This window comes from Schistosoma haematobium, chromosome 4 (assembly GCF_000699445.3).
Source record: "Schistosoma haematobium chromosome 4, whole genome shotgun sequence".
In the NCBI taxonomy this organism is placed as follows: Eukaryota; Metazoa; Platyhelminthes; class Trematoda; order Strigeidida; family Schistosomatidae; genus Schistosoma; species Schistosoma haematobium.
This window is the reverse complement of record NC_067199.1, coordinates 42,558,049-42,702,227: the sequence shown is the minus strand read 5'-3', so window position 1 is coordinate 42,702,227 and position 144,179 is coordinate 42,558,049. Positions and strand designations below refer to the sequence as shown.

Genomic DNA, 144,179 nt, shown 5'->3' with positions numbered 1-144,179 from the left:
CCTACCATCTAGATATTTCAACAAGTTATCTGTTTTTTTTGTTTGTTTTAACACATCATTATGTTTATTAATCGCATAACCTATTCAGACGAGTTCATAAAACGTTTACAAACTTCCTTTGAACAAGTTACAAAAGAGCCCAATCAGAGACATCGTGGTTGCTGGCAATATGTATCGAAAAGAACATACAGTAATCAGATGTTGATTCCTGAACTGTTAACATCTGACTGGTGAAAACTCAATATTTATCGTCTGGATCGGTCAAGAAATGAGAAATACTTTTTATCCATACTTTAAACTCAATAAGTAGCAAGTAAGGGGCATTAGAAGCCCATATTTTTCAAGTTTTTACTAAAGAAACCTATGCCCATTGTTGTGCTATTCAACAAAATGATTAAGGATGTAAAATGAAACTTTTATTTCATTGACTTTTATTGATCACTTCCTAGGCGATTATTAGTGGTTGTCTAAACAAAAACTAAGCTGCTTGAGTTGCTAGTATCCAGGATGCTTCAAAGATTTTCATCTGTTTCCGTAAATACAGATATATTGGGCCTGCCCAATACTACTACTACTACTACTACTACTACTACTACTAATAATAATAATAATAATAAAAATAACGACAAGTAGTTATTTACCTAACGAATATATCTATTCGTGATTTAGAAAGACCTGAACAGAGTAAATGAGTAAGCATTACGCACCAGTTATATTGCGAAAGGCATAGAGTTAGGTATCAATCGTTAAACGGGAGTTCTGAGTTACGTTTAAAAATTAGAAGCAGAGTTTCCAACACTAACTGACACCGGATATGATGCAGCGCTTTGCCACCTTTCCGTTTACAAACTTGCGAAACTTAAGATTAGGAATTAGACAATAAACTACGAGAATAAATCATAATAATTTGTAGACTTCTTACAAATGCTTTTGAGTGCATGCTGTTATCATTCTTAATTAATATCAGAAGAGGTTTTGTAGATATTATAGTAATTTCAATAGTTGAGATCATGAGTCAACTGAAGCTAGACCACCATGGAAAACCTCGAAACACTGAACGGGTGGTTCGTCCTATTGTGGGACTCTGCAGTAGCAGTGCGCATCCAAGATCCCTCCTCGCGATGCTCGAACCCAGGACCTATCACTCTCACGCGCAAGCGCTTAGCCACTAGACCACTGAGCCTGCTAGACTGGTTGGTCCTGGACTTGAATCTCGTGAGACGGGATTGTGGATGCGCTCTGCTGAGGAGTCCCACAGTAGGATGAAACTGCCGTCCAGTGCCTCTAGATGTTCCATGGTGGTCTAGTTTCAATTGACTCGTGGTCTCAACTATTCTTAATTAGTTAATTAAAATAAAAAATAACCGTTTATGAGAATATATTTGTCTAGTTGGAAAACAAGAACTCCGCCTGTAGCTCTTCTAGAGTTACTGCCGGTCCCAAGCCCGGGTAAAGGAGGAGGGTTGGGCATGGGGTTAGCGTCCCCATCCCGTAGAAAACTAACTCGCTAAAAACACGCTTACCAGAAAAAATAATTCAAACCATTTTAACTCTGCCCTGAGAGTTAGAAGGTCTTCATTTAGAAGAATTATGACGCTTCATGGTGAAAGCCGAATTCCTTCGGAAGCCACGAGGCCGATGCCCCTTCTAACAACCAGAGCAAAACATTTTATAGGTATATGGAACGTTAGAACAGTGTGGGGACCGGGAAGACCAGGCGAATAGTAACGGAAATAAGGAGATACAACTTGGCAGTATTGGGAATCAGCGAAACCCATTGGACACAAGCTGGACAACAAAGAATAAATACGGGAGAGATGCTACTATACTCCGGTCACGACGAGGAACATGCTCCACACACTCAGGGAGTTGCTCTAATGCTGTCCAAAGTAGCACGAAATGCACTTGTAGGATGGGAATCTCTCATCAAAGCATCATTCAAAACAAAGAAGGAGGGGATCTTAATGAATATTATCCAATGTTATGCACCCACCAATGATGGCAATGACGACATTAAAGATCACTTCTATGAGAGGCTGCAATCAATCATAGGGAAGTACCCAAGAAAGGACCCACCATTCTGATGGGAGATCTAAACGCCAAAGCCGGAATGTACAACACTGGATATGAAGATATTATGGGACGACATGGACTGGGACAGAAAAATGAAAATGGGGAAAGATTTGCAAATCTATGTGCATTCAACAAATTGGTCATAGGAGGCACAATATTTCCACACAAACATATACACAAAGCTACATGGATCTCACCGGACCACACCACGGAGAACCAGATAGATCATATTTGCATCAAAAAAATGTTCCGACGGACAATGGAAGATATGAGAACCAGGGGAGCAGCTGACATAGCTTCAGATCACCACCTAGTTGTAGCCAATTTAAAACTGAAGCTAAAAAAGAACTGGACAACTGGAAAACAGCACTACAAAGGTTCAATACACCCTTCCTTCGAGATATTAACAAATTCGACGAATTCAAGTTAGCTCTCAACAAAAGGTTCTAAGCCCTACAGGATCTACTGAAGGAAGAAGAAACTACTATGGAGGACAACTGGAAAGGCATCAAGGAAGCATTAACTTCAACGTGTCAAGAGGTTCTGGGCCTAAAGAAGCACCACCATAAGGAATGGATCTCTATAGAAACACTGGGAAAGATCAGAGGAAGGAAGAACAAGAAGAGAGAAATTAACAACAGCCGAACACGAGCAGAGAAAGTCCAAGAACAAGTTGAGTACATAGAAGCAGACAAGCAAGTGAAGAAGAGCAGTAGAGCCGACAAGAAATACGTGGAAGAATTAGCAACGACGGCAGAAAAAGCTGCTAGAGAAGGAAATATGAAACAGCTTTACGATACAACGAAGAAACTAGCAGGGAAATACAGTAAACCAGAGAGGCCGGTCAAAGACAAAGAAGGCAAGCCAATCACTGAAATTCAACAACAGCGAAACAGATGGGTAGAATACTTCGAGGAACTCCTAAATAGGCCGGCTCCAATGAATCCACCGAACATCGAAGCAGCACACACAGACCATCCTATAGATGTCAACCCACCAACGACGGAAGAAATCAGAATGGCCATCAGACAAATCAAGAACGGGAAAGCAGCAGGACCCGACAACATACCAGCTGAAGCACTGAAATCAGACGTCGAAGTAACCACAAGCATGCTTTACCTTCTATTCAAAAAGATTTGGGAGGAGGAACAAGTGCCGATGGACTGGAAAGAAGGACACCTCGTCAAGATTCCAAAGAAAGGAGATCTGAGCAAATGTGAAAACTACAGAGGCATTACACTACTGTCAATACCAGGAAAGTCTTTAACAGAGTTTTGCTGAACCGGATGAAGGATGCAGTAGACGCCCAACTTCGAGATCAACAAGCTGGATTCCGTAAGGATCGGTCGTGCACAGACCAAATTGCAACACTACGGATCATCGTCGAACAATCAGTTGAGTGGAACTCGTCACTATACATCAACTTCATTGATTATGAAAAGGCATTTAACAGTGTAGATAGGAGGACATTATGGAAACTTCTTCGACACTACGGAGTTCCTGAGAAGATTGTCAATATTATCCGGAACTCATACGACGGACTACAGTGCAAAGTAGTGCATGGAGGACAGCTGACAGATGCATTCCAAGTAAGGACCAGAGTCAGACAAGGCTGTTTACTCTCTCCATTCCTCTTTCTTCTGGTGGTCGACTGGATTATGAAGACCTCGACATCTGAGGGAAAACACGGAATACAATGGACAACTCACAATCAATTAGACGACTTGAACTTCGCAGATGACCTGCCCACCTATCGCATACACACGAACAAATGCAGATAAAGACATTCAGTGTAGCAGCAGCCTCTGCATCAGTAGGCCTCAACGTACACAAGGGGAGAACCAAGATCCTCAAATACAACACAGAGAACAGCAATCCAATCACTCTTGATGGCGAAACTCTGGAAGACGTAGAATTCTTCATATACCCGGGAAGCATAATCGATGGAGAGGGAGGTTCAAATGCAGACGTAAAGGCGAGGATTGGCAAAGCAAGGGCCGCATTCCTACAATTGAAGAACATATGGAACTCAAAACAACTTTCAACCAATATCAAAGTGAGAATCTTCAATACGAACGTCAAGGCAATTCTACTGTATGGAGCTGAAACTTGGAGAACTACAACAACCACAATCAAGAAAGTACAAGTATTTATAAATGGCTGTCTACGCAAGATACTCAACATTCATTGGCCGGATACCATCAGCAATAACCTTCTGTGGGAGAGAACAAACCAACTTCCAGCTGAAGAGGAAATTAGGAAAAGACGATGGAAATGGATAGGACATACATTACGCAAATCGTCAAACTGCATCACGAGGCAAGCTCTAACTTGGGATCCTGAAGGGAAGCGGAAAAGAGGAAGGCCAAAGAACACATTACGTCGGATAATAGAAGCAGATATGAAAAGGATGAATTACAACTGGAAGGAGCTGGAAAGGATTGCCCAGGACAGGGTTGGATGGAGAATGCTGGTGAGCGACCTATGCTCCTTCACGAGGAGTAACAGGTGTAAGTAAGTAAGTAAGTTGGAAAACAAGTGATCTGAAACATTTAAATAAGTTACTAGTCTACTATTTATAACTCAATATTTATAAAATTTACAATACCTTCATGAAATATATGAATAAAGTATTCAATCAATTTTTTAATATTCCATAATGTTTTCTTATATTTCTATCAGACAAGTAACTGTAGTCTAAACTCAGTATACATCGTTATCATAGATAGGAAAAGTTTAATTACCTTCATGCATTCTTCACGCCTTTGAATTATCCATTTCCTCTTTATTTATAATTAGGCTTCACTTCCACCTACCTACCTACCTACCTACCTACATACATACATACATACATACATACATACATACATACATACATACATACATACATACATACATACATACATACATACATACATACATACATACATACATACATACATACAAATTCATACACTTCCTGCTTTAACATGATGTAACTTGGGCTATTCTTTTTAAGATTTCTCTTTTACTTTCAAATGTTGACAATGACTGTTGTTTTTTTCTTCCTACATTCCAAATATAAGTATATGAAATACCAATTTCTTTCTAAGTAAACAACTAGGTTAAAATAACAAATTCTTCAAGTTACATATATACAGACATACATACATTTTTTATAAGTTATGGATATCAATGTAAGAAGACATCGATTTTACATTACAACTATTCCTTCTACATTCCCCACTGGGCATCTGAATCGGTCACTGAGGTAACTGACTATTTGTCCGAGTTATGTTGATAGTGGACTAACTGAATGACTCTTTCCGTATTCTTTTCTTACTGATTTAATGTATATAGAATATTGAAGTTTGATTTGATAGTTAAAACATTTGACATAGAAACACTTTACATTTAAACAAATAGGAAGTCTTGAGAGTAAACTTAAGTATAATTAATAGCATAAGTCATCTGAATAAATTATTTCAAGTAGATAATAGTGAGAAACCCTTTTTAGGTAACTTCTTCTTCGCAGACAAAATGCCAGAACTTAATTACTTAGGCCTGTTACTCCTCGTGGAGGAGCATAGGCCAACCATCAGCACTAGCCATCCAACCCTATCCCAAGAGATCCTTTCCAATTCTTTTCAGTTGTTATTCATCCTTTCCATATCTGCTTCTAATTCCCGACGTAATGTGTTTTTTGGCCTCCCACTTTTTCGCTTCCCTTCAGCATTACAAGGTAGAACTTGCCTCGTGATGCAGTTTGGTGATTTCCCTGATGTATGTCATATCCACCTCCAACATCTTTTCCTAATTTCCTCTTCAGTTGGAAGCTGGTTTATTCTCTCCCACAGAAGGCTGTTTCTGATGGTATCTGGCCAATGAATGTTGAGTATCTTGTGTAGACAGTTATTTATAAATACTTGTACCTTCTTGATAGTGGTTGTAGTAATTTTCCAAGTTTCAGTTCCGTATAGTAGAACTGCCTTGACGTTCGTATTGAAGATTGTGACTTTGATATTGGTTGAAAGTTGTTTTGAGTTCCATATGTTCTTCAATTGTAGGAATGCGGCCCTTGCTTTGCCAATCCTCGCCTTTACGTCTGCATCTGAACCTCCTTGTTCATCGATGATGCTTCCCCGGTATATGAAGAATTCTACGTCTTCCAGAGTTTCGCCATCAAGAGTGATTGGATTGCCGTTCTCTGTGTTGTATTTGAGGATCTTGGTTCTCCCCTTGTGTACGTTGAGGCCTACTGATGCAGAAGCTGCTGCTACACTGAATGTCTTTATCTGCATTTGTTCGTGTGTATGCGATAGGTGGGCAGGTCATCTGCGAAGTTCAAGTCGTCTAATTGATTCTGAGCTGTCCATTGTATTCCGTGTTTTCCTTCAGATGTCGAGGTCTTCATAATCCAGTCGACCACCAGAAGAAAGAGGAAGGGGGAGAGAATGCGGACTTGTCTGTCTCCGGTCCTTACTTGGAATGCATCTGTCAGCTGTCCTCCATGCACTACTTTGCACTGTAGTCCGTCGTATGAGTTCCGGATAATATTGACAATCTTCTCAGGAACTCCGTAGTGTCGAAGAAGTTTCCATAATGTCCTCCTATCTACACTGTTAAATGCCTTTTCATAATCAATGAAGTTGATGTATAGTGACGAGTTCCACTCAACTGATTGTTCGACGATGATCCGTAGTGTTGCAATTTGGTCTGTGCACGACCGATCCTTACGGAATCCAGCTTGTTGATCTCGAAGTTGGGCGTCTACTGCATCCTTCATCCGGTTCAGCAAAACTCTGTTAAAGACTTTCCCTGGTATTGACAGTAGTGTAATGCCTCTGTAGTTTTCACATTTGCTCAGGTCTCCTTTCTTTGGAATCTTGATGAGGTGTCCTTCTTTCCAGTCCATCGGCACTTGTTCCTCCTCCCAAATCTTTTTGAATAGAAGGTAAAGCATGCTTGTGGTTACTTCGACGTCTGATTTCAGTGCTTCAGCTGGTATGTTGTCGGGTCCTGCTGCTTTCCCGCTCCTGATTTGTCTGATGGCCATTCTAATTTCTTCCGTCGTTGGTGGGTTGACATCTATAGGATGGTCTGTGTGTGCTGCTTCGATGTTCGGTGGATTCATTGGAGCCGGCCTATTTAGGAGTTCCTCGAAGTATTCTACCCATCTGTTTCGCTGTTGTTGAATTTCAGTGATTGGCTTGCCTTCTTTGTCTTTGACCGGCCTCTCTGGTTTACTGTATTTCCCTGCTAGTTTCTTCGTTGTATCGTAAAGCTGTTTCATATTTCCTTCTCTAGCAGCTTTTTCTGCCGTCGTTGCTAATTCTTCCACGTATTTCTTCTTGTCGGCTCTACTGCTCTTCTTCACTTGCTTGTCTGCTTCTATGTACTCAACTTGTTCTTGGACTTTCTCTGCTCGTGTTCGGCTGTTGTTAATTTCTCTCTTCTTGTTCTTCCTTCCTCTGATCTTTCCCAGTGTTTCTATAGAGATCCATTCCTTATGATGGTGTTTCTTTAGGCCCAGAACCTCTTGACACGTTGAAGTCAATGTTTCTTTGATGCCTTTCCAGTTGTCCTCCATGGTAGTTTCTTCTTCCTTCAGTAGATCCTGTAGGGCTTAGAACCTGTTGTTGAGAGCTAACTTGAATTCGTCGAATTTGTTAATATCTCGAAGGAAGGGTGTATTGAACCTTTGTAGTGCTGTTTTTCCAGTTGTCCAGTTCTTTTTTAGCTTCAGTTTTGCATTGGCTACAACTAGGTGGTGATCTGAAGCTATGTCAGCTGCTCCCCTGGTTCTCGTATCTTCCATTGTCCGTCGGAACATTTTTTTGATGCAAATATGATCTATCTGGTTCTCCGTGGTGTGGTCCGGTGAGATCCATGTAGCTTTGTGTATATGTTTGTGTGGAAATATTGTGCCTCCTATGACCAATTTGTTGAATGCACATAGATTTGCAAATCTTTCCTCATTTTCATTTTTCTGTCCCAGTCCATGTCGTCCCATAATATCTTCATATCCAGTGTTGTACATTCCGGCTTTGGCGTTTAGATCTCCCATCAGAATGGTGGGTCCTTTCTTGGGTACTTCCCTATGATTGATTGCAGCCTCTCATAGAAGTGATCTTTAATGTCGTCATTGCCATCATTGGTGGGTGCATAACATTGGATAACATTCATTGTGATCCCCTCCTTCTTTGTTTTGAATGATGCTTTGATGAGAGATTCCCATCCTACAAGTGCATTTCGTGCTACTTTGGACAGCATTAGAGCAACTCCCTGAGTGTGTGGAGCATGTTCCTCTTCGTGACCGGATTATAGTAGCATCTCTCCCGTATTTATTCTTTGTTGTCCAGCTTGTGTCCAATGGGTTTCGCTGATTCCCAATACTGCCAAGTTGTATCTCCTTATTTCCGTTACTATTCGCCTGGTCTTCCCGGTTTCCCACACTGTTCGGACGTTCCATATACCTATAAAATGTTTTGCTCTGGTTGTTAGAAGGGGCATCGGCCTCGTGGCTTCCGAAGGAACTCGGCTTTCACCATGAGGCGTTATATTTCTTCTAAATGAAGACTTTTTAACTCCCAGGGCAGAGTTTATGATATGATGGAAAGAAAAGTCAGTTTTCAGTTGAATTACTCATTATGAGTTTGATTCAACATTGACATCCGTTTTGATTCAACGTGTGGATCATTCACTGTAGTAATTGATTTGTTTTCCCAGTATGCTATTCTCTTCTGTATAATATACGATATTCTTGTATTCACTTGACATGAATTATGCCTCAGTAAGTGATCTGTTTTAACTGAGTATGTGATTTAATCCTAATTATTAATCAAAATGGGTGTACAATCAATATATAAATGAGTGTATTTTAGACTATTGTGATTCATTCATTATTATTATTATCACCATCATCATCGTCGTCATAGTGTTTTGGGGCTAATAAATCTTCACTTATACCAGTCTTTATGTTTTTACTTTCGCATCGTGGGAATTGCAGAGGTCCCTCGTTCCGAGTATAAGTGATTAGTGTTTTTTTCCGGCACAGCAGCCAGCAACGACCAAATATAAAAATTGGCGACGGGGTAAAAAAAATTCGATTCAAAGTCAGTCTATAATTGGACGAAATTCAGTCTAATTATTTCGAGCGATCAGCATCCAGATTTGTCATCAGTGTCCTTGAACGCCATTGGTCATTATTCATACAGTAATTTTCCTTACCGGTGCTGATTCAGAAAATGATTCTCTCTTCCGGTTTGAATTATTTTTTCTGGTTAGCGTTTTTTAGAGACTTAGTTTTCTACGGGATGAGGTGGCTAACCCTATGCCCAACCCTCCTCCTTTACCCGGGCTTGGGATCGGCAGTAATTCTAGAAGAGCTACAGGCGAAGTTAAAATACCAGAAGGAAAAGCACAAATATTTCTTCATAGTAGATTTCCTCAATAGTGCACACATAATTCCATAGTCTTCTGGATGGATAACAAGACATTTTCGGGTCCACTCTTCAGTCATATTGTTAAGTAATCTCCGCAAACCAGTTCAGTAAACTAATAAATTCACTTGGTGTTGTTTACTTGTATATTCCCATTGTTATTTAGGACAACAATTGATCAGCCTCTTGTTGGCATATATGCATTTTGTACGGACTTCCTCGATATCGCCTTAAGTCACAAGTTTTATAAATAAAGATCAATAGTGGCTAGTAGTGGAATCCAGGACGCGCATTTCATCCTATTCGGGACTCATCATCTGGATGTGCCTGCATCTTAGAGTTGATGTTCACCTTGGGTCTCGAACACAATACCGTTTGCTTTAAACGTTCTGGATTCCACCGCTAACCACTATCCATATTTGCAGTCCAGTAAACAATGAGAGTTATTCTTAGGCTTAAAAATGAATTGTTATGTATGATTTGATATATTTAGATATTTGAAAATAGATTCTGGAATAATTAAATAAAGTAAGGGAATTGTTGTCGTCGCGTATCGATACGTTTTACCAGGAATTAATATAAGAGGATAGAAGTGTATCTGTAGTGATCATGAGTATTGGACATTATTAGTCTGGAATATGGAACCATTTGAGTACTGAATTTTTAACCTACTTGTAAACTCTGACAATCTCCAAGTCACCAACCTCGAATGAAAACGAAAGAAGAAAAAAATACAAAATCTTTACAACGCAGCGTACGTATAAATTTGCAAACTGCATTAGAACGATAGAAGTCTCTAAAATTGATAATAAATTTGGGATTTGACCTAGTAGATCAAAGAAAAATGGTTGGTGAAAAGTATTTAATTACATTTATGGTTTTGAGAAATTTTGTTTAGATCTAAGCTTTCTCCCGATAATTTTGGATAGCTGATAATGATGAATTTCGGGAAACTCAGTTCATCGTATTTGAGACATATCAATTAAATATATCTTTGTCATAATGTTGATGTTTCGTCGCTATAAAAACATAGTACTCATTTCTTTGCAAAGTTAGGATGTTATCGTTGAGTGCTAATTTCTTCGAATCATTGATTTAGTGATATGGGTCAGGAATTACACAACACATCTAACATTAATAGAAGGTTAAATATTTGATTGTTAGAACTATGAAGACTGATAGACTACTTAGTTGAATTATTCAACATTCTATAAATTAACAGTAGGAATTCACTGTTGATTGGAATGGTAATAACTTAGAGTTTTTTCCAATTGATTGTTAGAAATTAATATCTTTTTTCGTAATTATTCTATTCATAACAGTTACCCTAACATGAGCTTGTTCAAGACATGTTAGTGGTACTCCAAATATCGTTATCTCATGATGAAAACCATCTACAAATAATTGAGTTATTTGGATCTCTGAAAAAGTACTTAGGATTTATAACACACTATGTTGACTATCATGAATGTTGTTATACGAAGTAATAGAGAGGAAAACTTGTAGAGTGCTGATGTCTCAGTAACTGAATATTATGGTAATTAGCTTGCAGGGTAGTGAAGATAGAGGAAAGTTCTATATTCATCGAATACTGTTATTAGGCTAAATAATACACGTACTTATATCCTTAGTTTTGGAAGGGGAGATACACAATATTATTACAAAACCGTAACTAACACCTCAGATTATTTCGTGAAATCAGTCTAAGCTAGAGTAACATTGAAAACCTGGAAGCACAGGATGGCCATTTCGTGCTAGTATGGGACTCCTCAACAGTACGCATGAACTGCGAAAACAATACAGTCTCCACAAATCCTCATACTGATAACAATCACGTACTCACTAGTGACTAGCTTCAAGATATAACACCTGAATTTCTAGTAAGAAGCCGTGATCCGTCGGGTCTAATTCATGCAGTGACACAGTTATCCAACTCAGACAATAGATAAAGGTTTAAGCAAGATCGTAGATCGATTGAAGTTAGACGTTAACACTGTTGGATGCTGGCTGTGTGGTCTGGAGCGTGGGTGCTTGTGCAAAACCGAAGGTTCAAGGTTTGAGTCTCGCGTACGAGATCGTGGATCGGCAGTGCTGAGGAATCCCATACTAGTGCTTTCAGGCTTTCAATAGCGGTCCAGCCTAGATCGACTCGTGATTTCAATTGCGGAAATACTAAAATTTCCACAAATTCCCATGCTGGTATTTCGTGAAAATAAAACAACACTAAGTGAATCTAAACTTCACCCCATTGCACAAGCAAGTAGCTATCAGGACTCAGTAGCCAAGTGGATAACTTGATGGCGTTTGAAGTGTGTAGTTTAACTGTTCCCTGACACGAGTTGAGATTTTACACAAAGACTCTTCAATAAGAAAAACATCGCAATTGACACAATCTAATCGTCAGAATAGGATGTTTTGATTCTGTGTACACTCGAGATACATAATGGTTCTTCCTTGTTACCATGGCAACAAAACAGAACTACATTATCAATACATAATATATTATTTGAATATTGTGAAAAACATAGTAAGATGAAACAATCTATTGTTAGATAATAATTTGTCATACCATTAACAAACCTATAAATTTAACTCTACTATTTCTCACACCAAAAATGTCATATTTTTTTTCCCACACACAATGACATACAGATAAATAATATTAGTCACATACAGAATCACGATCTAAATGATGTATGATTGACATGATTAAACTTGTTTTTTATTTATTGTATTGAATATTTTCTCTCTATTCCTCTGTGTTAAACTGGTTATTTATTTGCTTTCTGAAGAGAAAACGACTTACACTCATTAAGACATTATAAAACTATCATTATTTGTATTGTCATAACCAGAAAATGTTTCATTATCTTTTTCTTACATATGAATAATTTTTTGAATCTTAGTTCAATTAGTAACGATGTGGTAAGCCAATCAGAAGTAGCTAAATGAGGCGACTTGAAGGACAAATGAATTTCATTGGCTAAGAAATGGATTGGTTTTTTAAAGGGTAGGGATGTATATATATGTAGTATTTGTACATTTAACTCCACCTGTAGCACTTCTAGAGTTACTACGGTTCCTAAGCCCGGGTAAAGGAGGAGGGTTGGGCAGGGGATCGGCAACCCAATCCCGTAGAAAAAAAATCATACTAAAAAAACCCCAGCCAGATTTGTACATTTAATTCGATAGTCCAATATACCTTCTAATCCGCTCTTGTAATCTCGCTAAATTAGTCAGTTGGAGGTTAGCGTGCAGCACGTTGCATATCGGTATCAGATTTCGGACACTGTCCATCACAGCAATTAAATAATTTTAATCGTCTGTGAAATTTCATTTTGTTACCTGGAAATTATATCTTTCTATCGTCCTAGTGTACACTAGTCAATATGGTTAAACTGTAATCTTGATAAAAACGTTATTTTTGTTGTTGTTGAGGAATTCAAACTATGTCACATAGTGTTATAATCAAGTGCATTCTCTATGAGATATTTGTGAGGTGAGTGACCTCTCATATTAATGAGTATTAATCAGAGTTAGGCTATCTAGTCTTTAGGTCTAACCGAAAAATATAAATCAAGGTGTCAGTTATCCATAACCATTTAACATCAGACATTGTATATTGCAACATTGAGCGTTTAGTCAAATGGTTATACTGCAACCTCATCGATAAATTTTCATTAACACTAAGGAGTTTTACAGTTAACTAGTTATTGGTAAGTCGTCACTTCATATTTATGGAATTACATACCGTGAACACATTTAACCTCCTTAAATAGGACATGAGGAAGTTAAGTTTTACCCACGGTTAAGAAAGCGCTTTCAAGTTCATTCCACAAATGTGGGACAAAGATTGTGAAGAAAATGTAATAAACTTGTTGTAAGACGTTAGATTGCTGAGAAATTGATTCCTCTGTAATTCCAAACGCTAACTGATTATAAAGGAATCCAAAGAAACACGAAATGAGGTGGCATTCATTTGTATTGTAAATTATCAAAAGTAAGGGATAAGAATACATTCATTTATTTTGGTTCAAAGTTGGGACTCGAACTTATAATGCTGCACCTAAAGCTCTAGATATTGAGAACCCTAATGACTGTTTCAGCGAACCTGACAGTTGTATAAGAATATTAAAGATTCCAATCAAGGCAATTTGGGTCAATAATCACTATGACATTGAATAAATCACCACACATAATGGGTAAATGTACAAGTTGATAGTAGGAAGACAGGTGTACTGATAGTAGTAAGAATAATAAAATACCATAACAAAAGTCCTATCAATAGTTAAACGTTGGAAATAGAAGGTCAAACGTGGGTAAATAGACTTGGAATAGTCAACACAAAACATCATTACGTAATAAGTGTGTAAATAATTAGATAGTGGAGAATACAAACGGAAAGAGGTGGAAAAATACAAACAAATAATTGATGTGAAAATTAGGTTAATGACAACAAAAATAGAGTAAAATAAATAAATAATAATAAAAATAAAGAAAATTGTTAGTTAAGTTATAACTGGCCATGGAAGGGATAGGGGGGGTCACGAATTTCTTCTGTACATATAAATTGGGGTTATATGTACGAATTCCTATGACTTCAGCTATATGTAAGAGGTAGGAACGAACTCCGTTGAGAAATGATAGAGGTATACGATAGATAACTCGAAATGATTTCGATTTATCTACAGCATGACCGCTATCAATAAGATGTGCCAAGATAGAACTGCGTATTATTTTTATCTGGCTCTTTATAAACCAAGCTGGTAGATGTTCATCCATTTGTTGGTTAAGTTGCCTGGTAGTACGCTCGATATAGCTATCTCCACAGGAGAACCTGAATTTGTAAATGCACATTGAGGAGGACAAATCAGGTAAAATATCCTTCGTTTGCGTAGACATCGCTGGTCGACAAGATAAAGTCAACGCAAGATTGGCTGCGTAGAATGTCCTGGTGATTACTTTCGTTAATCTATATTCCAGAGTATCACTAGCCACATCCCCGTTGAATTGTAGTTTCATGTATAAAGGTTTCTTATGAACAATCGAAATCTCCGACTTCTTTATTATGTCATACATGTACTTCTTAATGAAAGCAGTGGCGTAACCGATCTCGGTCAGTGAGTTGTTGGTAAATTCAAGCTCCTAACTTAAAGTATCTACTGTACAGATCTTTTTAGCTCTGCTAGTGAGACATCTAACCACATTTCTCTTGTAGCGGATAAGTGAGAAAATGCATAAGTGAGTATATTGGCAGACAGAGGGGCTTTTCTATACACGCTTCTACTTAATGTGCCATCACTTCGTCTACTTAGTGAGACGTCAAGGAAGTTTAGCTTTTCGTCATACTCGCTTTCACCAGTGAAACTGATCGCTGGGTGAACACTGTTGAATTGTTCTAGGAGTTTATTCTTACTGGTGTTTTGATCTACGATAATGAAAGTGTCGTCAATGTAACGGCAATATAAATCAAGCTTCTTAATAGTCTCATTAAGAGGTCAATTTTCTAGCTTTTCTAGAAAGAGATCAGCTAGAATCGGGCCTAGAGGTTCTAGTGTCAGTCATTATGTTAAGCCCATATGCCTTATTCTAGCTTTCGGACATCCCATTCTATTCATTCTACTTGAGTCATATTTTGACCTTGTCAATTATTCGCTTATCACTCTTCACTGTTTTTATATGAGCGTATATGTGTGTGCCCTTCTTATCCCATTAATCACATGTCTGTAGCTTTATTTTGTCTGACTATAAATATTGAGTAACGCCTAGCTAAAAATGAGTTGGCTTACCAGCCATCTCCACTCTGTGTCGTTTCTCTTTTCTCTATTCGCTTCATATACAAAATATATGTATTCGAAAGTCGATTCTCGTTATTCGACTTATTTATATTCCGTTATTGACTAACTGTTAGGGATGCTGAGGAATATACCAATCATTATCATGTTAAGTCTAATGATGTCCTTGGACTCTAAATGGGCATTCCCTATTGGCCATTATTTATTTCACTCGTTAAATATTGTACAGATGTTGTTTTCTCTTTTTATGGTACGATGTGGTCTGTTTGGTTGGTATATAAACAGAGTGTGCTTGGAATATAACGATTCATAACTCAGAGGCTGTGACTTGCGTTCTAGACCCAACTGGCTGGGCTAGACAGGGAAGCGGGACCAATCAGAACCCTAGGCCGTTCACTACGTGATTTTCCGTGTCACTGAATCGATCGGTAATATACGCTGCTCCATTTAACCTGCAGTCACACGTTACAACACTAACGTGATTTAAGTCGACGATGATATACGAGAATAGGCGATAGCAAACATTTATACGATCTAATTGGAGTTATATCCCCGGGCCACTAAAAGGTGACCCCATGGCTATCCCGTCTATTTGTCTATAATAAGTAATGTTGAAGACAAAATGGATATTCAGCGTGTATCTTAAGAGCAGTTTCTTTAAACTATCGTCAGGCAAGCCAATGTTGGTTTGTTTTTCTGATATTTGCTTGCATATAAACTCAATAGTCTCTATAAGTAGTATGTTGGTGAACAAAGATACTACATCCACTAAGATCATATTTTTCATACTAACATTCATATTTTCCACTTTGGAGGTGAAGTCGAAGACATCTTTTGCATTATTTCTAACAACTGATTTGTGTAAAGGCTCTAAGATTCGCAGTAGCCAATTTGCAATTTTGTGGTAAGGAGAATTGTAAATATCTAGAACTGGGCGTAGAGGAAGATCGGGTTTATGAACTTTAGGTAAACCGTACAGTCGTGGTGTATATGATCCAGTCGGCTTAATTGAATCATGAATCTCTTTTTCTTTAGATCCTTAAGGAAATTAGCCAATTGTTTTTCTACTTTATTAATGATGTCATAATTACTAGTAACTTTCTGAAATTTGCTAGGATCATTAAGCATTGCTTCCATTTTTTCGATATAGTCCTTTCTGCTCATGAGAACTATACCTCCTCCTTTATCTGGTTTCATCTTTTCTTAATTTAGTTAAAGAGTCTCGGTGCTTCTTGGTTAGTAGGTGATTTGTGGTACCCTTATTATTCTTGTATTTTGTTGGCAGCTATCAACTAGTTGATTTAGAATATTCCCTTTCGAACCACTTATTTGTATCATCTGTTTATGATTGGGTAAAAACTGTAGAAATAATCTCAACGTCATTCTGTCGATAGCACATGATTGTCGTTATCACCAAACTTAATACGTGGTACAATAATTAATTTACACCATGGTGACTGGCTGACTATTAATATATATAGCGGTTGATAAATTAATGAATTCCATATATTGACCAATAGAGATAAATAAATCCTTACCATTGTGGTACGAATGAAAATAATAAATTAGGGGATTGTCGAAGATTCTTGACTTTCAAATTGGCTTACATCACAAAATAAAAATCTTCAATACTATTAATGTATATATTATTTATTAGTGAATTAAATTAGGAAGCATTCCCGAAGTAGGAAGCCGGTACCGGTAAAGATAAAATATGTTAGACAAAACGGACGACAATTGTACAATTCATTGAAGTTTAGAATGTACCTGACAATTGAAAACACTATTTTCTTTCTTGTTTTACTGTATATCCATGTGTTCGTTGTCAAGCCCACTTTCTTAAATTCAATCACTTATGTGTATACAAATAACTTTATTTTTATCATAATTTAATGGATTGAAATTGATTTTAAATTACACGATTTGATATTGTTGGTGTGGGTTTTTTTGTAGTTGGTGTGGTGGCATTGAAAAAGTTGTAATACAGTTAGTTATACAACTTTTGAAATCTGTTTTTTCTTTATGTAATTCTGAAGAAGCTGAACAGCAACTCTCATAGTAAAAAGTTTATATGTAAATAAAATTGTTTTTCTGGTGAAAAAAGAGTGTAGGTGACGGTTCACTTAAGTGTGAAGAATTTTAACTTACTACGAGAGTAAGAGAATGGTGAACACTTATCATCAAAGTTGTTTTAAGGTGATGAAAAGAAGAAAATAGGATAGGAAATGTCAGTTAGATTTTAGCGAAACTACTTTGGAAATGACTACATATAAATACAGTGTAATCCATTATGTGTGTATCGTTCTGTTTGCTATAGATTGAGCGTAGACCCCAGTTCTGATTATTTTGAAGGTCAACATCTTATCCACTAAACTAAGACCAAATAAATGAGTATGGTTGTATTTATGAAGAATTGCTTGTTTTCTCATGTGGTTATTTGGACGTAGTATATAAATGGATAAAGAGTAGGCGGTTCGAAGTAAGATGAGCTAGGATCCATTTTTAGTGTTCGAACACTGACACTGAGAAAAAAGGTATACCCACCTAATAAATTCCAAATAGGGCGACATTGATACTATTGAAAAATATAATAAACTTTTAACTGCAGTTTTTATGAACAATCAGCCACTTATATAGATTATATTGCCAACACAGACTTGCTAAATTCAGTCCTGAATATCAACAGAGCGATTGTTTTAGTTGTATCCGAGGCAATATTTGATATTTCAAAAAGAAACCATGGGTTACACGAAGCGATTAAGGACACAAAGATAGATGAAGATTTATTTGATTAGTAATATCCTTTTTTTTAGAAAAAAGAAACTTTACACAATTTAACTACAGTAACCTTTATTCAAACATTACAGTCTAACTGCATACGATTGCCAAACTCTATCCATCCAAACCGGATTAAGATTACTGACAGATACTGTGAGTAAATGAACGTGTGATGTTTATCAACTTGAAACACAATACTTCTACTATAGAGATTCAATCATTTTTAGAGATCACTCTATGCCTGTATCTTTTATTGGATAATCAGTATTTGATAAACCATTTCTATAATTCCTTCAGTATTTATGAGCTGACACTATGAAAGTTGAATGAAATGAGACCATGACCTGAGAACCTTATGAATGAATTTTTTGATAATTTTCAACACTTTGTACAAGAAATAAAGTGGTCTATTACTTAGTATATCGTTATTGATAGAATTCGGTTGAGTGGCTATACTTTAGATGATGAGTAACGTAATGGATTTTAGTTGATTTACGTTTCAGATGAAATCTACGTCGAACGGAATAACCTGTTCGCGCAAATTCAGTTTCACATCACTTCATTTTCACAAATTTGATGGTACAGTAGACTTTCTTGAATAAAACTAGGTGGTTTAACCATAAGATAACGATAACCTTCATAAAATGAATGATAGATGGCATAAAATTTTGAATTCTGCTCAAAATACTAGTCGTTTTCCCGATATTGATAAGCTGCCAACATGGTAAATTACATGTACATACGACGTGGTGGTTGGCGGTAGTCTAAGGGAAACCCTGAATCCAGGTTTCGTGCTATTCGGCACTCATAAGCAAGGTAATCTTGAAGGAACTGATGCTCCCTGAAGGGTTCTTTTCCGCGTCACAGTCAGAGACGTTACCAGTGAGCTATCTGGGCCGCGTTCAGTTCCCTTAAGATTACACGTACATTTTGCTGGCGAGACAAGATCCAGGGTTTCCTGTCGACTACCTCCAACCACCACCTCACCTCATTACAGTGCACGCGATGTCGAGTCAGCCAGACTAGTGACTACAGTTCAAGTTGGTCTACAGAAATCTACCTGCGCAAAGAAGGATCTGACACTCACTGAAGTATATTTGCTCTGAATATGATTCGTTTCCCAGTGGAAAGTGTATATTGAACACTAACACAGTATGTGGGTATTTTAAATAATCACTTTGTAATGTCTAGCTGTTGATATATTTGAATGTAATCAAGTATTATGTTGTGAACTAGGGTGCTGGTGTTAATATTCACAATAAGACTTTAATCGAAGCGAAAGGACAGAATCTAAGTTTCAGTGTGAACATCAGTACTATGACTCCAGTATACTGAACTGATCAATCTCCAAAATGGTTAGACGTGCTCAGGATTCGCCCGCGAGCTACAATCTATCTATTATAAACAGTATATTACAACATTCTTACAAAAAAGGTCACCACTTATCAACTCATAATGTACATTTTTCAGTTAGTTTGAGTTCTTTCTTTAGGTTTATGATTGGTGTTTTTATGTGATGACTTTGATGATTGGATCATGGAGTTTTCACTATCATCCTAAATAAAATTATCATAAACCGTTACTATACTAATACAATACAGTTAATTTATCCGTTCAAAATGTACTAGTTGACATCATCTACTTATCACATTAATAGGTCATTTTTTTCAAAATAATATTATTCAACAACTTAACGACAAACCATTTCACTACTGCCATCGCTATGTTGTACAAGCTCTTGTTTTCTTTTTGAACAGAACTGTATATTAGAATAGATCGGTTGTGGAGTGTTTAGGTTTTTGGTTTGCATCAACAACTGGCTTCAACTAAAGGTCATTGCAAAATATATAGCAATGGAGAGTTGTTCCGGCTCATTTAATTGTCAGAAGGGGTTTGTGGAGATTTTTAGAAATTTTCACAGATTGAAATCATGAGTCAGTTGAAGCTAGACCACCATTGAAAACCTGGAAGCACTGGACGGCCGTTTCGTCCTAGTATGGGACTCCTCAGCAGTGCGCATCCACGATCCCGCACCACGCGGGGCTCGAACCCAGGACCTACTGGCTTCGCGCGCGAGCACTTAACCATTAGACCACTGAGCCGGCATCATTTAATTGTGTTTATAAACCCATGACATGGAGACTTGTGCTTATGTGAGAATGTGTACATCTTTATAAGGATTTACATGAAGGGGGGTTAAAGGTTTATCAATAGAACTATTCCAAAATCAATATCAATCAATAAATATTTATATCTTGTTCAATCTATAAACAAGTTAATAAATAATAAATAAAACTTCAATTCATTCCATATCAGCTGATCAGCATTTATTTACCTATTGAAGAAAGAACTGATCGAACAAAAATTAAAAGAACGATCAATAATTTAGTTGTATCCAGAATATTCACTTATTATTGTTGTTATTTGTAGCATAAATTAGTGATGATTTTATTGATTAGGATCAGAAATCTTTACAAACAATTCGACTAATCATCATATACATACTAATAAATAATTTCGAGAGACGATTTCAAGAGTTGTGGTGAGAAGCTGTGACCAATATTGTATGAGGCAGTTACTTATCAATAGTTGCGTAGCATTGTAGATCAATTACAGTTAGATATGTAAACCACTGGTTGAGAACTAGGGAGTTTAAATGTTGAGCGCCCGTAATGAAACTCAAAGGCCATGGGTTTGAACTCTCGGGGGAGGCTGCTGATGAGTCTCATATTACGACAAAAAATTTGTCCAATGATTCACAAAGATTATTTGAGTGAGGTCAATATGTGATGTAAAATATGAAAAAGACTAAAACGAAACTATCTTTATTCTGCTTTAATTTCTTATTGGTCAACAGCTTTTTTTGATTGAAATTATGTATTCGACCTATTGAATAACATGACCAAGTTTATTACATAACTCGATTGAAATTTAAGATTCTGTTGACTTTCATCTCACTAAATAAATGATATTCTTTTCATACCAACAAACTTAAAGGATTTACTTTATACTGTAGTAGAAAGTGACTAGCTTCAAGATGAATTTCGTGAAGTTCTAGTGAAAAGTCGTGACCAGTGGAGTTGGACTGTGTCTATTGTGAGGCAGTCACTGACTAAAGACAATTGAAGACGGTCGCGCAATATCGTGGATTGGTGAGAACTAGACATTAACAGGGTCTAATGTGGGCTCAGTGGTTTACAGGTTAAGCATTGATGCATGAGACCCAAGGTCCTTAATTCCAGTTCCATGTGTCGGATAGTGGATGCGCACTGCTCCCAGTCCCAAACTAGGACAAAACGGTCGTCCAGTACTTCCAGTTTTTCAATCGTGCTCCAACATTCACCCATCATTCGTGATATCAATCTAAACTCAACAATCTTCACAACTCCATACTGATAAAGTACACTAATTGTGTTTCTAGAATTATGTATATTTTATTTCTTCCATATTTAGTTTAAGTCCATTAATTATGTATCTGGAAATACATAAAGTTAGTAGTAAGCATATCTTGTTATAAGTCCCAGCTATACCTGCGGTGGTGGTTGGACCTGTTTGTTATGATGAATCAATGGAACTATATTGATTAGGACATTCGTTCCTTCACGGCCTATCACCCCAAAAATGTCAGTTAGAAGACAGTGAGACCGAAGTCATACTGCTAAATGTATAGGAATATGAGGGGAGTAAAGTATTTCTTTCAGATAACCAGCACCTGAAATGACTCTGCCTTCTTACAACGGAAAAGAAAGTTTAAAAAAGATCAGACTTGAAAATAGTAAATCTCAACTTATCCAACGGATTCCCGTCTCCGATGATTAAGTAGTTGACTTAAAATACCTAGATGACATAGTTCTGTTTGGTGAAAACGCTTACAAAATGCAGCATTTTCTGATCGCCTTAAGCAGCAATGCTAGCATGTTCGGAATGCGATTCACCCCCCCCACTAAATGCAAAATGTTTCTTGATGACTGGTTTGTATCAACCCTTGAACTATTGACAGGAAGTGAAGTAACCAGGTACATCGACCACTTCACTCATCTTGGAAGTCACATCACCCCTGATGGTTTGATGTCATGCGGATAAATTTATTCACCATACTTTCTTTCATTTTAAATTTCAAGAACACATAGTCAATTCTATAAAATTCATTGTTTAATCCATTTGACTGAATAAAATTATAAAGATGTTTTTCAGGTTCATCTCTTTACTTTAACCTTGATTATGACTCATTCTAAAAACAACATAGTAACAATAACCAACCAAGAGTTACTGAAAACTATTTAGATGATAATTAGATCAATTGTTGTTGAACAATTCTTCATTGTTAAATGTTAGCATATAATTTGCATAAACAAATGAATGTTTTCAAAATTTCTAATCGATCATAATAGGATGTTGATTAATTTTTCTTTTATCTTCTGATTTGTGGTTATTTTAGCAACATTATTAGAAATCATCAGTATAGGGGTTGTGGAGATTATTGAATTTTTGATTGAGATCATGAACCAATTGATTTTACACCACCGTTGGAAACCTGGAAACACTGGATGGCCGTTTCGTCCTACTGTGGGACTCCTCAGCAGTGCGCATCCACGATCCCAAACCCAGGGCTTTCAGTCTCACGCGTGAACGCTTAACCTAATGGACTATTGAACCGGCCAGCATCCAATGATGTTAGAGACTAACATCAACCAATCCACGGAATTGCACGACCATCTTCCATTGTTCTGAGGTAGATACCTGTCTCTATCCGACACATAATAGCTCCACTGTTCACGGCTTCTCACTAGAACTTCGAGAATTCCCTCACGAAGCTATTCACTAGTGAACACCTGGGAATTATCAGTACAGGGGTTGTGGAGATTTTTAAGTTTGTGATTGAGATCATGAAATTATGAACACCACTGGATGCTGGCTCAGTGGTCCAGTAGGTTAGGCGTTAGCGCACGAGACGGCCGGCCATGGGTCCGAATCCTGCGAGCAGAATCCTGGATGTGCACTGCTGAGGAGTACCAAAATAGGACGAAACGGCCGTCCAGTGCTTCCAGGTTTTCAATGATGGTCTAACATCAATCGGTTCATGATCCCAATCGAAAAAATCATTAGAAATTTCAAAAAACATGATCTATTTTCCAAGTTTCAGAAATTGATGACAAATGATTTGTTTTAAAACGTCACTCGAAAGTTCAAAAAAGTTCTATTGATTATGATCAAACAGTGTAAATCATAGTTCACTAAAGGTTTTCTATCAGTTACTTTAAGTTATCTAAGAAATAACAAGTGATTTCAATAATTGAGATCATGAGTCAACTGAAGCTAGACCATCATGGAAAACTTGGAATCACTGGATGAACGTTTCGTCCGATTGTGGGACCCCTCAACAGTGCACATCCACGATCCCGTCTCACGAGATTCGAACACAAGACATATCAGTCCTGCGTGCGAACGCTTAACCACTACACCACTGAACCTGCATCCAACACCGTTAATGTCTAACTTCAACTAATCCACGAAATTGAGCAACACATCCACCATTGTCATCAGTGAATTACTATCTCACAACAGACCTGGTTGAATTCCACTTGTCATTATTTCTCATTAGAACTCCAGGATATACCTCTTGAAGCCAGTAACCAGTGAGTTTATGAAAGGAAGATATTGGATAAATTGAGAAAATTTCAACTTATCTTATAAGATGTTCAACTTATCGTTCAAAGTTAGCTAAATACATAATATTGTAGCGTATCGACCAAATTGCAATATGGCCACTAGTCTAGGTGACTCAACATTGCGTGCATTATGTTGGGATAAAATTGTGGTTGGAGGTAGTTAACAGGAAACCTTGGACCCGGATTTTGTGTTATTTGAGGGAACTGGTGCTTCCTGACGGATTCGATCCCGTGTCACCAAAAGTATAACATTCTATTAAGTTAAATTGAGTTTTCAATATCTTATGCAATTAACAGTGGGACTATAAATTATGGATGACCTTTGAGCGACGCTTAAGTGATCTTGAGAGTGTCCCCCTAATAGCTAAGACCAAATGAAGGTTAAAACCAGTATGAGGAATTACAATTATACTTGTTGTATAACATCTCCAAACCCTAATCTTTCCGATTACTGCTTATACTCTTACTACCTTTACCACTATGGGATATGAATTGACAATTGTATCTGTGTGCTAATGTAGTACGGCGACTCGAACTGGTGTACGTATGTACGAAGTTGTACGTTGTTACCGACTGACTGATTTACAGTTGATGGTTAGGGCTATGAATTCGATTTAAGTTTTTCATCATGAATTGACATGAGCTATAATGCCAAAACTCTATTTATCCAAATGGATAAATGAATTTCGCGTCAAAATCCAAGATCTGTTAATTTATACCTGATTGGTTTCATTCGTAAATTATTGTCTTGCCTAATTGATATTCACTTTGGGTAGTAACTAACTATTCATATTACCTTAATAATATATTCCTTCAAATGAATTATGTAAATATAACAAAGCATGTTTCGTGTAACTTTGATCGAATAATTTCACAGCATTTGAGCGCCGAATTGATGTGAGACATTAAAGTGGAAGAATGTATTTGTAGAAATCTCAACGAAAGAATTTGAAATAAATCCAACGTTTTGCCTAGTAATCTGGTCTAAAATTTTTCAAGGAAGTATCTAAATAAGGATTTAGTTCAAATTCTTTCTCTGAGTTTTTACGAATACATATTCTTCCTCGGCGAGACTCTAATTTATGGACGACCTTTGAACGAATTTTAAGTGACCTTGAGAATATTAGCTAATCAGCAAACAGTCAGTGTATAGAGTAAAAATATATTATACAAAACCTAAGAAAGAAAGTGGATACATTTCTTATACGTGGTTCAAAAACTTTTCAAGGTTAGAAAGAGGTTCAGAGGTTCTAAAATGGTAGTGCATCTAGTAGAGGAATTCATCCATACGGCTACAGAATAGTCGGCCTCTGGAGCTATGATAAAGTCTCAAGAAATCTTTCAGCCTCAAACACATAGTTTCAGTATTGTTCATGTGCACTTCGGTTGTTGAGTACACAAAATGCTACTTGTGGATAACGACACGATGCACATAACCAAGCCTATGTAGGAGTCTGTAGGCTCTCCAATCATCTGTATATATTGTAGTACCTGGCTGCATTCAGTGTTACTGGTACTTTTATTATCCAGTTCGCGATAATTGTCATAATTTTCCTCCGTTGGGAATTATATACAGGATTTTCATCACGAACTGACATCAGCTATAATGCCAGAAATCTATTTATCCAAATGGATGAATTACTTTCGTGCCCAAATCCGAGATCTGTTATCATATACCTGATTGTTTCGTCCACAAATTATAGTCTCACCGTTTTATTTGTTATAGCCACTCAATTATCACGTTTTGTACAAAATTCCTTGTTAGCATTAGGCACTGAAGTTGGCGCCGTAACCTTGAAATCCTTGAAACGCCTCTGATTGACTCGTCCACATATCAGAGTCTCACCTCTTCCTCTTTAATAACAAAGTATGTTTTTATTATTCATATAGATTGAATAATAATGACTTCTTAATATATGCACATCCAGAAAAAATGCAAATATCAAAACTGCTTAGCAAACACTAATTAATTATTTTATGTATCTTTTTAATAAATAAAATAAATGATTAAACTGTCAATTTCATAGAAAAAATTCTATATAAATGATTATTGATTATTACCTAATCGATTTTATTTTTTTGTTTTTTTAAATATTATATTTATATTAATTTAAATTTTCGATCGATATTTCCCAACTGTCATAAATCTACTTTCTGATTGGTTCATTTAATTATCATATTTTATATTTTAAACTTGAATAGATGTAACAACCATTCAGTAAAAGAAAACAAAAAAACTGGAGGGAAAAGTAGAAGAAGAAAAATAAAACTAATGAATATAATTTAAAGGCAAGTTATTTTAGGATTTTTCTTTTTTGAGTCAATATTCAATATGGAATAAAAGAAAAAAACACACAAGAGAACTGAATTTACTTGGTATTATTTTACTTTTTCTTCTGTGTCTCTGAATTCTTCTTCACACTTTTCAGTAGCACTTTCCAGTTCCTTAATAGCTTTCGCAAGTCTGAATTACTAGTCTGAAATTATCATTTTGGATTCGTTTAAAATTGCTCTCGCCATTTTAATATCATGCTCATCAGCTTGTGCAGCAACCTTATTGTTATAAATCTCTGTACTTGTACCTTCCGATTGTTATTTAGGACTGCAGTTGATCAATCTCTCTCTTATTGACATATGTGCATCCTGTGCGCATTGCCTCGATATTACTTGTAGTCAAAATCTTCATTAACAAAGATGGACTGTGGTTAGCAGTGGAATCCAGTTTGACGCGCGTTTCGTCTTATTTGCGACCCGTCAGTTGGGTGTACCTGCATCCTAGATTTGATGTTCGAGTCCTGGGGTGAACATCAACCCTGCGATGCAGGCACATGCGGCCAATGAGCCCCAAATAGGACGAAACGCGCGTCAAACTGGATTCCACTGCTAGCTACTATTCATCTTTGCTTAAACAAGAGAAATGTTTCATGTGTATACATATCTATTTCAATTTTAATTTGTTTTAAATAACTGTTGGTTATGTAAAATTGTATTTTCTCAGGGAAAGTAACAAATCTAGGAAACAGACATGTAATATTCATTGTATTGACAGTGAATTTTCTTCAGATCGCTGTCTAGATTAATTGAAGACTATATAATACTTATAATGAAACCGGCTTCACCATATATAGTACGATAGTCTGTGATGCTAACTAGGTATATTGTAGTCCGTTTAATTTCGTGTAACTTTTAGATAAATGTATTTTATTAAGATAATTATATTTGTGGATAGTGTCTAAAAATATTATTGTTCAATGATTTACAGTTTGTCATTTCCCCGAATGTTAGTGGTGAATACACTGATAAAAAGTAAACCAATTGCATTTATTCATAGTTTGCATCCATTATCAAAACACATAAAAATGAGCATCAGAAGGGATTTTGTGGATATTATAGTAGTTTCAATAGTTGAGATCATGACTCAATTGAAGCTAGTAACTCTATTATGTAAACAGATTTACAATCATTCTGTCCAAACAACAAATAGAGGTTTTCTTAGGAGTCCCACAGTAGAAAGAAGCGGCCGTCCAGTGCTTCTAGGTTTTCCATCGTGGTCTAGCTTCAATTGACTCATGATCTCAACTATTGCAATTACTTATAATATCCACAAAACCTCTTCTGATATGAATCAGCATATGCTAACTAGTGACTGGCTTCAAGAGGTATACCCTGGAGTTCTAGTGAGAAATAGTGACAAGTGGAATTCAGCCAGGTCTGTTGTGAGATAGTAACTCACTGATGACAATGGTGCGTGTGTCGCTCAATTTCGTGGATTATTTGAAGTTAGACATTAACACCGTTGGATGCCGATCGACTCAGTGGTGTAGTAATTAAGCGTTTGCGTGTGACACTGATATGTCCTGGGTTTGAACCTGGCGAGGCGAAATCGTGGATGCGCACTGTTGAGCGGTCCTAAAATAGGATGGAACGGCCGTCCAGTGCTTTAAGGTTTTACATAAAGATGAATTAATTTCGGTTATGACAACCATGTTATTAGTGTTGAAAGTTGGTTACCTTGCTAAATTACTTTCTAATCTCTGATAACTGCTGTAATAGAGTACTTATTTATTGTATTTTATCCCATTTGATAATTTCTTGGTATGGTTTTTTCTTTGGCTCTGGCACAATTGAATAAAATAAACTATCTAGTTATCTTAACAACTAATATTTTACAATATGAATTTCTAACCCAATTTAATCACAATGATTCCGAATTATTTTCACATGGTATGAAAGTTTTAAAGATTGATGAAAAAAACACAAAGAAATCTCATTTTTGTTTAAACGATTCATTTTACCGGTGATGATGATGATGATGATGACAGTGTTCAATGTTCTAAGTATTTATGCACATTCAAAATCACCACATCATTTTTTACATAAAGAGAGATGAATTGAGTGAGTGTGAAACATTTGCATGTGAATACACTAACACAGAGATACATATATGTATACAATAATGTACACAAATATCAGTCAATGAAATATGTGTGTAAACTATCTTGACACACTTTCATGACAAGAAAAATTCAAGCCTTTAATTTTTAAAATATTTTATTTTATTTTAGATGAACTAAAAACTGTCAAATTGTCCACATAAAGATTTTGAGGACAATCGATGTGAATTACTGTTAATATTGATATTTAAACGCAATCCAATGGCTGAATTTAAGACGAATATAGGTTTTTACTCATATATATTACTGAGATACATCTGTGGTATGTAGTCATCAATTATTTAGACTAAAGGTGGATAAACTATTTATGAAAAGATCGTGTGATCTCGGACACTATATCAGGTTGATCACATAAACGAATTCCCAAACGTTTTCCATTACAATACTGACATAAACAACTTGTTCAGAAAACTGATATCTAATTATGCAATCATCAGTGTGTAGTGACCTACTTTTATCAAGAGAACGACATCGGTGTAATGGAAACTATTATTATAACCAATTGTACCAGGAATTGCTTTACCGTACTTGTTTGTTTAACTGTACCAAAACACATACATTCTTCCGTTGCTTGTAACCTTGCACGAATTCGGTTACGCTCAATAACCACATTTGTAACCTGGTACGATCTCGGTATTCTTTCGATACCACGAGATCGCCAACAAATATATCTCGCTGCAACCATCAATCGCCTTCTGATTTCTGGTTTACTCGGAGGTTTAGCCTGTTCTGGTACGCAATCTTCTTGTAGTGGTGATCATAGTCAAATGTGACTCGACGCCACACTACAAATGTTAACAATGTCAACCGCTCAATGAGATGAATCCAAATATATACACTTCCTCCTTGGTATGTTGTTGTTGTTTCTCATGTTTAAATGTGTAACGTTGAATCTAGATATGTATATGTCAGTTTTCATGAAAATATCGAATGGCAGAGGCCCATGCATGTTAGTACTTCCTCATAAATATAAATTGACTTTTAGAAATGAGGATATTTTGTATAAGTGTTTCTCAGATTGAGAAACATCCTTTCGTTGAGAACATGAGCCGACCAACGTTAGATCACCACTCAAAAGCTGTAAGCACTGAACGGCCTAGTGTGGGGCTGCTCACGAGTGCGCATCAACGCCCCCTCATACGTGACTCGAACCCAGGTCCTTATGTCTCACGCAAATGCCTAATCTCTATACCACTGAGCATACATCAACGTCAGTTGATGTCTAACTGTAATCAATCCATGATATTGTGCGGCCATCTTCCATAATCTGCGGTTGGTAACTCTCTCACACCTGACACGGTCTAACTCCACTGGTCACAGCCACTCAACAGAAACCCGATAATTACCCCTTGAAGCTAGCCAATAGTGGGTACATGGTGATTTTCGGTTTGAGGCTGTGGAATTCGTTGAATTTCATAGAAACTATGAACCGATTAATGTCAGACTACCATTGATGGCCTGAAAGCACTGATGAGAAGCCTCATACTGCAACGAAACGGCCGTTTGGTGCCTCCAGATTTTCAGTGGTGATCTAACAATGATCGGTTCGCTGTTTCGATGGAATTAAACAATCTCTACAATTTTAAACTGAACTCTTATCCTTCGTTACCGATGAATAGAATCCAACAAGTTTACTTCTATGAGTAATTTATTGTGGTGTTTGAATGAACTAATGATACCTTTGCACTTATTGAATGCTTGATTTCGAATTCTAAGTACAATACATTCGTTTGTGCCTGTGTCTTCTTAATTCAAATGCGTTAATCCTGAAATTCCTAGTTCATACGATAATTCGAATACCATATTTATTCAAGTTGTTGTCAGCTTGCAGACATATCGTATCAACCTAAATATCATAAACAAATTAAACCATCGTCCAGTGGTTTTAAAATTTCCGAAACTTTGTGAAAGCTCATTATTTGGTATAATAACCTGATTACAACCAGATATTCTGTGTGGTCACAATGTGGTGTTTGTATGAGCTAATAACTTTTTGGTGCATGATGACTGACTGATTTTGAATTCTAACTACAATATGTTCATTTTTGCCCACCTAGTTTTTCTTGGTTTAAATTACGCTATTTCGGGGATACCTAGTTTTAATAATAATTCAGATACATTTAATTATCACAAGGCACTATTAAATCCTGTAGCTTGCTTAGACAACATATTAGTTTACATTTAAAATATCACCTATTATCATTTATATATAGAGTTCCATACTTACTTAGAACAAATTCTCATGCCTTCAGCTATTTTACATATTTTATAGTTTTCTCAGGTCTCATTTCGAGTGCAGTGTCAGGTTGGATTAAACGTACCGACAATAATTTACAATTTTTCATCTGTACGATTTGAACGGGCTGAGAGGTCGAAATAACGTAGTAGCTTCTTACAAGAGCTAAGGTATTAAACTATTTGTCTTTTCTGTCGTAACAGTATCCTGATTTCTGGAGCCAGTATCACCATATTATGACCTCGTTCGTGGCCGTATCGTATGAAGTATGCAGTTCGTGATCGAAGTCGGGTGTTTTGTGGCCCGTGGATCTGACTCCTATTTAGATCACATGGATGTTTGCTATCGCCTATTCTCGTATATCATCGTCGACTTGAATCGCGTTAGTCAATAACGGAATTAAATAAGTCGAATAACGAGAATTGACTTGTGAATACATATATTTTGTATATGAAGCGAATGAAACAGAGCAAAGCAAAATGATACGCAGGGAAGCCAACTCCATTTTAGTCAAGTGTTAATTAATATTTATGGGCAGACAAAATCAACTACAGACATGTGATGAGACATGGGATATGAAGTGTACACACATATACGCTCATATAAAAACAGTCAAGACTGATAAGCAAATAATTGACAAGGTCAAAATATGACTCAAGTAGAATGAATAGAAAGGAATGTCCGAAAGCTAGAATAAGATACATGGGCTTAAAATAATGACTGACACTACAGGTGTCAGCGACAATATCCATGAAAAATATAAAGACATTTATTCTTAGTATTGTTGCTTAGACACAGTCGACATCACACCGGTATTGTTGTCCCAGCGAGTGAACATGCGGTAATTATTGAATAAACTGATTCCTATGTCATTTTTGTTTTGTAGTTCTAGTTTGTCACTCCTTAATTACACCCCTTTTGTTGGTCCACAACAAAGCATCCAAAGCAGATCAACACAGTGCGTTGTGCTGAGGATCTCTTTTGAAAAATAATCAGCATGGATCGCATACACTAAAACCTGAACAGCTGTCCAAACAAATCTTCATATCTTTTCATTCTGAACTTCTAAATTTGTCGGGTATTGTATAAAATGAGGTTTTGGACGGTGGTATTGTCAAGCGCTGGGAATTCGCTACATTTTCATGTGTCTCTTTGAAATGTTCATTATGCGATCGCTCGTTTATTTATTTAACTGTTGATCATTTTGTGCTGTAATATTGTGTCATAAATACTGAGCTACATTGGTAAAGTGACACTGAACAGTTTGAACTAATTTCAGCACAGCGCGGAATAGATCTGTACGATGGACTACTGTCCATCTCAATGTAGAAAAATCGGAAATTGGTTTCATAAATGATCCAGTAGTCAAATACTTTTGATATCCTGCTAAACTTGTTTAAAATGACTTAACGAACATATGTCTGATGAAGCAACAGCATATAGTTCCTGAAAACCCATAAATTAGTGGAGAAATATCACAAACGCGAAAAGGGTGAAAGAGAGTACAAGACAAACAAGAAACTGTCTGTCTTCAAAGAGATCCGAGTGGGACCATCTGTCATAGAGAGTACTGAAACCGGGAGGCTAAGAAGATATCTTCGAAGGAAGTGAAAAAATCCTAAATTGAAACCTACCACCGAGAAGCCGCAGTGTCACATTGTTGTAAGACGAAGTACAGTAACGATAAAAAAGCCATGTAACTTCAAATTACTTATGGAACCAATATTAAAGAAACCCCAAAAATTGCATGAAATAACCACGCTAACCTCGCTGATCCCCACCGATAACAGATAATATTCAGTTCCCACTGAGAGAATGGAATACTTGACAGTTTCAAGGAACATATACTGCGTCTCCACTTTTTATCGGACTACAAGAGTAGTAGATCTGGAATCCATGGTCAAGGTTTGAATAATCGTGCGGTAGAGCTAGCTGTCTCGATTAAAAGCTCTCTTCTCGTGTAGTTTTACTGAAACACGCTCATCCGTTTGCAAACAGAAGACTTTTGAAAAAGTCACTGGATCCATGTGAAGTTAACGTTGTAATTTTCACTGTCTTTTAGGTTTTGTTCCTGTGTAGCCTACATTTGCTCATAATTTTTTTCTTTCGAAATTTACATCTTATCCACTCTCTTCCTAACCTGTCTCATATTCGACCCTTTAGTCTGTTGAGCAACATATAAAGTAATTGCGTCGTCATTATTAATGACACTAAGAACTACAAGGACGACTGGTTAAAACAATTGTGTAGAGATTGATTAACATGGATAACTAGACTTATACACCAGAACTGAGTCCCCCAACTAAGTAATCAGAATCACACTCATACTCGACTTCCTACTCATAGTAAAACTGATGATATCTTTGGTAGCTGGGTCCACTGCCCTTGAGTTTGATGATGTCACAGGTATTCAGTGTTTGACAACGCTTCTACCAGTAACACCTTCTAATATATTTCGTTCCCACCAAGAGAAATCAAAAGACAGAGTCGAGGAGATCGGAAGAGTATATTTGGCGATGACCAATATATCGGAATTCTCTGATCTAATCTGGCTAGCGATTGCGGTTGATGTTGAGCACGGCGTTACCACACGTGATCTGGTGCGGATGCCTGACCGAGCGCCTTCAGCTAGATGAGTCCACTAAAACATATGGTCAGCATCCAATGTCGAAAACTTACAGAGCTATTTATTTTGGGGATTTATTTACCGCTACAGATCACTCCCCCCCCTAGTGGGGCAGTGACGACCCTAAGACGTGGCCAGCCAGAAGTTTAAACCCAACGAGTTTGTCGTTGGTAAACACTCTTCTGATAGCTTACTAAATTTAGCAGCGTCTGGTCGTCTTTCCTTACGATATGGGACGGAGGTTCAACATAGTAAAAAAAGAAAATGTACAATGAAAATTTCGGATCCTCATAAACGTCATCGTTCTTTTCCAGCCGTCCTGGAAAAGAAAAATAAAATGTAAGTGCATGTCGAAATACACTCGTATGTGTGTAAAAGCACAATGTCGGCGGAAAAAAATGGAAAATAAACTCATGAACACGTAATAGCGTTAAAAAAATTGTTTTTTTGTTTTTTTTTAAATAGAAATAAAAATATATAAGCATATTAAAATTGTTTTTTTTTAAAAAAAAATAATATAAAATGTCGAGAAGTGCCTTACGTGCAATAGTCGTTTAAATGTTCTGGAAATCTCACCCTTCTTCCAGAACGCGTCGTTTTAAGTTTATTTTCGGATACTGTCGAAGTATCTTCGTGTGTGTTGGTTGTCGGATGAGGTATTATAAGTGTCGGAGTCGTGTCGTTCGATTGTACCGAAGGAAAATCCACGTAGATAGGATTTCCTTTTAAATACGCTGCTTTTAAGCGATCGATGCTGATGCTATCGTTGGTTCCGTTCTTATCGACTATATAGTACTTAGATTCACGTTGAAGAACTTTGAAGGGTCCTTCGTATGCTGATTCGAATGGTCGTCGATGCGAGTCTCGACGAACGAAAACGTGTGTACTATATCGTAAGTCAGGTTGAACGAAAACATCAGTTGATTGAGGTCGAGTGAAAGCAGGTTTAACTGAACGCATTGCGTTTGTAAGCTTGTTCGTGTAGGAGGTTAGATCCATGCTCATTGAAGAGGATGAAGGATCCACGAATTCTCCTGGAAGTCGAAGTGTCGTTCCATAAACGAGTTGAGCCGCAGTGTATCCAATGTCAGCTTTCACTGCATTGCGGATACCTAGTAAGACGAGTGGAAGAGCGTCGGTCCACTGTGAAACGTTTGCAGCTGATAGCGAAGCTTTCAGTTGTCGGTGAAAACGTTCTACCAACCCGTTTGCTTGTAGATGGTAGGCGGTCGTTCGGAAGCGAGTGATTCCTAAAAGTGTGGTCAGACGACGGAAAAGATCAGATTCAAACTGACGTCCGCGGTCTGTAGTGATGGTTGAAGGGCAACCGAAGTTTGCTACCCATCGTTCGACGAAGGTGCGGGCCACTGTTTCAGCAGTGATGTCCTTAATAGGTACTGCTTCTGGCCATCGAGTGAAACGGTCAACGCAGGTTAAGAGATAAGAGTATCCATTTGAATCTGGTAAAGGTCCTACCAAATCCAAATGAACATGGTCGAAACGAGCATCGGGAGTTTTAAACGAGCCTAAGGGACACTTATTGTGTCTGAGAACCTTAGGTTTTTGGCAGCTTACACAGGAGCGTGCCCACCCCCTCACGTCTTGCCATGCCAGCAAAACCTTTCTGCTATAAGCTTGATGGTTGCACGAACACCTGGATGCGAAAGTTTGTGCAATGTGTTGAAGACATTGCGTCGATAATGTTTCGGCACGATTGGGCGATCCCTACCTGTAGATGTGTCACAAAGTAAGGTTTCCTTACCTGTTCCCATCTGTTTGATGCGTAGTTTAAGTGTTGTGGACGATAATTCGTGCTGAAGATCACTGTCTTCTTTTTGGAGCTCGGCGAGTTTAAGAAGGTCGATTCCTTGGAAACTGTTCAAGGAAGTTATGCGAGACAGGACGTCTGCAACTACATTATTTGCTCCAGAGATGTGTTGAATGTCTGAAGTAAACTGTGAAGTGTAGTCCAGTTGTCGAGACTCACGGGGAGAGTACTTGTCTGAAGGAGAGCTTAGAGAGAAGGTGAGGGGTTTATGGTCAGTGAAAAGAGTGAATTCACGACCTTCGATATAGTGTTGGAAATGCCGTACAGCACAATACATAGCTAGGAGTTCCCTACCGAATGTGCTGTACCTCGATTCGGTGTCTAGCAACCTTCTAGAGAAAAATGCCAAGGGTTGCCAGGAGTTGTTAACCCATTGTTGTAAGACTCCTCCGATTGCTGAGTCGGATGCGTCTACTGCGATGCTAATGGGTGCTCGGGTGTCCTGATGTGCGGGCATTGTTGCTTTAGCAATCAGTTCCTTAACTGTGGAGAATGCTTTTCATGCGGTGTCGTCCAAATTAATGGATTTCGCATTTCCACGAAGTTGGTCGGTCAGAGGTTTCATAAGTAATGCGCATTTGGGTATGAAACGTCTATAGAAACTTACGAGGCCGTTAAACGTGCGTAATTGCTTGACGGTGGTCGGTTCTGGGTAATCCAGAATGGCCGCCACTTTGGTCCTAAGAGGTCGAATGCCTTGAGCATCGATAGTGTGTCCCAGAAAGTCTAACGAGTCGGTTCCGAATTGGCATTTCTGAACGTTTACAGTAATGCCATGTTTTTGAAGTCGTTCGAAAACAAGATCCAGATACTTGAGATGTGTTTCTCTGTCCGGACTTGCGATTAGACAGTCATCAACATACGCGTGTACGAAGTTGAGACCTCGAAAAACGTCGTCTATGAATCTTTGGAATGTTTGAGCAGCATTCCTTAGACCGAAAGGCATTCGCAAAAATTCATAGAGTCCGAAAGGAGTTATGATAGCTGTTTTCGGTATGTCGTCAGTAGCCATAGGGATTTGGTTATACGCTTTAACCAAGTTGATTTTCGAAAAGACAGTTGTAATTAGGTGTACCAGATCACGTCGGGTTCACCAATGATGATGTCACAGGTATTCAGTGTTTGACAACGCTTCTACCAGTAACACCTAATATATTTCGTTCCCACCAAGAGAAATCAAAAGACAGAGTCGAGGAGATCGGAAGAGTATATTTGGCGATGACCAATATATCGGAATTCTCTGATCTAATCTGGCTAGCGATTGCGGTTGATGTTGAGCACGGCGTTACCACACGTGATCTGGTGCGGATGCCTGACCGAGCGCCTTCAGCTAGATGAGTCCACTAAAACATATGGTCAGCATCCAATGTCGAAAACTTACAGAGCTATTTATTTTGGGGATTTATTTACCGCTACAAGTTACTGCAATACCTAAGTGGTACCACAGGTTCGTGTCCATTCACTCCTCTTCGTGTTTCTGGCACTTATTCACATAGTGTCGAAAAAATATACCAACAAAAGGGAATCACAAGACTACGTTGACAACAACAGTATAAATCATTTGTAGTATACCCAATCGGGCTGGCACAAACGCATTTAAACACGTGATCATAGAATTCACAAACGGACTTTCTAAAAAAGCCCAGAAGCCTAGAAAAAAATTACCTATCTGCTGACTGTCGACAAATTGAATTCATTACATCAATACGTAACTTAAGCTCCATATATTGACCCCTTCACATAAATTGAATGGAATGAAGAACTGTTATCTCCAGAACTAACACGGGTTATTCAGACTCCTTATCTCTATCAAGCTGAAACAGCAAAAATTTTGATACTGGATAACAGTAATTCTAAAGGCGCTTCGAATGATGATTTGCGGTACTGCCGGTAGGTTTGTTGTTAAAGTAGTAGGATTATCGAACTTAGGTGGATTGTCAGCTAATTAGGAAAAACTCCTGATTTATAAAACAAACAACAACAAAAAACACGACGACAATGGAATAACGGATTTGATTCTCGCAATTAACCCCCACATGTCAAATTATCCCTTGTAATAGAATTAAAAGGTCAAATTTACATATTAAGGGTCAGGCTAGTGTTATGAGTTGTGGCTGCTGCCATTTAAAGATTAGCGGTTAACTGACATCCGTTAGGCTTACAAATTAGAGTCGGGTTTTCTATTACGGGCTGGCATAAGCTATACTGCAATGCTTTACTTCACTATCGTACATAAGCTTGTGAAACTGATGATTGCAATCTACTATAAAAGTTAGGAGAGGAGAACATCTCCCAGCTCTACTAAACAATTAACTGCTCATCGAATCTTATCAAGTACTTAGACATAATCTACCTTACAAACAGGTATTTTTTTGTAACTAAGCCTAAACACCATATTGAATTCTTATTTTGCCTTATAACTGGTGTCCTTTATTGTTTTTAAGCACTTAAGAATCATTTGTTGCCAATTTTTGCTTAATTGGTAACAAAGCAAAAGTCGCTTACCACCACCGTAGCTTTGACTTAAAACACGTGATTAGTGGGTACCAAGTCACATCATGCTCACCATTAGAGAGGTCACGGCTATTCAGGGTTTGACAGCGCTTTTGTTCGTAACAACTTTTTAATCGAAAGATCCCAAAATCAGTCGAACCAGAAGTCGGGATTGAAGGAACTTGAAGATATATTCGTAAGGTAATCGCGATGTGCTAGGTCTAAGCTGACTAGTTAGGCGTGTTGGGTAGCACAAATTACCTAACGACGATTTGGTGAGGGTGCGTGACCGAGCGCCTTCAGCTACGGCGTGGTCAGTAAAGCTATAGACTCACTTGTAATCATATTTTAAGTCAAAACAGACTAGATTGTCAATGTTTTACACGCTAATAGATTTCAGAAGTGCTTAACAGCTAAGTAACAACACATCCTAAAGAAAAAGCTCTTATTAAAAAATCGAAGACTTCAAAATGCAAGGTTCGGGTTTTGTCTACAGGCTTGTAATTCACGTCCATTCGGTTTTGGATTACCTATACGATTGAAACCGATGCTTCTCCCATGCATTAAAAATTAGAGTTGTTTCTGGAGTGTATCCGGGTCACTAGAATTTTATTCAATCGATTGAATACCACTAGTGAATTGTAATATACTTATATATCACATTGTAGAAAATGAGCCGTTTTAATTTTTGAGTCTACGTAATGTTATTCACATTCAATGTTTATGATTTTAGCTGGATGCCCAATTTAACCCTGATTGTAGGTTCCATAGTCATTCATATTTGGGCTCTCAGGATAGAAGGCCAAAGACTTGTCATTCCTTTTCTAGTAGGCTTCTGCGCGTGTCTAATCCTAAGGTACAAACACCACTTCCGGTTGTAGGTTTTAAGAGTTGATTACTCAGTGGGAATTCCTGTATTCTACAAAAATTTTGTTCGTTCTCGGTGACAAGACTCCTGTGCTGTATCCTCTAAATTGTCCTGACTTGATGTGAAGAAAAATAATATATTATTCTATACATCATAACTAAATCACCTCCTAGTCTACGTAATATAGTGTAAAGAGGTCTAAATTTTCAAGCCTCGCTATGTATGTATAGTAAGGAGCATAACTCCGGAATAGCGTGGGCAGGCATCCTCTCTACATTCGACAAGAAAATCTGAGCCACATTTTAGTTGGGCTCGCAATTTTTTTGCTTTAGAACTCACTGGGACTGAATAAACCGTTATGAACATATTTTACTCTGACCTGGTGAAAGTTAACCTCAACGCCCATGCGGTTCTAAGCTCCACATGCTAGTATAGTGTGGTCTCACGATAACTCTTTGGCTGTTGTGGGTTACGGCTAAAGATACTCGTTTTTCAAATGTTATTTGCAGTTGTGTGATCAGTGTGCACGTAGATGCGCTTAGCCAACTTGATAGGCATTAACTTTAGACCTGCCTACCGGGACGTTGAAGTTGGTCTGAAGAGACCTTACTTACTTCAGAAACTACAACTCACCATATTAGTTGAAACAACGTGTAAACTCCAGTAGTGAATGTTAAGCTGTTACGTCAGAGTTTTTCTAACAGCCACATTTGTGCATCAGGTTGTGCTTGCTGTTGCTTCCCCGACCGGAGCTGCTACCTTGACGCGGTGGTCGGGCTTGCCTATCGTGATGACCCAACCGATCTATATTGGCTGGAACATATGTTCCTGTAGGTTCTACCATGCCAGGTAGGTCGATTGGAGAACGGTAAGACTAAAAGCAGCAACTCAAGGTCTGAGGGCGAAGTCGTACTGCTGACTGTAGAGAGGTGTGACAGCAGTGAGGTGTTTCCCTCAGACAACCAGCATCTGCAGCGATGCTGCCTTCCCACAAGGAGGGATGGGGTTAGAAAAGGTCGACCCTAAAAATGTCACACTTCACCTTACGGATTTCCGTCTCCGGCGGTAAGGCCCTTTGAAGAACGGAGCTAACACATTAAAAACCTTCCAAGAAAAGGCCGTGCGCGACCGGCCTCAAGCAGTTGTCCCTTGGGCTCTGCGGTCACGCTCCCAGGTCTTTAAGACCAACACTAATCCAATTTCCTTTTCAGGTTCCTCAAGAAATACCCTTCCACGGTGTGGGCAGCCGGGAAGTGACACCAGCCCTCATACCCGTAACAGCACACGAGACCAAGTTGGTCACATTCAAATCCTTCCTACACCTCCTAATACCTCTCTTATCCCCATAACTAACCCTCCTCACGTCTCTTTATCACCTCGCACCGCTAGGGCAAACGATTTGTGTACGCGGAACGTTATTCCTGGTCTCCTGAAACCACGCCCTAAACTACACGTAGGAGCTTTTAACGTCCGAACACTGTGCCAAATAGGACAGCAGGCTTCCTTAGCTAAGACTTTAGAATCCCGCGCCATCGATGTGTGCTGCGTCACCGAAACGCGCATACAGGATCCGAGTAGCGTCATTCACCTGACCTCACCATGCCAAGATAAAGGACCGACTCGATCCACACTTCGTGTATCTGGAAGCCCTGATTCTGCTTTCCGTGGCCTCGCCGGTGTAGGTATAGCATTGAGTCCTAGGGCAGAACTAGCTCTCTTAGAGTGGATCCCAGTAGACAGTCGTTTGTGCGCTGTCCGACTAAACGGAACAGTAAGGATCCGAAAAGATAGGGACACTCGTCGTTGCCTCTCCGTCGTCTCTGCCTATTCTCCCACTGACTGCAGCACAGATGATGTAAAATATGAGTTTTACAGAAAGCTCTCCGACCTCCGAAAAGCTAGGCGCTCGGATGTAGTAATAATGGCCGGTGACTTTAATGCTCAATTAGGTAAACTAAGCGATAGCGAAAGACACCTGGGTGGATCTTATAGCATCGTGGCTCAAAGAACAGATAATGGCGACCGTCTGTTGCAGCCATGTTCAGATAACCGCCTGTTCCTTGCAAAGCATAAGGAAAAATATTTTTGGACATGGCGACCCCCTAATTCGTCCTAACGTTGGACCCAAATAGACCACATCGCTATCAGCCACCGATGGAGGGGCTCGATAGAAGACTGTCGCTCGTTCTGGAGCACATGCTTAGATACAGATCATGCTCTAGTGCGAGCGCGCGTTTGCTTGCGTCTTACTGGACGTAGGAAAGACGCTACAAGGAAACCTCTTAGGGTCCTGTTTAATGATAGTCAAGCTAAGAGTATATTTCAGGAACAACTAGGAAAACAGTTAGGCAGCCATGTATGTGATGCCCACCCCGAGGCGGCATGGAATGACATCCGAAAAGCTGTGGAAACAGCAGTGATATCTGCTAGTAAGGTAAACCGTGAAGTTAGGGAGAAACACTGGATCTCAGCAGCATCTACCGCACTGATAGATGCTCGAAAACTCATTCCATCTGGATCTGAACATAATGAAGAGCGGAGTCAGCTTAAGCGCAAGCTGACAAGAAGTCTACGCAATGTTCGTGAACAGTGGTGGGTAGCGAAAGCAAGAGAGATGGAAAAGGCAGCGGCAATAGGTAATAGCAGACAATTGTTCAGACTTGTTAAGGAAACCGGTATTAGGAAACCGACTGTTAGCGAAACACTCTCAGAGAAAGATGGACATATTATTCATTCTCAATCCAGGAGATTGGATCGATGGGCAGAACATTTTAGGGATCAGTTCAACTGGCCTTCAGCCACATTTCGGTTTCTCACGATCTCCAGTCAACCTGAATGGCAAGTTAGTGTAGGTCCTCCGACTTTTTATGAAGTTGAAAAAGCCATAGGCAATCTGAAGCGAGGGAGAGCAGCAGGCTCTGACAGGTTTACTCCTGAGATTTTTAAGGATGGTGGTCCAGTATTAGCAGTGAGATTAACTGAGGTCTTAGGTAGAATTTGGGAACTGGACGTAAACCCATCTGACTGGTCTCAATCACTGATTGTGTCAGTCTATAAGAAAGGACAAAAGTCCTCTTGTGACAATCACAGAGGAATCAGTTTGACTAATATAGAGTCTAAAATATTAGCTTCAATAATACTTCGACGCCTAACTAAAGCTCGTGAAGAGCAAACTAGAGAAAATCAGGCTGGTGTTCGACCTGGACGTGGTTGTATAGACCACATATTCACACTACGTCAGGTTCTAGAACACAGATACACGTTCAGACGCCCCACAATCGTAGTATTCCTCGACCTTAAAGTAGCATTCGACTCTGCCGATCGTAAGGTTCTATGGCAGTGTTTGTCACTGAAAGGAGTACCAAAGAAGTACATTAACCTTGTAAAGGCTCTCTACTCGAACACAACTGGTAGAGTGAGAGCTTATGGCGAACTGTCATCAGAATTGATTACCTCAAGTGGTGTTCGTCAGGGCTGTCCACTCTCTCCATTTTTGTTCAACTTTGTCGTCGACATACTTTTAGAGATAACACTTTCCTCATCTGACTTTACAGGGGTTGAACTTCTACCGGGAGGTTCGCTTGTTGACTTAGAATATGCTGATGACATAGTTTTACTTGGTGAAGACGCTGACAGAATGCAGAGTCTTCTGACCACTCTAAGCAACAATGCAAGCATGTTCGGGATGCGATTCTCCCCCTCGAAATGCAAAATGTTGCTTCAGGATTGGGTTGCATTGACACCCGAACTAATGATAGGGAGTGAAGTAATTGAGCGTGTCGATCGCTTCACTTATCTTGGAAGTCTCATCAGCCCTTGTGGTCTGGTGTGTGACGAAATCTCAGCACGGATACAGAAGGCTCGACTAGCTTTTACCAACTCGCGTCATTTATGGCGTAGGCGAGATATCCGTCTATCAACCAAAGGACGTGTTTACTGTGCAGCAGTTCGTCCCGTCCTACTTTATGGCAGTGAAACATGGCCGGTAAGAGTAGAGGATATTCGTAGGTTACTAGTATTTGGTCATAGGTATCTTCGAAATATTGCTCGTATATCCTGGGACTATCGAGTAAGTAACACAGTTGTTAGGAAACGCGTACTAGGTAAGGATGGCAAATCAATTGATGACGTAGTGAAACTTCATCAGTTGAGATGGCTGGGACACGTGTTACGTATGCCCAACGACCGACTGCCTCGACGTGCGATGTTCAGTGGTATAGGAGTAGGCTGGAAGAAAGCTAGGGGCGGCCAGACCAAAACATGGAATAAGTCCATGAAGTCACTGACAAGTGGACTGAGTCATGTTGATAGGTGTAGACTACCTGGTTGGGGACCGCGAGACGATAGCAACCGATGGTTAGAGACCCTGAATGACATGGCTCAAAATCGCTTGCAATGGTGTGCGCAGGTGCATCTACTCTTTGTGTTCTCCCAAATTTTGATCTCCTTATTCCTCCTTGTCTCTTTTTTCTCTTCCCAAATTTATTTCGCCGTATTATACTCTTTAAATAACATCTCCAAACACTAATTTTCCTGATTACTGCTCATACTCTTATTACCTCTACCACTACGGGATTTGGATCGATAACTGCATCTCGGTGCTAATGTGTTGTGGCAACTCGAAATGATGTACGTACGTACGAAGTTCTACGTTGTTACTGACTGACTGACTGACTGCTGTTGCTTCAGAATTCGGTTGAGCTGGTCATCTGATATCGCCATCTTGAATGTGTTTTCCTTTACACGTCCCCACTGTTATGATCTCTTATTACGACCCAGTTACTCTTATTACTTAGTATTCTTTGGAAACTACTTCACTCAGCAAGTCTCCAGATCAGAACACGGTTGATCAGAAACGTAATTATGTTCCAAATAAACTAAGTTGAATGGAAGTAGGAATCACAACAAGAAAAACGTTAGTACATTTATAATTCTACACAACAAGATTCTAGAATATTTTCCGAGGATCCTCTAGCGTTCATTGGCTAAAAAATGACCAATCATTGTGCCCCAACACAATACTGCAAGGAACATGCTTCAGTCGTATTCATATCCCATATAAAATATGATAGCTGCCTATCTTTACACGTTTGATATTTTACATTGAAGTTTTCTGTTAATCAATTTGTTCGTTATTAGTTATGTTTTGTTTCTCTCATAATGGTTTTGTTCTGATCGATAGACCAGTTGTCAATATTGCTGTTAGACATCCAATGTTTTTGATGTTTTTTGTGGTTGTCTGCTACTTTTAAATTGTTTATCATCTCCGCATTCTTAGTTATCAGAAGTGACTTTGTGAAGCAGAGCTTTTTGCACGACAGTGGTTGTTGTTATTTGCAATCACGCATATTCAACTAATGTGAGTTCAGCGTTCACACTGTTGTACTAGTTATCTAAGTTTTCACTTTGCATTACATCTTTGACCTGAGCAAAGACATGTAGGCCTATGAAAACGATGTTTAGTTCGGGCCATTTGATTTTATTCTTTAATGCGAACATAAAAATGATTTTAAAATCCCTGAAAGGATAATAACTAAACATAAAAAAATATGTATTGTTACATGAGTGAACTGTTTAATCATCTGAAAATTCCTTTACTTCATTCACAAAAGCTATTGCTTTTACGACATTTTAACTGGAAATTGATGTAAAAACTAGTTTTTTAACGTTGGAACAACTGAGACCACACTATGTACTTGACAAGTAAAAAACTACAATTGCTTTAGAAAGGTATTCTAGGTTTTACTAAAATTTCTCATTTGGGGAAAGCATACCTTACCTGATTATCTACTACCATTTGCATTTCAGATCCACTGATCTAAGAAAGTAAATTTAAATTTCTTAGACAAAAAAATGAAACATGGAGTCGGCAACCATTAGAAGTCAATTAATGGTACTTTTTGACAATTTAAAAAGTATTCAACCAAATGAACGGGATAATTTAATAACGTTTATAAAAAAGAATTTGTCACAATTACAAGAAAATAATGAAAAAAACGATGTATACCAGAGTAGCAATATCAGCAGTAACAGCTATCCTTGTTTTTGTAGTGGAAATGTGGATAATACTACTACTGTTATTACTACTACTGCCACTACTACTAATGTTAGTTTAACTAGTAGCTCCTCAACGTATGCGAATGTAAAATCTTCAGAATTATATGACTTAACAAATATCAATGTAAACAGTCTTCAGCTATCGTTTGAAGCAACTCCTGAATCAGTAGCGACATTCATCGATGAGGTGAATGATTTTTCTACACTAACAATACAACACAATACTACTGGCCTAACGGGTCATAATTGCTCAGGTTTGTCAAGCGTTTCTACCATTATTAATGATAACTTCCATTTTAGAGGCAATCTATGTGAATGAATGTTTATCCATGGCTACAAATGCTCCAACATTTAACTGCTCAAATCTAAATAGTGAATCAAATTTTCATGAAACGGTACGTTTTTGTGAATATATTTAGTATGGCCATTATATGTTCATTTTATGTTTAGTTAAACAAATGGATAAGTTTATACACTAGAGTATAAGCTCCATCTGTCATGTGACAAGTAACAACACTTCCTGAACGCGTATACTCAGTCGTAGCCATTTTGTCGAGGTGCTTAGGTGTGCTTATCATCGTGACAAACCAATTGAATTATATTGTTTGAAATAATTGCTTCTGCAGTTTTTTCATGTCATACAAGTCGATTAGAGTAGTAAGAGTAAAAAAAGCAAATGAGAGCGATGATGAATTCTTACTGCCGATTGTACTTGGGTGTGGTAACGTTCAGGTGTTTCCTTTGGATAAAAAGCATTTCCGGCAATGCGGCTTTTTCAAAATAGGAATAGATAAAACATGTCAGTCGTAAAAATAGTGCTTTTCACTTTACCCTACGGATCGCCTATACCAGCAGTAAAATTTGAAAAATACGGAGCTAATGTATCAGAAAATACCCACATGAGGGGAGTAGTGTAAAGCAGCTTCTCCGTTTGCTCTGAAGTCAGTTTTCCAGTTTAGTAAGACCACTAATAACCCAGATTCCTTTTCTGTTCCATCAAGAAGAAACTTCCTCTTGCAACACTGGCAGCCCGGAAATGTCAGTAACTTCCACTTCTAGCAAAAACCTAGCATGTATGTAGTAGTTGTTAGTACACTTTTAAAACAAGCAGTTTTGTGATAAAGAAATTTTCGTACATAACGTTAATTAGAATAAGCACGGTACGTGTGAATAATGTAGTCTAGTGTTGATCACTATGTAACCACGTTTATAAATAACCCTAATTATATTTTCACAAATGATGTACGTGCTGCTACTTACATATTGCAATGGATTGCTGAAATACTACGAAAACTGTAAGTACATCAGAAAAACTCTTGTTAAATCCATTCTCACAAATGTACTCTTGGCGATGTGAAGCAGTGACTTAGTAATTTATTTATTTGAACATATAAATATTGGTACAAGGGGGCATCAGATACATATGCGCAACACAAGTCACTTGATTTGTGTGTAGGCTGTGACACTAACCGGATGCCCAAGCCAAAGCAGGTGGTTTCCTTAAGGAGCCACACTCAGAACCTTCGACCTAAAGGTCTGATCCACGAGGCAGTGGAGCAATGTCAGGAGATGCAGTCCCATGGTAACTGGTGACCAACGATTGGTTCATACGCCATTTGTTCCTTCAAGATTCTGGAGCCCATGTGGACCATTGGTTTGGAATCAGGGTTTTCCAACTTCCCTAGGTGAACTCTCTGTGTCCACCAAATCGGTTAAAGCGTCGAACATTAGCCTTTCATCCTCTCAATTTTGAAAACAACACCCGTGCTGCGAGAAGGCAGTGAGTAGGACTTCCCTGGCAGAGGCTATATGCGCGTGGCCATGCGAGAGCATTTCGAGAGGGAAAGCGAACTCTCCCTACTTTCGGCCTTACCAGGGTATTTGGGGGCTAAACCACCAACACACACTCGAACGTGCATCAAAAACTAGTTTATTTTATGCCCTCTACTTGATCACGGCTAATACGGTATACGGCTATCGGCACTCAAACTTGTGTGTCGCATATGTATTCGGTGCCCCCTTGTACCAATATTTATATGTTCAAATAAATAAATATACCAGCCAACCTTGTACGTTAGAGTAAGTTGTTACTGGAGATGCATAGTAATTATGCTTCATTGAAGATGCTCCCTGTTTCTGACAATAAAGTTGTTTATTTACCTCAATATTCCCAAGGGCTTTTAGTTTCTCGTTGTTGCTATTAAGAGTTATTGATTAGTCTCTATTAGTATATGTTCATCCTCATCGGATTGTCTCGATACTGCCATTGAATCAAAAGTTTTTTATTAAAGTCGAACAGTATCCAGTATAGAATGCAGGACACACATGGATAACTAACGGTACTGTATTCGAGTCTCAATGTGAACACAAATGCTGGGGAGCAATCAGGTTTACACCCGACTGACGAGTCTCAAAGCAAGACAAAGCTTAAGCCCTGAGCTCCAATGTTTAGTACTACCCTTTTTCATTGTTTAGAATATCTGTGGAAGTCCTTAGAAACCATGTTCTTCAACTGTCTCATTGTTCCACAATTTTCTCAAACCCAAATGTTTTGCTAGAATCGTGTACATAAATGATTTCCTAGATTTCGATTCATCAGCACTCACCCGGATAGTAGATTGCCAATACAAAACCACAGGAAATCGCACGCGTTTGATGTTTTCATCAACACAGAAATTGGATGATCTCTCTACTCACTGACTATTCTTATGGTCTTCACAGCCACTATCACTGAAAAGCTTAACGCATTTGAAAGTATCTGTTTTCGCAAGTATATTATATTTGCAAATAAAACATTTCGTGGATTCGCTGAGTTATTTCTAAGTTTGGTGTTTTTGTTGGAAAGCCTTATTTGGTGAATAATGTTAATGTATCACATTCACCAAATATTGTTTTTCTATGGTATTCATTTTATGAATTCGACTTTCAGCTACAATATGTGTAAACGCTAGCGATACTACTCGACCGTTCAAACAAAAGTAGTCGAAACCTGAATACTTTAACTTTTGATTTACTGTTCAACAAAGATGAAGTAAATAAAAGTTACATTTCAATTACTTCAGTTTTTTCTTCATTATCTACTTTTCAGCTTCAAGAACAAAATCCTATCCCATTAGACAGTAATGTGACCGATAATAATCACATATCGAATTCCATCATAAATTATGAAGGATCCAATTATGAAACTTACTTGAATTGTCCATTATGTCGTGTTACATTTGAAAATTGGCCAAATTTAGAGTGTCATCTATATAATGATCACGTAACAAATAATGTAGAACCTGTATGCTGGCGATGTCAAGGTATATTTAAAAATCATGCTGTTCTTCTAGCACACGAATGCTTTGATTGGGGTCGATTATATTTACCTTGTACAGTGTATATGAATAAATCACTGAAAAGTTTTCATAAATTTTCGAAAATCGATCTAGAGAAGAAACAATTTCCCATGGATGGTGTATTTTTAAGTAGACGTTGTGGATTATGCTATAAATCTAATGTTACGTTCACATCGTATGATGCATTTGAAAAGTGAGTTATTGTGAATTTAAAAAGAAATAATTAATTGATAATACGGAGAAGATTTTCACCAGTCATGTGTAGTTAACGTGAGATTTTGGATAATTCTTATTAGTTCCAGTTTCCAAACCCCGCATTACCATAGCGAAAAGTGAGATTAACATGATGTGAGTGACAGGGATCAACATGAAATTCAGTGCAAAGGTAAACATGAGAAATATAGTTCATTTAGATGATTTCAGTTAGACAAATGAAAGTATAAACAACGAATTCGAGATTTTGAGGAAGATAAAGAATGCCGTCAATTATAATTTTCTTTTGTTCGTCCTCGGATCATTTTTGGAGCTTTACAGACAAGCTTTGGTTAGAGCACTATTTAATCATGTATAGAAATTGTATTTAAAAAAAGAATGGAGAGGAGATAGTCATAGTTGATAGGCGTCTGCAAGATCATGGCTTGTCAGTCAGTATAAGGAAACCAGATGAGAGGAATGGGATGTGATACGGTCGGAAAGAAGCTACTCTTTTCAAGACTTAGCTTCATAGGTTATGAAACTGTTATGACTGAAAAAAATACTGGGGATTAGAGGGTAGCGAATTATTGATCGGACCAAAGACGCACAAACACGTAGAACGACCTAGGGTTCTGATTGGTCCCGCTTCCCTGTCTAACCCAGCCAGTTGAGTCCAGAACACAAGTTTCAGCCTCGGAGATATGAATCATTATATTTCAAACATACTTTGTTTATATACCAGTCAAGCAGACCACAACGTACCATAAAATAGAAAATAACATTGTACAATAATGGCCAGTAGGAAAATGACACGTTAAACAAATATTGACCAATAAGATGATACCATTTCATGTCCAAGGATAGCATTAGGCTTAACAGGAAAATTTTTGGGATATTTTCCTGAATATCCCAACAGAAACAACTGCTGAAATAGTAGCTCGTTGAGACAGACGAAACTGGACAAATTCCCACCTCATCTACATCCAATTATGCTTACCAATTTACATGTATATGTCGAGGCGCATACATCGATAGAACAGAAAGAAAGGTATTTATTCACATCTATGAGCATATTCCACAGAAATAGAGACTAAAAGGTCAGCGAATATACATTTCAATGACAAAGTCATAAATAGTTGTTCCTTGTTTATTATTCCACGTTAGTTGTTTTCTGTTGTGATCTAAACATTACCCTACTATTCGAACCAAACTAGGTCCAGTGATATTTAACTCGATAATTCTCCTGTTGCATAGTGTCTAAATTCCTTACTCATGATTACGCACCTGTAAAATTAACATCAACACCAAATCTCATGATTAAATCACGACAAATGTCGGTCAAAAAACTACGTCAGGTGTAAACTACTTGGTTAGGGTTTGTTCAGTAATGATGATCAATAGTTGGGGAGCTTGAATGTCATGACTCCATCGTTTGCAGTAGGATAGAAGTATTCTACTGAAATCCGGAAATATCCTCTCTAAGCTAATCACTAGTAAGCATATGATAATTATCAATGTAGGGGTTACAGTGAACAAAATAGTTGTCCAGAACTTCCAGGTTTTTAACGTTTATCTAATTCAAATCGGTTCGTTATCACAATAACATTCAACAATCTCCACAACTCCTTTACTAATAGATGTATTCGTCAGTGATAATGTAATTTGAGTTATTTTTAATTTATTTGCTAGTTATGTGTTGCTTTTTTGTTGTTACACTCCTTAGACATAAATCATCTTCACATTCAACCACAGGGAGAGATGGCGGTTATGGACCTCCTACTTCTTGCACAGAAACATCAACTCATACTCCGTCGTCATTATTGACATCAACTCGTAAAAAGAAACAGTCATTAAAGGTGTGTTTTGTTTCGATGTGTATATTGCATTTCTTAATGAAAATAATAAGTGGATTCTGTCTCAAAAATGGTGAGATGTTGAAATTGAGATAAAATGTATTCAGGAGAACCATAGAAACTGAAAAAAACCAGTTGGAGGTAAAAGGTCTATGGAAAAGATGGAACGGAAAGCGGATGACTGTAAAGGAAAAAATATGAAGAACAAAGGAAATTATGAAACTTTAAGACCATGGTAAAAGAAGTGGTCCTACAAGTTTCTTTCGGACACACAAATCTCATTTTCCCAGATGTATGGCTCTTGCTTCGGCAATGTTAAGAAGATGCAATTTAACTGCATTTGATAGCCTTCGGCTTACCTTGTGGATGACTTTGGACGCAGAGTCCGCCTTGATTGAGTGACCTATGTTCTTAAGGTGTTCGATTATCGAGCTTCTTGTTGAACCGTTTCCGCCTCTTTTTAGCCACATCGGGTTATATTCTTGATTTCGTTTGGATGAAGTACGCATCAAACGTCCTATATATTTGACTTCGCATGAGCAGGTAAATTAGTAAATGCACATAAAGTTAGTCAGATGAAATAATTTATCGGAAATTCTCCTCTTTAGGATGTTTGTAGCTCTATCACCCTTAAAATCGATGTTCATGTATCGTGTTTTCTTTGCAACTGAGTTTATTTGTGTTTTAGGATGTTTAAGTTTTATATTCTTGTCAATAAATATCGAAGGATACTTCAAGAGGTTCAATTCTTTATCTATGTCCTCGGAACTGCAAATCCTTCATATTCGCGTAGCAAGTTATATTATTAGGTTTCGCTTTCCACTGATAGAGGAGATTTTTGAGAAATGTTGAATTCTAATAGCGAGATACATGAACGAATATAATCGATAACATTTTGTGCATGAGGTTTAGGAGATTTGGAGTTTGGATAAACATAGTTTCTTCGAATAATTTTCCAGTAGCATTTTGCATATTTATGCTTGTTAATACAATCATTAAGAAAGATAACATTCTCATTCACCTCAGAAAGTTTGACAGAATAACACAGAAACCCATTAAGTCCCTTTAATATCGAAGGGTCCTTGGGATTCTTTAGTAAATTAATCGTTGATTGATTGAATTCCATCAGTTGCCTTACTGATAAATACCAACTAACATGAATTTGAGATGCAGGTCTACTGTTGACCGTCTGCAACCACGTAAGTCGTAACACGACTCAGACGAACAGTGATCGAGCTCATGAACTGGTACTTTACCTTGCTCATTCCTCCCTTAAACGATTTTTAGTCTACTTTCAATTTGGGCATGGTCGACTAGTAATATCTGTACCCTAACGCTAAGAAAGTTCAACCTATACCCCTGGTAAATGAGGTACATTATTGATAAGTGAAAGTTAGCATATCCAATACTACTTTGTTCATTTATTACACATTATTTAACTTTCTTATTTTGTGAATTTTTCTTGTATTCTTCATCACTCCTCTGAATTGTATATCTTCACTTTGTAGTGCAATTCACCATCAGATGAACATCCATCATCCGATGTAGCTGTCCGTAGTGTAGTGCGTAATCTAACCGAACATTTCTATGCACTAAATTATCATCAAGAAGGACGGAAACGACGTGAACGTGAGAGAAGCGTCGTTTTCGATAATAATCATAACTCAACAAAATTTATCAAAGGTAGCCTAGCCACTGATTTGTCAACCGAAGATAGTATAAGCCATACAAAAACTATGTCAGTAATAACAACGACAGAAGATAATCCCATCACCAGTACTACTACTACTACTACTACCAACGCTACTGCTGTTGATGTCATTATCTCTACTATCACTAACACAAAAGATGTGGGAGAAAAAGAGACGACACTTACCTCGTTGGATATCAGTAACGGTAATAATGATGATAATAATAATAATAGTGATAGTGAACAAAATAGAAAGTCACCAAATAACTGTAGTCCATCGACATTCTTAACTAGTCTATTGGTTGCTCAACGGGTTAAACATAATCTAACATTGAAAAATAAAGTAAGCAGTCTTTTTTCCTGTTTAGTTCTTCTGTATATATTTGTCAGTTTTTCAAAAAAAGTTTTGTAGTTTAAAAGAGGTGTTTTTCAACTATTCAATGATTTTCTTTTTCATGTATTTCCTGGTTGTTTGTGCCTGATAAGTTAACTTCTTGAAAATTTCTTCTTCTATCTAATAATTTGAAAGTGAATTTGTGAATATTTATTTATTTAAAAGCATTCTTCATAACAACACATTCACTAAACGTATGATGAAAGCACTGGTACGGCCTAGAGTAGGCAGAGTCCGCTTTCCCTCTCGAAATGCTCTCGCATGGCCACGCGCATATAGCCTCTGCCAGGGAAGTCTTACTCACTGCCATCTCGCAGCACGGGTGTTGTTTTCAAAATTGAGAGGACGAAAGGCTAATGTTCGACGCTTTAACCGATTTGGTGGACACAGAGAGTTCACCTAGGGAAGTTGGAAAACCCTGATTCCAAACCAATGGTCCACATGGGCTCCAGAATCTTGAAGGAACAAATGGCGTATGAACCAATCGTTGGTCACCAGTTACCATGGGACTGCATCTCCTGACATTGCTCCACTGCCTCGTGGATCAGACCTTTAGGTCGAAGGTTCTGAGCGTGGCTCCTTAAGGAAACCACCTGCTTTGGCTTGGGCATCCGGTTAGTGTCACAGCCTACACACAAATCAAGTGACTTGTGTTGCGCATATGTATCTGATGTCCCCTTGTACCAATATCTGTGTTCGATTAAAAATTTTTTTTTTCTAGTCCTTGGTGTTGATCGAATTTTGTTGATCGATTTGTAGTGTGGGTATACTGGTCTTAGTGGTTAAACGTTGTGTCCATTATGTATTAGTGTTTGGAGGTTAGAAGTTATCAAAAGAAAGCCCTGTTTGACTTCGCTTTCATTCCAATACGTACTTACTAATAGGTTGTGCGCGGAATCTCAAGGTAAATGATGCTCTTCGTGATTATCAAATTCATATCAACCAGCATACTAATCAGAAACCTTACTGAGCTAGTCTGGTCACAGTCTCGATTCCCATCAACAACACAACATATACCGAAAACTTGGGAATTATTAGATAGTTCATTTATTTTCAAGTGCAGATTTGTGTACACTATACTTTGAACCATACTTGTTGACCATAAACTAACCCGATCTTCTGAATGGAGAGGTTCATGCCTTATCAATTAATACGAGCATAGAAGGACTCAACTGTTTCTTTTTTGTTTTCTTGTCAGCCTCATCATGAATATTGTACGAGTGATTGAACACCGGTTTTAGCCATTAAGTACCAGATTCGAACTATACTACTCTTCGGTTTGGATATCTGCGTGGTATCACTAGTCTTCATAGAAACAGTTTTAACTTTAAGCCTAGTATATTAACTTGTATTTAGTTAACAAGCTACAATACAGTAATTCAGTAATTTGTTCATCATGGAACATAAAGCTTCTTGGTTCGATCTCGTTATTTGCTGATTCCTGTTGTTGAGTAATTGTACACTCAATGTTTATCTTCGTTGGGATCGCGTAAATGATTAGAAAATGTAATGTAGTTAATATCTATAGTTCTGACTAACACAATAGGAGAACGAAACCAACTATGTTTTTGTTATTATTACATCACCAACAATGATCTCTTCCAAGTGTGTTACAAATCAACAAATCCTCTGTTTCGATAAACCACACATTATTTCACACTTGATATTCTATCCCAAAGAACCGTGTTAAATCGATTTAGAAAGTCCAATGGTTCCTCATGCATTTCTATTTCATTGTATGAATTGAAGTAATGTAGGTTTCCATTTGGTTATTCTGAGTTAATACGATGTGCAACAAAGAATGTATTGAGTGGTCACTGAATAAGACGTTTTATTTATCCAAGTAAAATTTATAATTTTCAGTAGGTTTTTCTCTCATAAAGTGTCATTAAATCTATATTTTCAACCTCCGTCAATATAGCATGATCGTGCGACAATGGACTCGGTAAGTTATCTCACCACTTTACTGATTCTACAATCCACCGTCACTTTTAAAACTATGCATTCTGTTCACTAAACGCATAACCTCAGATTCTAATATTATAGGTGCATCAGTCTTAAGTTCCCTAAAATACTTTCGACTCGTCGCAAATGCTTGTTTCATCCTTTTTTGAATTGTCTTACACATTTCTTGAAATATTCAGAGTTCCAGTTTTTCAGCTGAATCGTCGTTTCTCATTCTATTGTTTCCGCGTTGGCCCAGTGCTGTTACAGGATATCGGGCAGAAAAGAAGAAATCTCAGAGCAATCTACCTGCTGATTGGGGTGGGTGATCTAATGTGATATTTGACTTACAGGTCATAAACGTGTGGATAATAAGAACTAGCGAACTTGATATCTCAGTCGGCGCATTTATTTGAACGAATAGGCAGTGGTAACTTTAATCGCTTACTAGCTAAATAAAAACAGGTTACTAAGGTAAAACTAACTCAGAGTAATCAGAGTTCTAATACAATCCAATTGTTATTGTGTGTATTTATGTTTTAACAGCTTTAGTCACTCAGTCGGTATATGTTTTATACAGCAGTTGAAAATCATTTTAAAGCTATGGAAATCTTTCCATAAAACATCGTAGTCAATTTGCAGTTGTTGTATTTGAAATACACTTTTTAAAATCTCTCCCAAACAGAATGATTATTCCTATTTAATACATGTTTTTGTTACCGTCTTTTTTTACTTAAGCGTGCTCGTCAGTTAAAAGCAGTTGCTTTTGAATGTGATTCTACTGAAAAACATGTAACTTATGAGGTTGATGAGCATTTAAGTACAACAACAGCGCTGTCGTGTGATGTTCCTCCTTCTCCATCGATCGGTAGCCATATTTCCGAAGGCGAAATTCAATTTTTTCATAATAGACGAAGATCATGGTTACATCGTCATAAGAACACTAGACGTTTAAAATTACAATTGAAACGCAAAACGACAATTAATGGTCGTCAGAAAATCAGTGTTTCGACATCGTTTACTAATAATGCAATTAAAATTCGACGATTTATTTGTAATCATTGTTCAGCAGTTTTTCGATTGTCATCAAGACTGCGAGTAAGTAGCGCTTTCATTTACTTGAACACAAACGTGTTTTTCCTGGAAAAAGTCGTTATCTTATCCTTTAAATTTTTTTAGTGATATCACGGTCATAAAGAAGGAACGTAAAATGAGGTATTGAACTCAAATAATAGAACTTAAAAATAATTGAATAATGATGTTTCATAGACTATTGTATTGTAAATACAAATCCAGTGATCACAATTGATTGATTACTGTGTGGTGATCAATGTCATATGTATCAAGTCCTTCTTAGTGCAGATAGAATGCTATCAACCAAGTTGCAATGTGGTCACTAGTCTAGGTGACCCAACACTGTTAAAATAGACCAATACATCATATGAGCTTTGATTATTCATCACTGCGGTAAAAGATTAGAGGAAAAGCATAAACCTTGGACTTGCATTAATTTTAGGTGTTCGAAAGCAGTAGATTGAGAACCAGGACTTAGGTTACATACTGATTCTCAATGGTCAGAATAGCTTATCTGTAGTCTTATGCTTCTCGTGAGACTCAAGTCCGTATCATCCAGTATCGTAGTCTCTGAGACATTGTCGCTTCTAAGCTATTCATATCGTATTCGTATTTTTTTTACTTCGCTGCGTCAACATTCTTCCTTTCTGTTTTTGGTTTCTACAGGCACACTATTTATTTCAACACGGTCATATCCCAGAATGTCTCGGAGGCTTATCACCGAGACCAAGTGAAATTTTGTTCAACAAGCAACGGAATATTAGCCGCAGTCGTAGTAGTAGCAGTAGTAATAATAATGATGACAGTAATAGTAGAATTAATCATATATCAGATTGTGCAACGTCTCAAAAATCATCACTACATAACAGCGAGAATATGAGTTCATCTTTGAAGATTACTAATGCTACTACTACTACTACTACGACGACGACGACGACGCCGATGACGGTCACTTCCACCTTTGTATTGTCAAGTATCCCAAATGAGTCCAGTAGCCTTCCTCCTTCAGGATTGATCACAAGATTAAGGAAACGTAAAGATGTTAGTGATAATAATAATACAACTATGGATACTTCTATTCAGTCAGCAAACCAGTTAACTCAAAATGCAAGACGGATTAAAAAACAGACCAATGATACTCTGAATAATAATCACCATAATAACGAGAATGAAGTTACAGGCTTAGTAAGTTAAAATGTAAATTTGATTAGGTTAACTGATTTTTTTAAAATAGGTGTTAGTGTCGTTGTCTTGGAGCTACATTCTTTAGTGAAGGAGGGAGCTGATAATACCACTATCCAACTATTCTAACTAGTAAGTTTTAAAGTATCCTACTTCTAGCTGATCAGAAAGAGGAACAAAATTCCCTTTTTCGGTTCCTGCCGAATAACCGTATCTGGTATAAATTAATATCAGTTCAACTATGATTTCCTCAATTTCGCAACAACCGAGAACGAAAGGTGGTTTTTAATAAGAGATCTTTAACTATTCCTAGTATAAGTAATGTATACAACTAATATGTTGATAACAGCAATGGTCGTCGAAACAAATGGCAAAATAGGAAACTAGGAGAAAAAGTTACCAATAAGAAAGTAGTTAAGATTGAAGTGACATTTAAGAACATTTAGATTAATCTTAACTTATTTGAGCGTCAAAACTACAAATTAAAAAGATAGTCTGAGGCCTTCTTATTGAAACAGGATTATTTGAACCTGTTTAGTGAATTATTTTACCATTATGGCATAGTGAATCTTCATTTTTTTGTTTGAATTTGGTATTTTCCAAAAACTGTTATCGGCAACAGAATTTCGGAATATTTATCTACCTCTTAATTTGAACTCACTAGCAGTACTCACTGACAATGCTCTATGGAATATTACCTAAGGGATTTAAATTTGATGCCAAATGTCGTACTGTTCAATCACTTAATCAAAATCATTTGGCCCATATATCAAACCCTGTCAATTTGTGACAAAATGAAACCTCCTTTAGGTGTCATCTGTTTATCATCGTCTCATTTTCGACCTTTTTGTCTTCACATACCACGGTTTTTTAATCAGGACATGAGTGTAAGTACTATCCAACGCTTCCAAATCAATAATCGAGTTTTACTGAAAAAAAGTACTGAGAACAAGGGCAAAAAGTCATCTAAAACTAATGTAGAAAATGGATTACATAGTGATTATCTATAAATTACAATATTAAAAACATAATTAAAGGAAAGATGGATTGTTTAAATAATTGAGTGCTTTTATGGAGTTACAGAATGTACTACAAATCTTAAAACAGCACATGTCTGTGTCAACGTTGGATGACACAAAAAGTCAATTGAGCGATGGGCTGAATTTAAGACAGGAATAATTTTAAAAGGATGGCATGAAGAAGAACGTTATATGAAGAAAAGAAGAAGAAATGCAACTTCACTTAGAACAATGAATCAAAGTTCCACATAAATGTATGGTGGCTCAAACTACTTAGTAATAGTCAGTAGTATGGCGCATGGTGTAAATAAATAATCCTGTCACTGCATTTTTGGCATTTGTTTTGAATGATTTAATCAAGAAACCTTCAATGTCATTCTGGATAAAATCATCAAACAGAGAAAAACTAAAAGCCAGAACTGGGCTGCTGTCCCTTATATATATATATATATATATATTTATATATATATATATATATACATCAGGCATTTTTGTCGAAGACATTAAACATATTGAATAGGCGACAAAACATAGAATATATCATATGAAAGATCAACCAAGATATGAAAGATAAGCTTCTTTGACTACCTTCAAAACAATAACTCTTCAAGTGAGGAGTTTTTAATAATAAATGTTAATATAGACTTGTAAATAATGAATAACAGTTCGAGGCTATTTGTAATGCTACTATTATTAATACTACTACTGTTGTGAACGGGAACACAAGTGGGAACAACCAATATATTTTAATACAAAATTACAGAGTATCTTAGTAAAATATAAGAACTATACATAAAATACTTCATTTGAAAATATTCCATTAACTGTTCTTTGCATTCTGTATGATTCTCCAAGTTCAAAATTCTTTCCTATTCTCCTTTCCGTTTTTTTTTTATTCGATCTTCTTAACTTTCTGCTGCCATATATTTCACTTCTGAATAGTGTTACGTGCTAGTTATGTCTGTTGACATAAGTACCATACACCGCACTACTACTACTACTACTACTACTACTACTACCGATTAGGCTCATCCAGTTCAAAAAAAGAGTTGAACTTAATCAGTATCATATATGATTCATTCGTTGAATGACATGGCTCAAAATCGTTTACAATGGCAGAGGTGCATCTAATCTTTGTGTTCTCCTAAATTCTAATTTTCTGAACTCTTCATGTTCTTTTTTTTTCTCTCTCTCTCTCCAAATTTATTTCACTTAATTGTACTCCTTGAATAACATGTTCAAACCTTAATCTTTCCGATTACTGCTTATACTTTTACTACATCTACCACTATGGGATTTTAATCTCTGTGTTAATGTGGTATGGCAGCTCGAACTGATGTACGTACGTACGTACGAAGTTCTACGCTGTTGCTGACTGACTAAGGATTCATTTGTAGTTTCTACCTTGTTTTATGAATAATTCATATTATTAATATATATATTGGTTAATTATTTATTTATTATTTTCTGGTTACAGTTATATGAACATTCACAAACTAATGAAATAGATGAACAATTAATTTCTAAATCAAATTTACTTTATAAACAACATTATTGTAATGAATGTAATTGTACATTTAAAAGTGCATATAATTTGAAACGTCATCAAAAAATTGTACATTTACATCAATATCGTTATTTTTGTGGTTATTGTGAATTTCGTACTGGTGAACGTTTAGCATATGAAGAACATTTAGCAAGACATTTTTGTGTGAAACAATTTATTTGTGAAGTAAGTATTATAGAATTGTTTTGTTTATTACTTTATATATAAAATAATAAAGATTAATTCAGTGAAAAAAGTTCTCTTTTTGATGGAGTTTTGTTTTCTGAGCTGGATGATTTGGTCATGGAGCTTCAGGCAGAAGTTTGTGCTGATAATGTCGTTCAGAAGAATGATGAAAGTTCCACGACCAAACTATCCAGCTTAGAGAATAAAACTCCATCAAAATCATCTATCTGAGCCTACAAATCTTCTCTACCATCTCAAGGGTTCTGTTTTCTCGCGAATTCACTTTCAAAGCTGTACAATTGCAAATATACATATACTTATTGTCTCAGGATGATAATAATACTGATAATAAATTTCTGTTCGACATGGTGACAGTAAGGTTAAATAAAGAAAGGTATTAAAGACAGTTTTTATAAAACAAAGAAAGTTTAATAATCGTGTGATTGTTAAGGGATTAAGTTTTCATCAAAAGATTTTATCAAAAATTTACCTGCTCATATGGAGCTTGTTATATAAGTCGTTCGATGTGTACTTTATCCAAAAGAATTCAAGAACATTATCCGGCATGGCTAACTAGAGGAGGAAATGGCTCAATAAGAAGTTCAATAATCGAACATTTTGTGAACACAGGTCACTCAATCAAGACAGACTCTGTGCTCAAAGTCAACTACAAGGTAAGTAGAAGTCTTCCAAAGACAATTAAATTGCATCTTCTTTGCATTGCCGAAGTTTTATATCCCGATGAGAATAATGAATGGTAACTTTTGGAATCCATTTATGGATCAATACTATACGTATATTTTTATCGTATAATTGTTAATTAACTAAACTATTCATATTCAAGGCTCTCTTATCACATAAACCTTATTTTAACCTATGAACTATTATTATACGATTTACCATTCTTGAATTATGCCCTGTCTATTAATTACTACCTCCCTCATTCACAGCCATATTTGGCTAATTCTTGTACAAATTTTGTTTCATATTTTATGGTATGGTGTGGTCTGTTTGATTGGTATATAAACTCAGTATGTTTGAAATAAATGATTCATATCGCAGAGGCTGAGATTGGTATTCTGGACTTAACAGGCTGGGCTAGGCAGAAGCAGGACCGATAAGGACTCTAGGCTGCTCGTACGGGTTTTATGCATCATTGGTCCAGTTGATAATTCGCGGTCCTCTAATTGGCGTTATCCTCACATTATATATTGATAGGGGCACAAGTTATAACAATTGGCGATGGGGTGAAAAATAAAGAACCAAAGGCACAAAACCACAAGTTATAACACGAAGTGTTATCCATACATCTGGAAAAATCAGAATTGTGTGTGCAAAAAAGATTGGTACAACCTCTTCTTCTACCATGGTCTTAATGTCTTATAATTTTTTTTCTCTTTCTTCATACTGTTCTTCCTTTACAGCCATCTTCCCCTTAAATCTCACCTCCAACTGGTTTATTTCTGTTTCTACGCTCATCCTGATTACATTTAATCTGAATTTCAACATTTTATCTTATCATGCTTAGCCATCCTTTCCCCCGCCTATCTTTTGATGAACACTTAAGTCAATCCGCACAGGATGCACATAGGCCAACAAGAAACCGATCAATTGCAGTCTTAAATAACAATGGGAAAATACAAATAAAACAACACCAAGTGAATTCAAACGATCATTAGTTTCCCTGTTTGTTTATTTTATTTCACTGTCACCATGTCTAACAGAAGTTTTTTTATCAGTATTATTATTGTCATCCTGTAAAATAAGTATATGTATATCAGCAATTGTACAACTTTGAAAATGAATTCGCCGAAAACAGAATTCTTTTCGCTGAACTAATCTTTCTTATTTTAATGAAAGTTATTATTATTATTGTTTCAATGGCTATTCATTGTAGGATTACTTAATGATCAATCTGTTTATTCCTATAAAGTGTAAATTATCCGGTTTTAAATTGATAGTATCATAGATCTGATGAATTTATGGTTAAATAAGCTTGAATTTTAGACGTTTGGTTGTAGGTTCCAACTATCTCTTCATCGAATTTAATTTCAAACAATAAGTAGTAGTATTGTTTATCTACAAATTAGTATATACACCAAAAAAAAGTGTGGATTAGAGTTGGTTACACAAATTTGTTCTTGATTAATCCAGTTGGATTATTTATTCCGAAATTTTTCAGCATAATTTTTCCCATTGTTTCCCTCTTAATTATTTATAATAAGTAAACATCCATTTTCGCCTTTAGTTCCTACAAGAAAGCGAAATTCCTCCTTAAGTTTTCATACTGATAATGAAATATCAAATAAGTGTGTTTTAATACATACAGTGAACTGATAATGACTTCCTAGATAGTAATTTGAAGTGTTTGGTTGTTCAACTTTGATTTAGATCAAGAGGCTAGAAATGTAAGCAAGAGCTTTTTACTTTCGAATTATTGATAAAAGGATTCTATATACTTCCGGATGATGTTTATTAAAATTTTTTGAATGAATTTCGAACTTAACTAGTCAGTTTACGGACAGGTATGTCGATGTATTAGTTTCTAGATTTTTTAAGATTTCAAGATACATTGACTGTCATACATCTAATGTTGAATATTAATTTTAAAGAATCATTTTCGGATAAATACAATAATTATAGTATTACTATTGAAAATTATTGCGATCAGTTTTTTGATATGTTAAATAAAATAGCATGAAGTCTGTCACAACTGGATTAATAGATGATGAATGTAAGTAATGGTGGTGTGAATCTGTTGCCTGGAGAAAGACTTCTCGACCTTGAGTATGCAGACGATATTGTCTTACTGTGCGATAATGCCCAAGGCATGCAATCCGCACTTAATCAGTTGGCAATCAGTGTCCGTAGGTATGGTATGTGCTTTGCACCTTCGAAGTGCAAAGTACTTCTACAAGACTGGCAGGATTCCAATCCTGTACTCACCCTGTATGGTGAGCAGATAGACGTAGTCGAGAAGTTCGTGTATCTGGGTAGCTGCATAAGTGCTGGTGGTGGCGTGAGTGATGAGATCAATGCACGTATAGTGAAAGCCAGAGCGGCTTATGCCAATCTGGGCCACCTTTGGCGCCTTCGTGATGTTAGTCTGGCCGTAAAAGGTCGGATCTACAACGCGTCGGTGAGAGCAGTTTTGCTCTATGCTTGTGAAACCTGGTCTCTCCGAGTTGAGGACGTTAGACAACTCTCTGTATTCGATCATCGCTGTCTCCGAAGGATTGCTGACATCCAGTGGCAACACCACGTCAGTAATGCAGAGGTTCGGCATCGTGTGTTCGGACACAGAGATGATAATTCAATTAGTGTCACCATCTTGAAACACCGACTTCGGTGGCTTGGACATGTTCTCCGAATGTCGTCCCAGAGAATTCCACGTCGTGCATTATTTGCCGACTCTGGGACTGGTTGGAAGAAGCGGAGAGGTGGTCAGTGCATGACATGGTGTCGTGGTATGAAAGAAAGCTCCAAAGGACTGGCTTGTGTCGGTCCTTCACGACTCCCTGGTTGGGGTCTGAGAGATGATGCTACACAGTGGCTAGAGACGTTATCAGATATGGCTCAGAATAGAAGCCAGTGGCGATCCTGCTGTAACCTTCTTTTACTTTCTTCATAAAAAGTGGTTCTGTCTCCCTTACCTGAAAGATTTCTTCTGATTGTACCTCGTTACTACCACATTACCTTACACCAATCTCTTCGTTATTGTTCCCTTTTTCTTTTGCGCTCCTTAGTTTTTTTATTTCTCTTCGCATTCTCATTGTTTTGTGTGGCGCATATATATTGGTGCTCTCTTGTACCAATATTTATGTGTTCAAATAAATAAATAAATAAATAATAGATTCAGTATTTGTCTTTCTCTAGAGAGTATGTCTTCACTTCATACATTTTTATTCCTTCTTTTTGAACCATATTCAATTATGAGCAGAGATTGATGGTGGTTGACAGTGAAATCTATAACATAAAGGTACCTGCATCCCAGAGTTGATGTTCACTCGGACACTCGAACCCAGTACCGTTCACATCAGGCACCATCGCGTTATCCACTTAGGTATTGAGTTCAGATAACCGCAGTTTGTACAATCGGGTGAAGTTTAATTCATTTTTGTATTGGTCGTTTGAATCTTCCTATTAACGTTTAGAACTGCTATTGATCGATCTCTTATTGGCATACATACATTGTGTGTAGATTACTTCTGTATTGCCTTAAGTAACAAGCTTTATGAACAGTCTTGAACATCATTAGAAAGATTCCAACAAACAATACAAAAATGAATTGAACTTCACCCGATTGTACAAGCTGTGGCTATCTGAACTCATTACCTAAGTGGATAACGCGACGGTACCTGAAGTAAACGGTACTGGGTTCGAGTATCCGAGCGAACATCAGCTCTGGAATACCGGTACATCCAACTGACGAGTCCTAAATAGCACGAAATGCATCTCCTGAATTTCACTACTACCCACTATCCATTATCTCTGCTTAGAATGTTTGTGACTTAAAGCAATATCGAGGTGATATGCACAGCATGCACATATGCCAGTAACAGACTGATCAATTGCAATGTTTAACGTCAATGGGAAGATTCAAACAGCTAATGTATAGTGAATCATATTCTTCAATGTTTATCTTTTCTTATTATTTTGACCTATCTTAAGCTTTATTTATTCTGTAAATCTCATCGTGCTTACTCAGCATGTCAATTAAGTAGTATTCTAGTGTTATGTTCTTTTTTTTGTACTAAGCTATGCGTTGATTATGATTAACTTAATGTCAATGAATTCTGTAAAGTAATCAATGTATAAAATTCTTTTCCGTTATCTTTTTTATTTGTTGTATCTTTGGATTATTCTGTAGATATGTAATGCACGTTTTACAATCAAACATGAATTAGATGATCATAGAGCATTTAAACATTCGAATGAACGAAATTTCGCCTGTACTGAATGTGATCAGAGATTCAAGGTGAGGGATATTCAGTTTAGTTTTTCAATTTATTATATGTCGTTATTTAGGACTGAATTCCTATCAGTTATATTTGTTATATTTACATCATGAGTGGACTGTTTCGATATAATTAATAATAATAGTAATAAACATCATACATGTGTAACAAGTAAGAGGCTTTGTGTACTCAGTCAGTCAGCGATAACGTAGGACCGGGCACATATATGCATCGCTCCAAGTTGCCATACCTCATTAGCACAGCAAGATGAATACCGGATTCATAGTGGTAGTAATATATACTAGAAAGATTGTATACAAGGACATAGAACAAGAAGAAAAAATTACTTCGTAAAAAGAAAGATGTGAAGCGATTTTAATCTCATAGTTTAAGGGAGTGTATACACCTACACCATTGTGATCGATTCTGAGCCATGTCATTCAGAGTCTCCAACCATTGGTTACGATAGTCACGTAGACCCCAACCAAGTAGTCTACATCTACTAACATGGTTCAAACCAGAAGTTAGTGACTTCAAGCACTGATGCCGCCCCTAAATCTTTGAGCGTTTGATGCGTATACTACTGGATTCGAATCTCAGTGTAAATATCAACATTCAAATGTAGACACATTTTGCTGGCAAGTCGTAAATATTACGAGACACACATTCTGGAATTCATTGCTACAGTCCATCTTTCTTTTATAAAACGTGTGTTCAATGTTTGCGTTGAGATGGTGGAGAAGATTTGTAGTTCAGGTGAATGATTTTGATGGGGTTTTGTTCTCTGAGCTGGATGGCTTGGTCGTGGAGCTTTCATCGTTCATCTGAACGACATCATCAGCACAAACTTCAGATAGAAGTGAAGTGTTCGAATTTCTCTATATGCGTTTCACAGCTTGTTCTGTACACCTCGATGTTGATTGGTTCTTATTGACCTTAAATTTGTCATTGTTTGCTTCTTTGTTTTGGAAGCTCCACGACCAAACCACCCAGCTCAGAGAAAAAGACCCCATCAAAGGATTAACCTTAGCCTATTGTAAATTATAGTTATTTCATTAGTTTATCTGATTTAACGGTGAAGAAAGGGAAAAGGTATTTGGATTGTTATGTTGGTTGAAATTTTATCTCATGGTTGTTGTGGTAACAATTATCCTCACATTAGTTGGATTATGGTTAACTTCTCATATATCCTCAGTATAACGGGTGGCCTATTTGCTAAATGACGTAATGATTAATGAACGACAAACAAGATCTTAGCATTTATTAGTTTATAATCAGAAAACGAAGGTAGAAAGGAGACAAACTATCTTTTGTACTTTATTTATCCATAATTCAAAACTTATACATCCAGTTATATAGTTAAAATTTCTGATTTCACCGCAATACATACTGAAAAAAATACAATATATACACATTATTTAGCTATACAAAACCCTGAGTAATGGGGGAATAATTAATTAATGACAAATTTAGAATAAACAAATAAAATCTTTGATTAAGATCATAAACCGATTGATGTTAGACGACCATTGAAAACCTGGAAGCACTTGATGGCCGTTTCGTCCTATCGTGAAACTCCCCTCTCAGGATTCGAACCCTGGGCTTCCCGTCTCGCGCGCGGACGCTAACCTCCTGGACTACTGAGCCAGCCGGCATTCAATGGTGTTAGAGTCTAACATCAACCAATCCACGAAGTTGCGCGACCACCTTCTATTGTACTGAGGTAGATACCTGTCTCTACCCGACACGGATTAGCTCCTCTAGTCAAGGCTTCTCACTAGAACTTTGAGAATTCCCTCACGAAGCTAGTCATTAGTGAGCACACATGATAATTATCAGTATAAGGTTTGTGGAAATTATTAAGTTTTTGATTAAGATCATGAAACGAAGAACGAAGATTTATAGGTTAAGCGAAAGCTTAGAAATGGGAGAATATAAAGATTCAACAGTCTAAGCATCTACTAATTATATAATAAAAATATAGACGATAATCTTTCATATAGTAGTCCAATAAGGTATACTTTCATACTACTTGTTCCATTATATCATTATCAATATGTAATAATCTTCAATAATCAAAATATATCCAGTTTTTTGAGTATAAATAATTGTACTTTCTAATTATAGAAACAAAATTATTATATTGTATTCATCAAAAAAGTTCGATTTCTTCATCACTTTTAACGTATATATCAGATTTATGTTTTACCATTCGACAGTAACAAATAATTTTTTTTTTGTGTCCGTCTGTATACTTTATCATATACACACTAAAGATTGAATTGATGAGGGCGATGAAGGAAATGGAGATTTCGAATGAAAAGAGTACAATTGTTTGTGTTTATACTCTATAGAGGTCATTGTTTTAACATTATATGCATTTCTAATCTATTAACAAGCAAATAGCAGCGATAGAAAAATGCAAAATAAAATTCAACAGTCTCTCGTCACCCCTCTTTTTTTTTCTAAAAAAGTAACTTGTGATTGACACGGTAATATCATCGTCGTCATTATCATCTCAATTATCATCACTACTTATTTTTCGCATCGTTTAATTAGTATATATATATCGTCAGGGTGTTTGTTTGTTTTGTGTGTGTGTTTGTGTTTGTGTTGTAGGGTCTTTTATTAAAATACATTTATTTAACCATGGAAACATCGTATTTTATATCACTGATTTTAAAATGATAAGATATTAAACGAAGGGTGTATTCAATCACTATTATTTTATTTGAAACAATGATTTTAACATAGATATAATGATAAATTGTTGCGAAAATACATATTTAATATCGATAATGCTACCACCGCCACCACTAATAACAATAAACACCAACATATTTTTAAGCAGAGATGGATAGTGGCTAGCAGTGGAATCCAAAACGTGCGTTTCGTCCTGTTTGGGACTCGTCAGCTGGATGTACCTTTATTTCTAGCCACTACAAATCCATGCTTAGAAAGCTTGTGACTTAAGGTTATATCGAGGCAATCCGCACAGGATGTACATAGGCCAACAAGAGACTGATCAATTACAGTCTTAAATAGCAATGGGAAGACATAATTAAAACAACACCAAGTGAAATTAAACACCAACATGTATGTGAAAATGAAAATTTGTAGCTCAGTTTAATTATTTTTTTATCATGTTGCCTTCCATGAATTAAATAATTTAATTATAGAGTTTTAGTTATTGCTCTTTAAAAGATGAGGGTTATACAAGAGGGACTAGCCAATGGAAAGTAAGATTACAATGATTATGTTTACACCAATCCAAGTGGGTACTCGCTTTCGTGATTGTGTTTAAATCCCTCATAATTAATAAGAAAAAGTTCATTGTTCAGTAATCTGATTCACATATTATTGTCTGATGATAACTATTCGACGGAATTTTGGCGAGTTTTAACACAATTTGTTCCTATTGCCTTGATTGTTATTATTCATCCTCGTAGGTTAAATTGACTTCCGTTATTTTTGTGTTCAAGTTGATTATTTCGTCCTGTTGATCTTTGATCAGATTATTGCTTGACCTTTTTCAAACAGCTTGGTAAATCAGATCTAAATTGATCTGAATGTCATTTTCCCAGAAATTCTCCGATATTTATCGAATTACCACGATCCAGAATTTCAAAATTCTCCCGGTAGAATTTTTGTCCATAGTTATCTACATGCATCAATATCATATCACATCGTTTAGCTGATAGTTTGTGTTCGTGCGTGCGTAAGTTATGGAGGTGTCCACTCATGGAATGACCAGAAAATTCCCTTTTATTTGAAGCAAGCGTTGATGGTTTCCAAAGTGACAACCAAAGCTCCTCACTTAAATCATCTAGCTCAGAGATATCATCAACTCCATTAGCATCCATCTGACCTGAAGATCTCCGCCTGTCCATTAGATTTCCAAATGCAATTATGATACCTGCAACCAGTACAGTAGTTGGTGTTACCAACTGATGAGTCTGCACAACAGAAGTTTTATCTTTTGCTGAAGGTTTACTGATTGATTTAGTCTCTACCATATACATTGCCTCAGATGGAACATCTAACCTTAGTGTATTACATTTGGGTTTACTTTTCGAGATACTTATAAGGATGAATGTTTGTAATCAGTTATCCTAGTTGATTCAATTGTAGTGGGATGTAATTTTAATTATTGAGCTAAAGATGATCATCGATGAGTTTGTAATGTTTTCGTTCATTATGATGTAGACCAATGGAATTATCTTATTGAATTTCATAGTATGAACTATGTAGTTGTAAGAATATGTGTGGTATGGTCTTGAATGTTCCATCATCATACAGATGATGACACTGCTTTAATTATTCCAGATTCTGAATTGTAGAAAAGATCAACATTTGAGTGACTTAAACGAGTGTCCATCTTGGGAATTAATCGATAAAACTAGATGTGCATTATATTGGTCACTATTCAATGGTCGATCAGTGTCATAATTATTAGTAGTATATTTTGTTTAGTGTTTATCATATTTCACTTTTTCTTTATTTTCAAAAGACTGCGGGTACACTATGGCGACATAAAAAAACACATGAGAAACGTGTTTATCATTTGTGTCCAATTTGTTCAACATCATTTACACGTTTGTCAAATTTAAATCGTCATCTCTTACGAACCCATAAACAACAAAACCATCACCAATCAATCAATAACCACAATGAATTACTTATGATGGATTCTAATAAGAAATTATCAACAAGTCAACGTAGCAGTTCATTGAATAATAAACAAAAAAGGACTAAAATTCGTCAACCATGTAGCAAAGTATTAAGTAATATAAATAATCATGAAACTAGTCATTTGAATCAAAATCATATATCATCATGTCAACAAACAGTTGAACAGGTTATTCCTGTTAAAATCATTACGGTATGTCAATTAGTTTTTAAAATATGTTCATTAGTGTTTTATTCTTTCTGTGATCGACGTCAAGAATTGACTTTAAGTAGTTGGATATGTGACTTAGTTTTTAAGAGGTTCAACTTTCGGTTGCTGGATTCTAATTTCGTACCCCTATTCCACCTGATTTTGGCCAACCGGGTAGTATCACTAACCCTCACACTTCAAGTATGGTTCATACTAAATTCCCAGGTGGTCGAGTTAATTTAGTTTATTACGCAGCTGTTGAGAATTAGGAAAAATCAAATAACTATTTCACTTTTGTTTCAAACTCTTGAGTAGCGAATAACCATGACTCGAGCTAGCGAATAAATTCAGACTCTGCATTGTTTCATAACCATTGCCTAACTTTCAGACCACTGAATTTTCATCTGATGGTCAATCTAACATGTTGCATGAGCAACATTCATTACCGTTGGTAATCTTCGACATGTTTGAAGCTCATTAGTCACGTTTTTTTACTATAACTTCATGAAATTCATCTCAAAGTTAGTCATAAATGAACAAAATTCTTATAAGTATTGATATTTGTCCGTGTATCTGCGTAAATATGAAATGAAATATTCTACTCTTAGGAAGTAATGATTTTGATATTGCGCTTTGAATTATACATGATTAATTCAAAATCTACTTTTCTGCGATCATAATGTATCAACTGGACTCAGTGCATGAAATAAGAGGAAGATATAGGACAGATTTTGCTTGTTTTTAATCTAATTAAATGTACTGAAATGATGGTAATGAGGACGAATGCATCTTATTAAACAGGAAAGCCTGATTGTTCCTATTAGATACTTGCTGACTTGTGAGACTGTAACAAGAGATTAACAAGTGGCCTGTGATTGTGAATAATTAAAGTACCATTTTTTAAATACATTTGTTGCCAATTGGGAACTACAATATCAAGGTAGATGAGTGCTTTACACTGATTGACCTACCAGTAGAGTCAAACATCCATTCACAGACTATGCAGTAGCATGAATTCAAGGTTGACATCGAGAAGCTTCCACTCTTTTATTTAAACTAAACAAGAACGATAATATTTACAGACTGGAATGAATCTATCATTACAGAGTTGTGGAGATTCTTGAGTTTAACTTGATATCGTGAATGGATCAATGTTAGACTCGGCATTACTGAGGAGTCCCGTGATAGGACGAAACGGCCGTCCAGTACTTCCAGGTTTTCAATGGTCGTCTAACATTGATCCATTCACGATATCAATTTGAAATGAATCCGTATTTTGTTGCTGCCTCATCAGCCATATTTAAGCTAAATTTTTGGGAGCGATTCCATGGAGTTCTATCTTAATTGCTAGCGAACTGGGGTGCTGTTATTTGTTTTATTCACTTCAAATCGTTTTTTACATGCATAATTTATTGTTTTAATTTACATTGAGAAGGCGGGTTTATTAACCGTATATATATGCATTTAAAATATATTTTTAGCCACATTTACCTGGATCTGACCTATCGTCAAATCATCAAACTTTGATGAACATTATTCCTGATCAGGATTCGAGGTCTTCCAAAATAATCAATATTTCTGATAATATCGATAAAAGTATTTTAATCAATCCGACTATTTCGACTTCATGTCCTGACACGTCATCATCATCATTACCATCAACCATACCAAAAATATTGCCAACACAAGATCACGTCATTGTGACAACAGAATGTTCTATTATTCCAACTAATGCCTCTGGATATCAAGCAGTTAATCTTGACAATAGTTCTACTGTATTTATGTTGAATTTTAGTGATTTGGATGCAAATAGTCATGCGTTTTTTGAACCCACCGATGTACTTAGTGACAGCCATGATAATCTTCAACACAAAATGATGATAGCAGTTCGTGATCCTGTTTATGAACAAGCAACAGCGTTTCCAACTTCCTTAGTTGTTTCTTCTTCTCTATCATCGTCGTCCAATGGGACACTAACTTCTTCGACGTTGTCATCATCACCGAAAGTATCTGGAACCACAATAACTTTACAGTCGAATTTATTATTACCTATTCAACTGACTACTAATTCATTTTCTGCGATAACCACATCATCGCTTAGTCATAATAACAGTGTAAACTGTGATGTGATCACAAATAACAGTGATACTAATTCTTGGTCTACAATGATATCTCGTCAACTAGAACCTAGTCTATGTTATTTAATTACAGCTACTGAAACGATTGAAAACGGTGTTTTATGCAGTCACGGTAATGATACCACAAATACAGTTGCCATAACTACCACTACTTCTACTACTAATGATAATAATAACAATAATGATAATAATAATAATAACAACAGTAATCCTAGTCAAATCAGTGGTAATCTTAGTCATGATCCAGATGTCACTGACCTGAATGTTGATCATAATGATGACGTTGTTAGTGGTATGAATATTATCGAAGATACACCGCACTCAATATCGTCTGTTGATATTTTAAATTCGCTTCAAACAGATATGGTAGATAATATGATGAATGGGACCGTATTGAAAATTGGTTCTCAGTCTCCACAGTTGTCATTGGCCAGTGGTAATTGTATTTTCTATGACACACACTGTTCGTCAACTTTAACAACCACACATTCTTCGGTTTCTGTACCAGCTTCATCTTCATTATCTTCCTCGTCTTGTCCTAACTCGTCTTCATCGTCATTTACGCCAATCAATCAGTCGACATCGATATGGCGTCCTGTTGACTGTGAAACATCAATGTTGAATAAACAAGAAAATCGTCCATTTCAAGCTGGTATCACTTCACATAGCTCCACAATTAATACAGCTAATAATATTCATAACAATAATCATACTAATAACCATAATGCAACATCAGCTCCTTTCACTGGTGATGATGGGGATGCCTATCCAGTGGAATATTATGACCAGCGATATCATCAGATTCAACATGTGTTTCCACTTATGTCCAAAACACATGATAGTTACATTTACGATGGTGGTAACCATGGTGATGATGATGTTGATGACGATGATGGGGAAGATGCAGAAGAAGAGGACGATGACTATACTGGTTTGGTAGACAATCATGTTTCTACTAACAATTTAACTATCAGTAATAACAACAAATCCCATCAAATAACGACAGATTTACTGGATACTAGCGTAATGCTCTCATGGAATCCAACAAATGATAACAATAATAATCATTCAACAGAATTCTTAGATTATCCTCATTATTCTCCGAAATTTCCATCACCAGATCCTAACAATTTGTCTCCTTCATCAATTCATCTTGATCGACAACAACATCAACAACCATTTGAATTGCTAAATTTTCCACAATCTCGTCATGATCAGATAATATCAAATCCTGTAACAAGTCTCACTGGAGTTCTCTCTCCTAGCTCTTTGTTATCACCATCATCATCTGTATCGACATCAACGCCATCATCATCATCGTCTCTGTTGTATGAAAACAACTTCAATGATTGTGCTAACTTCTTAGGACAGTTCTATCATCACAATACATCTATTAGTAATATCAATCTATCATACAAGAATAGTTATAATACTTTAAGTAATACACCGAATGTCATGCATAATATAGAAAATACTTGTTATCCTTCTGTTCAGTTAAATGATCATGATGAAATTCCAGATGTTACAGATCAATGTTCTAATTTTTCCGTTGGATATTTGATTGGTCATTCAACTATGCCTCCATCATCATCGTCATCTATAGGATCATCCTCTTCTAGATGTTTACTGTTACAAACAGGAGAAAAAACAAAAATTATATCATCAACTTGTCAGTCTTCTACCGATACATCTAATTTAATTACCGGTAATATAAAATATTTAAATTCTCCACAATCATCTTTCACATTATCTGATCATCATAATCTCACTCAGCAACAATCACAACAACAACATGAGCTTACATCAATATCCCAGTTAAATTTCTCAAAAGATCCTGTTGATTATGAATTTGTTATTTAATGATCATTTGAATAATGACTAATTTATCTGTATAGAAAAAGATGATAAGTTCAGGTAAACTTGTATGAAACAGAGTTTTCTTTTAATGGACTTATTTTATTATTTAATGTATATAATTATTTTCTTATTTATTCTTTTTTTTCTCTCGTTCAATTAGTAACTAATTGTTCTGTTTTGATTTTATTTTCACAATTAAGTCAATTAAATCAATAAGTTAATGATAATGAAAATACAAAACAGAACGTACTTTTATCATTGGGGGTGGGTGGGTGTTGTTTTTTCAATGCAATAATATGTCCAATTAAAATGTGAACAAAATATAGAACATATCATAATAGAATTCTCTGTTTGTTTGATGTCCTAGTGATACGTACTATAGGACTGATCCCTAGAAGTACGATCGTAAGCTACTAGTATTTCACCATAGATGCCTTAGAAATATTGCTCGCATCTGTTGGGATCACCGGGTAAGTAATAGTGAGGTTAGACGTAGGGTATTAAGTGATGATGGTAAATCAGTTGATGAAGTTGCAAATCTTCATAGACTGAAATGGTTGGACCACGTGTTGCGTATGCCTGAACACGGATTACCACGACATACAATCCTGACTAGTGTTGTAGACGGATGGAAGAAAGTTAGGGTCGGCCAAACTAAAACGTGTCATCAGAACCTGAAGTCACTAACTTCTAGTCTGAGCAATGTTGACAGATGTAGACTACTTGGTAGGAGTCCTCGTGACTATCATAACCAATAGTTGGAGACTCTGAATGACATCGCTCAGAATCGATCACAATGGCGTGGGTGTATACATTCTTTGTCTTCCTTTAAACCATGAGATTAAAAGCGCTTCACATCTTTCTGTTTACGAACTAATTCTTTCTTCCTGTTCTATGTCCTTATATGCAATCTTTTTTATATATTACCACCACTGAATTAACTATTATGAGTTCGGTGTTCATCTTGTTATGCTAATGGGGTGTGGGAACTTGGAGCGATGCATATATGTGCCTGGTCGTACGCTGTAGTTGACTGACTGACTGAGAATTCCCTGTTTTCAATAGAAATCATTTGTTTGAGTTTAATTTTTCATTATTTCCTTGAATGTCAGATTAGTCAGGTACCTACTTAGTTTATGTTTTATCGTCTGTATAGTATGTCATTCCACCAACAAAATATGATGATCGTAACCCTTTCGATTATTTATTTATTTTCTTTATTTGAATACAAATATTGGTACAAAGGGGCACCGAATATATATGCTCCACACAAATCGAATGATTTGTACCTGAATAAAAACAGAAAATGGTTAACATGAAGCTGTGAACCCTGTCCTATTTGTCTTTTATAAACAAAACACATCGCAGTTGGATACATATTTAAGATTTTGCCAAATATTTACGTAAAGGATTATTATGCAATATTGTGGTGTGAGCTACTTATATCCACATAAGTAGTATATAACGATAGTTAGGAATAGAATGTGTTTCCGTAGAAGATTGAGAAGGAAAGAACGGGAACGGAAAGTAATTTGTATGAAAATGCAGGAACAATGAAGTGTGAAACGAGTGACTGATATTTGCGGAGGGAATAGCCAAGTTTGAGACAATTAATTGATATTTCGCAAATGTAGTATTTCCTGTATGGTTCTCAGATTTTAGTGAGATATTCTGTAATTTCGTGTTTAAATACATTTGATTGCCCCCACTTGTGTTTTCGTTCCCGTCAATACCACATCAACACAGGTAGATAAAATTATCAAACCATGTCAGAACAGTAGGAATAGTAATACTATCAACAGTGATAGGAAAGATTAGGCAACAGAAAATATGATTCAAAAAGAAAATGAATTCATGGGATAAAAATTATGATATAATCTTTAAATTGGAATAAGACAAAGAATGGATTTATCTACACCATTATGAGTCATGTCATCCAACGTCTGTAAACATCGTTCATGATAATCGCACGGACTCTAACCAAGTAGTTCCCATCTACCTACAAAGCTCATTTCAACTGTTATTGACTTAATAAAGTAGTGACACATCTTGGTTCAACCACCCATACTTTTCTTCCACTTTACTCCTACTACAGCCATAATTGGAAACCGACGCAGGATGTGTCCTATCCACTTCAGTCAATTAAGAATCACTGCTACATCAACCAATTTACCATCTGTATCTACACCTTATGCCCAACCCTAACATATGCAAACAAAGTTTCGAGATTAGTGATCAAACTGGTAACACACGGATGTTCTTTATCTTTAAAGATCACATTTGTATCCGTAGACTAGAAAGTAACGAGCTGCTGCTCAGTATGCAATATCTCATTCCTTTGATCACATTCCTAAGTTTCCATAGAAATCACAAGTTCAAGTTATATATACCTTACATGACTTCATGTTAATATTAGATCTAAACAATATCTTATAAAGTTAACTGATATGAGAATACATCACTTAAACTACTAAGGTTAACAATACCTAAACCATCCAAGAATTGCAAAATATCATAATATATTGCGAGGACAGTGGACAGATGCATTCCAAGTAAGAGCCAGAGTCAGACAAGGCTGTCTACTCTCCCCCTTCATCTTTCTTCTGGTGGTTGACTGGATTATCAAGACCTTGACATCTGAGGGGAAACGCGGAATACAATGGACAAGTCAAAACCAATTAGACGATTTAGACTTCGCAGATGATCTAGCCCTCCTATCGCATACACACGAACAAATGCAGATAAAGACAGCCAGTGTAGCAGCAGTCTCTGCATCAGTAGGCCTCAACATACACAATGGGAGAACCAAGACCCTCAAATACAACACGGAGAACACTAACCCAATCACACTTGATGGCGAAGTTCTGGAAGATGTGGAATCCTTCACGTACCTGGAAGCAGACGGGAAGCGGAAATGAGGAAGGCCAAAGAACACATTACGTCGAGAAATTGAAGCAGATATGAAAAGGATGAATAACGACTGGAAAGGATTGGATGGAGAGTGCTGGTGGTCGGCTTATGCTCCTCCACGAGTAGTAACAGGCCTAAGTATGATATAATTCATACAATCTGCGTGGAGGTATATTTTATTAACTTTCTTTTACTGGTAGCAACTACTTTAATCGTGTATTGTAAGCAAATGCTCATAAATTTCTGTTCACCCAGGCATCAATTATCACATGGGGACAAATAATATAAAATTATGATTATATGAATATGTATTTGGAACAAACAGATTCAAACCGCACATTGATATACAATTGAAACAATAACTGACTGGTAGTTAAAAAGTATCTTCGACAGTGTCTAAAATGAGTATCTTCATGATGTGATGATCTTGTTTAGGGGAAAAATGTAGACAAGAAAATATAAAGTAAAAGCGACAATTAAAAACGAATTTTAATGATCAATTTTACATTTCTTATTGATCATTTTTTGTTTGAGTTCAACAGTAGTGAATTTACAAAGTTATATGTATCTTGTACCATCACTTGTTAAGTTATGTAGTCTTGACTTGTTGCAACCTGGAATTCAATGCATTGTCCACTGTAATTGAGATTATTCAAGTTACATTAGTGTTTACATTGACCGTCGTACTGTAGATCATATTTCAACTACAGATCCACAACTTTACGGTGATATTAAAGAATTACTCTCGCATTATGGAACTGCAGAGTGAATAGACGGAGAGTACTTGTCAAGAATACGTGTATGTATACATTACCACTCACTATTCTACACTGGATCAATCGATGTGAATATATGATGTCAGCTAAGTGGTAAATGAATAGTTTACACAACTGTTAATCGCAATGATAATTGTGTGCTCTCTGGCAACTAGTTTTGATTGACGATCTCGAAATTCTGATGTGAAGCTATGCCACATGTTAGATAACATCAATCCCATTCGATGATTGACGTGGGATTGAAACGGTTGCCTACTAACTCTCAACTAAATGTATCATACTAGTCGCTAGAGACCTATTTATCTTGGGTTCATATCTATATGTTTTGACACTAGATGTTTAGAGAAAATCAGTAAATTGAATTACATACAATCCGATACTTTCCATCAATGCCTACCTGAACTGTTGAAGGAGATGATTGTCCCTTTGGGATTTGAACGTGAACCGTTGAATGTTACCACTGAAGTAACAGAAAATCTTATTCCAGAGATTTCTGCCGATTACCATCAATCACTTTACGTCAAAGAATAGTGTACAGATTGTATAGCCACTTAAACTATTTGCCATAATACAGGTTAAAATCTAACCACCTCAACGAGGACTAAGCATACTTCCATTGACTACTGATTCCTTTTCAAAAAGCCTTCTTACTGAAGCGAAATAAATATCTTTTGTTTCAATCGTTTTATGTAACGTATCCATGACATACATTTATTTCCTTAGTTTTAGTCACATTTGAGGTATGAAGGCTAGTGATACCATCTACCTGCTTAAACTGAATTAGGTGATATCTTAAAATACTACTGATTTCCTGTTTGATAACATTTGTCAAAGTGACTTTTAGTCTTATCAAGAGGAAGTGATTTTCATCCTGATCAACCATGTGTGTAATAGTTGTTCACTGAAAAAAGGTTTATTAAATACATTGTGTCACAAATTCAATGGGATAACGATATGTAGATCACTCAATATTAAGATTTCGTGTCTGATGATCATTCTTAACATTCTGTACTCGATTCTTGGTGGAGTCTTTGTTGGACACTATTGAGGAGTTTCAAGATAAAATATTTATTCGGTGTTATATGAGTTTCTTTCTTCAGATCCTTTTTCAATGTGTTATTTCGTTAAAATGTGACATACTAGTGAAAACCTTTACGGAAAAATTTTTCAGTAAATCGATTACAGAATGAGTATATCTCACATCAGTTTTGTTTATTCTCATATGAGGAAATTTTAAGTCAATGAAAATTGCATAAATACACATTTGTGCAATGCTTCCCGCATTTACAACTGTAGTCAAGTAGTGTGTTGTAGATCGACGATGATCTAATGTAACCGATGACACTTGTTATGAGAATTAATCCCAAGATTACTCACTGGTGAGTAAGTGATTATTGTCGATGCAGTTGACTATGAAAATTTATTTAGTTTTCGCTAATGATTGACTTTCTCAGCTGAATCAGTCAGCGGTATTATGTGCAACAAACGATATTCGCATGAATATACTCAACATAAAATGTCGAGCTGCAATCAATTGGATAAAATAAGTCACGTAAATAAATTTTATGGTAGGAGAAATGTCTAGTTGATTGGAATAATGATAATAGTCATAATAAAATATTAGTGTAGAGAGTTTGTGGAAATGGTAGAATTTCCATAGTTTAAATCACGAAACAAAATTAGCTAGACCATAATTGGAAAATTGATGGAGCTAGACATGTACATCATTGGATGTTTACTTGGTGTTCTGGAGGCTAAGCGCTCGTGTACAAGGCTGGAGGCTCTAGGTTCTGTCACATGTGAAGTCATAGGTGTACAATATTACGGAGTGCCTTATAGGGGTGAAACCTGTCCGGTACTTCTTGACTCTCGATGTTGGTCTTCCTCAGAACAGTTTATGATTTAAACTATGAAAATGATAATAATCATCCATTCATGTGGATAAAATATGTCCATGGATAAAGAAAGATAAGTGCTCAAATTAGAAATAAGGCAGCAGAGATAAATACTAAAAGAGATTGGATCTAAGAATCTATTTGAATGGTATGTGATGACCTAATCATTGCCCATAGGATAAACAGAATGATTGGACAGACCTTTTTGGTCAGTTCACTTCTTAAAATTGACCCTATTGGCTTCCGTTATTCAGTGGAGACGTAATCTTAGTAGATCGTCCGGGACTTGACACACATTCAAGAAGAAGACTTCAACTGATATGATCCGATGATCTCCATCTACTAATTAAGAACGCATAACTCTATTGATTAGTTTCGTGACTCATTTTCCCAACACGCTTCTCCGAGTTTGGATTTTGTAACTAGATATACAAGAGCAGTTAAATCGGCATACATACATAGAAGAACCTTTTCTTATTCCTGATTCGTTGTGCAAATACTAGTTTAATTGAGAATTTCATATACAACCTAGTGATACTAGATGTGTTTTTTTTTTCAATAGATCTTAAAAGTTGATGCAATAAGAGAAATCGTCGTCGTGTCCCTGTTAAAATCAAGTCTTAAGTAAAGAGTTTCTTTATTGACCGTGTCGTCCTGAGTTATCTCTCTGTGTTTGAATAACTTTATTGACTGCGTTATCATGTCTCTTCTGAAGGATCAATGAGTTATGAAAGATCTAATTAAAGTAATATAATGTCAGATGTTTGGTCACTGTTAATTCAACTTATTATAACTCATATGATCACACAAATAAAATACCAGAATAACTTCGCTACAGCTGACAAATACATGTCGATAGGTAATAATTGTGTTTGATATAAAAATTAAGTGTAAAGTATAAGTTGATTCACTGTTATTTATAACCAACATACCATCTGACAATCAGTCGAAACACACACAAACCATATATCGATTATTTACCAATTTTAGTAGACTGTTTCATGGTAAAACTGGAAAACGATCAACTCACTTAAATGATTTATCGATTTCACCTATACGTGGACGACTCATTTGTCGTTTGTGAAGATCATATTAAATCAGAGGATATCTTACACTCCCTCAACTCATGCCACCGTTCCATAGACTTCACATTAGAAAGTATGCAAGACCAATCAATCTCTTTCCTCGATTTGCGTCTGATGAGAAGTAATGGTTCCTTAAAAAGATCCATCTTTAGAAAACAAACATGGAATGACCAGATAACCTACTTCTATAGCTGGATTCCTTTAAGTAGAAAGAGAAATGTCACTCACTCTTTATGTCATCGAATATGTAGTACGGAATGCGTTGATGAAGAACTCGCATTCCTCATGAAAACTTTGACCAAAAATGGCTATCCAGACCGTTTCATAGAGAAGAAGATGGAAAGAAGTAGTTGAGACAAAAAATCTGGTTGGTCCTTCTCAAGGAAAAACCTTTATATAAGTTTGGAATTTAAAGGTGGTCGAACATCTGATGTAATCAAAAGTCGTTTAACGATAGCGATTAAAAGGACATCTAATCCGGCGAAACTGCGAATAACCTTCACTAGTAGGAATTTATTTTCTGTATCCATAAAAGATAAGCTTCCGCGTTTGGTCGCCTCTATGTGCATCTACCAGTTCACCTGCTCTTGTGGAGCAGGGTACATTGGCCGTAGCCAGCGCTCGCTTTCAACTTGGCTACGGGAACGCGTTCCAGTTTGGTTCTACAAGGGTGAAAGGAAAATAGTTAGGAGTTCTATAATTGAACACCTAATCGATTGTAATCATTCTGCGGATCCGCAGTTTGATTTTAAGGTTGTATATATATGATTCTTTCAAATCTACCTAGATTTCTTCGTATTCAACTCTAAAAAAATAGACGAAACTCTTACCATCCGCGAGCTCAAACCAGAACTATGCGTACAAAAGAAGTACGTCCTATCGTTATCGTTACTTTGGCCTTAATTTAATATTATTATTGCATTTCTCCTTTTACTTATGTCTAATATTCTCATCATTTTATTCATAAATGCTCATCATATCACCTTATTTATTTTTACACCTCTATGACCTTTACTTATTGTAACAAAAATATTTTAATCATCTTATTACATTCATTAAGGGATTAGTAGGTCCTGGGTTCGAATCCCGCGAAGCGAGGTTGTGGATGCGTACTGCTGAGGAGTCCCATCCTAGGACGAAACGGCCGTCCACTGCTTCCAGGTTTTCCATAGTGGTCTAGCTTCAATTGACTCATGATCTCAACTATTGAAATTACTACAATTTCCACACAACCCCTTCTGATACTAAAAAACTGAATGATAATAATCATTCATGTCTTCGAGTCATAACATCAACAACAACATTCCTCATCAGTATGATTTATTCATTATTGTGGATATAATGGACGTTCACGTACCCATGACATCTTACATAAAGCAATACAAACAACTCATCATCATCTTCCTATCACTTCTTCTCTCTTTCTCTTCTCGTAAATTATTGATTAGGTATCTGAGTATCACTAGAGTGTGCCAAATTGTATGTAGATCAAATTAGACAGAAAAAATGAATCATTGAATGTCTTTAAACTGGAAAAGTAAAAGCTCATCTCTATTCAATAAGAGTAAAATAAATCAATTTATCAATAACTAATGCAACTAATATTGAAAATACTGATGTACGTGTATTTGTACAGATGGGGGGGGGGTGGTTACAATCATGGTATAAGAAATGTCTGCCTATCACTCACCCATTGATCAATTCCATTCCATTTCAATGATGTTCATCAAAGATTGAATGGTTTTGTCAGTTTTTAGTAAAATGAAAAAAAGGATCAAAAATCGTTTGAAATAGAACTCACTCAGTATACACGAATGAGTTTGGTATTGAATGCATGAATTAACTAAGATACAGTGTTTAAGAATATTCATGATTTACTGTATTGCTAATAGATTCTCTTCAACAGTTTACAAATCATGTTCTATTTAGAATCTGATGATGAATTGCAATGCATCTAGTCACGTGACGAGTGAATGTCAGTCGGTGCAGATCAACATGACACGTAGACTCATTGTATATGACTAGTGGGTACATTACACAAAACGTGGATAAAATTTCGGTGATTGTTCAAGTAGAAAAGAGAAGGAACACTTAATCAAAGTACGAAAGTGGATAACTGAAACAAGAGGGAGTCATGATGATTAGACCTATGCAGTCTGATACAGTCATCATTAGAGACAGTGGATATTTGTTGTTTTATATCAGGAAGTAAATAAAGACGGAATTGTGTATGACAGGATGACGACTCAGTGGTCTACTAGTTAGGCACTCACCATGTGATCTGGAGGTCTCGATCTCGTTCTCCGATAGCATCGTATGTTTGAGTATTCTCAGCATACGATGAATAAGCTGTTCCCTGTTTTTCACTTATAAGTTGACTGAGGTCAGTACGTGAAGAAGATAATCTCCAAAAGCGTCTCCATCAAAAAATAAGTTACTGGCTGAATTTTCAACATCATTGAATGAGGAAAGGTTTAGCAACGATGTGAGAGATCAACAGAACATTACCAACTTCAATGTTTACAGTAACTTAATTTAAACCGTTTAATTATGGTGGTAAAGTTGGGATATCACACGAGGATTTTGATTGTTTTCACCGGTTAACTAACTTTAAAATTCGTGTGGTGTCGCTCAGATGAGAGTGAACGATACCTTTGAATCACTATGTTAAATTAACACAACTTTGAAGTACCTTGTTTAGTTATATCTTCTGTCCATTCCATGGATTTCCCAATATGAAATCCACAGACTTGGACTTACATAGGGAGATCGAGCATAAAATGTTAACCTTTTCATATTTCTTATTTAATCTTTGAAATCTTAATTGAGTCCACTTTGTCATACAAAATATTCTAACTTGGAATAAACTCAATTTGGTTGTTTTTATCCTCTTACTTTAATCTTTATACTAATCTAGTAAAAATGAGTTTAGATGTACACTGATTTCTAGCTGATGATTATGTCAATGAGATAGATATTTAATGTCCATCCACTATCCAAAAGATACTTTAAACGTACTAATATGAAGTTAGTTGCCATTACAACAATAAATCAAATTACAGTAATAAATCAAAAAACTACATCTAAATATACCAATAGATATGGATAGGTCTGTTTTTGAAGATCAACTAGATTAGCCAGTATTCCACATCACCACCATCACCACATAATACCTGTCACTTTCCGAAAACAATAACTCCTAGTTCAGGTTCTTTTGAGTCATTAACTCCATTAGGCTTCACCTAAATAAAATAACTAGAGAATTGAATCCTATCAAATTGACTTCCCGATTTTTTCTTTTGTTACCTTCTGCATTTCTGTTTTTTAAATGAACTGTTGCCTATATAACGTTAATCCTCGGATAGCCTAGTGGAAGGTCTCTGATTGTGAAGCTGGGTGAGAAAGGATCGAATCCGTCAGGGAGCACCAGTTCCCTCAAATTACAGGTGCCAAAGAGCACGAAATCTGCGTCCAGAATTTCCTGTTGACTACCTCCAACCACCATCTTATGCTAATCCTCATAGGAAATGTCATGATTACTTGTCATTTCCTTTCGAATTGTCTGATGAGTTAACCTGAAAGTAAAAGGTGTTTCAGTCCAGTGATATTTTCTTCATCTTTCATCAGTTTACATCCAATCGTGTTACGTACCTAATTGATAATGCATAGAAACTTCTGGATCAGTTGGTGACATAGAAGCATAATATACTTGAATGGAGTCATTAATAATAATAATAGTAATAATAATACTTGAAATGAATTTCATTTAGCAGGTCAAAGTAATAGTGTTTACGCGCATATTTCATATTAGAATAAGTAAAGTTATTATCACAAGATCCACTAGGTAACTTTAGATAAGTATGATCAACGGTGAAAACTGATGACTGCCCATAAAAACTGACTGTTTCAATGAGGATGAAATCATTGGAGATTTTTGTGATGATAAAATTGGTTCACCTAACATCTTCACTTAACCTCAATTTATTAGGATAAATGAACTTTGAAACATTGTGAAATCCAGTTCGTTCGATGTTAAATAAATCTTCATATTTTGTTGTTCTAAGATCGAGTCCTACTCTAGGTGTCCAATTGAAGTCAAGACTGCATACTGAATTGAAACGTTACTAATTAAAAACTTGGAAAACATTTCATTCATTATCTAAGTTAAAGTCACCCGCCAATCTTGAAATTGTTTCTCTAGTTGCTCAATACCTAACTATAATGTATCACTGGATAAAAACATTTTTTTAATCCTAAAACCTCACCGGATGTTATCAATGAAGACAAACTGATAATTATCAGTATGAAAATTTGTGGAGATTATAGTATTTTAACCGTTGAATTCACGAGTCATCAATGAAAACCTGGAAGCAGTAGACGGCCGTTCCCGCCTATTGTGTGTCTAAATTACAGTGGTTATCCACGATACCATTTCGCGAGATTCGAACTCAAGACCTATCAATCTCGTGCACAAACGCTTAACCTCCAGACCACTGATCTGGAGGGCATCCAACGGTTTTAATGTCTAACTTTAATAAATCCACGAAATTGAGCGACACATTCACTCACTTACTATCTCACAACAGACCCTGTTGAACTTCACTAGTCACTGCTTCTCATTAGAACTCCGGAAAAAAACCTCTTGAATCCAATCACTAGTGAGCATATGTTGATTAATATGAGAAGGAGTTTTTCGTGGATATTATAGTAATTTCAAAATGTTCGATTGTCTCCATTCCTATATGTTGTTCATTACATTATCATCAGTCGTTTCCAACGATGAATAAACAATTCACTATGAAATAATATAACCATTTATTTATCTAGTAATAACAATATTTAATAATAAAATCACAACAAAACGAAACATAAAAGATCTTTTGAATGACTGATATACAAGAGAAAGAACAAAACAAAAACAAAGAGGGAGAACATAGTTAACTATTGCATTTTATATTGTGTGTGTGTGTTTTTTTTGTATTTTTTTCGAACAAACACTGGTACATTCACATGAAGATATGAATAAAAGTACTGGCAAGAACAAAACAAAGAAATGATGAATACATTTTAAAAACAAAACAAGGAGAACAATTATATTCAAGCTAATATACGTGTACAATTTCACCGATATTAAATTATGTAATCATACTACTGATAAAATGATGAGTAGTTTCTGAAATCATGAAGAACTCACGTGACGTGTTATTCATTAACTCGAATTATTATTAGTAGTAGTATTAGTATTATAAATCAATAATGGTTTATGATTTGTTTCTACGGATAAATCATTCTCTGATAAATGACGTAATGATCTTGGTGCTGTACGTCTTGATAAAATCAATATATCTGTACCATCATAATCAGAATAATAATAATTAATATAATTAAATTTACATTTAATAATATTGATAACTTGTTTTTTAAATTTATTACATGTAAGAAAATAAATAAAAAAATTACATGCATAATGTGATGCACAAAATGCATCAATTAAACCTTTAGTTGTTATCCGTTGAAAAAATATTGTCCATTCATTTGATTGATGAATAGCTTGATCTGTTAAACAATCATCTGGTTGTAACCAATGAAATTGTATTAAATACATAATACCAGTTGGTACTGTACATGCAATTAAATAAAATGATAATATAATTAACATTAATGTAGCCGATATAAATTGAGTTGATTCTTTAGTTAAATGATCTTGTGTTGTATTCATTTGTATTGTTTTAATTGGACTAAAATTTGGTGTACCATCATCTCCTAATGATCTATCACGTTTATTATCATTTAAACCATCAGTAGTATTCGTAGTGTTACTTATTAAATTATGAGTAGTATGATTATTATTACTAAATTTCCTTCGTTTAAAGAATCGTTTATATGTAAATCTAGTTTTTTCATTATGAGTAGTATTTATAGTTGATGAATTAATTGATTGATGCTTTGAAATTTTTAATAAATGACTTGATTTAATTAATCTTCTCATTTCACATAATACTAATATATTAAATATTAATGTAGCTAATGGTATAACTAATGAAAATAATACTTCTTGTACAAATAATAATGTTTGAAATTTTTCATCCATAGCTACATTAATACGCATACGACATTCACCATTATCATATGTCCATAATATAGCTTGTGATAATGTTGGTCCAATAATAAATAAAGATAAAATGAATACAGCTAATATAGCTCTTTTAGTTGTACATAATTTATGCCGTTTAAATGGGAAACATACAGCTAAATAACGTTCTAATGTAAAACCAAATACTAATACAATGGAATAATATTGTGTAAATATAAATAAACATTGAAATAATTGACATATACCCGGTATTATAATCACACCGCGTATACACCAATAACGTTCTAAATCATAATTTAATAATAATAATATAAGAATAAGATCAGTGATAGATAATGTAGCTAAATAAATAGCTGAACTATTCTTACGTCTTTGTTGTTTCGAGATCCATATTAAAAATGATAAAGAATTACCAAAAATACCACTAATTAACCAGATTAACATAAATATTCTTACAATATATAAAAAAATTGGCATAAATTTTCTTTGTAATTCACATTGTGGATAACGATCATAAATTGAAATTGGATCAATATTGGATTCATTTAATAAATAACGCATAGTACAATTTAAATGGATTGTATCATTTAGATCGGTCATTATTTTTTTGTTGTTGTTGAAATTTTATTTATGGATAATGATCGATTTGTTTTGTTTATTGTTGTTGTGGTAGTGGTGGTGGTGGTGGTGGTGTTGTACAAAAGACGATTAATGAATGTTAACAGTTGTACGATACCTATATGGAAACGAAAAAAAAGCACAAAGATAATACAATAACAAAGTAGTTATAGATGATGTTAAATAAGTAACTAAAAATCATTAAACAGAATACTTTAAAGGTTAAAGTAATCTGATTTCAACTATAAGATGATGGTAGGCTTGAAACGTTCTCAGTTTTTGAGTAGTTTTTTAAAACTACTATCAGTAATATAAACAGTTTTGGTTGAAATCCAAATTGATGAATAAATCACAAATTACACACCATTTATCATAATAATACTTTGACGCTGTTGGATGCCAGCCGGTTCAGTGGTCTAGAGGTTAGGCGTTCGCGTACGAGACCGAAGGCCCTGAGTTTGAAGCTCATGAGGCAGGATCGTGGATGCGCACTGCCACTGAGGAGCCTTATAGTAGGACGAAACGACCGTCCAGTGCATCCAGGTTTTCAATGGTGCTCTAGCTTCAATTGACTCATGGTCTTAACTGTTAACATTACTATAATATTCACAAAAACACCTGATATTAATTAACACATGCTCACTAGTGACTGGATTCAAGAGGTATTTACTGGAGTTCTAATGAGAAGCAGTGACTAGTGGAGTTCAACAGGGTCTGTTGTGAGATAGTAACTGACTGAAGACAATGCAAAACGGTATTGCAATATGGATGATTGGTTGAAGTTAGACGTAAACACTATTGGATGCCGGCTCAGTGGTCTCGAGGTTAAGCGTTCGCACGTGAGACCGAAAGCCCTGGGTTCGAATCCTGCGAGCGTTGATACGCACTGCTAACGAGTCCCACAATAGGACGAAGCGGCAACCCAGTACTTCGAGGTTTTCAATGGTGATCTAACATCAATCGGTTTGTGATCACAACCTTATACTGATAAAAATGATTTCCTAAACGTTGAGTACATTTATAATGTAGGAGTAATAGTCGAAAGAGTTTAAGCATATCAAGAGTGAAACACTTATCATAGCATACAATAAATGATAGTCATACAATAATACGAAATGACTGAATTCCAATTAAATAATTCAGATTAAGTGGTATGAAGCTTATTTACTCATCCAGAGAATCAATAGTACGAGATTGGCCTAGTTGAAAACTGTCTATTTAGAAAACAAAACAACAATTAAATATTATCTGGTTATCTAATTACTACCGTTTATAAATGAAAATTGAATTCATATTGTATAAACTTGAAAAAATCTACACCCTATTTACTTTCATAACAGGAAAGTTTGACAGAAATCATATATTCAACATAATCTATTCTTAATTGCCCTCAAAGCACTACATATATTACCGACTTGAAATCTCCACAGTTTCATAGATTTTTCATAACATGTAGAAGTATTTAATCAGTTGGTGAAAATGAAATCAGTAATTACTTATCAAGTTTACATTTAGAACATGTACGCTAAAGTGTTTTACTATGAGTAATTTATAATCAAATGCTATAAGTTACTTGTATAACGATTGAAAACCTGATACTATCCACATGGACCCCTCTAAATTAGGTAGTAACAATTCTACCAATGATCTAATGTATGAATTTTAGGTTTCCAGTCAACAAATTTACTTTTAAACCATTGAATAGGAATACACATAATCTAGAATCAATTATAACTGATTAAAATTCGTTATCAAAACAAGATAAGAAAACACAAAGGTGGATATTGGCTAGTAGTGGAATCCAGTTTGACACGCATCTCGTCCTATTCGGGACTCGTCAAGTAGATGTACTTGTATCTCAGAGTTGACGTTCACTCTGGGACTCGAACTCATTATCGTTCGCTTCAAAGGTCATCTCGCTATCCACTGCTAACCACTATCCATTTCTTACAAGAAAAGACTGACGATATTGTTTGTAGTTACTCTGTGATAGGATACAAAAGGTTTTCATAATTACTCTTTACTAATGTATTAATTAAATGACTTTATGTGTTACTGTACACAAATTTACATTTGTGCATACATGGAAGAATTAACACAAAAAAATTTGATGAAATGAATTCAGTTTATCCTACAGTACTCCATCTGTAGCGTTTCCAAAGTCATTATCAGTCCCAAACTCGGGTAAAAAAAAGAGGATCAGGCATAGGATTAGCAACCATAACCCATAGAAACAAACTCTACAGTATTTGTTGTTCTTACTTCTAAAAATGAAATATGTAGTGAATGTTGTCGATTGCACTAAACACATCATTGATTCAATCTCATGGTATATAAGAAAGAAATTACAAAGTAAATCAAGGTATTGAATTGAGATAAATTTTTTTAAAAAAGTTCTCATAATTTCAATTATCTCATCAACTATTAAGATTATAATACACTTGCAATACCAACAAGTTACCAAGTGGTTACACCCAAAATCAATGATAATCTGAATATTTTGTATGTCTGTGTGTGCTGGTGGGTGGGTGTTTGGGTGTTTGTAGGTGTATGACCTATTTGCGTTAATTCACTACAAAAATTGATTGTGCTTCTCTTATTACTTAAATGAGTATTTTAAACTACCTTGATTGAGATTTATTTTATTTTATTTGATCTATCTATGTGTGAACAAGTAAATATGGATTAGACAACATGTTTAAACCTGACATTGTATATGGCTTATCAATTTGTTCTTTTTTTTTTAACACAATCACGGTAGGGGTGTTGTTTACGAAATTAAGAGGACGAAAAGTGAATGTCCGACACTTTAACCGGGTTGTTGGACACGGAGAGTCCACCGAGGGAAGTTGGAACTCCCTCATTCCAAACCAATGGTGAACATGGGCTTCAGTATCGTGGAGGAACAAATGGAGTATGAACCAATCGTTGGTCATCGGCTACCATGGGACAGCGTGTTCTGACAATGCTCGACTACCTCGTGGACCAGACCTTAAGGTCGAAGGTTCTGTGCGTGACTCCCTAAGAAAACCACCTTCTTCGGCTTGGACATCCGGGCAGTGTGGCAGTCCTCGCACAAATCAAATGAGATTTTTGTGGCGCATATGTATTTGGTGTCTCTTTGTACCAATATTTATATGTTCAAATAAATAAATAAACAAAGTGACTCTTGTTAAGTATCTCTCAATGGATAGCAGTTAGAAATCGGAGGTATTAGGTACTAACCCAGACGTCTAGAATATAACATGCTCAACATGATACCTGAAATCCCTGGTTTCAAATCTTCATTTAAGTTTTGATTGTTCATTGCCAAAGCTAAGGGTAGTCTAGTCAAAATTAATCTGTAGTGTAAGATACATATCATAAAAATTAAATTATATAATTAAGAAGCTAATACATAATGAGCAATTGTTCAAATGTAAATAAAGGAATTTAATTGTCCTTATTATATATGACATGATTAGATTGTATTTCATACGCTAAACTTTATAGATAAGCCAAAAGGAGTCGAAAACTTGACTTTTAGGTTCTTGGGTACGAAAAGTAATGAATTACATTTGCATACTGCTCAAAATGTTTAAAATGATAGCGGGAAAATACATTTTGAAGCCGTAAAGTATGAATAGGTGTTAAACGTATGAAATGGCTAATTCTGTCTGTCTAGATTATCTACACCAGGTAAATCGACAGCACCCTTAGATCTAATCCTTAAACTCTTAGTTTGGAAATAAACATTGAACTGATGGCATTACATTTTATTGATGAATTGATCAAATAACTTCACTTGTATTTTTGAGTGAAATTCATCCACATGTCTATAGAACATATTTACATTATAGCTGATGTCAATTAGTGATTAAAACTCCTACTCTAAATCACTAACCTTCACTCGAAATACCTAATTATAACTGGGAACAATATACAGACTCTCAGAATCTGTTTAGGTCCCTATAAGGATTTGAAAAAAAAAGCAAAAAAGTACAAGTTTATATGTTGTTGATCTTTTGAATTACATACAGAGTAGCCTGTTACCGTTAGCGTTTTTTAGCGAGTTGCTTTTCTACTGGATGGGGTCGCTAACCCCACACCCAACCCTCCTCCTTTATCCAGGCTCAGGACCGGCAGTAACCCCAGAGGGGCTCCGGGTGGAGTAATGTGTTACCGAAATTATTAGATATTTCAATTATTGTAGATTTTTCTGGTTAGCGTTTTTTAGCGAGAGAACAAACTAGCTTCCTGCTGAACTGGAAATTAGGAGAGGAACGAGAAAATGGATAGGACATACTTTACGCAAATCATCAAACTGCATCACGAGACAAGTCCTAACTTGTAATCTTGAAGGGAAGCAGAAGAGAGGAAGGCCAAAGAACACATTACGTCGGGAAATAGAAGCAAACATGAAAAAGATGAATAACAACTGGAAAGAGCTGGAAAGGATTGCTCAGGACAGTGTTGGATGGAGAGTGCTGGTGAACGGCCTATGCTCCTCCAAGAGGAGTAACAGGAGTAAGTAAGTAAGTAATTATTGTAAAATCACTTCACATTTTGCAATTTCTCTTTTCTTCTCCACAAATTAACCATTTAGGGAAACTGTTTTATTTAACTTGGTTGTATTTTTTTACTTGTTATCAAGTCGGTTCATGTTGCTCAATTAGTGACTATAGTATCACGGAAAACAAGCGAACACTGAACAGATTTTTCATCTCGTATTCACTTGGTAAAAGAGAACTAATTAAGACTTCACCTAATATTACTCTAATCATTCAATATAATCTGTATTAATCAATTTTACTACTGAAATGAACAAGCAACACATAATACGAATAACTAATAAGAAACATTTACAACCAGATTTCATTAAATCTGGTCAGATTCGATCAAATATTGATGAAGTTGTAATTTTATGATCCTGAACATCAGGAACCCGTTGAATATTAGGTAGATAAATATCAAGTGCTGGCTCAGTGGTCTAGTGGTTAATCGTTCTCGCTCCAGACGGGTAGGTTCTGTTTTCGAATATCTTGAGACAGGATCGTGGATGCGCATTGCTGAAGAGTCCCGTACTAGAATGAAACGGCCGTCCGGTGTATCCAGGTTTCCCATGATGATCTAGCTTCAATTGACTCATGATCTCAACTATTAACATTACCATAATATCCACAAAAAACCCCTTCTGATATTAACACAGAAAAAGTGAACAATGAATGTTCCATAGTCTTTGTTATTTTACATTTATTCATTCTTACTTAATACTTGAAAGTTCACATTAATTAAATTATTTTCTATCATCCTATTAACTCCATCTGGAACCCCTCTGTGGCTACAGCTGATTCCAAGTCTAGATAAAAGAAGAGGGTTGGGCATGGAGTTAGAGTACCCTATCCCGTGACAAACTAGAAAAATCCTTATCATTCTCTATTTGTCTTTTAATTATCTCATAAATTTTTATTGAATAAATAAATAAACAAACAAACTATTTGTAATCTATTTCTGTTTTAACTATTTAACAATCATAAATGAATTAGGGGCGGATATGGTAATTCTGGTTATTTGCTTTGTTTTATTAAAAATCAACAACCAATCATTAATCACTAATCTATTATCAATTTATAGATTAACAAAGTGTTTTTTCTGGGGGGGAAGTGAAAACCCTACCCACTGAATGTATCATTGTTTGTTTATTTTTAGTAGAATTTCATGTTTCTATATTCAATGATTTACCGGTAATATATGTGCTTGTAGTTTTGCATGGGAACTAACTACTCACACACCTATATATACATATATATATATATATATATATATATATATATATGCCTATATATGTGAATACATTACATCTGATTAAATCAGTCTTTGATTTAAGTTGATAATTCAATCATAATAGTTGGAAATAGGTTCTCTGTGTTTATTTGATCTTTTTTTCTCTTTTTTTTGTATGTTAGAGATAAAGAGTCATGAAAATTGAGTATGGTGTAGTATCCAAATTGAATGAGATGAACAGTATTATTCTGTTCAATAAATAACCCCCAATCGATTAAATAAACCAACAAAAAAAATTATCCTATTTTCATATTTAGTTTACTAAACAACCTGGAAAATTGTTATAAGTCATGGTCATTATATGCTTAATTAGTCCAATTCTTATCAGTATTAAACGTGATTATTAAAATAGTGAACTTATATTCAATTTTCCAGTATCTATTCATACAGAGAATTTAGGAACTGCAACCACTCAGAAATTCATAAATTTCAATAGTTGAGATCATGAGTAAATTGAATCTAGACCATTATGGAAAACCTTAAAGCAATGGATAACCGTTTCGTCCCATCGACGGACTCCTCAGTGGCAGTGAGCATCCATAATACCGTCTCGCCAGATTCGAATATAGGACCTATCAGTGTCGCGCACGAACACTCAACATCGAGACCAATAAGGCGATATCCAACACTAATAATATCTAAATTCAACTAATCCACGAGATTGAGCGACACATCCACCACTGTCACCACTCAGTTACTATCTCACAACAGACCCTGTTGAACTCCTCTAGTCACTGCTTCTCATTAGAACTCCAGAAAATACCTCTTGAATCCAATCACTAGTGAGTATATGTTGATCAATATGAGAAGGAGTTTTTTGTGGATATTCTATTAATGTTAATAGTTGAGATCATGAGTCAATTGAAGCTAGACCACGAAGGAAAACTTGGAAGCACTGGACGGTCGTTTCGTCCTACTGTGAGGTTCCTCGATGACAGTGCGCACTCACGATCCCGTCTCGCGAGATTCAAACTCAGGACCTATCAGTCTGGGGCGCAAACGCTTAATCCCGACACCACTGAGCCGACCGGCATCCGACGGTGTTTATGTCTAACGTCAACTAAATGTGAAGAACGACGACTAAATATAGGTTGGGAAAAATGGTGTAATCATCCAACCTAGAAAGGGATAAGAGTATCACAAAGCAATAGGAAAGGTGATGAAATTGAACCCTCTTCAGAACTGTTGAAGAGAAATCTGTCTTTTCACTATCAATCTCCACTTTTTATTGTGATCTTTGTATTATAAACTGTTTTGATTGGTTTAATCATTTTTAATAAAATATATATTAGATTAAAGTCTGATAACAGTCTAATTGAAAGCAATGTTGTTCACTTATATATGTTGTTCTAATTACTATAATGTTTGTGAGAAACTTAAGACTAGCATCTACGTTATTAAAAATGATATTAGCTCAAACTACTACACCACACTCATCAATGAATACTTATAGCGAAAGAAATTCATAATTAAAAAGAGTGATTTAATCTGACCATTGAATATTAAATGTTATGTAACTGTGTGCATATGAAATAATGTCAGATGGTTACAGGAGTCACCTCCAATAATGCCGCATGCGAACAAATTAATGTGAAACAACAAATATCAATTATGTAGAAGAATAATCAGAGTTTGACTCGCATATAAGCAAATAATAAAACAATCCTTATCAATGACAGGATGAAAAGCGAATATCCGACGCTTTAACCAGGGTGGTGGACACGGAAAGTCCACCTAAGGGAGTTGGAACACCCTCATTCCAAGCCAATGATGCACATAGGCTCCAGGATCTTGAAAAAACAAATGGTGTATAAACCAATCGTGATCATCGGCTACTATTGGACTGCATCTTGTGACGTTGCTCCACTGCCTTGTGGATCAGACCTTCATGTCGATATCTCCGGGAGTAGCCCTCTCTAAGATAACTACCTGCTTCGGTTTGTGTTGTAACGTGTGGACTGCAGGTTAGATGCGCAGCGTTTTATTGATCGATTCAGTGACACGTAAACACGTAATGAACGACCTAGAGTCCCGATTGGCCCAGCTTCGCCGTCTAGCCCAGCCAGTTGAGTCCAGAACGCAAGTCTCAGCCTCTGAGATATGAATCATTATATTTCAGACATACTCTACTTATATACCAATCAACCAGACCACATCGTACCATAAAATAGAAAACAACATTTGTACAGTATTTAACAAGTGAAATAAATATCGACCAACAGGGAGTGTACATTTAAAGTCCAAGGCCACCATTAGACTTAACATGATAATTATTGGTACATCTCTCTGAACATCCTAACACCTCCCTTTTTTTAGAGATCCGGAGTTGATATCCGGATTTTAAAATTCTCCGCGTCCGTCCACCCCCGCGAAATGTTGTTGAGTCTTCCTATCCCGAAGTTACAATTAATTTGAATGCATTTAAAACTTATGGAACAGGGAATCCAGTAAGAGTGATCAGATCGTGAGGATAAACGCCACTCAATTCGAAGTCATCAGAGTTTGAATCTTCTGGAGCATTGTCATCGAAATTCTTGAAAATCTTATTAGTAGATAGTTGATCACTGGGATAGTCAGCGTGCGACAAAACTGCACCAGGTTCTTGACTATTATTTGATGCATGTGACATATTTTCTGGCACGAGAGGTTCTTTTGAGCTGGACTCCTCATTGTCTGTACATGTTTCGGGCACAGTGGGATTTGAACCCACGACAGGGCATGTTTCTGAATTGGACATTTCTGGATCGCTGGACGGATCATGAGCGACTGCCTCGTTTGCATTACTGATCATCAGGGATTCATAGAGGCTTTTGTTTCCATATACATACGTCCTGCAGTCATTTTCGAGTTCAGTATGCAAGTGGGAAATTACTTCATCAATTTCTGTCACATCTCCGAAACATGGGAGATCTAGCAGTCGTGTGCGTAAATTGTCCAAAACATTCAACTGACTCTTTCTGAAACGTTGCTGTTGGCGGTCAAGTAGTAACTACAATTGATCGGGAAGGATAGTCATTTTCTGAATCAGGAGGGTAATGAGAAATACTGTGATCAATTAACAACCAATGACTCCCAAGGGCGCCGATGACAAATCTGGATACTGATTAGTCAAAATAATTATGCTGAACCTCGTCCAATTAGAGGGTTCAAAATTTTCACTACCCCGTCGCCAGTTGTTGTAACATATGAGACTGCAGATTTTGATGTTAGAACATGATTGAAAACCTGGAAGCACTGAACAGCCGTTTCGTCCTATTGTGGTACACCTTAAGAGGACGAGACGGCCATCCTATGCTTCCACGTTTTTAATGGTGATCTAACACCAATTGATTCATGATTTCAATCAAATACGTAATAATCTCCATAACTCTATACTTATAATAATCTATCGAAGAATTTATGAATTAGTATCAGAAGGGGTTTTGTGGATATTATAGTAATTTTAATAGTTAAGATCATCAGTCAGTTGAAGCCAGACCACCAGGTAAAACCTGGAGCACGAGGCTGATAGGTCGTAGGTTCGAATCCCGTGAGACGGATCCGTGGATGCGCACCACCACTGAGGAGTTTCACAATAGGACGAAACGACCGTCCAGTGCTTCCAAGTTTTCCTTCGTGGTCTAGCTTCAATTGACTCATGATCTCAACTATTAACATTAATAGAATATCCACAAAAAACTCCTTCTCATATTGATCAACATATACTCACTAGTGATTGGATTCAAGAGGTATTTTCTGGAGTTCTAATGAGAAGCAGTGACTAGAGGAGTTCAACAGGGTCTGTTGTGAGATAGTAACTGAGTGGTGACAGTGGTGGATGTGTCGCTCAATCTCGTGGATTAGTTGAATTTAGATATTATTAGTGTTGGATATCGCCTTATTGGTCTCGATGTTGAGTGTTCGTGCGCGACACTGATAGGTCCTATATTCGAATCTGGCGAGACGGTATTATGGATGCTCACTGCCACTGAGGAGTCCGTCGATGGGACGAAACGGTTATCCATTGCTTTAAGGTTTTCCATAATGGTCTAGATTCAATTTACTCATGATATCAACCATTGAAATAATTTTAATTATTGCCCAGTGATTAGTTTAATGTTTATTTATTGAAGTTTGACCTACTTCCTGTGCCAAACTATTGATTAAAGCTTACATCATTTTGTTATTCTCATCCTTATTATTAGTATACCCATCTTCTTACTATCTATTTATGCTTTTTACCGATTACGTATCTATTTCATTATAATTGTTGATTCATGATTTACCTTAACCAGTTTAATAATTTCATATTAAGATTCATTTATATTAAAATAATGCCTAATGCAAATTTGATTGAAGGTAATATTGTTCTGTTATCTATTATGTTCAATAAGCAACAGTTAGAAAAGGAATTATGAAGAGGAATAACTACTAAAAGCGTTTAACAAGTATCAAACTAATTCTGTTCAATCTATTTTTATTAGTAATTGCTCAATAGCTGTGAAATAAATCTGTGTATAGACAAATGATTTACTCATATACTACGAATTACGGTCATTTAATGTTGTCAATTAATTGAAGTCCAGTATGTTATGGACTGAACACTACCGTAGTAGTAGTTAGTAGTAGTAGTAGTAGTAGTAGTAGTAGTAATAGTAATAGTAATAGTAGTATTAGTGCTAGTAGTAGTAGTATAAAGTTAATGATATGAGACTAACGGGTTGAATACTTGATTGAATATTAGGTATTCGATTCAGATTATGAACCGAATGATGTTAGACTACTACTGAGAACCGAGAAGCACCGGACAGCCACTTTGTCCTATTATGGGACTCCCCAATGGCAGTGCGCATCCATGATCCCATTTCGAGAGATGAGAACACAGAACCTATCAGTCTCGCATGCGAACGCCTAACCTCTACATTACTGAGCTGGCCGACATCCAACGGTGTTACTATCTAACATCAAATAACCCACGAAATTGATCGACCCATCCACCATTGTCATCAGTCAGTTACTATCTAACAACAGACTCGGTTGAACTTCACTAGTCACTGCTTCTCACTAGAACAGCAGGAAATAACTCTTGAAGCCAATCACTAATGTGCATATTATGATTATCATCAAAGAGGGGTTTTTATAGATCTTATTAGTAAATTCAATAATTGAATTCATGAATCATAATAATATTAATATAAATGAAATTCATATTTGTAATTATTTACCTGAATGTTCAATTGTACATTATTAATAATTGAATTTAGAATAAAAAAAGCCATTGCATTAATCTTTTGACTATTCTAATGAAAATTATTTAGGCTTATTAATACACATAAACAATTACGGATATTAATATAAGTAGTATTAATATTAGTAGTATATATATTAGCATAATTATTATTATTGATTAATTAATACTTTAAGGTATTCAACATTCAATTATTCACAACTTCTAGTTGACTCTTTGTTTTAATAATAAGAGTAATTGTTTACTATTCAATGAATTGATTATTGAGATTACTATTACTATTACTATGATTATTATTATCATTATTATTATTATTGTCATCATCATTGTAATTGTTTTGTTTGTTTGTTTCAATGCGTTATTATTATTGTGTAAGGCAGAAATATTAAAACAAAAAAAGAAGAAAGGAAAGAGTTTTGTTTCAGGAAACAGAAATGTTCAATCATTTCTCATTGAATTTCACTGTCTCTTTTCTTTTTCTATTTTGTTAATTCGATATTTTTGTTGTTTATGTTTGCGATTCAATCTATTTCATGTTCTTTGTTGTTGTTGTTGTTGTTCTTGTATGACTTGAAAATGTTTTCATAGTGAATAATGTTGTTTGTATTGTTTCTGTTCAATGTAACAAACTATTAAGTGAAACAGGTTGTAAAAATTAGTTTAGCTTAATAGGAATTTGTCTCTTGTCTCATCATCATCATCATCATCATCATCATCATCATCATCATCATCATCATCATCATTATCATCATCATCATCATCATCATCATCATCATCATCATCATCATCATCATCATCATCATCATCATCATCATCATCATCATCATCATCATCATCATCATCATCATCATCATCATCATCATCATCATCATCATCATCATCATCATCATCATCATCATCATCATCATCATCATCATCATCATCATCATCATCATCATCATCATCATCATCATCATCATCATCATCATCATCATCATCATCATCATCATCATCATCATCATCATCATCATCATCATCATCATCATCATCATCATCATCATCATCATCATCATCATCATCATCATCATCATCATCATCATCATCATCATCATCATCATCATCATCATCATCATCATCATCATCATCATCATCATCATCATCATCATCATCATCATCATCATCATCATCATCATCATCATCATCATCATCATCATCATCATCATCATCATCATCATCATCATCATCATCATCATCATCATCATCATCATCATCATCATCATCATCATCATCATCATCATCATCATCATCAATAGTAGTTGAGTTTAATTAGTGTGTCTCACATAAGATACGTATCATCTGTGATATTAGACGGTTGTCAACTCATATAGACAATAGTTTGAGTTACGTATGTAGATTGTTAGATAAAGCGTTCAGTGTCAGCCTAAAATATTGTAGACTCTAATATATATAAGGTTTTAGATGTTCATTGTTGATATGTTAGTTCACTTATTCATTATTAACATCATTAAAAACAATGAATAAAGTTATCCAGTCTTAACGTATGTTAGATTCACAGTTTTAATCAGTGTAAGTTTGACCGAGATTTCTTAGTTTTTAAATAATAGGGTCTTGGAAACGAACAGTAGTGAGTTCGAGTTCTGGAGTGACTATCAACACTGCGATGCAAATAAATCTAGCTGACGAGTCCGAAATAGGACGAAACATGCATCCTGGACTCCACTGCTAGCCATTATCCATCTTTTCCTATAAAACTTGTGACTTAAAGCAATATAAAGGCAATCTGCATAGGATGGACATATGCCAATTTCAGTCCTGAACAATGATGGAGACATTCAAATAAACAATGCCAAGTGAATTTAATAAGTTCCTTGTTTTTCAAAAAATATAAGTCATGTGTAACTATTTTAAAGTTATTTATTAAAATGTGAATATTTTACAAGTGGATTCGAAGTATAAATTCAACTCTACCACTTGTAAACAATGAAAAAGTAGTCAAATCACATGTCATTCATTAATCAATATGAATTATTAGATGGAATGATAATTCCTATTTAAAAAAAATGAAAATTAGTGATCTGAAAGGAGAAGGTAATTTAATGAATGTATTCATAGTTTGAAGCTGATTTTTTGATAGAGATCATGAACCGATTGATGTTGAACCATTGAAAACCTGGACTGAAAAGATAGACTATCATGGAAAACCTGGATGGCCATTTCGTCTTACTGTGGGACTTCTCAGCAGTGAGAATCTACAAGCCCACCCCACACGAGACCGATAGGTCGTCGGTTCGAATCTTGCAAGGCGGGATCTTGTACGCACACTACTGATCAATCCCATAGTAGGACGAAACGGCCGTCCAGTGCTTTCAGGTTCTCGATGTTGGTCTAACTTCAATTGACTCATAATCTCAACTATTGAACTAATAATAATATTAATAGTAACAGTGTAATGAACAAGAACACGAGTTAGAACAATCGAACACAATTAAATATGGAATTACAAAACATTTTACTAAAATCCTAGAACTATACAGTAAATATTTAATTTGCAAAATATTAATCAATGGTCTAAAACTTGACTGTTCCTTTTGCAGAGTGTCAATCAATCATCTCAGATTTCATTTCTATTGAATTTTCATATCAATTGCTTTCCATTTCCGTTCTTTCCTACCGAAATACATACCATTCCTGACTATTGTTATATGCTACTTATGTGAATATAAGTAGTTCACAACACAGTAGTCGTGTAGCGAACAAGACATTCCTGACTCGCATAAAATACTACTTATATCAGTATAAGTAGCACGCACTACAGTAGTAATAATAACAATAACCAATAACCTTAACCATGAACATGATGTAAATCGTTTTATTAAGAATAATAATAATATTTAAGGAATATAATTATCATTTATGTTTCAATGAAACGCTTCTTATTCGACCTTAAATTGTTTTAATCAAATCCTGTTCAATTATAATAATAATAAGTAGTAATTATAATTAATTGATCATTTATTAGTTGAAGACCATTATTCAATAATGAATAGAAACAAAAAGGTTTTTATATGATTATCATTAATGGAATTAATAAGTATAGATATTTAATCTGATATTCATAATGATTGTTAGATGGTGTTGTGGGACTGAATTTGAGGTGCTAGTTAGAGTGGTCTGTTGAGTGGAGTTGACGTCGAATGAAGTGTTCTGGAGGGGTGGTATTAGATGTAGCAGTTGCTGTCGACGGAGAGGAGAGTAGGACATGCAGCTGCTGAGTGAACACCGGATTTAGATGGTTCAGCAGGTCGCTGGAGCGCAGGTGTTGAATGTCCTAAATGCTCGATAAACACCGGATTTTGGTGGCCCGTCAGATCGATGGAGCCATGGAGGTCATTGCGCTGCAGGCTCAACATTTTAAGGAAGAGCGTAATACAGACTGCAGAGAAGAAGAAAGTAGTATGGTGAGCAGAACCACCTCAAGAACGACTGCTTCAAAGGAGGGTGAGTGTGGTGTGTGCTATGGATATAAGTAGTATTTACCATCAATTGAAAGTGAAATTTCTGACGGTAGAAGGTGATGAAGATCAAAGAAAAGAGAACGAGAACAAAGAATGATTGGTGTGGAAACCAAAGAATAATGAAATCTGAGATGATAGATTGATATTTGATATATATATATAGCTCAATTAGCTAACTTATCAGCCTTTCATTTTGTTAAGTTTTTTCACTGTTCATAAATTACCATTCTGCATTTAATATTGTGCTATCTAGATCTTTAATTGAAATAGATTGCACTGATATGGTGATCAATTCGTCCATACATGATAGTCTTACCGAATTCTTTATGTGACACTCTTACAAACAATGCTATTGATGCAAAATATTATCTCTGTTCTTTGATGAATGTTTTATTACTAACAGCATTTACAACCCGGTTTATTTATATGTCTCTACTTCATTGAAAATGTATGACGAATGACTTTGTATTAGAACGTAAATAGAAGGATAGAAAAGATTGATATCAATATTGGTTATGCAGACTAAGTTTTTGATTGAGATCATTAATCGATTGATGTTAGATCATCATGGAAAATACAGAAACATTGGACAGCTGTTTTGTCCTAGTTTGGGAATTCTCAGCATAGATAAATGGTTGCGCAGCCATTCATAAATCGATGGAAGCTAGACATTAACACCTTTAGATGCCGTTTTGATGGTTTAGAGGTCAAGTGTTCGAGCATGAGACCGGAGGTCCTGTTCGAATACCACGTGCGGAATCATGGATGCACACTGGTGAGGAATCTCATACTAGAAGAAAAGATTGTACCATAAAGTGATTCAAGATGGTAAGTATCTTTTCTATCGTTACACCATATAACTATAAATACGAATATACAGCTTAGGTAAATGATTTCATAGAAATGAAAATTCTCTTTACTTTCATTCAACGACACAATGGATAATTTAAATAATCTAAATAAATAGGCATACATATTATGTGTTCAACATATATATAATGATTGGAAACAATCACATAGACTTAAACATAGTTAATGTACGGGAAAAATATAAAATCAAGAATCCGATTCAGACAGTTAGTCAGTTACAACGTAAGACCAGACACATATATGAATCGGTCCAAGTTGCCACACCTCACTCATTAGCACAACAAGATAAACACCGAATTCATAGAAGTAGTTAATTCAATGGTGGTAATATATAAAAGAAAGATTGCATATAAGGATATAGTACAGGAAGAAAGAATTAGTTTGTAGAAGGAAAGATATAAGGCAATTTTAACCTCATAGTCCAAGGGAAGATAGAAAGTGTATATACCGACGCCATTGTGATCGATTCTGAGTCATGTCACGCAAAGTCTCCAACCATTCGTTACGATAGTCACGCGGACCCCAACCAAGCAGTTCGCATCTACCAACATGACTCAGACAAGAAGTCAGTGACTTCAACTACTGATACCACGTTTTGCTGTGGCCACCTTTAATTTTCTTCCAACCATCCCCAACACTAGTCAGCATTGTGCGTCATGGTAATCCGTGTTCAGGCATACGTAACACGTAGTCCAACAATCTCAGTCGAGGAACATTCACAACCTCATCAACTGATTTTCCATCATTCCCTAATACCCTGTGTCAAACCTATTATTTACCCTGTGATCCCAGCAGACGCGAACAATATTTCTAAGACATCTACGATCAAATACTAGTAACTTAGGAGTATCTCTGACTCTTACTGGCCACGTTTCATAGCCGTAAAGTAGAACACAACAAACTGCCGTGCAGTATACTCGTCCCTTAATTGATAGACATATATCTCGCCTCCGCCATAGATGACGTAAGTTGGCAAAGGCAAAACAATCATTTCGAATCCTTGCAGAGATTTCGTCAGACACCAACCCATTAGTGCTAATCAGACTTCCAAGATAAGTGAAGTTATCAATACGTTCAACTAGTTCACTCCCTATCCTTAGTTCAAATATTGACGCAGACCAATCTTAAAGCAACAACTTGCATTCACAGAGGGGGGAGTGGAAGGGGAGCAAGAAGAATCCGATTACATAATTCATTTAGAATATCTAGACGTATTTAAATGATTCCATTCTATTTTCATTTTATATAATTGAGACAGTCAGTGATAAAAGAATTGTGTGATATTGCTAATTCATTAAACATTGTGTGATTTCATTAATTTGATGTAATTAATAATAGAGAATGAAGGAAAAAAAACTAGAAGGGAGAAGAATGAATGAATCATTAAATAAACCTAAATCGTGGGGGAACAATGATTGAAATATTATTGTTTGATGCATTACGTGCAATCAGTCAATAAATATTGATATTTAAGAAATATTATCAGAAGTGGTTTTGTAGAGATTTTAGAAATTTCACTGATTGAAATCATGAGTCAACTGAAGCTAGACCACCATGGAAAACCTGGAAGCACTTGACGGCCTTTTCGTTCTAGTATGGGACTCCTTAGTAATGCTCATTCACGGTACTTCGCTAGGGATTCGAACGCAGTCTCGCGCCAGGCGCTTGACCAACGAGACCACCCGCAGGGTGCGGAATCGTGAATGTGCACTGTTTAGGGGTCCCATACTAGAACAAAAAGGCCGTCTAGTGCTTCCAGGTTTTCCATAGTTGTCTAGCTTTAATTGACTCATGATCTGAACCATTGAAATTACTACAATCTCCACAAAACGCCCTTCTAATCATATCAGTTCATTATGAATACACTTCACTGATATTATTTAGATAACCATTAGAAATTGGAATAAACAAGATTGATAAGTTACATGATTCTAATGTGGGACTGATCTTCAATGTGGATCTACAACCCAAATATGGATAACATTTACAATTTCTATGTAAATGATATGGATTCGATTGATTTATATAGAATGTACTATAATGCATGAGCCATATCTATGGATATAATCAGATGAATGGGTTTTCATAGAGGCGATGTTGTATTTTGAAGAAGGAATACATGATTAAATACGTTCCGAAATGTATAAACTTTATATGAACACAACACTTATTCGGATTTTGTTAACATTCATTAACAGACATTCGCTTTCAACTCTCTTAGTATAAATTGACTCACATCGGGGAATTTTCAGCTGAAATTCCTCAATTTACTATCACTTCATTAAATTGAAGTTTCAGTGTATATGAATTGTGAAACATAATTACGTTGATGAGATTGTACATATAATAGTTCTAATGATTCTGTTTAACTGAACTAAGAATGTTTATTCATTAAATGAAATAAAGTTTTTTTTAGAATATAGGAGTTTGATTATATAGGATTCTGATATTCAGGCAGTCAGTTGCAGACAGAATAGCTCCTGGCACAAATATACATAACCCTACGTTTGTAGGCCATCTAGGCTGTTGGCGTTTCCAAACCTGATCAACCTAAAATGTTTTATTGCATTAAACATTTAATATTGAGTGAAACTATTAATATTTCCTAAGGACCCTATTCCTTATCTCAGTATTTTACTTCTAGTCAATCCACGATACTGTAGTCATTTATGATCAAAAACACTCAGCCAATTCATGACTTCTATTTCATCGGCTATGTTTTACGGCCGTAGTTTACTGTCCTATAACTTAGCTAGCAATTAAGATGAACATATCATCCTACAGGTGATGCAAGTTGATGAGATTCAACAGAATCATAGATGTGCAATGCCACTGAAGAATCCCACTATAGGACGAAACGGCCGTCTAGTGTTTTTAGGTTTTCAGTGGTGGTCTAACATCAATCGATTCATGATCCCGATCAAAAAACTTAAGAATCTCCTGAACCCTATACTGAGAATTTCTTAATTGTAATTCTACTAATATTTAGGAATAAATTAATCAACTTATATTACCAATACAAATGTTCATTCACTAATTCTATCGAGATTGTTAACAATTAATATTGTATTGTATTGACGTATTAGATATAGACGTGTTGCTTACTTGTATCTTTCAATTAATGTTTAGGACTGCAACTGATCGGTCTCTTTTTGGCATATGTTCATCCTGTGTGGACTGCCTCGATATAGCCTCAAGTCGCAAGCTGCTAGTTCACTGCTAGCCACTATCCATCTTTGCTTAAAAAGCTTGTGACCTCAGGCAAAATCGAGACATTCCACACAGGATGCACATATGCCAATAACAGACTGATCAACTGCAGTCCTAAATAACAAAGGGAAGATACAAGTAAACAACACCGAGTGAATATAACTTCACCCCGTTGCACAAGTGGCTATGATGACTCAGTAGCTAACTGGATGATACGGCAGCATTTGAAGCGTACGGTACTATGTTCGAGTCCTGGAATGAACATCAACTCTGTGATGCAAGTACATCCAGCTGACGAGTTCTGAATAGGACGAAACGCGCGCCAAACTGGATTGCAGTGTTAGCCGCTATCCATCTTTACTTATAAATTTAATGTTCCATTTAATACGTCAAGTAAGTATAATCAGTTGATAAGTCTTATAAATTGCTTACCAAAATACGTGATCTATATATTCCTCATAGTTATGATCTTTGGTAAGGTTCAACTACATAATACAAACTAGAAACATTCTTTCTACAGGCGTTTACTTAATAATAACAAAAATAATTTCATATATATTGATGTATTGGTGAAATTCTATAAGATAACGTACTCTTCTATCAAAGAACTAATCCATGACCTGATAAGGTATACAAATTTATATGAATAATTTCATAATATTTTATGTCGTACAATTTTCTTTTTTTCTTTTTTTTCTGTTACTAAGTGGATATCAACTGCATCACAAGGCAATCCCTCAATTAAAGTCTTCAAGGCCAAATAAATAAGAAGAGGGAGATCAAAGACTACATTACACCGACAAACGGAGACAGATATATCCTAGAGAGACCTAGGAGAGAGTGGGTTGGAGAATCCTGGTCGGAGACCTATGCTCCATTGGGAGTAACGGGATTAGGTAGTTAAGTAAGTGAGTGAATATCGAATTGAAAAGATACAGTATTGATTAATGAATACCTAGGCGATTATTTAACATTGAGTATATGTTTTAATCAATAAATTGAATATAATCAATCATGATGTTTAGTTGAGAGCATTTATTTCCATAATAATTCCTTACAAAATATGAAGGGATTGTATAGATTTCATAGTTTATATAGATATGAATTTGCTAGTTTACTAGGATATAGATTGTATAAATCATTGAATTTACAAATTCCTTTTGTGAATAACTACGAAAACCTAGGCAACATAAGAAAACTATTTTATCACAGTACCGAACTCTTCAGTGAGTGTGTTCATGACCACCTCCCTTCGTCTTCAGAGATAAAACCCAGGACCTTCAGATCTTACAGCAAACATTCAAGATTTAATCTATTGATTCACCATTCAACTGTTTGCACTTCATACATGTCTACCATGCATTTCATAAATGATACTTATTTAAAATCCAATATAATACTAAATATAACTCCGCGCGGAGCCCCTCTTGGGCCAATGCCAGTCCCAATCCCGGATAAAGGAGGAGGCTTGGGCATGGGATTGACGACCCCATCCCGTAGAAAACTAACGAGCGAAGAATAATATCGAATATACAACTTCATCTTTTATTCATCTTCATATAATATAGTGAGTATAAAAAACAGAGAGTAAAAATAATTGTCATGGTTACTTGAAGGTTTTTGGTTCATACATTTGTATTAGCAAAATACACTTCTCATGTACCTAAGTAAGACAATTTTCAATACACAATTAAACAATCTATCTACACTTCATTGACTAACTATATTATTGTTACTTGTCAACGATTAATAATAAACACAATTAATTACATAATATTTCCATTGATAACGTTTTACTTTATACTCTATTCAAAGACCTATTCAATTGAATCATAACTAAAATACTACTGTTTATTAAGCAGATCAGTTAGACACTTTCATTTACCTAGATACATCTGATTAGTATCCTAATGTATGTACTGGATAAAGTTTATTAGTATCTAAGCATAGAATATTGTTCTTCTAATCATCCACATTCTATAGTAGTAATCATGGATAATAGTTGCTATAATATTAATAAAAGCTTTAATTGTAAATCACTATAAACTAAGTAAATGTATAAACATTAAATATATTACAAATACTCTTTATCATTTTATTAATACATAACGATAACAAATAGGAAACCATTCATGCCCAATTAATTATAATAAGCAATAGTTAAAAATTAATATCATGATGACAGCGTTATTGTACTTATCGTTATAATTGTTAGTAGTATTAGTATTATAATAAGTAGTAGTATTCGTAGTAGTAGTAGAAGTAGAAGTAGAAGTAGAAGTAGAAGTAGAAGTAGTAGTAGTAGTAGTAGTAGTAGTCAATAAGAAATTATGTGGGGACAACCGAATATATTTGAACACGAAATTACAGAAAATCTTACGAAAATCTGAGATCCATGCAGTAATTACTTCACTTGCAAAATATCAATCAATCTTATCAAACTCGACTGTTTCTTTTGCAAATATCAGTTCATCGTCTCAGATTTCATTGTTCCTGCATTTTCATACTAATTAATTTCCGTTCCCGTGTAGTGTGTGCTACTGATGTCAACATATATAAGTAGTATGCATAACCAACAGATGTCTATTTTCTATTTTACGGTGTGATGTAGTCTGTTTGGTTTTTATGTAAACCCAGTATGTCTGAAATAAATGATTCATATCGTAGAGGCTGAGATTAGTGATCTGCACTCAACAAGCAGGGCTAGGATGGAAGGATGGTCGATAAAGACACTGGATAGGCGCTATGATGTTAATCTACAATATAAATATCAACTAAAACACTTTATATGACAAAGTGGACTCAATTAAGATTTCAAAGATTAAATAAGAAATATGAAAAGGTTAACATTTTATGCTCGATCTCCCTATGTAAGTCCAAGTCTGTGGATTTCATATTGGGAAATCCATGGGATGGACAGAAGATATAACTAAACAAGGTACTTCAAAGTTGTGTTAATTTAACATAGTGATTCAAAGGTATCGTTCACTCTCATCTGAGCGACACCACACGAATTTTAAAGTTAGTTAACCGGTGAAAACAATCAAAATCCTCGTGTGATATCCCAACTTTACCACCATAATTAAACGGTTTAAATTAAGTTACTGTAAACATTGAAGTTGGTAATGTTCTGTTGATCTCTCACATCGTTGCTAAACCTTTCCTCATTCAATGATGTTGAAAATTCAGCCAGTAACTTATTTTTTGATGGAGACGCTTTTGGAGATTATCTTCTTCACGTACTGACCTCAGTCAACTTATAAGTGAAAAACAGGGAACAGCTTATTCATCGTATGCTGAGAATACTCAAACATACGATGCTATCGGAGAACGAGATCGAGACCTCCAGATCTCATGGTGAGTGCCTAACTAGTAGACCACTGAGTCGTCATCCTGTCATACACAATTCCGTCTTTATTTACTTCCTGATATAAAACAATGAATATCCACTATCTATAGTGATGACTGTTTTAATCTGAATAGGTCTAATCATCATGACTCCCTCTTGTTTCAGTTATCCACTTTCGTACTTTGGTTAAGTGTTCCTTCCCTTTTCTGCATGAACAATCGCCAGTAGTTCCTGATCGTTGACTTTGTACAAATTCTATTTAATCCATACATCATAACTATCACAGAAATTGAACTCATTCAAACATAAAAATAACTCTGAATGTTCATCCATACTAGGACGAAACGGCCGTCCAGTACTTCTAGGTTTCTCATGGTGGTCTAGCTTCAATTGACTTATGATCTCACTTATTGAAATTTCTTAAATCTTCACAAAACCCCTTCTGATAATAATCATCTGCTCACTATTGACTGACTTCAAGAGATATTTCCTGGAGTTCTAGTGAGAAGCTGTGACCGGTGGAGTTCAACCAGGTCTGTAGTGAGATATCAGCTCACTAAAGATAATGGTGTACGGTGGCGCGACTTCGTGGATTGGTTGAAGTTAGGCATTAACACCGTTGGATGCCGGCCGGCTCAGTGGTCTAGATGTTAAGCGCTCGCGCACGAGACTGATATTTCCTGGGTTCGGATCTCGCGGGTGGCGGGATCGTTGTTGAGTACTGCTGAGGAGTCCCAGTGGTTTCAGGTTTTCCATAGTGGTCTAGCTTCAATTGACTCATGATTTTAAATACTGATATCTCTAAAATCACCACAAAAGCTTTTGTGATAGTGAAAAAATGCTTTTTGCTACCCAATTAATAAATCACGGTTTTTTTTAACTTTTTCCAACTTTTTATTTAACGAAAACTATCATCACCGGATTAGTATGAAATGAAATAGAATATTCATGGCTATGAACAACCAGTAAATTTTTCTGGTGAGACTATCATTTATGGATCACCTTTGAGCAACGCTTGAGATTGTCTTCCTACATCCTACGGCGAAATGAAGTCTATAAACCAGTGTGTAAGGAATTCGAATTATGATTTACAATTGATAGTTAAGGTTGGGAATTAGATTTCTAGTTTTCATCACGAATTGATGCCAAATGGATGAATAAATTTCGCACCAAAATTCAAGATCTATTCCCTTAAATCTGATTGGTTCATTCAGAAATTATACTCCCACTATGGGAAAATAATCTATTCTGTATTATTACAGTTGAAATTATAAAATGAATCATAACCTGATTATCACTATATTATTAAGAAGCATCGATGATTTCATTAAGGTCAATAAAAATATCAAACGTTTCATTCATTTCCGTATCCTTCTTTTTTTTAAAAAATTTTGTTTTTACTTATTACTCTCATATATCATAGAAACATTTAGTTGCTTAGATGATTGTCTCTTTTCATAATGAACTGTTTCTTAGATAATATTAAATCATGTTTTTTCTCTCTTTTTCACTCTCTGGTTCTGTATACAAAGGGACAGAGCGAGAGAGAGAGAGAGAGAGAGGAAAAAAAGGGAAATAAAAAAGAAACAGAAGAGAATCTATTCAAATTTCAGAATAGATAAATAACCAAATAAATTGGTGACCTTAAATGGATAATCTTCCTTCTTTTTTTTCTTCTTCTTCTTCTTCCTCCTCTTTCTTCCTGAATATGAAATTAGTTTAATTCAATTAGTTTTAACAACAACAACAACAACAACGACAACAAAATTAGAGGAAAATTAAAAAAAACATTTAAATCACGTCTACAAAATGTTTCAATTTGTTTTTTCTCTTTTTTCTTTTCTTTTTTTCCATTTTTTTTCTATTTTTTTTTGTAAAAAAATATCAAAAAAAATTATCAAATTTATATGATCAATTTACTTATTTATTTATTTATTAATAAGTTTAGATTTAATATAAATAAAGGTCATTAATGATTGAATGATTATGTTTGTCAATAAAATGTAAATGATCGGTCTTATTTGCTTGTTTGTTTGTTTATTTTAAGTTTACTTTACATAAATCAGAAAAGTAAAATGAATGAAACATAAATAGACGAACATTACACTGTATGGTTTCTGTTTTCTATCAACAAAAAAAGAAGAGGAGGAGAGATTTATTCACTATCTTAGTAACTAATTTGTCAATATGACAGTTATGGATATATCAGAAAGGGAGATTATTATGAATATTATAGTCATTTTAAATCGTTGAAATCATGAATTCATTGAAGCTAGACAACCATGGAAAATCTGGAAGTACTGGATGACTGTTTCGTCCTATTGTGAGAATACTCAACAATGCACATCCACGATATCGCCTTACGAGATTTGAACACAAGACCTATCAGTCTCGCGCGCGAATGCTTAATTTCTAGACTACTTAGCCGACCGGCAACCAACACTGTTAATGTCTAACTTCAATTAATCCATCGAATTGAGCAACATATCCATCATGGTTCTCAGTGAATCACTATCTCACAACAGACCCGGTTATGTATAACAAATATGAAACTATTACAATTATAATCAGAGAAAGATTTTCGTGGATATTACAGTAATTTAAATGTTGAATTCATGAGTTAATTAAAACTAGACCACCATGGGAAATCTGTGTTCAGGTACCGAGTACGCGATCGTGGACGCACACTGATGAGGAGTCCCACGATAGAACGTTTTGAATAGTGGTCTAGCTTCAATTGACTCATGAACTCAATTGTTATAATACAGTTACATTATATGACTGAATATTACAATTATGTTTATCAAATATGAAGAAACTATTTTGTTGATTAGATTTTGTGAGATTTTGTTTGTTTTGACGTATTACAGATTGAGACCTATTGGGATCCAATCAAAATAAAATGTCTTTAGAAGCGAAAAATGCTTCGTTCAATTAGTATTCAGTTTAAATTACTTAATGAGTTCTAGGAAAAATGATGGTTTATTGGTTATATCTTGATTTGATTATTATCAATGGTGTTTTTAATGTCAACGTACTTCCAAGTTATATGAATATCAATAAATATACAACGTTTTCTGGGCTTATATCAATCTTGTAAGTGAAACTTTTCTTTTGGTTTATACCTCTTATCATCTATTCTGAAATCATATTGTTTGAGATTTACTAAGTGATAGGAAACGGTTAGAAAGTCACTGATAACTACTAAAAAATAAGAAGACATGCATTGATTGTTAGTATTGTCTGTGTTTGATGCCACTATCGATTGATTAGGGCTGGAATGACAAATCAATTAATATGACCATCAAACAAACTTAACTAAGATATTGAAGATATATGTCTTACACTGTCAATCATTGATAATCATGATATGCTATTTGACTCGCCAAAACTTCTGTTAAACAAACGTATGGTATCAGTAACTTTTGACTGAACCGCATCCCGGTGATGTAGACATTCTATATTGCGATCACAAAAATGATCACAATCTAAATCTGCAAATTCGAATGTACGGTCATTGACAGTGTACATGTACAATCTAATCATGAATCAGGCTCGAAATCTTCAAACTTCTTGAAGAAATTCTAGACTTCATACTACTGAATTTATACTTGTAACTTTAGTCATGTTGTGATATTTGGTATGATACAAATATCCCTAGTGGAAGTACGTAATGATCCAGCTAGATACGATCAACATAGTCAGAAGTATAATCACAATTGATTGATCACTGGGTGTTGATCAGTGTCATGTGTGTCAAGTCTTTCTTAGTGCAGATCGAATGCTATCGACTAAGTTGCAATGTGGCCACTAGTCTAGGTGACTCGACATTGTGTGAACTATGTTGAGATAAGATGATGGTTGGAGGTAGTCAACAGGAGGTCAGTCGAGGCCCGGATAGCTCAGTGGTAACGTCTCTAACTGTGAAGCTGGGTGACACGAGATCGAATCCCTCAGGGAGGATCAGTTCCCTCAAGATTACAGTTACACCTTGCTGACGAGTGTCAAGTAGCACGAAACCTTGGTCCAGGGTTTCCTGTTGACTATCTCCAACCAACATCTAACTCAGAAGTGTTCACACCTCCTATGAACTGATGATAAATTTCTCTTTGACTGGGCAACTGTGAAATCTGATATCTCAAACTAAGGAACATTATTCATCTTGCATTCTAACATTAATTGCAACTGATCAATGTGTTATTATTTATGCAAACAGATTTAATACAGAAGATTAATTAACTAGTAGGATGGTTGAGAAATTTTGAACCTTGTTGATCCGTATATTAAAAAGTACAATTTTAGTTGAGGAATTTTCGATAGATGAATACTCTCTACCATTTGGTTTACATAATAACTTACATTATAATAGTAATTTGCTAATAGTAAAGTTTAACTATATCGAAAATACAACAGGTATCATCATTTATTATCAATATTGACCTTTGAGTGTACTAGCAAAAGAGACCTAAAATTATTGATTTAAATCTCTTATGGAGTTATAGGTGTACACTGATTAAGAGTACTAAATAAGGAAAAATGTACTCTAATAATTACACTATTTATTAACTTATACCTACTTAATGCAATAAATAAGCAACGTATGTATTATTTGAAATCAATAGATATGTTTAGTTCTTATTGTAAAACCAATAGTCCCGCGAGTGGAATACAGTGTGATACACACTGCTGAAGAGTCTAACAATAGGATGAAACAGCCATCTAGTACTGTCAAGTTTTCAATGATGATCTTACATCAATCAATTCATGATCTCAATCAATAAAAAAACAAATGATTTGTACTTTCGAATAAACAAAAAAGAAAACTTAATTGAATGCAGAAACATAAAAACCTCTAAAAATCGATTGGTTAAAATAAGACATTAACACCGTTGGATGCCGATTGGTTCAGTGGTCTAAAGGTTAAGTGTCCGTGCACAAGACTGAAGGCCTTGGGTTCAAATCCCGCGAGCCAAGTCATGGATACGCACTGCCACTGAGGCGCCCCATAATAGGATGAAACGGTCGTCCAATGGTTCCAGGTTTTCAATGATGATCTAACATCAATCAGTTCATGATCTCAATCAAAATATCGATTAAGTAAATTATGGAAAAATATTTTTTTGTTTAAAAAAGATCACATTTAAACAGATAAGAAAGATTTGTTTTCTGTCAATTGACATTAGTAACAAGTCACTGAATAATTTATCTTTTGATTTTTCTTTAGTATCTAAGTGTTTTTTTGTGTTTTTTTAAAATATAAAATATCATTGGTCATTGACTGCTGCTCATGATGGAATGAAATAGATTGCACACACACACATACACATATACATACACACAAACACACACACGCATGCACAAACAATCCACTTAGATACTATCATTTGAATTTTCTTCTTTTTTTTTACAGTTTATGATTAAGAAAAAACAAAGTCAAATATTTTATTCATTTTATATGGTAATGTTCAGTTGTCACGTAAGAAAATGAGGTTTTAATGCTGTGAAACATGATGGAGTTTGTATGTTTATTTTTTTCTTCTATGAATTCGCCTAAACTAGATTAATTTAATGATATGAATAAATAATTGATTTCCTCATGAATCTTATAAAGTGGGGTCGTGGATACGTACTGCCACTGAGGAGTCCCATACTGGGATGAAACGGCCGTCCAATGCTTTCAGGTTTTCTATGTCGGTCTAACTTCAATTGACTCATGATCCCCTTCTGATATTAATGATAGATTGTTAGAAATAGTACAAAACAATTACTTATTAATTTCAACAGTTGATATTATTAGTCGATTGAAATTAGATCATAATGCAAAACCTAGAAACACTGGACGACTGTTACATCCTATTGTGAGACTCTTCATTAGTGCACATCCACAATTAAATCTTGAGAAATTTGAACCCAGAACCTATTAGTTTTGCAGTAAATAGGCACATAGTCAATTCGAAATCTCAGTAACTGGAATTTAAGGGAATCCAAAGTTTCACTCAACAATTTGATCGACGTTAATTGTGATATTCGATTACATTTTCCTGTAAAAGCTTAAGACAGATTGTCAATTGAAATGTTGAAGTTACTTAAAGAATAAAAACATCTTACTTACTAGTTTTATACTCTACATAGAGACATTTTTTGAAGTAAAATTTAATGAATTCGATGTTAAAATTCTTATAATTTATGGTTTAATGCCCTATTATTATAAATAACGTAATGATACCGCTAATTAGAGAATAGTGATTTATTAACCGAAGCAATGATGCAAAAACCCGTACGAACAGTCTAAAATTTTTATCGGTCCTGATTCCCGCCTAGCCCTGCCTGCTGAATGTAGAACACCAATTTCAGCCTCTGCGATATGAATCATGCATTTCAAACAAATTAGCTTTATACATAAACCAAACAGACTACATAATACCAAAAAATAGAAAATACACATTTGTAAAACTGCTAGCCAAAAGTGATTGTGAATGTGGAAGATTGTAATTAAGAGACTGCGCATAACTCAAGAATAGTAAATCAAATAATAATAATCTATTGGTCACAATAAAGCTTATAATAAGAGCAACATGAATATGCATAATTCAGTTAACTAATAAATATACAATAATAGCATACGCATCGTATTGGTTTACAAATAGTTCTGAAATGTTACCATTCATAATTCTCGTCGGGATATAACAAGATTACTACTAGTACTACTACTGTGGTAATCTTCTTAATCTTCTGCCTCCAGACATTTCTTTCGATTGGTGATACATGCTACTTATATATGTTAACATCAGTAGACACGCACCACACTACTACTACTACTACTACTGTGGTGTGAGCTACTTATATCCACATAAGTAGTATACAACAATAGTCAGGTATAGAATGTAATTCAGTAGAAGATCGGGCAAGAAATAACAGAAAAAGAAAGTAATTCGTATGAAAATACAAGGAAAATGGAATCTGAAACGATAGACTATCACAATAAAGCTTATAATAAGAGGAACATGAATAAGCATAGTTTATGTATTTAACTATTATGCAATAAATACTATATGTATCGTATTAGTCTATAAATAGATCCCAATAGTTACCATTCATTATTATTATCAGATTAAATCAAAACTATGTAGGATCAATAAATGTATTTTATTATTATTATCGTATGATTACTTTTATATTCTTATAATAATGATAATCGTAAGTATTAGAAGAGATAACCTTCAAAGAACCGTTGAATAGGATCAGTCCAACATGATTAATGATAGCTATTCTTTTTTCTTTCTTTCTTTCTTTCTTTCTTCCTTTTTTATTATTTATCGTTTTGATCTATTTTATGAATTATGCACATATATATATATATGACATTTCTAATATGTTGAGACAATAGAATGATATATATATATATATATCTATATCTATATCATTCTATTCTATGACATCATAAATGTTCATATCATGTTATTATTATAAAGGACTCAAATGATCATAATTGTTTCACTAATGAAACTAATAATTCACATGCTGATATCATATTGATAAATATGATAGCAATGAATACAAACACTTTCAATGCATAAATCATCTCATTTCTATTCGGAATATGTAATATACTAATTTGAAGTTACATATATATATATAAGTACACAAGTACATTCTTAATTACACAAATTACAACTATGCATAGTTACATAGAAACTGGGGAAAGAAAAAAATAGAGAAAAGAAAGAAAAAGAAAGGAAAAAAGAAAACGCCAATAAAATTAATGATGATGATGATAATAATAATAACAATAATGTTCATCTATAAAAGTTTTTCTTTTCTTTCGAAATTCATTTATTACCACTTGATAAAATTGTCAATGTTCTTCTTATAATTGGCTTTAATATACAATTTATTTATATAAATATATTTGTGTTAGTTGTAATGTGTAATTTACATTTGGTTTCTTCGGTATATGTGTGGCTATGTATGTATGTATGTATGTATGTATGTAGGTAGGTAGGTAGGTAGATAGGTAGGTAGGTGGGTAGGAAGGGAGGGAGGGAAGTGGGTTGTTAGGTAGGTAGGTAACATTCACTCCTCCTTAACATGTTTTTTTACTCTCTACAATAGTTACTAATTGATTTTAAGTGAATTCAACAAGAATATTAATATTGGCATGTTTTTTTGTCTTGTTCATTTATTCGAATTAATTTCTAATGAGATATTAAGGTGACAGAATACAAAAAGGGAAAAAAAAGAAAGAAAGAAAGAAATAATCATCTGACATGAATATTCATCGGTGCGTATGTGTGTGTGTGTGCGTATGTGATCATACCTACAATATAATTGATTTTGTGTAATTGATTTTGATAAAACAATTTTTGTATTAAAAATAAGTTTCTTCTTTTTTTTTTTCTTCAAAAACTCTTCTATATAGTTGCTATGGTTTTATCTTGAATAAATATAGTACCATAATAAAAGTGAACTGTCAGTCAATCTTAAAATTCTTACATAATTACCAGAAAGTGTTGATCAAATTAAGATGTAATTTTAAAACGGGGATTTTGTGGATATTATAGTAATTTTAATAGTTGAAATCATGAGTCAGTTGAAGCTAAATCACTATGGTAAACCTAAAAGCGTTAAATGACCGTTTCGTTCTGTTGTGGGATTCCTCAGCAGTCTTCAACATATGCTCACTAATGACTGCCTTCAACAGGTATTTCCTGGGGTTCTAGTGAGAAGCAGTGACTAGTGGAGTTCAACCGGGTCTGTTGTGAGATAGTATCTGACTGATCACAATGGTGTGTCATAATGTAGTGAACGAGAACAAACAAGTGAGGACAATCGAAAGTATTTGAACACAAACTTATAGAATCTGTTAGTAAAATCTGAGAACTATACTGTAAATACTTCAACTTGGTCTGTTTTGAGATAGTAATTCACTGAAGACAATGGTGGACGGTGGCTCAATTTCGTACATTGGTAGAAGTTAGACATTAACACCGTTGGATGTCGGCTGGCTCAGGGGTCTAGCGGTTAAGCATTCGCTTGCGAGACTGATATTTCCTGAGTTCGAATCCTGCGAGGCGGGATCGTGGATATGCACTGCTGAGAAGTCCAGTACTTCCAGGTTTTCTATGGTGGTATAACATCATTTGACTCATGATTTAAACTATTAAAATTACTATAATATCCACAAAACCCCTTCTGTTACTGTGAAACTATTCATTCAAGTTTAGACGAAACCTCTTATAGATTTCTATGTTCTATTCAAAGTTATACTTTATCGGCAAAATATAGAGATTTTAGGTAGCTGCCCAAATTGAAAATTATGAAAGAATAGAATTTAACCTCCTAACGAAAGATTGCAATTTTGATGAATTAATGTGTAAGTCATTACTTCCGTTAGTTATACATTCATATACTAATATGTACATTAATAACTCTTTTTGAACTGATAATATTGGCAATTATATTATTTCTAATGTTTCAAGTGTAATCTAAGTAAAATGTTTAAGAAACCCATTTTCTGATAGTTAGTATTTTAAAAAGTTCTTCAGAAAGGTTGAAGATAGTCAATGAGAAATCTCGATTAACTTTAATTTTGTACCAGTTAGCAACTATCATAGAAGTGTACTTATAATCTTCAGGGAAGTGATGTTTCCATTAGGGTTCAGAACTGCACCACTCAGCTTGACTATATGAAATCTTAACATTGAACTAATCTGATCTGAAATGAACTGTGGTATTGAGTAACTAATATTGGTCTCCTCCCCAAGATATAATATTAATTACAAACAAGTGAACACCTAATGTAACTATAATTTTTCCTAAACTATTATTTTTCATTGTAAAAGTTCCCATAGATTTCTCATCTTTTAATTGCTACTTGGCGCTCGTCAGCAAGGTGTACCTGTATTATTTTTGAGGGAACTAATACTTCCTGATGGACTTTATATCGTGCCACCCAACCCGGATAGCTCAGTGGTAACGTCTCTGATTGTGAAGATGGGTGACAAGGGATCGAATCTATCAGGGTGCATCGGTTCCCTCAAGAATAATACAAGTACACTTTGCTGACGAGTGCTAAGTAGCACGAGACTTAGGTTCAGGGTTTCCTGTTGACCACCTCCAAGCACCATCTTATCTTAACATAATGTACTCAAATGTCGAGTCACCTAGACTAGTGGCCATATTGTAACTTGATAGATAAGATTCGATTTACACTAAGAAAGATATGACATACATGACATTGATCACCACTCAGTGATTGTAATGCATACGTTCTATGTTTTCATTAACCAAAGGATTATTTTCATCATAGTTGTAGTTCTTATTCAAACAACTAATCTGCTTAGTATGTTCATTTCATTATCTTTATAAATACTTTTTGGTGTAACATGAATTCCCTGAAAGTTTAGTTATGCTTATAACGATTAAGTTTAGTATGAATTGAAAAGAGTATCTATATTACTATTTCATTCTTGATCATTTAGATAAAGGATTGATTGTTTATTTATTATTTCCGATTAAAAAAAGAGGACTTAAGATTCATTGATTCATTTACGTGACAAATAAAACAATTAATTGATTTCTTGTATAGAAATCTACATTACGAAGGGTAACATTAGAGAGAGAGAAAGAGGGTGTGTGTGTGTGTGAGAGAGAGAGAGACAGAGAGAGATAGTGGAAGGAAATTTCCATTTATTCATAATATGGAATAATTTAGATGATTCATTTAGTCTTTCCAAAATTGTATCTATTTTTGAGTATCATATGTAATCAAGTGTAAACAATATGTACTTAAAACTGACTAGTTATTGTTTTCGAAGCATTAACACTAAAGTGGCAAATATAAATCCTGGGAACACATTAGTACTATAAACTGTTCTGAGAAGTTATTGTGATAATGCTTATACTACGGTGAACCAGAATCTTCAGTCATTATGGCCGTTCATAAATAACTGAAAGGGTGGGTAATATGATCATCCTTAGAAAACAGCACAGCATACTTTACATCATCAATTCCCAATGCTTACAGAGTAAAGTTTGAAATGTAAGGAGACTATACCCAAAAGGCTGTGTTCGACCAATCTCAAACACTTGTAACTTGGGCTTTGTGACCATGTTATCAGTTCAGCATTATAGTAAATAATCCCGTCCTTCTCGTTAGTAAATTTAAGTAGAAATATCTTCCTATGACGCGAGGGAATGAGCAGTGTTACCTGCTCACATACAATTGACAGCACTAAAACACATTATAATGCTTTAATTTAGAAAACAGTACGAAAATAGCCACAATGAACTGTATGTAATCCATGTTAAAATTTCTTGAATAATTACTACCCCTGAGGCGGGGTCGTGGATGCGTGCTGCCACTGAGGAGTCCCACAATAGGTCGAAACGGCTGTCCAGTGCTTCCAGGTTTTCATGATGGTCTGGCTTCAATTGACTCATGATCTCAACTATTGAAATAGTTATTAAATGTAAACAACAGAATTTTTGATATCAAGGAATCCTTCTTATTTAAATATTCAAAACAAGTTATTATGACGATTTCTTAAATAGCAGGCTGGAGTGAACTTGTAAGCTGTTAACAATCATTTATGTAACAATGAGTTGGAGCTGAAAATGTTAACGGTTGAATATCGTGAGGCCAATAGATCCGTGGTTCTATCTTTGATGAAGTGGGAGGAAGTTGTTGTTAAGCTTATATCTAAGGAGTCACATAGTACAATAAGACAAATACTCAATACTATCAAGATTCTCTATAGTTTTCTAGTGCGTTAGTTTTTATTATAAACTGCATAACACAACTAATCAATGAATTTGTGTACTGTTATTAAGATTATCTAAAACACCAATTAAAGCTTTACTAGTAAAGCACTTTTTTAAATGTAAACCTTCAAGTAGATAGGCTTTGAGAATGGAAAGTCAGTTAATAGTCCAATAGTATTATATATGGAGCTAAATCTTATGTTCTTAATTTTCATGAAGTGTTTCAAGAAAAAATAATGAACGCGCACTGTTAATGAAATGTCTAAATTGAAAATCTAAAACTTGTCAATTACCTTTATGAACTATAATAGTTCTCAAAGTTGATGCTCATTATTTAATAATCTGACTACTTACATTATAATGTACATAGTTAATACATTTCCCACACTATTCTTACAACAAGTTTTAATTAAAATTATCGTGAAACTCGGTAACCAAGTTGGCATATTTTAAACTCTTCGTTAATGTTAATAACACAATCATTCTGATTACATTTAAGTTGTCTAACCTACGCGCAAACCCTAATAGTCTCTCTCTCTCTCTACATATATATATATATATAATCTGCATAGACCAGTGATAAAGAATACATCTTTCAATCTTTCAAAGATTCATCAACCAACTATACCTGCATCCAGTTGTTGATATTTACCCTATCACCAAAAGCTTAACATACATCTTGATCAAACATATCTTATAATTGCATGTATAATGTTCCTATTTGGAGGATGATGCATATTTACGTCCACCAACTTTCAAATCCAAGAGCAGTATAACTACAACTGAGGAATATCTGAAACTCAAAACAACTGTCTGTCAAACAATATAAAAGTCACAATTTTCAATACAAATATCAAGACAGTTCTACTGAACGGAGCGGAAACTTGGAAAACTACTACAACCATCATCCAGAAGATACAAGTGTTTATTATCAGTTGTCTCTGCAAAATACTTCCGATCCATTGACCAGACACTATCAGCAACAACTTACTGTGGGAGAAAATAAACCAGATTCCAATGAAGGAAGAAATGAGGAAGAAGTGCTGGAAGTGGATAGGACACATATTGAAGAAAGCACCGAACTGTGTGTCACAAGGCAAACCCTCATCATTTGAAATCCTCAAGGCCAAATAAAGGAGAAGAGGAAGACGAAAGAAGAACACATTACACCGAGAAATGGAGACAGACATGAGCAGAATGAACAGCAATTGGATGGAACTAGAAAAGAATGCCTAGGACAGAGTGTGTTGGAGAATGCTGGTCAGTGACCTATGCTCCATTGGGTGTAACAGGCGTAAGCAAGTAAGTAACTTTCAAATCGTAAATTCAACTAATATCCAGATGTCGATTTCTACGAATACCATCTATTCTAACAGAAACTAATCAAATTTGAATCACTTACTTACTTACACCTGTTACTCCTAATGGAGCATAGGCCGCCGACCAGCATTCTCCAACCCACTTTGTCCTGGCTCTTCCTTTCCAGTTCTATCAAATTTCAATATTGAATATTATTAATATCGATAAGGTCTTAGTTTTCTTCTTTCTTCTTCATAAAGATAACCAATTTCTTAAAATCTAACTAAACATAATCTTTTATTCGTAAATATTCAATATCTAGTACCCATGAGAAGATGACTAATGATTAAATCTTTTCTTTGCGATAGAAACAAATTTCACTTAAGAAAAAAAACTTAATCTTGGTTTGAAATTCATATCACTTTGATTGATTGATTGATTTATTGATTGGATCGATTGATTGATTTGATTTGATTGAAATGATTTGAATTTATTTATAGTGGTAACACTTAATCGATATTGGATTCAATATTGTGTACGGTAAGAAATTATATGATTGAATGATTTAGAATAACACAGATATATAAGCGAATCATATTGTTTTGGAATAGATCCTCATCAGGTTTTACTCTAATATACAGTCATGTTTTTATAGGCATATACGAGTTCGTCTACAAACTGATGCCTCCTAAAGTTCTGTCTGATAAGGTCGCAAAGAAAGAGTCGAAGGTTAAACTGCCAAAGGTTGATAAGAAGAAGAAGGGGAGGAGGAAAGAGAGTTACGCTATCTACATCTATACGAAATGAATTAAATTAATCAAGGTAGTATATGAATCAATGATGATAACAGTGGAATAGATTACAAAAATAATTGAAAAGTATGAATTGGTAGTGTGATGACAAGTGTACTAGTTGTGATAAGGAATAATAAAGGTATGAATCAATGTTACATAATGCGAAATAGAACAATGATTAGAAAAAATTTAAACACTGAAATAACATTGATAAAAAAACTGATAATTAACATGCGCTCACTAGTGAATAGCTTCGTGAAATAACTCTCGGAGTTCTGGTGAGAAGCCGTGACCAGTGGAGCTAATCCGTGTCGGGTAGAAACAGGTGTCTACCTCAGTGCAATGGAAGATGGTCGCGCAATTTCGTGGATTGGTTGAGGTTAGACATTAACACCGTTGGATGTCAGCCGGCTCAGTGGTCTAGTTAGTTAAGCCCCTGGCGCGAGACTGACAGGTCCTGTGTTCGAATCTCGCGAGTTGCAGGATTGTGGATGCGCACTGCTGAGGAGTCCCATACCAGGACGAAACGGCCGTCCAGTGCTTCCAGGTTTTCCATGGTGGTCCAGCTTCAATTGACTCATGATTTCAATCAAAAATCGTAAGATTACGTAACAAGTGTTCAGATAATTGAACCGTGAAACGTATATTTGAAAGAAAATAAAACAAAATGGTAGGAGGGGCTGAAAAAAATAAACGAAGAGAGAGTATGGAATATAATAATAAATAAAATCATTTAGTAATGCGAAGGGAGAGAAAGGGTGTTACAAATTTCTTATGTACATAAAAACTTAGATTGTTTGTCTCGAAATCTTGTAGCTTCTGCTATGTGTAAGAGAAGAGATCGTACATCATAAGGAAAACTAGTAGGAATAAGATAAATAACTTTAAATGACTTATTTCTGTCTACTACGTGAGGGATATTGATCAAGTGTGATAGAAAAGAGCTGCGTGTTGTCTCGACAGTACCTTTTCCTAACCACGAAGAGAGGTACTCACTAACTCGTTGGCTCAGCTGTCTGGTGGTACGTCTAATATAGCTTTCTCCACAGGAGTAGCTGACTTCGTAGATACATATGGAAGTGGCACAACCAGGTAACTTATCCTTTAGTTGAGAAATCATCATAGATTGGAACGAGTACGATAAATAGAGCTTGACTGCATTAAGCGTTCTCTTCACTGCTTTAGTCAGTCACAACTAGTATACTTGTCATCACACTACCAATTCATACTTTTCAATTATTTTTGTAATCTATTCCACTGTTATCATCATTGATTCATATACTACCTTGATTAATTTAATTCATTTCGTATAGATGTAGATAGCGTAACTCTCTTTCCTCCTCCCCTTCTTCTTCTTATCAACCTTTGGCAGTTTAACCTTCGACTCTTTCTTTGCGACCTTATCAGACAGAACTTTAGGAGGCATCAGTTTGTAGACGAACTCGTATATGCCTATAAAAACATGACTGTATATTAGAGTAAAACCTGATGAGGATCTAATACTTTGACACAAGTACTTGGTTACTAATCTAATTCAGAACTAATAGACAATACCAAGAAATAATCACAGATTTTAAATTATTTAATGTAGTTGAAAAATAATTCCTTTATAAATAAGGTTTTCTCTTTCCTGACAACAGTTTAGTTTAATGCTTACAGAAAAAAAATTAATAATAATAAAGTGCCTAAACTTCTTGTGATAAATTATTTTCTCTAAATGATAGAAATAAAACCAAAACGAACATTGATGCAGAATCATGTGAATTCATTGTATTTTATAGTTTCTCATCAGTTGTTTACAACCAAATGTGGATTAGAATTTTACATTGAAGATATTGTGTGAAACAATTGACATAACTGAGAAGCCGTTACCAGTGGAGTTCAACCAGGTCTGTTGTGAGATAGGAACTCACTGAAGACAATGGTGTACGGTGGCGCAACTTCGTGGATTGGTTGAAGTTAGACATTAACACCGTTGGATGCCGGCTCAGTGGCCTAGTGGTTAAGTGCTCGCGCGCGAAGCCAGTAGGTCCTGGGTTCGAGCCCCACGTGGTGCGGGATCGTGGATGCGCACTGCTGAGGAGTCCCATACTAGGACGAAATGGCCGTCCAGTGCTTCCAGGTTTTCAATGGTGGTCTAGCTTCAACTGACTCATGATTTCAATCTGTGAATGTAAAGAATTGGAATGAAAAAGATTATCAATAATAACTATATATATATGTGCAAGAACAGGTCAGAGGTTATTTGGTGTTAGAATCAAGGAAACATTAGGGATAGATGATGTAATAGTTGAGTGAAGTTCAGAGACAGACAAGATAAATTGTGTGATAATTCTAGAGGTCATGAAAGGTTTACATAAGATTCATGGAATTAAAAACTCTTAAGATGGGTAACGTAATAATTGAATAGGATTTGAAGAGTTTACATAGTTTAACAGAATCGAGTGAGTGGAAATGTGTGAGTGAAGGGGTGGTTTAAGAATTAAGTAATGGGAAGAGAACTATAACAAACTAAACACTAACCAGAGTAGTAATAGGTTTATTACTGTCTCGTTTTGAATACATAGATCAGGTTTGAGTTTAGTTTTATCGTGATCATTTCAGCAAAACGGAGCGTAGCAGTATTTCTTTCTGTTAATAATTTTAAAAGCATTAGGAATGTCAATGGTATGCCCGATGTCAAGTAAATGCCGAGCTATTGCACTATTAAGAGCCCTTGTAAGCAGCTGATGAGAAACTACGAAATATAATGAATTCATATTAATCTGCATCAATGTTCGTTCTGGCTTTATTTAAATTCATAAAGTGAACTAATTACATGAAATGATATAAATAGCTTGAATTGATTATTCATTAGAATTAAACTAATTCTATGTGATTAAGATCATGAACTGATTGATGTTAGAAAATCATTGAAACTGGATGATCTAACATCATTCAGTTCATAACCTCAATCAAAAGCTTAATAATCTCGACAATCCGTTACTGATAATTCTATATACTTAAACCTTGTCCCTGTACTTTTCAAATGACTAGATGTTATATGTATTATGTATATATACATAAATCATTTAGTTTACTGATTATGTAACAACATATTCAATGAAATTAAATGATTGTACTTCAAACACACACACATACAGAGAGAGATGAAGCCGATTATTACTTAGTAACTTTATGATAAATTTGTAAATACACCTTTAACTTATTTGTTTTTAAAATAATCACTGATCGTTACAAAGTAACTCATATTCAAATTCATGATAAACTTGATTATTCATGATTACAGATGTACTTGAATAACAGGTATTAATTAGCAACAGAAAAAACAACTCAAAACCCAAGCATATCTCTTCTGATTATTTTCATTCAGCTTCCATTAAATTAAATCTACCATTATAAATATCAACTTAAATTAGTTGTCTGTGAAGTGATATTTTGGTGTGAGTTACTTATATTCATATAAATAGTATATAACAGTGGACAGGCATAAAATGTATTTCAAGAAGGAAAGAACGGGAACAGACAGCATTTCGTATGAAAATGGATGTATAATGAAATCTGAGACAATAGACTAATATTTGCAAATTGATTATTTACTATATGGATCTCAGATTGTATTGAGATATTATGTAATTTCATGTCCGAATATATTTGGTTGTCCTCACTCGTGCTCTTGTTCACTACAATATTCCTAACAAGATTCTGTAATAAATATTATAAACCATTTCTAGACTTTGTAAAATAAAAATAACAAATAAACAAAAGCACAGACAGATAGTAGTTAGTAATGGAATACATTTTGAAGCACGTTTCGTCCTATCTGGAACTCATCAACTGGATGTAACTGTACCATTCAATTTTAAAAAGAAGTAATTAAAAAGGAAAAAGAACCAAGAAAATGAAAACAAACAATAAAATCAATTAAGAATAATGAATATTCCTTAAACTACTTACTTCTTTGATCTTATTCCAATTCATTTATTAAATGTGAATATTATTCTTTCATTATATTAGTTTTTAATATGATTTTATCTTTTTTTTTAATGATTAATGAATAAACATAATAGCATGTATTGTATTCCGAATGTATCCGTTAATATTTTGACTTTCCCTCGCTCTTTTTGTTTTCTTTATATGATTACTTTATGATGATTATTATAAGATCTATGCAAAGATCCCAATATGGATCATTGAAATGATGATATTGTTAATGATGTAATCAAATCATTTACAAGATGTAATAATATTTTCCAACAAAAACAACAAAAAAGGTGAATGTTGTAATTCATGACATAAATAGCTGAACATGAGTTTTGATTGGTTAATTAAACTGACCAATAAGAATCATTGAAATTATTTATTTAACTAAAAATTATTATTACCATTACCTTCTGATAATAATCATCTGCTCACTAGTGACTAACTTCAAGAGATACTCCTGGAGTTCTAGTGAGAAGCCGTTACTAGTGGAGTTTCAACTATGTCTGTTATGAGATATCAACTCACTGAAGACAATGGTGTACGGTGCCTCAACTTTGTGGATTGGTAGAAGTTAGACATTAACACCGTTGGATGTCAGCCGGCTCAGTGGTCTAGTTAGTTAAGCCCCTGGCGCGAGACTGACAGGTCCTGTGTTCGAATCTCGCGAGTTGCAGGATTGTGGATGCGCACTGCTGAGGAGTCCCATACTAGGACGAAACGGCCGTCCAGTGCTTCCAGGTTTTCCATGGTATTCTAGCTTCAATTGACTCATGATTTCCATTAGTGGAATTGTTATGAATAGTTGAGTTAATAAGTCAATTGAAGCTAGACCATTATACAAAATTTGAAAGCATTGAATAAATGTTTCGTTCTATTATGGGGCTACTTAGCAGCGTGCATACACAATTAGTGCTTCCAGAATTTCTATCGTCGTCTAGATTCAATTGACTCATGATCTCAACTATTAAAATTACTAGAATATCCACAAAAAACCCATTCTCATATTAATCAACATATACTCATCAGTGAATGGATTCAATAGGCATTTTCTGGAGTTCTAATGAGAAGCAGTGACTAATGGAGTTTAACTGGGTCTGTTGTGAGATAGTAACTGACTGAATAAAATGGTGGATGTGTCGCTCAATTTCGTGGATTAGTTGAAGTTAGACATTAACACTGTTGGATGCCATCCGGCTGATTGGTGTAGACGTTAAGTGTTCGAGTGCAAGACTAATAGGTCTTGTGTTCAAATCTCTCGAGAGGTGATCATGGATGTACACTGCCACCGAGGATCTCACAATTGGACAGTTTTCAATAGTGGTCTAGCTTCAATTAACTCATGATCACAACTACTGAAATCTCCCTAAAACGTCTGATATTAAAATTTTTTTAGAACAGATTTTAATTTAACCATAATCTTAAAATATTTCCATTGTCATTTAGATTTCGTTTCAAAGTATATCTGTCTTCTTATTTAAATAAATATTTATTCTTTTTTTTTTCTGGTTCGTTCATAGACATGGTTGAACTTGCTTTACAACATGATTTTGTATTACTTCTTCATGGAGAAAAATTAATAACACTTATTGTCAAAGTGTGAAGAATATATGAATATGAATAATGACCATTCTTTGTTTTTAAGTAAAGATGATTACATCTTAAAATGAATGATTATAATTTATGTAATTGATCAGTCTTTTGTTGTAAACGCCCGTCCTACATTCTACTCTTAGCCACCATCCGTATTTGCTTAGAATGCTTGTGACTTAAGGAAATATCGATGTAATCCGTACACCATACACATATACCAACAAGTTAATGATCAATTGCAGTCCTAAATAAAACTAGGAAAATACGAGTGAATTTAAAACCTCATTGCATTGCACAAGCAAGTGGCTATCAGGACTCAGTAGCTAAGTGGATAACACTATAGCATTTGAAGCGAATGGTACTGTGTTCGAGTCCTAGAGAGAACACCAACTATGAGATACAAGTACATTTAGCTGACAAGTCCCATATATGACAAAATACTTATCCTACTTTCCACAAAAATTCCACGTACCGAAATAAATGGTTGCTCTAGTTGTCAGAACGGGTATCCGCCTCATGACTTCCGAAGGAACTCGGCTTTCATCATGAGGCGTCATAACTCTCCTAAATGAAGACCTTCTGACTCCCAGGACAGAGTTTAAAAGGTTTGAATAATTTTTTCTGGCTAGCGTTTTTTTAGCGAGTTAGTTTTCTACGGGATGGGGTTGCTAACCCCATGCCCAACCCTCCTCCTTTGTCCGGGCTTGGGACCGGCAGTAGCCCCCAAAGAGACTCCAGGCGGAGTTGGATAGAACTAGAAAACAAGGCCCAGGACAGAGTGGGTTGCAGAATGTTGGTCGGAGGCCTATGCTCCATTAGGAGTAACAGGCGTAAGTAAGTAAGTTTCCACTACTAAACACTACTTATCTTTGTTTATATATGATTATTCTATCATTAATATATAGAAAATAGGTGACCTTAAGATTATAATATCTAGTTAGTGAACTTATTTATTTAAGTGAAATAGATAAATGTAATTGTTTATAATCAATTAGGAAAATCAATAAATCAATATCTGTATTGTTAATAGATTTATTTACTATAATTAATTAATTCATTATTTTTTTATTTATTAGCTTTAATCAATAAATTAATTTGAATGAAAATCATTAACAGTCATTTTATGTTTATAATAAAGAATAAAATGTAATTAACTAACTAACAACTACATATCAATGAAACAAAAATGTAGTGAAATCAGTGAGCACTACTATTAAACTACTACTACTACTACTCCTACTACTACTACTACTACTACTACTACTACTACTACTACTACTACTACTACTACTACTACTACTACTACTACTACTACTACTACTACTACTACTACTACTACTACTACTACTACTACCAATACTACTACTACTACTACTACTACTACTACTACTACTACTACTACTACTACTACTACTACTACTACCAATACTACCACATTTAGTTAATATATAAAATATTTAAGAAAATCATTCAAACGGTTATTTAACTTCTTACTACGTATTGTTGCTTTTATTAGTATTATCATTTCTTTGGTTAGCGCTTTTTTAGAGATCTGGACGATCAAGACTTCGCAGATGATCTGACTCTTCTATCGCACGCGCAACAACAATTACAGTAGAAGATGACCAGTGTAACATCAGCCTCAGGAGCAGTATGTCTCAAAATACAGAAAGGGAAAAGCAAGATTCTCCGATGCAACGCAGCATGCAAATATCGAATCACACTTGATGGAAAAGATTTGGAAGATGTAAAAACCTTTACATTTTTGGGCAGCATCATTGATGAACATGATGGATATGATGCAGATGTGAAAGCGCGGATCGGTAAAGCAAGAGCAGCATATCTACAACCGAAGAATATCTGGAACTCAAAACAACTGTCAGAATTTTCAATAGAAATATCAAGACAGTTCTACTGAACGGAGCGGAAACTTGGAAAACTACTACAACCATCATCCAGAAGATACAAGTGTTTATTATCAGTTGTCTATGCAAAATACTTCCGATCCGTTGACCAGACACTATCAGCAACAACTTACTGTGGGAGAAAATAAACCAGATTCCAATGAAGGAAGAAGTGCTGGAAGTGGATAGGACACATATTGAAGAAAGCACCGAACTGTGTGTCACAAGGCAAACCCTCATCATTTGAAATCCTCAAGGCCAAATAAAGGAGAAGAGGAAGACGAAAGAAGAACACATTACACCGAGAAATGGAGACAGACATGAGCAGAATGAACAGCAATTGGATGGAACTAGAAAAGAATGCCTAGGACAGAGTGTGTTGGAGAATGCTGGTCAGTGACCTATGCTGATTGGGGGTAACAGGCGTAATATTATTATTAGCTTTATCCAATGTTGTATATTTGGTACAATATAGAATTATCAGTACAAAGTATTTCAACAAGTTTCCCATTTCTTATTTTTTGGTCGATCCTTGTGGTAAACATTGAGTTATCGCTAGTTAGATCTTAAGAGTCCAGTAAATCGATATAATGTACATTCTTTTCGATGAATACTGCCAGCAACTATAATGTCTCTGACTAGACGAAATCTCGTAAACTTGCCACAAATGCTCTTATATAGGTTCTACAATTAATACGCATAATAATGTTTTAAAATAAACATGCAAAGAAACAGATAACTTGTTGAAATATCCAGATAACAGGAACAAATCGCCTAGATATTCAAACAAGCGACCTGGAACTTCAATGAACCAGATGAAGAACCATGTATATATTTATTCATATTCGATCATTTCGATATAGAATTCTATAGTTCCTTTAAAAAAAAAGGCTTGAATTACATTGCCAAGCAAAACGTTGAATTCGTTAAGATTTTACAAATACATTCTTCCTCTATAATATTTTATGAATTCTTGTTCATTATTCATATTTCAATTTATGGTAATAAAATAGATGTATGGGAAAAGGATAGTTCAATCTTTTGAATGATCCACCGTGAATGATGGTACAGTGATGGAATGATTTAATAAGATGTGTGGTTGAAACAATAGAAAATTGGTCAATATTTACAATTATGTCTAAAATGTAATATCTTAGGACAATTTACAAAGGAAATGAATTCATTACAACCCCACACTAACAAAATAACTATGATAGGTTGTCATGTTTTTATTTTTAAGAGGGAATAAGGGATGAATGTAATTACACCTTTGTGATTAATTTATGGAATGTCATCAAATTTATTGAATAGTTGGTCAGTTCAACGATAAAGAACACCCTATACTGATGCTACTTTGTTAATACAAAGCTTTCTTCTAATAATAATCATTTATTATCAGAAGGGATTATTGTGGGGATTGTAGTAATTTCAGTAGTTGAGATCATGAGTCAATTGAAGATAGACCACCATGAGAAACCTAAAAGTACTAGACGGCCGTTTCGTCCTGGTACGGCACTCCTCAATACTGCACATCCACGATCCCGCCTCATCAGATTCGAACCCACGATACATCAGTCTCGCACGCGAACACTTAACCTCAACGCCAATGAGCCAGACGGCATCCAACAGTGTTAATGTCTAACTTCAACTAATCCACGAAATTGAGCGACACATCCACCGTTGTCTTCAATGAGATACTATCTCACAACAAACCTGGTTGAACTCCACTAGTCACTGCTTCTCACTAGAACTCCAGAAAATAAATCTTGAAGCCAATAACTAGTGAGCATATATATATGATCAGTACAGATAGGTTCGTGCATTGAATTCCCTCGGTTGAATTTATGTCTAACAAAGAAAGGAACATAAAACAAATCCGGACATTTTTGGATTGAGCTATCCTTGAATAAGTTGAAAATGGTCATTTCTGATAAATTTAACGGTAGGAAGATAAAACTAGTTATTATAAATTTCCATACTGGGATTAAAGTTGATATTTCGATATGAAAATGATATTTTTTGTTATTGGATGTAATCAGCTTGATCATCATGGAGCTTTGAAAAGATTGTTTCCTTATAGTTTGTGGAAATAATCCTTGTCAAATCAGAACACGGGGAGGAGAATAAAAGAAAGGCATTCAATGGAAGATTTCGAAACAATGGATTTGATTCATGACAGTTTGTGATTCGGATACTTTATTCTGACATGAAAAAGTAACTATTCAATGTTTTTTGAATACCAATTACATCTCAGCTGATATCAGTTGGTGGTCACACAAAAAAATAACTCCGCTTGGAGCCTCTCAGGGGTTACTACCGGTCCCAAGCCCGGATAAAGTAGGAGGGTTGGGTATGGGGTTAGAGACCCCATCCTGTAGAAAACTGACACCCTAAAAAACGCTAAGAGAAAAAATAATCCAAACAATTAAAATCTGCCTCAGGAGTTAGAAGGTTTTCATTTAGAAGAGTTATGACACCTCATGGTGAACAGCCGAGTTCCTTCGGAAGTCATGAGGCAGATACCCCTTCTGACAACCAGAGCAACCATTGATTTAGGTACATGGAATGCTAGTACAATGTGAGACACCGAGAGAGTCATCCAAATTGTTCATTTCGACAAAATGGTATACTCATACAAAACAAGGACATGTAATTCATAAGTCCGTAATATTATATATCTCTTATTAATTCATGAATAAGATATTAAGGTTATGTGAATGAATGTTAATAACGCTATTTTTTCTAATTTAAAACATTTACATGTCCATCTTCATCCGCAAAATAATATTCAGTACAGGTGGATTGTGTTGATTATTCTATCTTACATAAGAACTTGTCAGCTGAATGCATCAATAACTTGGTGTTGATCTTTAAACTAAGACTCGAGTACAGTACCTATAGCTTTCAACTCCGACTCTATATCCACTAGGAAAGGGAGTTCAGATATCTGTTAACTTGTATAAAGCCTGAATCATATAAAGCAAAGTTAAAAAGCACTACATTTCTCTTAAACATACACAAATAAGCTAACAGAAGGATAGTATGATGTGTTACCTCCTATGTAAACAGAAACAACTTTAATAATATCAAAAAGCTAACAGAAGTATAGCATCCCGACCAATATGTGATCAGTGGACAATTCAATATAGATTCTACTCATCCATCTTCATGGAACACATGGCCAAGTTTATTCAAACATAACGGTTACCAAGAATGCAAAGACATATAAAGATGATGAAGGTACAAGAACAGCCAGATATAACAAAGGTCGTCAGAACAAAAGGGTATTGAGAAATAATATTCTAAAATGATCAAACATAATTGAACTAAGCATTCACGTAAACAATGAAAACTTCATGATTCAGAAACACTCAGATAAAAGATCAAGATCACATCATCTGAAGCAACCGAATAAACCATTTATGACTGTTTCATATCAAGTCCTCCATGACAGGAATATAAGTGAACCTAAAGGAAATACTAGAGTGACTGCATGAAATTAATCTATTCAACGTTTAATTCCGCAATTGTTTTATACAGAATCTGCTGGTGATTATAAAACTACTCGTAAATTTACCAGTTATGTATAAGAAGGGCTCTCAGATTATGCGCCATTTATTCCTCAACACTAACGATTCCATGTTCTTCCTAAATATGTGACAAATCAATATGAACATATAAATTTTTATTGCCCATATAATGATACTTTCAATCTATACTAATCTCTGGTCCCTCTTGCTCTACAACTTATTTGAACTACAATACGAACGCCTGGACACTGGAACAAAATCATAACCCTATATTCACCCTGAATTGCCCAACAAGTTGAAGGCAGTGTACGTAACAGTTTATCTGAGTCGTCTTGAGTCTCAATTAACATCTCGAACTCACTGGTTGTGTATACGGAACTCCAGACACTTCGATTATAGTTGATGATCTTATCACTATTGAATTTGGATAAGATTCTATTATAAAATTTGATAAGTCATTACAGAAAAATTCAGTTACCATTGAATATACTGGGCAACTGGTAGTAACAGCTATGTATTATTGAATTATTATCAACACGTGAAATCCATTGCAGATCATGGTCAACAATATGTCATACCATCCTAGATCTTATCTTCGGTAGAAATATTATTCCAGTGTCTGTAGAAATAATCAGAATTTAGAGAAAGTGATCACGAAATGGTTGTCGACGATGTCAACAATACTGTCTACCCCTATGATAATATTCCTTTACAAAAAGACTAGTCAATATAGGCTCTGGAAACATACAGACTAGGAATTCCTGAAAACCCTGTTAAGTCGATTGAAGTAGGATGACTTCTTTCCAAGAAATAGTATCATGGATGCCTCTGACGTCTACCAAATCACTGGTTCGTTTTTAGATTTCATCATATATTTGGAAACATACAGGATTATTAAACTGTTACTCTTCCCCATATATGTCTATTATTTCTACTTCCAGCATCTCATCAACAAACCGAGGGGCAAATTAAAAGCAAAGATGGGTAGTGGCTAGTGTAGTGAAAGAGAACACAAAGTCACGGAGCATCTCACCAAAATCTGAGAATCATATAGTAAATAGTTAATTTGCAAAATATCAATCACTTGTCTCAAACTCGACTGTTCCTTTTGGAAATCTCAGTCCATCGTCTTAGATTTCATTGCTCATGCATTTTCATACGAAATGCTGTCTGTTCCCGTTCTTTCCTTCCCCATCTTTCACTGAAATACATTCTCTGTCTGACCATCGTTATATACTACTTATGTAAATACAAGTAGCTCACACCACAGCTAGCAGTGGAATCCAGTTTGACACGCGTTTCGTCCTATTTTGGACTCATCACTTCGATGTACCTGCATCTCAGAGTTGATGTTCACTCTGAGACTCGAACCCAGTACCGTTCGCTTCAAACGCCATTGGCAGTCCGCACAGAATACATATATGCTAACAAGAGACCAATCAATTGCAGTTCTAAATAACAATGGGAAGATATAAGTAAAGAACACCAAGTGAAGAGTGAAGGATGTTTGGAATTTTTCACTTTGAAAAAGGTTTATATTGAAGATTATTATTAACACATTAAGCTAAATAACCAATAGAGTTTTGTTCTCTGAGCTGGATGGTTTGGTCGTGGAGCTTTTATCATTCTTCTGCACGACAACATCAGCACAAACTTTCAAACCCTATATCTTTACTCTGATACTATTATACGCCAGTACCCAACCTCAATCACCTAACTTAAACATTTAAAAGCTATCCTCAACAGTCCAGTTGGTCTTGTTTGTTTGAATCTTCTCATTGGTGTTTAAGACTGCAATTGATCAGTCTGTTATTGGCATATATGCATACTGTAAGTATTGCTTTGATAAAGCCTTATTTAACAAGCATTATATGCAAAAATGGATAGTGGCTAGCAGTGAAATCCAGGACGCGTGCTAAGTGGATAACGTGATGCCGTTTGAAGTGAACGGTACTGAGTTTGAATCCCAGTGTGGACATAAACTCTGAGGTGCAGGTACATCCAGGTGACGAGCCCTAAATAGGACGAAATGCGCGTCAAACTGGATTCTACTGCTAACCACTATTCATTTTTGTATTCTCAACAGTGTTTCAAATCAGCATTAATATTTAATATTGACTAGCTCAGTTTCGTTTGGTAACTCAAGACCATCGGTAGAATATAGTCTAATCAACTGATTTCTCATGAAACCCCTAAATCCGTTTTCTGTATTCTTAATGGCTAACCTTTACACTATATTTTTACCAGTGTTTACTTTTTTTCTTAAATTTTTTTAGAAATGGTAGTTGGAGGTAGTCATTAGGAAACGCTGGACCGAGGTTTCGTGCTATTTGACACTTGTCAGCAAGGTTTACCTGTAATTTTGAGGGAACTGATGCTTCATGACAGATTCGATCCCGTGTCACCCACCTTAACAATCAGAGATGTTACCATTAGGCCATCCGAGCCGCGATTGACCTCTTGTATGATTGAGCTGTATTCACAAATAATTGATCACTGGGTCCTGATCAATGTTCTTTGTATCAGATCCTTTTTAGTGCACATCAAATCCTATCGATCAATATTTATCCAACTGAACTATTGTATGTGAACTATTGAATATGAACAAACAATATCACTACTCGGAAGAATCTAATAATAACTATCACATTCACCTTGTTTTTTATAAATTCATCATTAAGTTATTCCATTTCATATTACTAAAACTAAGTTAATTGTATAATGTAATGTCATACATGTCAACTTAAGTATTCTAGATCAGTAATATTCAATAGAATAGGTTGAAAAGAAAAAAAGTAGTTTCAATTCAGAACAAAATTTGTGATCATTACTTAATTGATATTATCATTGATGAAATAGCAAAAGAAATCAATAAAATTTAAAGTACAATTACATCACATGAAAATGGTCATTAGATAGGTCGATATTTGAGTAAGTAAGAAATTAGTTTATTTAATCGATAATGTTTAATAGAAACTAATAATTCCTCTGTATTAAGAAATATTATCTGTAATTACTGTATTATTATTATGATGATTAGTATTAGAAGGGGTTTTATGGAGATTGTAGTAATCTAAATACTTGAGATCATGAGTCAATTGAAGTTAGACCACCATGGAAAACCTGAAAACACTGGACGGCAGTTTCGACCCATTGTGGGACTCCTCAGTGGCAGTGCGCACCCACGATCCTGTCTCGAGAGATTGGAATCCAGGATCTGTCGGTCTCGCAGTGACCAGTGGAGTTCAACTGGGTCTGTTGTGTGATAGCAACTGACTGAAGACGATGGTGGCCGGCTCAGTGGTCTGGAGGTTAAGCGTTCGCGCGCGAGACTGATAGGTCCTTAGTTCAAATCTCTCTAGGCAGGATCGTGGATGCGCAGTACTGAGGAGTGCCATTCTAGGACAAAACGGCCGTCTAGTAATTACAGGTTTTCCATGGTGGTCTATCTTTAATTGACACATGATCTCAACTATTAACTTATCATTAGCTTTATTCAATATTATATATTTGGTACAATATAGAACCCTCAGTACAAAGTATTTCAACAAGTTTCCCATTTCTTATTTTTTGATCGATATTGACGATACATATTGAATGATCGCCAGTTCGATGCCAACAGTCCAGTAAAACGACGTTTACATAATGTACATTCTTTTCGCTGCAGATTGCCATCAATCATGATGTCTCCGATTATACCTTCTTGTAACTTGTACAGAGAAAGGTCGTTAACACATCTCAATAGATTATGCAATTGATAGACATAATGATGTGTTAAAAAATCAAGCAAAAATAGATAACTTAATAAAACATTTAAATGGCAGGAACAGGTAGCCCAGATATTCAAACATGCCACCTTGGTATTATGATTTTCATGTGGTAATTGCAGAGCTGTATACCCGAAATACCAGGTCTTTTAAGTTTTAACTACAGGTAAATATTATAATAAATTAATAGTGAACTACACAGTGTACCCATGTAATTTTATAAAAAGTGTATGCTATTTTTGAAGCGATTGTGATTACACTTAGTCTGAGAACCGAACAAAGACTATGTGATCAAAAACCAATAACTTGGCTATTCCGATGCCTCCCAACCCCCTAACTAGAGAGAGATGTCCCAGTTCGAAATGGTGAAATATATTCCGAAATCAGCCAGAAGTCCAAGCAATAACAACAGGCGCAAATCAAACGTATATATACAGCATAAAATTGTCCTTGGGAATCGTTACAAAATAACATATTAAAAGATACAACGAACCAATAGCGTTTAAGATTCTCTTAAATGGGAAATACGATATGAAGGTGAAAATGGGTTAGTCCAATCCAAACATCTAAAATAACAAGTGTAAAAACGAGGTATATTGCTGAATGAAATAGTTTATCCGCTGTAAAAGTCTTGGCCTAAATGTAAGTAGGATTTGTACATTGGTGATTTAATTTTTCATCTATACCCTTTATAGTTAATGTTTGTTTTCTTATTAACGTACCATATTGTGTTTGAGTATAACAAATGTGTATGTGTTCATCTTATTTGACTAGTCGAGGATGTAGCAAGGATACTAAATAAAATCAATCAATTGTGTTACGTGAAATCAGTTTTCATCGATTTTATTTATTTTCATTATGACATTTCCCATTTATTTTGATTGTAATTTACTTCAGATATCTAAATCTTAGTGTGTTTACCTCTATAGCAAAGTCTACTTTGATCCTATCAATCGTTATAAACGAATTGAGCCGAACATAATGAGCTACAATAGTAGGCTACTCCAACATTTGAGCTGATTACTTCCAAGGTATACAAATATTTCAATCAATCTTCTTATTTAAGATTAATTATGATTACTAACTATACGTACTGAAGTGCTATTATAAAGGGTTCGCACATTATTACAATTTTGAATTCTAAAAGACTCGAACGTAAAAAGTGTATTAGTTATTTGAGAAAAAATAGACTGGACAATCGTAGTTCTCAACATCAATAGGAAGATTTAAACAATCAGTACAAATGAATTGAAATTCATTCTATTTCACAAGACAGTGGCTATCTGGACTCAGTATCTAAGTGAGTGACGTGATGGTGCTTGAAACAAACGGTACTGGGTTCAAGTGTTCGACTGAACACCAACCCTGAGATTCATGTGACTTCAGCTGACGAGCACCACAGAAAATGAAACGCACATCATGGGTTCCTCAGCTACTCACCATCCATCTCTGCTTGAGAACACTGTTTTGCACCTTGTTCATCCCCAATAAAAATATACGACAACTGTATTGGAATTGCTTTATCTTATAAAAGATGGACGGGAAAACTTAGTTATAGCAGGTAAACTGGTAGAAAATGGTCATGACTGGAGATGGATTACAAAGATAATAATATTGTAAAATGTTTATATTGTACACTTTTCGAATAATAATGATTTGATAGCATGTATTGTAAAATACAACGAATCCATCAGTATATTTCACAACTTCTCATCAGGTTTAAACAAGCTAAAATTACAACCATTATAAGTGATAGATAGTGACTAGCAGAAGAATTCAGTTTGACGCGCGTTTCGTCCTATTTTGAACTCGTCAGCTGGATGTATCTGTATCTTAAAGTTGATGTTCACTCCAGGACTCAAGCCTAGTACCATTTGTTTCAAACACCATCGTGTTATCCATTTAGTTTAATTTACTTTATATATACCTATATAATGGATATCACAATAGTTTATAACTTACTTAATTCTATGTAACTTGATATACGTCATTTGCATAAAACAATTTGATTTACTCCAATGTTCTTATCAAAACAGAATAAAGTCGGTATTATCATTATCGTCATCAATTTTATTCTTAGTTAAGTAAACCCTCTTGTTAAAAGAAAAGGAAGTATATAAATTGAATAGATGACTTCATAATAGATTACATAATCAACAATCATCTGTATAGAAGCTAATGTAAACAATGTCATATATTTAAAAGCATTTTGTACTTCTTGTTTTTATTTTGTAAGAAAGCTACAATACTACTTATTATTAGATTAAAACTTTTTATACATTATTCATATAAGACATTACCAAGATATTCCCAAAAGAAATGATATTGAAAGAATAGAACTTCTAAATTGAATGAAAATGTTCATTATATCTGCCAAATGTAGAAGAATTATGTTTGGAAAATTTCATTCTTTAATATCATAAATAGTTGTATGAATATACTACTATTACTACTACTACTACTACTACTACTACTACTACTACTACTACTATTACTGCTACTACTACTACTACTACTTAGGCCTATTACTTCTCGTGGAGGAGCATAGGCCAACCACAAGCACTCTCCATCCAATCCTGTCCCTCTCATTCACGTTGTTATTCATCCTTTTCATATCTCCTTCTATTTCACAACGAAGCGTGTTATTTGGCCCTCCTCTCTTCCACTTCCTTTCTAGATCACAAGTTTAGGCTTGTCTCGTGATGCAGTTTGGTGATTTCCTCAATGCATGTCCTATCTATTTCCATCGTTTTTTTCCTGTAGTTTCTTATATGTAGCTGCATAATTTAATGTTTCAATGTGCTGAAGTTCCGCCGTTAATGAATTACTTTAAGTGTTGTTTTTAAGACTGAAGATAACAGTCATTAACTCATAAAAACATACTTTACAGCCCAAAAAACCTTTCTCCAGTAGCATTATTCATTGACGGTCCAGTTGAAAAACATCAATGATGTGATTAAATTTACTATGACTTCGGTTATCCTTCCAGCATGTAATGTACGTCCTACGTAACGCGAAAAAATTACAACCAAAGCAGAATTCACATAACAATCTAGTTCTTTAATAAAAAAATACATCATTATATGATAAATTCTATGACTACATGATCGCTGACATGATCATTATTACACTTGATGATACATTAGGTTTACGTAGAAACATTGCGTTTATAGAATGTTCAAGACTTTTAGGCCTCCTATCAAAAGCTTAACCTTCAAACCACTGAATTGACAATGAATAACTTGCATTTCTGACAAACATATAACAAACTCACTGAAGACATTAGTGAATGTGTCGCTCAATTTCGTGGATTAGTTGAAGTTAAACATTAACAAAGCTGGATGCCAGTCGGTTCAATGGTCTGGAGGTTAAGCGTTCGAGCACGAAACTGGTAGGTCCTTGGAACCCAGTTTGACGCGCGTTTTGTCCTATTTGGAACTAGTCAGCTGGATGTACTGCATATGAGTTGATCTTCATTTCTGCACTCGAACCCAGTACCGTTAGCTTCAAAAGTCATCACGTTACCCACTTAGCTATTGAGTCCATCAACTTGATTATCTCAGAACCAACTACACACTTTTATTCAGTTTATATTGATTAATTTCAACAACAACAACAGCAAACTATGTTGTCTTATTTATTCAAAATTTAGCAGAAAGGAATCCATTATGATCACAGAATAATCTCAGTAACATTGAGATCAATTTTTGACCGATAAAACTATATTGTTTTTATTTATGTATTTCTTCTTGAATTAACTATTTAAAGGGCATTGAGTTTGATCCGGTCAATTTTTACATAGCTTTTCATTACAAGTCTCAGTATAGTTGAAATGTAACTTATATTGGAAACCAGAATGTATTTTTCTTCCTATTCGGCAGACTACAGCTGGATGTACTTGAACCTATAAATTGCTTCCCTTTGAAATCGGGACCTAGTACTCATTACTTTACATATCATTGACTGAGTTACTAAGTTCAAATAGACAAGATTACATTTGAGATGAAATACTTTTTACAATATATAAAAGCCGTAAATGCGATCTTTGGTAGATTGGTGGATGAAAACTTCTGAGAAGACTCTGGTTTTCGGTTATATTCTAACATAAGTTATTCTAGTTAGCGTTTTTTTAGCAAGTTACTTTTCTAAGTGATGGGATCGCTAACCGCATGCCCAACCCTCCTCCTTTATCCGGACTTGGAACTGACAGTAGCCCTAGAGGGGCTCCAGGCCTGTATAGAATAATACTATGCAGGCTTCTTCGACACTACGGCATGCCTGAGAACATAATCAGTATCATACGGAATTCCTATGATGGATTAAACTGCAAAATCGTGCATGAACGACAGCTGACAGATTCGTTCAAAGTAAAGACCGGTTCCAGGCAAGCTTGCATACCCTCACTCTTTCTCTTTCTCCTGGTGATCGACTGGATCATGAAGATGTCAACATCCGAGGGAAGCAGGGGATACAGTGGACAGTAGGTCTCAACATACGTCAAGGGAAAATCAAGATTCTCCGATACACATACAGCATGTATCAATCAAATCACACTTGAAGGAGAAGATTTGGATGGTATAAAATCCGTAAGATATCTGGGCAGAATCATTGATGAGATGTGAAGGTGAGGATTGGCTAAGCAAGAGTAGCAACTGAAGAATATCTGAAACTCAAAACAACTGTCTGTCAACCAACATAAAAGTCACAATTTTCAATACAAATGTCAAGACATAAGAACTTTCGTCTAAATTTGAACGAATAGTTTCACAATATTTGGGCGCCGAGTTAATTTGAGACATTAAAAAGAAGAATATATTTGTAAAATCTCAGCGAATGAATTTTAAGTAAATCCAACGTTTCGCCTGGCAATCTGGTCCAAGCTTTTTCAAGGAAAATATATATTCATTCGCTGAGATTTTACAAATATATTCTTCTTTTTAATGTCTGAAATGTCAAGACAGTTCTACTGAACGGAGCGGAAACTTGGAAAACTACTACAACCATCATCCAGAAGATACAAGTGTTTATTATCAGTCGTCTCTGCAAAATACTTCCGATCCATTGACCAGACACTATCAGCAACAACTTACTGTGGGAGAAAATAAACCAGATTCCAATGAAGGAAGAAGTGCTGGAAGTGGATAGGACACATATTGAAGAAAGCACCGAACTGTGTGTCACAAGGCAAACCCTCATCATTTGAAATCCTCAAGGCCAAATAAAGGAGAAGAAGAAGACGAAAGAAGAACACATTACACCGAGAAATGGAGACAGACATGAAAAGAATGAATAAAAATTGTATAGAACTATAAAGGAAGGTGGAGGACAGAGTGTGTTGGAGAATGCTGATTGGTGACCTATACTCCATTGGGATTAACAGGCGTAAAGTAAGTAGGTAAGTAAGTAAGTAAATTAAGATATTCTGTAATATAAAACTAGGAGAAATCAGCGCATCAATAATTCAGAAATCATTCTTCCATATTTTTTTAAACATTTTCCCCTCAAGTCAAATATTACATAAAATAAATGATACAAGTAATAATTAGATAAAGTTGTTTATTCAATAATTCATTTAGTTACCAGGTAATGTTAAATAACTTACCATGTTAACAAAAAAAAATAATGAGATTTAAAAGTAATTTTCATCAGTAAGTAACATCTCAAAAAGCAATGAAATTTACAAAACAATAAATAACATATGCTGTTCAGTATTCAATAAAATCGTTAAACTTTGTATATAGTTTGTCCTGATAACCATCACTAGATTACGCCCCAACGGCGTTTTAATCAGAAGGCGAATACGAATTGTTGATTACGTTTATTATTGCACCACGCACAGATAAACAAAAAATTTAGGTACGCTAAGCAAGTATGAAAGAGTAGTGACGAAAAGGAAGTAGGCAAGCGAACGAGCGAATCAATGAACAGGATTAAAATGTACATATTTATTCATAGTGAAATGAGTGAATCATCGGATCAATTAAGCGACTAATAGTAAGCCTGGCAGAATGAATAAATACGTATACTCCTGTCAAACCTCTACCAACCTGATAAATAAATCGTTGGAAGGTTTGAGCTGTATTAGTTAATCCAAGGTGAATTCGCTCGCCTCTTGAAGGACAGAAACGGACGAGCTGTGGAAAAGTAGGTCAGTTTTGAAGTCTTGCTCATTCTCCTGGACCAAATGCTGGAAGGGTAGTTTGCGTATAAGTAGCTCGGTCGGCTTTTGGTAACGACGAATCTCACGTTAGGCAACTGTTTCAGGATGATAACGATGAGGTTTTATAATACTCGCTAACTCTCTGACTAGCTCATTCGGCTCGCACGCTCACTTGCTTGCCTACTTCCTTTTCGTCACTACTCTTTCATACTTGCTTAGCGTACCTAAAATTTTTGTTTATCTGTGCGTGGTGCAATAATAAACGTAACCAACAATTCGTATTCGCCTTCTGATTAAAACGCCGTTGGGGCGTAATCTAGTGATGGTTATCAGGACAAAATATATACAATGTTTAAGGATTACATTGAATACCGACCACCACAAACCTTTTAGCAATTAAACATTCATCGAGCTACACAGGATCAAATTTAAGCCCCCCCCCGGAATCCGTTTTTACTGCGATGAATGCGACATCTCGAGATGGACTATGTTTCCAATGTCTGACATCAATTCATGATAAAACTAAGTTTATATTCACACAAAAACAAAATAATCCAAATCCTACGTATGTAGTTGACTAATGTTGACATTTAACATAATTGTAACGTCTAGTTTAAAGACGAGATATTAAATTTTATTCAGTAAAAGTAAAAAAACTATAATTCAGTTGGGATCAACTGGAGAAAAACAACTTTTCAAACAATAGAAACAAGAAGGAGTGGTATGACAAAGAGATAGATCTTCGGCGGATTTATCTTTCAATATTTACAATTGTAAAGATACTATTTTTTCCACAGGGATACTATAGAGTATGTTTGTTAGTAATAATAAAGATAATTTGTCTAAAGTAGTAACGAAAAAGCGAAAATGAATAATGGTGCAAAAATAGTGATAATATAGGACTTCACAACAGTGCGCATCCACGATCCTCTATGCAGAACTCGAACTCAAATCCTTCACTCTCATGCGTGAACGTACTGCTGAGGAGTTTCACAATAGGATGAAACATCTGTCCAGTGCTTTCAGGTTTTAAATTGTAGTTTAACTTAGATCAATTCATAAATTCAACTGTGAAGATACGACTATCTCCACAAATCCCTATAGTAACAGTGATAATACATGGATATTGTTTTCTTTCTAGTCATCTTGTGAATAGCTCCCAATGGTGCGTCTATTTTACTTAAATTACTTATATTTTCGTAAATCTATTGTTGAATACAGAACATTCTGTTCCATTATACAAGGTTTTGCTTTATCCCTGTCAAATAATTTCTCACCGTTCAACTTATTAGCATTTCTAGTATAGGGGTTGTGGAGAATATTAAGTTATTGATTGAGATCTTGAACCGATTGATGTTAGACCTTCATTGAAAACCTGGAAACACTGGACGGCCGTTTCGTTCTATTGCGGGACTCCTCGGAAGCGTGCATCCACGATCCCACCCGCAGGATTCAGACCCAGGGT

The 144,179-nt window shown here is 35.4% G+C and overlaps 2 protein-coding genes across 2 annotated transcripts; one reads left to right on the top strand and one right to left on the bottom strand.

Moving 5' to 3' along the window:
- The first annotated feature begins 42,091 nt into the window (after positions 1 to 42,091).
- MS3_00008130 (uncharacterized protein) lies at positions 42,092 to 78,577 on the top strand. Its single transcript, XM_051216483.1, has 11 exons — positions 42,092 to 44,552; positions 44,599 to 44,693; positions 47,387 to 47,829; positions 49,555 to 49,687; positions 51,193 to 51,717; positions 54,451 to 54,810; positions 55,453 to 55,971; positions 58,465 to 58,719; positions 63,590 to 63,697; positions 68,188 to 68,559; positions 70,038 to 78,577. The coding sequence occupies exons 1-11, from the start codon at positions 44,102 to 44,104 to the stop codon at positions 72,552 to 72,554; spliced, it is 5,778 nt and encodes a 1,925-aa protein (XP_051067072.1). The 5' UTR covers positions 42,092 to 44,101; the 3' UTR covers positions 72,555 to 78,577.
- A 4,438-nt stretch (positions 78,578 to 83,015) lies between these two features.
- Positions 83,016 to 125,830, bottom strand: MS3_00008129 (uncharacterized protein). Its single transcript, XM_012936475.2, has 2 exons — positions 125,737 to 125,830; positions 83,016 to 86,047 (listed from the first exon to the last, which is right to left on the bottom strand). The coding sequence occupies exon 2, from the start codon at positions 85,909 to 85,911 to the stop codon at positions 84,427 to 84,429; it is 1,485 nt and encodes a 494-aa protein (XP_012791929.1). The 5' UTR covers positions 85,912 to 86,047; positions 125,737 to 125,830; the 3' UTR covers positions 83,016 to 84,426.
- Between the last annotated feature and the right edge of the window lie 18,349 nt (positions 125,831 to 144,179).

Bases quoted from the DNA above. Each gene is read 5' to 3' on its own strand.
- MS3_00008129 (XM_012936475.2), bottom strand. From the start codon at position 85,911: ATGACCGATCTAAATGATACAATCCATTTAAATTGTACTATGCGTTAT.
- MS3_00008130 (XM_051216483.1), top strand. From the start codon at position 44,102: ATGGAGTCGGCAACCATTAGAAGTCAATTAATGGTACTTTTTGACAAT. The intron at 49,688-51,192 runs GTGTGTTTTGTT...TTCACTTTGTAG, and splicing joins AAAAGAAACAGTCATTAAAG to TGCAATTCACCATCAGATGA. The intron at 68,560-70,037 runs GTATGTCAATTA...ATATATTTTTAG, and splicing joins TTCCTGTTAAAATCATTACG to CCACATTTACCTGGATCTGA.